Below are 144,179 nucleotides of genomic sequence, written 5' to 3'. Positions count from 1 at the left end.
CTGGCTGTAGGCACTTTAAATTGGTTCCAGGGGTACATGGGCAGCAGTGTATGGTCAGTGGAAGTCTAGTGGAAGGAGTGACGGCAGACAGTCTTCGAAGGCCTAACATAACAAAATTGGGCTGGCTGTAGGCACTTTAAATTGGTTCCAGGGGTACATGGGCAGCAGTGTATGGTCAGTGGAAGTCTAGTGGAAGGAGTGACCGCAGACAGGCTTCGAAGGCCTAACATAACAAAAATGTCAAAACAATGGTATTGTCAGTGCCAGGCATTGAAGGATGTCAGCGCCTAGACTACACATTGGTGAAGCTGTGAGAGATAATTTTGCTAGTGGTAGAGCACTGTTTGAGCTGGGGGGGGGGAACTGGCTTGTGGCCGGCGGTACAGGCACAGGGCCCCTCATATTACAACGGTGAGTCTGACGTTGGGTGCGCACCACCACCGCCAGAGACACTTTATTGTACTATGAGGGACCCAGTGGCAGTGCCGTCGACCAAAAGCGGCCACACCCACCTCTTCAGACAAACAGCACTCTCAAGGGTCCAAGCGCAAAGTGGCGATAGCACGACCCCGTGTGGGGAGTTTGGCCATTTCGTGAGGTGGAAACATGTCGTATGCTGGACAATCAGGTGAAGAAAATTACGAGATTGGAAAAGTCATTCAGAATAGTCCACAGGCAAGACCTTTTCATAGGAAAGCTAGGTGTCAGCCGGGCAGGGTGGGGCAAAAGATTTTGAAATCCAGTTGTGGTTCATTTTAATGAAGGTTAGATCATCTACATTTTGGGTAGCCAGACGAGTCCTTTTTTCTGTTAGTATTGAACCTGCAGCACTGAATACTCTTTCTGATAGGACACTAGCTGCCGGGCAAGCAAGCTCCTGCAATGCATATTCTGCCAATTCTGGCCAGGTGTCTAATTTGGATGCCCAGTAATCAAATGGGAATGACGGTTGAGGGAGAACGTCGATAAGGGATGAAAAATAGTTTGTAACCATACTGGACAAATGTTGTCTCCTGTCACTTTGAATTGATGCTGCAGTACCTGTCCTGTCTGCGGTCATAGAAAAATCACTCCACAACCTGGTCAGAAAACCCCTCTGGCCAACGCCACTTCTGATTTCTGCCCCTCTAACACCTCTGGTCTGCTGGCCCCTGGAGCTCGTGTGAGAACGATCACGGGCGCTGTGTGCAGGGAATGCCAGAAGCAAACGGTCAACAAGAGTTGATTGTTTTGTTGCTAATATTAGTTCCAAGTTCTCATGTGGCATAATATTTTGCAATTTGCCTTTATAGCGAGGATCAAGGAGGCAGGCCAACCAGTAATCGTCATCGTTCATCATTTTTGTAATGCGTGTGTCCCTTTTGAGGATACGCAAGGCATAATCCGCCATGTGGGCCAAAGTTCCCATTGTCAAATCTGCGGTTGTGCTTGGTTGAGGGGCAGTTGCAGGCAAATCTACGTCACTTGTGTCCCTCAAAAAACCAGAACCCGGCCTTGCCACGCCACCAATTTCCCGTGCCCCCGGGAAAGCTTCCTCATTAAAAATATACTCATCCCCATCATCCTCCTCATCCTCCACCTCCTCTTCGCCCGGTACCTCGTCATGTACACTGCCCTGACCAGACAATCGCTGACTGTCATCAAGGCTTTCCTCTTCCTCTGGTGCAGACGCCTGATCCTTTATGTGCGTCAAACTTTGCATCAGCAGACGCATTAGGGGGATGCTCATGCTTATTATGGCGTTGTCTGCACTAACCAGCCGTGTGCATTCCTCAAAACACTGAAGGACTTGACACATGTCTTGAATCTTCGACCACTGCACACCTGACAACTCCATGTCTGCCATCCTACTGCCTGCCCGTGTATGTGTATCCTCCCACAAAAACATAACAGCCCGCCTCTGTTCGCACAGTCTCTGAAGCATGTGCAGTGTTGAGTTCCACCTTGTTGCAACGTCTATGATTAGGCGATGCTGGGGAAGGTTCAAAGAACGCTGATAGGTCTGCATACGGCTGGAGTGTACAGGCGAACGGCGGATATGTGCGCAAAGTCCACGCACTTTGAGGAGCAGGTCGGATAACCCCGGATAACTTTTCAGGAAGCACTGCACCACCAGGTTTAAGGTGTGAGCCAGGCAAGGAATGTGTTTCAGTTGGGAAAGGGAGATGGCAGCCATGAAATTCCTTCCGTTATCACTCACTACCTTGCCTGCCTCAAGATCTACAGTGCCCAGCCACGACTGCGTTTCTTGCTGCAAGAACTCGGACAGAACTTCCGCGGTGTGTCTATTGTCGCCCAAACACTTCATAGCCAATACAGCCTGCTGACGTATGCCAGTAGCTGCCCCATAATGGGAGACCTGGTGTGCAACAGTGGCAGGTGCGGATGGAGTGTTTGTGCGACTGCGGTCTGTGGACGAGCTCTTGCTTCTGCAGGAGGACAAGGAGGAGGAGGAGGAGGAGGGGGTGCGAACGGCTACAGACAACTGTTTACTAGACCGTGGGCTAGGCAGAACTGTCCCAAACTTGCTGTCCCCTGTGGACCCTGAATCCACCACATTTACCCAGTGTGCCGTGATGGACACGTAACGTCCCTGGCCATGCCTACTGGTCCATGCATCTGTTGTCAGGTGCACCTTTGTGCTCACAGATTGCCTGAGTGCATGGACGATGCGCTCTTTAACATGCTGGTGGAGGGCTGGGATGGCTTTTCTGGAAAAAAAGTGTCGACTGGGTAGCTCGTAGCGTGGTACAGCGTAGTCCATCAGGTCTTTGAAAGCTTCGCTTTCAACTAACCGGTAGGGCATCATCTCTAACGAGATTAGTCTAGCTATGTGGGCGTTCAAACCCTGTGTACGCGGATGCGAGGCTAAGTACTTCCTTTTTCTAACCATAGTCTCATGTAGGGTGAGCTGGACTGGAGAGATGGAGATCGTGGAACTAGCGGGGGTGCCGGTGGACATGGCAGACTGAGAGACGGTGGGAGATGGTATTGTTGCCGCCGGTGCCCTAGATGCAGTGTTTCCTACTACGAAACTGGTGATTCCCTGACCCTGACTGCTTTGGCCTGGCAAAGATACCTGCACAGATACAGCAGGTGGTGCGCTAAATGGTGGTCCTACACTGCCGGAAGGGATGTTGCGTTGATGACTAGCTTCATTGGCCGAGGGTGCAACAACCTTAAGGGACGTTTGGTAGTTAGTCCAAGCTTTCAAATGCATGGTGGTTAAATGTCTATGCATGCAACTAGTATTGAGACTTTTCAGATTCTGACCTCTGCTTAAGGAAGTAGAACATTTTTGACAGATGACTTTGCGCTGATCAATTGGATGTTGTTTAACAAAAATGCCAGACTGCACTCTTTCTAGCATCGGATACCTTTTCAGGCATTGCAGACTGAGCTTTAACCGGATGGCCACGCTGTCCTCCACCAGGTTTTGGCTTTGCCACGCGTTTTGGGCAAGATACGGGCCTGGCAGATGGAACCTGTGGCGATGTTGATGCCTGCTGCGGCCCCTCCTCCTCCTCTGCTTCAGAACTGCTGCCGCCTGCACCCTGTTCCCCCAATGGCTGCCAATCGGGGTCAAGAACTGGGTCATCTAATAACTCTTCTTGTACCTCCTGCGCAACTTCGTCTGTGTCACCGTGTCGTTCGGTGGTATAGCGTTCGTGATGGGGCAACATAGTCTCATCAGGGTCTGATTCTTGATCAGCACCCTGCGAGGGCAATGTTGTGGTCTGAGTCAAAGGACCAGCATAGTAGTCTGGCTGTGGCTGTGCGTCAGTGCACTCCATGTCAGATTCAATTTGTAATGGGCATGGACTGTTAACTGCTTCACTTTCTAAGCCAGGGACGGTATGTGTAAAGAGCTCCATGGAGTAACCCGTTGTGTCGCCTGCTGCATTCTTCTCTGTTGTTGTTTTTGCTGAAGAGGACAAGGAAGTGACTTGTCCCTGACCGTGAACATCCACTAACGACGCGCTGCTTTTACTTTTACCAGTTTCACGAGAGGAGGCAAAAGAGCTAGAGGCTGAGTCAGCAAGATAAGCCAAAACTTGCTCTTGCTGCTCCGGCTTTAAAAGCGGTTTTCCTAATCCCAGAAAAGGGAGCGTTCGAGGCCTTGTGTAGCCGGACGACGAACCTGGCTCCACAGCTCCAGACTTAGGTGCAATATTTTTTTCCCCACGACCACCTGATGCTCCACCACTACCACTACCCTCATTACCAGCTGACAATGAACGCCCCCGGCCACGACCTCTTCCACTAGACTTCCTCATTGTTTTAAAAACGTAACCAAACTAACGTTATTTGTTGCAGTCACACAACTTACACGGTGAGCTATAACTTCAGTATGATTTAGCTACCCCTTTACAGGTTGGTGAGACCACCGCGAAAATCAGGCACAATGTTACACACTCTTTTTTTGGTGGCTGCAAATTAGAGAGATGCCCCACACGCAGGACTGTCACTGAAGCACAAATGTTAATATTAATGTCACACTATTATTTGTTTTTTATTTTTATTTTTTTCAGGAACACTTTAGAAACCCCCCCCCAAAAAAAAAATTGATTTTTGCAGGGAGAATTTAGAAAACAAATGTAACAAACTATATGCTTTCTATGGGCCACTGAGTGAGAGATGACGCACACAGGAATCAGGAGTGGCACACAAGCCCAGAGGCCAATATTTTTCTACCAATGATTGATGGAGTTATTTTCTCTGGTAGATTTTGGAACCCAAATCAAGGAAAAAAAATATAGGCTTTCTATGGACCACAATTGGAGAGAGAGAGAGAGAGAGAGAGAGAGAGAGAGATGGCACACCCAGGAGTCAAGACTGGCACACAAGCAGAAAGGCCAATATTAATCTCCCACTGTTTTTTTTTTTTTTTTTTTTTTTTCAGGGAGACTTTAGAAAAAAAAAAAATAAAAAAAATATGATTTTATCAGGAAGAATTTAGAAACCAAATAAAATAAAATTATTTTTTCAGGGAGAATTTAGAAAACAAATAAAACCAAAAATAGGCGTTCTATGGCCCACTGACTGAGAGATGACGCACACAGGAATCAGGAGTGGCACACAAGCCCAGAGGCCAATATTTTTCTACCAATGATTGATGGAGTTATTTTCTCTGGTAGATTTTGGAACCCAAATCAAGGAAAAAAAATATAGGCTTTCTATGGACCACAATTGGAGAGAGAGAGAGAGAGAGAGAGAGAGATGGCACACCCAGGAGTCAAGACTGGCACACAAGCAGAAAGGCCAATATTAATCTCCCACTGTTTTTTTTTTTTTTTTTTTTTTTTCAGGGAGACTTTAGAAAAAAAAATAATAAAAAAAATATGATTTTATCAGGAAGAATTTAGAAACCAAATAAAATAAAATGATTTTTTCAGGGAGAATTTAGAAAACAAATAAAACCAAAAATAGGCGTTCTATGGCCCACTGACTAAGAGAGAGAGAGAGAGATGGAACGCTTAGTACTGGCACACAAGCCCAAAGGGCAATATTAATCTCCCTTTTTTTTTCCAGGGAGAATTTCTAAACCCCCCCCCAAAAAAAAAATAGGCTTTCTATGGCCCACTATTTGTGAGAGAGATGGGACGCTCAGGACTGGCACAGATGGCACACTCAGGACTGGCACAGAAGCCCAGAGGCCAATATTAATCTCCCTTTTTTTCTGGGAGAATTTATAAAACCAAAAAAATATTTAAATAGGCTTTCTATGGCCCACTATTTGTGAGAGAGATGGCACGCTCAGGACTGGCACAGATGGCACGCTCACAACTGGCACACAAGCCCAGAGGCCAATATTAATCTCCCTTTTTTCAGGGAAAATTTATAAAACCAAAAAAAAAATTAAATAGGCTTTCTATGGCCCACTATTTGTGAGAGAGATGGCACGCTCAGGACTGGCACAGATGGCACGCTCACAACTGGCACACAAGCCCAGAGGCCAATATTAATCTCCCTTTTTTCAGGGAAAATTTATAAAACCAAAAAAAAAATTAAATAGGCTTTCTATGGCCCACTATTTGTGAGAGAGATGGGACGCTCAGGACTGGCACAGATGGCACGCTCAGGACTGGCACAGAAGCCCAGAGGCCAATATTAATCTCCCTTTTTTTCTGGGAGAATTTATAAAACCAAAAAAATATTTAAATAGGCTTTCTATGGCCCACTATTTGTGAGAGAGATGGCACGCTCAGGACTGGCACAGATGGCACGCTCACAACTGGCACACAAGCCCAGAGGCCAATATTAATCTCCCTTTTTTCAGGGAAAATTTATAAAACCAAAAAAAAAATTAAATAGGCTTTCTATGGCCCACTATTTGTGAGAGAGATGGCACGCTCAGGACTGGCACAGATGGCACGCTCACAACTGGCACACAAGCCCAGAGGCCAATATTAATCTCCCTTTTTTCAGGGAAAATTTATAAAACCAAAAAAAAAATTAAATAGGCTTTCTATGGCCCACTATTTGTGAGAGAGATGGGACGCTCAGGACTGGCACAGATGGCACGCTCAGGACTGGCACAGAAGCCCAGAGGCCAATATTAATCTCCCTTTTTTTCTGGGAGAATTTATAAAACCAAAAAAATATTTAAATAGGCTTTCTATGGCCCACTATTTGTGAGAGAGATGGCACGCTCAGGACTGGCACAGATGGCACGCTCACAACTGGCACACAAGCCCAGAGGCCAATATTAATCTCCCTTTTTTCAGGGAAAATTTATAAAACCAAAAAAAAAATTAAATAGGCTTTCTATGGCCCACTATTTGTGAGAGAGATGGCACGCTCAGGACTGGCACAGATGGCACGCTCACAACTGGCACACAAGCCCAGAGGCCAATATTAATCTCCCTTTTTTCAGGGAAAATTTATAAAACCAAAAAAAAAATTAAATAGGCTTTCTATGGCCCACTATTTGTGAGAGAGATGGGACGCTCAGGACTGGCACAGATGGCACGCTCAGGACTGGCACAGAAGCCCAGAGGCCAATATTAATCTCCCTTTTTTTCAGGGAGAATTTATAAAACCCAAAAAAAAATAAAATAGGCTTTCTATGGCCCACTATTTGTGAGAGAGATGGCACACTCAGGACTGGCACACAAGCCCAAAGGCCAATATTAATCTCCCACTGTATTTTTATCAGGGAGAATTTATACACCCCACAAAAAAAAATACAGAAAAATGAAAAGGCTTTCTATGGCCCACTATGTGAGAGAGATGGCACACACAGGGATGGCACTCTAGCAGAAATGCCAAATTGCCAATCTTAATCTCCCACCAAAAAAAAAAAAAAAAAAAAAACAGGGAATGTCCTACAATTACTATCTCCCTGCCTGCAGTAATCTCAGCCAGGTATGGCAGGCAGCTACTATCTCCCTGCCTGCAGTAATCTCAGCCAGGTATGGCAGGCAGCAATAAGGAGTGGACTGATGCACAAATGAAATAAAAAGTGTGGACAAACAAAAAAGATAGCTGTGCAGAAAGGAAGGAACAAGAGGATTTGTGCTTTGAAAAAAGCAGTTGGTTTGCACAGCGGCGTACACACAGCAATGCAGCTATCAGGGAGCCTTCTAGGGCAGCCCAATGAGCTACAGCGCTGAGGGGAAAAAAAAAAAAAAAAAACTTCCACTGTCCCTGCACACCGAGGGTGGTGTTGGACAGTGCAAATCGCTGCAGCACAAGCGGTTTTGTGGTTAATGGACCCTGCCTAACGCTATCCCTGCTTCTGACAAAGCGGCAGCAACCTCTCCCTAAGCTCAGATCAGCAGCAGTAAGATGGCGGTCGGCGGGAACGCCTCTTTATAGCCCCTGTGACGTTGCAGACAGCAAGCCAATCACTGCAATGCCCTTCTCTAAGATGGTGGGGACCAGGACCTATGTCATCACGCTGCCCACACTCTGCGTTTACCTTCATTGGCTGAGAAATGGCGCTTTTCGCGTCATTGAAACGCGACTTTGGCGCGAAAGTCGCGTACCGCATGGCCGACCCCGCACAGGGGTCGGATCGGGTTTCATGAAACCCCGACTTAGCCAAAAGTCGGCGACTTTTGAAAATGTTCGACCCGTTTCGCTCAACCCTAGTGCAGAGTATTTATTTAAAGTCACTCAGCGTGTGGGACTTCCCTGAATATTGTGGCAGCCAAGCCGGTGCCGGTGTATAGGGCATGGATAGCAGCATTATGGGAGCTGAAGCTGGAGCATGGTCTGGCCGGTTTACAAGAGTGGCGGCCACCGCGGGGCCTGGTGGTATCATGGGGCCTGCAGCTGCATCCACTGCGGGGCCTGGTGGCATCATGGGGCCTGTGGCTGCATCCACCGCAGGGCCTAGGGGCATCGTGGGGGTTGCGGCTGTGACAGCTGCCAAATCTCCTCCTGGGTCGGAGATATCCCCTTCCCCCTGTGCTAACCTCAATCAGGCCTGACGTCTCACCACCGGAGTCTGCAGTGGTTCCTCCTGCTCTCGGTACTGTGCTCCTCCTGGTTCTCCTTCTGGGGCTTCCGGCTTCTTCACTTGCGGATTTCTCTGCATGGCACTTCCTCTTCGCACTCTTTTTTGGCTCCGCCCATGAAGGTACGCTTCTTCTCCTCGCGCACCACGCGGCATGGCAATGGCGGCTCACATACAAACAAATTCAACGCTGTCTATGGCACACAGTACCCGGCGATGCCAGGGCACAAATACTGTTTGTGACGCCAAGTTGGAACGCCTGCCAGGAATGTGTGGTACTCGGTACTGGGTCCGGTACTTAAAGGGATGTGTCATGGCGGCGGTGATCTGGTCCGTGGCCCTGGGCACCCAAGTAAAAGGGACAGTCTTTAAAGGGGTCTGTGAAATAAAAGTTTGTGACGCCACCTGTGGTACTTGGTTAGGGGTGACCGATGCTGCTTAAAGGCGTCCTCTGGGGTGGTATTATGGCAGCAGGTATGGTATGGCTTCCCACAGGCGAAGCTAGGTCCCCAGGGCTCCCGATGTGTTTGGACACAGGGTTGCAGTCTCTTTACCTGGTTTACTGATGTAGACAGCCTCTGTCCAGGGTACCAGCAACAGGTATCGATGGAGTCCAGACAGCCTGAAAACAAGTGGGATTCCCTTTGCCAGGTCAGATTGGGAGCCTTCCACTATGCGCTAGATAATAGTCCATTGCTGCCTGTGGTTTCTGTAAAGGTCCTCTCTTACTCCCTGTCCTGGGACAGTTCCTGCATGGTAGGCAACGCGAGCTGTTTGATTGGGGTCTATATCCACGATGACTCCGGGCTTTGGATGTTGCTGTACCTCAGGGTGTAATGTGGGCAAGTCACTTTCAATTTCCTGCCCTCCAGTTCTGCCGTGGGACCTGTAGATCCACACAGCCTCGGGCTCCCGGTGCTCAGTTTCTGCGCTTCAGCTTACAAGGAGCTCACTCGCAGCTCTCCTCTAGCTCCTGACTTCTCCTGGGCTCCTTCACTGTTCCTTCTTTGCTCCAGACTAACTCTTCCTTCAGACCAGAATGTATATCTACCTAGGGAAGCTCCCCTGAAACCAGGTTTAGAGCTCCCCCTTCAGGCCTGGAGTCAGAACATGTTGAATGTACAGGTTACCTGTCAAAGGGATCCTCCTGTTTCCAGGCATGGCATCACCCTCCCCGTGAGGAAGGCAATACTGTTATGTAGGCAATCCAGTGACACAGTGTGCCAGCAATCAGAGCACACACAGTGACCTGACAATAACCCAAAAACAATAGAACGAGCTCTGAGACGTGGAATCTCTGTAGACCGCAATACCTGAACCTATCCTAAACACAACTAAAGGCAGCTGTGGATTGCGCCTGTCACTACCTATGCAACTCGGTACAGCCTGAGGAGCTGACGAGCCGAAGATAGAAAAACAAGCCTGACTTGCCTCAGAGAAATACCCCAAAGGAAAAGGCAGCCCCCCACATATAATGACTGTTAGCAAGATGAAAAGACAAACGTAGGGATGAAATAGATTCAGCAAAGTGAGGCCCGATATTCTAGATAGAGCGAGGATAGCAAAGAGAACTTTGCAGTCTACAAAAAACCCTAAAGCAAAAAACCACGCAAAGGGGGCAAAAAGACCCACCGTGCCGAACTAACGGCACAGCGGTACACCCTTTGCGTCTCAGAGCTTCCAGCAAAACGAATAGACAAGCTGGACAGAAAAAGTAGCAACAAAAGCAAAGAAGCACTTATCTAAGCAGAGCAGCAGGCCACAGGAAAGATCCAGAAGCTCAGATCCAACACTGGAACATTGACAAGGAGCAAGGAAGACAGAATCAGGCGGAGTTAAATAACAAAGCAGCCAACGAGCTCACCAGAACACCTGAGGGAGAAAGCTCAGAAGCTGCAGTACCACTTGTGACCACAGGAGTGAATTCAGCCACAGAATTCACAACAGCACCCCCCCCTTGAGGAGGGGTCACCGAACCCTCACCAGAGCCCCCAGGCCGACCAGGATGAGCCACATGAAAGGCACGAACAAGATCTGGAGCATGGACATCAAAGGCAAAAACCCAGGAATTATCTTCCTGAGCATAACCCTTCCATTTAACCAGATACTGGAGTTTCCGTCTAGAAACACGAGAATCCAAAATTTTCTCTACAATATACTCCAATTCCCCCTCCACCAAAACCGGGGCAGGAGGCTCAACAGATGGAACCATAGGTGCCACGTATCTCCGCAACAACGACCTATGGAATACATTATGTATGGAAAAGGAGTCTGGGAGGGTCAGACGAAAAGACACAGGATTGAGAATCTCAGAAATCCTATACGGACCAATAAAACGAGGTTTAACCCCTCTGTGACCTTAGACGTACTATCCCGTCGAGGTGCCCTGGGCATATCTGACCCTGGACGGGATAGTACGTCATAGCCGATCGGCCGCGCTCACGGGGGGAGCGCGGCCGATCGCGGCCGGGTGTCAGCTGCTTATCGCATCTGACATCCGGCACTATGTGCCAGGAGCGGTCACGGACCGCCCCCGGCACATTAACCCCTGGCACACCGCGATCAAAGATGATCGCGATGTGCCGGCGGTGCAGGGAAGCATCGCGCAGGGAGGGGGCTCCCTGCGGGCTTCCCTGAGACCCCCGGAGCAACGCGATGTGATCGCGTTGCTGCGAGGGTCTCACCTCCCTCCCTGCTCCCTCCAGCCCCGGATCCAAGATGGCCGCGGATCCGGGTCCTGCAGGGAGGGAGGTGGCTTCACAGAGCCTGCTTAGAGCAGGCACTGTGAAGGCTGCAGCGCTGCATGTCAGATCAGTGATCTGACAGAGTGCTGTGCACACTGTCAGATCACTGATCTGTGATGTCCCCCCCTGGGACAAAGTAAAAAAGTAAAAAAAATTTTTTCCAAATGTGTAAAAAAAATAAAAAAAAATATTCCAAAATAATGAAAAAAAAAAAAATATATTATTCCCATAAATACATTTCTTCATCTAAATAAAAAAAAAACAATAAAAGTACACATATTTAGTATCGCCGCGTCCGTAACGACCCGACGTATAAAACTGTCCCACTAGTTAACCCCTTCAGTAAACACCGTAAGAAAAAAAAAAAAAACGAGGCAAAAAACAACGCTTTATTATCATACCGCCGAACAAAAAGTGGAATAACACGCGATCAAAAGGACAGATATAAATAACCATGGTACCGCTGAAAGCGTCATATTGTCCCGCAAAAAACGAGCCGCCATACAGCATCATCAGCAAAAAAATAAAAAAGTTATAATCCTGAGAATAAAGCGATGCAAAAATAATTATTTTTTCTGTAAAATAGTTTTTATCGTATAAAAGCGCCAAAACATAAAAAAATGATATAAATGAGGTGTCGCTGTAATCATACTGACCCGAACAATAAAACTGCTTTATCAATTTTACCAAACGCGGAACGGTATAAACGCCTCCCCCAATAGAAATTCATGAATAGCTGGTTTTTGGTCATTCTTCCTCACAAAAATCGGAATAAAAAGCGATCAAAAAATGTCACGTGCCCGAAAATGTTTTCAATAAAAACGTCAACTCGTCCCGCAAAAAACAAGACCTCACATGACTCTGTGGACCAAAATATGGAAAAATTATAGCTCTCAAAATGTGGTATTGCAAAAAATATTTTTTGCAATAAAAAGGGTCTTTCAGTGTGTGACGGCTGCCAATCATAAAAATCCGCTAAAAAACCCGCTATAAAAGTAAATCAAACCCCCCTTCATCACCCCCTTAGTTAGGGAAAAATAAAAAAAAATGTATTTATTTCCATTTTCCCATTAGGGCTAGGGTTAGGACTAGGGTTAGGGCTAGGGTTAGGGTTAGGGTTAGGGTTAGGGTTAGGGCTAGGGTTAGGGCTAGGGCTAGGGTTAGGGCTAGGGCTAGGGTTAGGGCTAGGGTTAGGGCTAGGGTTAGGGCTAGAGTTAGGGCTAGGGTTAGGGCTAGGGTTAGGGCTAGGGTTAGGGCTAGGGTTAGGGTTGGGGCTACAGTTAGGGTTGGGGCTAAAGTTAGGGTTAGGGTTTAGATTACATTTACAGTTGGGAATAGGGTTGGGATTAGGGTTAGGGGTGTGTCAGGGTTAGAGGTGTGGTTAGAGTTACCGTTGGAATTAGGGTTAGGGGTGTGTTTAGATTAGGGTTTCAGTTATAATTGGGGGGTTTCCACTGTTTCGGCACATCAGGGGCTCTCCAAACACGACATGGCGTCCGATCTCAATTCCAGCCAATTCTGCGTTGAAAAAGTAAAACAGTGCTCCTTACCTTCCGAGCTCTCCTGTGTGCCCAAACAGGGGTTTACCCTCACATATGGGGTATCAGCGTACTCAGGACAAATTGGACAACAACTTTTGTGGACCAATTTCTCCTGTTACCCTTGGGAAAATACAAAACTGGGGGCTAAAAAATAATTTTTGTGGGAAAACAAATAGATTTTTTATTTTCACGGCTCTGCGTTATAAACTGTAGTGAAACACTTGGGGGTTCAAAGTTCTCACAACACATCTAGATAAGTTCATTGAGGGGTCTAGTTTCCAATATGGGGTCACTTGTGGGGGGTTTCTACTGTTTAGGTACATTAGGGGCTCTGCAAACGCAATGTGACGCCTGCAGACCAATCCATCTAAGTCTGCATTCCAAATGATGCTCCTTCCCTTCCGAGCCCTCCCATGCGCCCAAACGGTGGTTCCCCCCCACATATCGGGTATCAGCGTACTCAGGACAAATTGGACAACAACATTTAGCGTCCAATTTCTCCTGCTAACCTTGGAAAAATACAAAACTGGGGGCTAAAATATAATTTTTGTGGAAAAAAAAATATTTTTTTTTTGCACGGCTCTGTGTTATAAACTGTAGTGAAATACTTGGGGGTTCAAAGCTCTCACAACACATCAAGATGAGTTCCTTAGGGGGTCTACTTTCCAAAATGGTGTCACTTGTGGGGGTTTCTACTGTTTAGGTACATTAGGGGCTCTGCAAACGCAATGTGACGCCTGCAGACCATTCCATCTAAGTCTGCATTCCAAATGGCGCTCCTTCCCTTCCGAGCCCTCCCATGCGCCCAAACGGTGGTTCCCCCCCACATATGGGGTATCAGCGTACTCAGGACAAATTGGACAACAACTTTTGGGGTCCAATTTCTCCTGTTACCCTAGGGAAAATACAAAACTGGGGGCTAAAAAATAATTTTTGTGGGGAAAAAATTTTGTTTTATTTTTATGGCTCTGCATTATAAACTTCTGTGAAGCCCTTGGTGGGTCAAAGTGCTCACCACACATCCAGATAAGTTCCTTAGGGGGTCTACTTTCCAAAATGGTGTCACTTGTGGGGGGTTTCAATGTTTAGGCACATCAGTGGCTCTCCAAACGCAACATGGCGTCCCATCTCAATTCCTGTCAATTTTGCATTGAAAAGTCAAACGGCGCTCCTTCCCTTCCGAGCTCTCCCATGCGCCCAAACAGTGGTTTACTGCCACATATGGGGTATCAGCGTACTCAGGACAAATTGGACAACAACTTTTGGGGTCCATTTTCTCCTGTTACCCTTGGTAAAATAAAACAAATTGGAGCTGAAGTAAATTTTTTGTGTAAAAAAGTTAAATGTTCATTTTTATTTAAACATTCCAAAAATTCCTATTAAACACCTGAAGGGTTAATAAACTTCTTGAATGTGGTTTTGAGCACCTTGAGGGGTGCAGTTTTTAGAATGGTGTCACACTTGGGCATTTTCTATCATATAGACCCCTCAAAATGACTTCAAATGAGACGTGGTCCCTAAAAAAAAATGGTGTTGTAAAAATGAGAAATTGCTGGTCAACTTTTAACCCTTATAACTCCCTAACAAAAAAAAAAATTGGTTCCAAAATTGTGCTGATGTAAAGGAGACATGTGGGAAATGTTACTTATTAAGTATTTTGTGTGACATATCTCTGTGATTTAATTGCATAAAAATTCAAAGTTTGAAAATTGCGAAATTTTCAAAATTTTCGCCAAATTTCCGTTTTTTTCACAAATAAACGCAGGTACTATCAAAGAAATTTTACCACTATCATGAAGTACAATATGTCACGAGAAAACAATGTCAGAATCACCAGAATCCGTTGAAGCGTTTCGGAGTTATAACCTCATAAAGGGACAGTGGTCAGAATTGTAAAAATTGTCCTGGTCATTGACGTGCAAACCACCCTTGGGGGTAAAGGGGTTAAATTTAGGAGAGGAAACCTTCATAGGAATATGACGAGAAGATAACCAAACCAGATCCCCAACACGAAGTCGGGGACCCACACGGCGTCTGCGATTAGCGAAAAGTTGAGCCTTCTCCTGGGACAAGGTCAAATTGTCCACTACCTGAGTCCAGATCTGCTGCAACCTGTCCACCACAGAATCCACACCAGGACAGTCCGAAGACTCAACCTGTCCTGAAGAGAAACGAGGATGGAACCCAGAATTGCAGAAAAATGGAGAGACCAAGGTAGCCGAGCTGGCCCGATTATTAAGGGCGAACTCAGCCAACGGCAAAAAGGACACCCAATCATCCTGGTCTGCAGAAACAAAACATCTCAGATATGTTTCCAAGGTCTGATTGGTTCGTTCTGTCTGGCCATTAGTCTGAGGATGGAAAGCCGAGGAAAAAGATAGGTCAATGCCCATCCTACCACAAAAGGCTCGCCAAAATCTTGAAACAAACTGGGAACCTCTGTCAGAAACAATATTCTCAGGAATGCCATGCAAACGAACCACATGCTGGAAGAACAAAGGCACCAAATCAGAGGAGGAAGGCAATTTAACCAAGGGCACCAGATGGACCATTTTAGAAAAGCGATCACAGACCACCCAAATGACTGACATCTTTTGAGAAACGGGAAGGTCAGAAATGAAATCCATCGAAATATGTGTCCAAGGCCTCTTTGGGACCGGCAAGGGCAAAAGCAACCCACTGGCACGTGAACAGCAGGGCTTAGCCCTAGCACAAATCCCACAGGACTGCACAAAAGTACGTACATCCCGTGACAGAGATGGCCACCAGAAGGATCTAGCCACTAACTCTCTGGTACCAAAGATTCCAGGATGACCAGCCAACACCGAACAATGAAGTTCAGAGATAACTTTACTAGTCCACCTATCAGGGACGAACAGTTTCTCCGCCGGACAACGATCAGGTTTATTCGCCTGAAATTTTTGCAACACTCGCCGCAAATCAGGGGAGATGGCAGACACAATGACTCCTTCCTTGAGGATACTCGCCAGCTCAGATGAACCCGGAGAGTCGGGCACAAAACTCCTAGACAGAGCATCCGCCTTCACATTTTTAGAGCCCGGAAGGTACGAAATCACAAAATCGAAGCGGGCAAAAAATAACGACCAACGGGCCTGTCTAGGATTCAAGCGCTTGGCAGACTCGAGATAAGTAACATAGTAACATAGTAACATAGTTAGTAAGGCCGAAAAAAGACATTTGTCCATCCAGTTCAGCCTATATTCCATCATAATAAATACCCAGATCTACGTCCTTCTACAGAACCTAATAATTGTATGATACAATATTGTTCTGCTCCAGGAAGACATCCAGGCCTCTCTTGAACCCCTCGACTGAGTTCGCCATCACCACCTCCTCAGGCAAGCAATTCCAGATTCTCACTGCCCTAACAGTAAAGAATCCTCTTCTATGTTGGTGGAAAAACCTTCTCTCCTCCAGACGCAAAGAATGCCCCCTTGTGCCCGTCACCTTCCTTGGTATAAACAGATCCTCAGCGAGATATTTGTATTGTCCCCTTATATACTTATACATGGTTATTAGATCGCCCCTCAGTCGTCTTTTTTCTAGACTAAATAATCCTAATTTCGCTAATCTATCTGGGTATTGTAGTTCTCCCATCCCCTTTATTAATTTTGTTGCCCTCCTTTGTACTCTCTCTAGTTCCATTATATCCTTCCTGAGCACCGGTGCCCAAAACTGGACACAGTACTCCATGTGCGGTCTAACTAGGGATTTGTACAGAGGCAGTATAATGCTCTCATCATGTGTATCCAGACCTCTTTTAATGCACCCCATGATCCTGTTTGCCTTGGCAGCTGCTGCCTGGCACTGGCTGCTCCAGGTAAGTTTATCATTAACTAGGATCCCCAAGTCCTTCTCCCTGTCAGATTTACCCAGTGGTTTCCCGTTCAGTGTGTAATGGTGATATTGATTCCCTCTTCCCATGTGTATAACCTTACATTTATCATTGTTAAACCTCATCTGCCACCTTTCAGCCCAAGTTTCCAACTTATCCAGATCCACCTGTAGCAGAATACTATCTTCTCTTGTATTAACTGCTTTACATAGTTTTGTATCATCTGCAAATATCGATATTTTACTGTGTAAACCTTCTACCAGATCATTAATGAATATGTTGAAGAGAACAGGTCCCAATACTGACCCCTGCGGTACCCCACTGGTCACAGCGACCCAGTTAGAGACTATACCATTTATAACCACCCTCTGCTTTCTATCACTAAGCCAGTTACTAACCCATTTACACACATTTTCCCCCAGACCAAGCATTCTCATTTTGTGTACCAACCTCTTGTGCGGCTGGGTTCTAAGTAAGGTTCTTATGATCAGTCAATACCACCACGCGATGCTTAGCTCCTTCAAGCCAATGACGCCATTCCTCGAATGCCCACTTCATGGCCAGCAACTCTCGGTTGCCCACATCATAATTACGCTCAGCAGCCGAAAACTTCCTGGAAAAGAAAGCACATGGTTTCTACACTGAGCAACCAGAACCTCTCTGCGACAAAACCGCCCCTGCTCCAATCTCAGAAGCATCAACCTCGACCTGGAACGGAAGAGAAACATCTGGTTGACACAACACAGGGGCAGAACAAAAACGATGCTTCAACTCCTGAAAAGCTTCCACAGCAGCAGAAGACCAATTAACCAAATCAGCACCCTTCTTGGTCAAATCGGTCAATGGTTTGGCAATGCTAGAAAAATTACAGATGAAGCGACGATAAAAATTAGCAAAGCCCAGGAACTTTTGCAGACTTTTCAGAGATGTCGGCTGAGTCCAATCCTGGATGGCTTGGACCTTAACCGGATCCATCTCGATAGTAGAAGGGGAAAAAATGAACCCCAAAAATGACACTTTCTGCACACCGAAGAGACACTTTGATCCCTTCACAAACAAAGAATTAGCACGCAGGACCTGGAAAACCATTCTGACCTGCTTCACATGAGAGTCCCAATCATCTGAGAAGATCAAAATGTCATCCAAGTAAACAATCAGGAATTTATCCAGATACTCACGGAAGATGTCATGCATAAAAGACTGAAACACAGATGGAGCATTGGCAAGTCCGAACGGCATCACTAGATACTCAAAATGACCCTCGGGCGTATTAAATGCAGTTTTCCATTCATCTCCTTGCCTGATTCTCACCAGATTATACGCACCACGAAGATCTATCTTAGTGAACCAACTAGCCCCCTTAATCCGAGCAAACAAGTCAGATAACAATGGCAAGGGAAACTGAAATTTAACAGTGATCTTATTAAGAAGGCGGTAATCAATACACGGTCTCAGCGAACCATCCTTCTTGGCTACAAAAAAGAACCCTGCTCCCAGTGGTGATGACGATGGGCGAATATGTCCCTTCTCCAGGGACTCCTTCACATAACTGCGCATAGCGGCGTGCTCAGGCACGGATAAATTAAATAATCGACCTTTAGGGAATTTACTACCAGGAATCAAATTGATAGCACAATCACAATCCCTATGCGGAGGTAGAGCATCGGACTTGGGCTCTTCAAATACATCCTGATAATCAGACAAGAACTCTGGGACCTCAGAAGGGGTGGATGACGAAATCGACAAAAATGGAACATCACCATGTACCCCCTGACAACCCCAGCTGGATACCGACATAGAGTTCCAATCCAATACTGGATTATGGGTTTGCAGCCATGGCAACCCCAACACGACCACATCATGCAGATTATGTAGCACCAGAAAGCGAATAACTTCCTGATGTGCAGGAGCCATGCACATGGTCACCTGGGTCCAGTACTGAGGTTTATTCTTGGCCAAAGGTGTAGCATCAATTCCTCTCAACGGAATAGGACACCGCAAAGGCTCCAAGAAAAACCCACAACGTTTAGCATAATCCAAATCCATCAGATTCAGGGCAGCGCCTGAATCCACAAACGCCATGACAGAATACGATGACAAAGAGCATATCAAGGTAATGGACAGAAGGAATTTGGATTGTACAGTACCAATGACGGCAGACCTATCGAACCGCTTAGTGCGCTTAGGACAATCAGAAATAGCATGAGTGGAATCACCACAGTAGAAACACAGACCATTCAGACGTCTGTGTTCTTGCCGTTCAACTCTGGTCATAGTCCTATCGCACTGCATAGGCTCAGGTTTAATCTTAGACAATACCGCCAAATGGTGCACAGATTTACGCTCGCGCAAGCGTCGACCGATCTGAATAGCCAAAGACATAGACTCATTCAAACCAGCAGGCATAGGAAAACCCACCATGACATCCTTAAGAGCCTCAGAGAGACCCTTTCTGAACAAAGCTGCCAGCGCAGATTCATTCCACAGAGTGAGTACTGACCACTTCCTAAATTTCTGACAATATACTTCTATATCATCCTGACCCTGGCACAAAGCCAGCAAATTTTTCTCAGCCTGAACCACTGAATTAGGCTCATCGTAAAGTAATCCGAGCGCCAGGAAAAACGCATTGACATTACTCAATGCAGGGTCTCCTGGCGCAAGAGAAAATGCCCAGTCCTGAGGGTCGCCGCGCAAAAGAGAAATAATAATCAAAACCTGTTGAATAGGATTACCAGAAGAATGAGGTTTCAAGGCCAGAAATAGCTTACAATTATTTTTGAAATTAAGAAACTTAGTTCTATCACCAAAAAACAAATCAGGAATAGGAATTCTTGGTTCTAACATAGATTTCTGATCAATAGTATCTTGAATCCTTTGTACATTTGTAACGAGATTATCCATTGAAGAGCACAGACCCTGAATATCCATGTCCACACCTGTGTCCTGAAACACCCAAATGTCTAGGGGAAAAAAAAGACTGAACACAGAGCTGAGAAAAAAAAATGATGTCAGAACTTCTTTTTTCCCTCTATTGAGAATCATTAGGTTGGCTCCTTGTACTGTTATGTAGGCAATCCAGTGACACAGTGTGCCAGCAATCAGAGCACACACAGTGACCTGACAATAACCCAAAAACAATAGAACGAGCTCTGAGACGTGGAATCTCTGTAGACCGCAATACCTGAACCTATCCTAAACACAACTAAAGGCAGCTGTGGATTGCGCCTGTCACTACCTATGCAACTCGGCACAGCCTGAGGAGCTGACTAGCCTGAAGATAGAAAAACAAGCCTGACTTGCCTCAGAGAAATACCCCAAAGGAAAAGGCAGCCCCCCACATATAATGACTGTTAGCAAGATGAAAAGACAAACGTAGGGATGAAATAGATTCAGCAAAGTGAGGCCCGATATTCTAGATAGAGCGAGGATAGCAAAGAGAACTTTGCAGTCTACAAAAAACCCTAAAGCAAAAAACCACGCAAAGGGGGCAAAAAGACCCACCGTGCCGAACTAACGGCACGGCGGTACACCCTTTGCGTCTCAGAGCTTCCAGCAAAACGAATAGACAAGCTGGACAGAAAAAGTAGCAACAAAAGCAAAGAAGCACTTATCTATGCAGAGCAGCAGGCCACAGGAAAGATCCAGAAGCTCAGATCCAACACTGGAACATTGACAAGGAGCAAGGAAGACAGAATCAGGCGGAGTTAAATAACAAAGCAGCCAACGAGCTCACCAGAACACCTGAGGGAGAAAGCTCAGAAGCTGCAGTACCACTTGTGACCACAGGAGTGAATTCAGCCACAGAATTCACAACACAATACCACTGAATTGCCTGAACTCCTGGGGTGCCACAGATGCATCTGCTCATCGGGCCCCAGCGGCAGGCTTCTGCAGGTACGGTAACTGAACCTGTGTCCGAGACGCAGGTTTAGTTAAACTCTATTGCCCTGTAGGCCCACACAGCAATAGTTAAAAGCCGCCAGCCAATCAGAGGCTGGCAGTTGACGTCAGCTCACACATCACCGGCATATGACGCTATTGTCATTCGCCAGCGAGAATGCGCTTGAAATGCCTGGGGTGGATGTCCGGTGCTGGACCACAACCTGGTAAGGAAAAAGTTATTTTTTATTCTTATTGAAAGCAGCAAGCCCAGGGCAGAATGGAGACATGGGGGCAGGATAGGAAACACGGGGGCAGGATGGAGACACGGAGGCAGAATGGAAACATGGGGGCAGGATGGGAGACACAAGACAGGATGGGAGACACTGGGGCAGAATGGATACACAGGGGAAGAATGGAGACACGGGGGCAGAATGGAGACATGGGGCAGGATGGAGACACAGGGGGAAGAATGGAGACATGGGGGCAAAATGGAGAGATGGGGAAGAATGGAGACACGAGGCAGGAAGGAGACACGGGGTAGGATGGGGCTACGGGGCACGAGTTATGGGGCAGAATGGAGACATGGGACAGAATGGTAAACACGGGGCAGAATGGAGACACAGGGGGCAGGATGGAGACACGGGGCAGAATGGGGACACGGGACAGAATGGAGACACGGGACAGAATGGAGACACGGGGGTGAATGGGAGACACGGGGGTAGGATGTGAGACACGGGGGCAGGATGGAGACAGGGAAAGAATGAAGACATGGGGCAGGATGGAGACACAGTGGGCAGAATGGAGACACAGTGGGCAGGATGGAGACACAGTGGGCAGGATGGAGACACCGGGCAGGAAGGAGACACCGGGCAGGAAGGAGACACCGGGCAGGATGGAGACACCGGGCAGGATGGGAGACACAAGGGCAGGATGGGAGACACAGGGGCAGGATGGGAGACACTGGGGCAGAATGGATACACAAGGGAAGAATGGAGACACGGGGCAGAATGGAGACATGGGGCAGGATGGGAAACATGGGGCAAGATGGAGACACAGGGGGACGAATGGAGACACGGGGGCAAAATGAAGAGATGGGGCAAAATGGAGACACGGGGCAGGATGGGGACATGGCAAAATAGAGATACGGGGCAGAATGGAGACATGGGACAGGATGGGAAACATGGGGCAAAATGGAGACACAGGGGGCAGGATGGGAGACACGGGGCAGGATGGGAGACACGGTGGTAGGATGTGAGACACGGGGGCAGGATGGAGACAGGGAAAGAATGGAGACATGGGGCAGGATGGGAAACACGGGGCAGGATGGAGACACAGTGGGCAGGATGGAGACACAGTGGGCAGGATGGAGACACAGTGGGCAGGATGGAGACACCGGGCAGGATGGGGACACCGGGCAGGATGAAGACATGGAGCAGGGTGAAAAACATGTGGCAGAATGGAGACACGGGGCAGGATGGAGACACAGGGGGCAGGATAGAGACACAGGGCAGGATGGAGACACTCGGGGCAGGGTGGGAAACATGGGGCAGAATGGAGACACGGGGAGAATGGAGACATGGGGCAGGATGGATACACAGGGGGCAGGATGGCGACACGGGGCAGGATGGGGACACTGGACAGGATAGAGACACGGGGGAAGAAAGGAGACATTGGGCAGGATGGGAAACACGGGGTCAGGATGGAGACACGGGGCAGGATGGAGATACATGGTGCAGGATCATGGGGCAGGATGGATATGACGGAGACAGATGAGGCAGGATTATGGGGCAGGATCCTGGGACAGATGGGTCAGGATCATGGGACAGATGGGGCAGGATGGATACTCATGAGGGCAGGATGGGAGAACATAAGGCAGGAGCAAGGAATGAGACACATGGGGCCAGGATGGGGTATATTATTATCATAGGGGCTAATTAAGGGATGTTATTAATGCAGTGACGTATTTATTTTATTTTTTGAGGATACTGTTTTAAATGGGGCGGGGGCAATCCTTTTACTGTGCTGAGCGACACTATGTCGCCTTTTTTTCTTCATCTGGTGTAGTGTAGAAGTTGGGAAAAAATTAAGTAATGTGTTCTGCAAGCGGTGCTCTAGATAACTGTGTTATTTCCTGCAGAGACTAGCCCTGGCTGGAAGAAATGATGGTGGTCTGTGCTGGATGAAGATGAAAAGTGAAGATGAAGGACTTCCACTAGAGACATCAATGGTGAGTCAGTGTGTTACCTGTACACTGACACTATACACTGTATACTATATACAGAGGTCCTGTGTACAATGTCACCAGTGATCACTGTATTGCCTTTACACTGACACTATATGCAGAGCTCCATACTAAGTACAGATCTCCTGTGTATAATGGCACTTATGGTGATAATAGCATTGTTTTTTTAATTATCAATATTGTAGTATTCAGTCACTATGTGGTGGTAATATGTTGTCCGGCCATGGTGTGGCGGTATTTGTACCTTGTAGGTGCTGTTATTTGGTCACTATGTGGTGGTAATATGTTGTCCGGCCTTGGTGTGGGGGTATTCCTTGTATGTGCTGTTATTTGGTCACTATATGGTGGTAATATGTGGTCTGCTCATGGTGTGGTGGCATTTGTATCTTGTATGTGCTATTATTTGGTCACTTTGTGGTGGTAACATATGGTCTGGTCATGGTGCGGTGGTATTTGTCCCTTGTCTGTGATATTATCCTGTCACTGTGGTGGTAATATGTGATCTGGTCATGGTGCAATGGTATTTGTCCCTTATATGTGATATTATTAGTCATTTTAAAAATTGAAAAATAAATAAAAATATAACTAAATTGTATTGCGTATTTTAACAAATGTTTAATAGGTTAGAGTATAGTAGGACCCGGCCAAAAGAGTCTATCTTGTTGTGGTGGCGGCTTAAAACATCTTTTGGCCAAAACAAAAGCTGCTGGCTATGTATGTGATCTGGTTATGAGAACTGTTAACGTGTGATTGGTGAGGACGTGGTGCAGATGTGGAGTTTTTCTATGAGTGGACGGTGGAAGGTTCGAGGGGTAGAGGCAGGGCTGGGGTGGTGCCTGGGTGGAGTCTCAAGGGGGCCCCGAATATTTTGCTAGTATGGGCCCCTGAAATTCCTAGTGGCAGCCCTGACGTGACCAATGCTATGCCTGAAGCAAGCCCCCTTTCTTTCTACCTGAATAAGTGATGATGGGAAAAAAAGATATAGATGAAGCCCATCAGCCAGCCCCCTTCATACTCATTTTTCGCCATGCACTGACTCAGGGAGGAGGAAGGAAACGCTCATTTGTGTTAGGACTCAAAACAAGAAATGAGATTGTGGAAACGGTGGAGTCATTGTAGCACAAACGATCAGACGATTGTAGCTTCAAGTCTCCTAAGAGGACTATTGAAATAAGTAAAAAGTAGATTTTTTTTTAAATATTAAAAAAATCAAATTTCAAATTATCACCCTTTTTGCCTCATTGAAAATAAAACAATAAAAAATGCACATATTGTTAGAAGCACCTAATCTACTAAAATCTAAAAGAATAAATGCGATCGGTAAACGGCGTAATGAGAAAAAAAATCAAAACTCCAGAATTACGTTTTTTGGTCGCCGCAGCATTGCAATAAAATGTAATAACAGGAAATCAAAAGATTGTATTCACCCCAAAACATACCTCCCAACCGTCCCGGATCCAGCGGGACTGTCCTGATTTTGACAGTCAGCCCCGTGATCTCGGGCAGGACATTAGTTGTCCCGCACTGGTTGGGAGGTGTGTAATACACCCAGTCCGCTCCCTGAGTCCCTGCACCCGCAGAGCAGCACAACACATATCAGCTGCTCTGTGCTCACAGGACCTGTGATGAGGTCACAGGATGGGAGGAGTCCGGGGGTCACATGATCGGGAGGAGTCAGGGGGTTACATGATCGGGAGGACCTCGTGTACAGGACTCTGCTGGTTGCCATGGCGCCGGATGAGGGTAAGTGTATGTGCGAGGTCAGGAGATGTTTACAGTGTGGATGTAGCAGAGCCGTGTGTATGAGGTGTATGGATCGGAGCAGCGTGTGACAGGTGTATGGAGCGGAGTCGTGTGTGTAAGAGGTGTACGGAGCCGTGTGCATGAGGTGTACAGAGCGCAGCCGTGTGTGTACGAGGTGTACGGAGCGGAGCAGCGTGTGAAAGGTGTACGGAGCGGAGTCGTGTGTGTAAGACGTGTATGGAGCCGTGTGCATGAGGTGTACGGAGCACAGCCACGTGTGTACGAGGTGTATGGAGTGGAGCAGCATGTGAAAGGTGTATGGAGCAGAGTCGTATGTGTACGAAGCGGAGCCACGTGTGTACAAGGTGTACGGAGCGGAGCCACGTGTGTACGGAGCAGAGCCACGTGTGTATGAGGTGTGTGGAGCAGAGCCATGTGTGTACAAGGTATACGGAGCGGAGCAGCGTGTGCAATGTGTATGGAGCGGAGCCGTGTGTGTACGAGGTGTACGGAGTAGTGCCGTATGTGTACGAGATGTATGGAGAGGAGCAGTGTGTGTATGAGGTGTACAGAGTAGAGCCGAGTGTGTATGAGGTGTACGGAGCGGAGCCGCATTTTCAAGGTCTATGGAGCGCAGTCGTGTGTGTACGAGGTGTATGGAGCGGAGCCGTGTGTGTACGAGGTGTACGGAGAGGAGCCGTGTGTGTACGAGATGTACGGAGAGGAGCCATGTGTGTAGGAGGTGTACGGAGTGGAGCCGTGTGTGTACGAGGTGTACGGAGCGGAGCAGCGTGTGAAAGGTGTATGGAGCAGAGTCGTGTGTGTAAGACATGTATGGAGCGGAGCCATGTGTGTAAGAGGTATACGGATCGGAGCAGAGTGTGAAAGGTGTATAGAGCAGAGTCGTGTGTGTGTACGAGGTGTACGGAGCGGAGCCACGTGTGTACGAGGTGTACAGAGCAGTGTGTACGAGGTGTACAGAGCAGAGCCACGTGTGAACGAGGTGTGCGGAGCAGAGCCATTTGTGTACAAGGTATATGGAGCGGAGCAGCGTGTGCAATGTGTATGGAGCGGAGCCGTGTGTGTACGAGGTGTACGGAATGGTGCCTTGTGTGCACGAGATGTATGGAGAGGAGCCGTGTGTGTATGAGGTGTACGGAGCGGAGCCGTGTGTGTGCAAGGTGTGTGTGCAGCGTGTGCAATGTGTATGGAGCAGAGCCGAGTGTACGAGGTGTACGGAGTGGTGCCGTGTGTGTATGAGATGTATGGGGAGGAGCCGTGTCTGTATGAGGTGTACCAAGCGGAGCCGCATGTGTACGAGGTGTACGGATCGGAGCCGCATGTGCAAGGTGTATGGAGCGGAGTCGTGTGTGTACGAGGTGTATGGAGCGGAGTCGCATGTGTACGAGGTGTACGGAGCGGACGCTGGCTGTGTTGGATCGGAGCAGATATTGCTCCTCGCTCTGACACTGACTGGCACAGGAGACACGGAGAGGTCTTTATCAGTGGCGTATCACAGCTGCAGCGACGTGAGCAGTCAGCGGCGCAGCTGGATGACACCATTTAGCGCCGTGGGAGTGGAAGCTGCCGGCTGCTGCAAGGGTGCGCGGTGAAAGGTGTGTGTGTGTAGTGATGGAGAAGGCAATGATGGGGGTGGGGTAACCATGTGTGGCCATTATACTGCACCCAGCATTGTGTGGGGCCATTATACTGTACAAAGCATCATGTGGCACCATAATACTGTATGGACCATCATGTGGGGCAAGTATACTGTACGCAGCATCATGTGGGGCCATTATACAGTATGGAGCATAACGTGGCCATTATACAGTATGGAGCATTATGTGTGGCCATTATACAGTATGGGGCACTGTGTGGCCATTATACAGTATGGAGCATCATGTGGAGCCATTATACAGTAAGGAGCATCATGTGTGGCCATTATACAGTATGGAGCATCACGTGGGGCCAGTACACTGTATGCAGCATCATTTGGGGCCATTATACAGTATGGAGCGTCATGTGTGGCCATTATACAGTATGGAGCATCATGTGTGGCCATTATACAGTATGGAGCATCACGTGGGGCCAGTACACTGTATGCAGCATCATTTGGGGCCATTATACAGTATGGAGCGTCATGTGTGGCCATTATACAGTATGGAGCATCACGTGGGGCCAGTACACTGTATGCAGCATCATGTGGGGCCAGTACACTATACGCAGCATCATTTGGGGCCATTATACAGTATGGAGCGTCATGTGTGGCCATTATACAGTATGCAACATCATGTGGGCCCATTATACTGTATGGAGCTTCATGTGGGGCCAGTACACTGTACGCAGCATCATTTGGGGCCATTATACAGTATGGAGCATCATGTGTGGCCATTATACAGTATGGAGCGTCATGTGTGGCCATTATACAGTATGGAGCGTCATGTGTGGCCATTATACAGTAAGGAGCATCACGTGGGGCCAGTACACTGTATGCAGCATCATTTGGGGCCATTATACAGTATGGAGCATCATGTGCGATCATTATACAGTATGGAGCATCATGTGGGGCCATTATACAGTATGGAGCATCATGTGTGGCCATTATACAGTATGGAGCACTGTGTGGCCATTTTTTTTTTTATAATTCTTGTTTACGAAACATTGAGATCAGAAGTGCTAAATGGGTGTGGTTGTGGCGTGACTAGTTGTGAAATGAGTGTGGTCAGAGGTGTGGCTTAAAATTTGCTGCGGCGCGCTGCGCTGCTAACTTTGTCCCTCTTTCCCTTCCTCAAAAGTTGGGAGGTATGCCAAAACGGTATAAATAAAAACATCAGCTTGGCACGCAAACAGTAAGGCCAGACCCAGATCAGGAAACATTGATTACAGGTCTCAGAAAATGGTGACAAGTTTTTTTTTATACAAACTTTGTAATTTTTTTCACCACATAAAAAAGTGCCTATACATGTTTGGTAGGAGAATCATATTGTCAGGTCAGTTTTAGCATTTAGTGAACATGGTAAAAAAATAAAAATAAAAAACAATTTTGGAATTGCACTTTTTTTTTTGCAATTTCACTGCACTTTGAATTTTTTCCCCCTGTTTTCCAGGACACTGTGATATGATAAAATCAATAGTGCAGATCAAAAGTACAACTAGTCCTGCCAAAAAAACAAGCCCTCACGTGGCCATATTGATGGAAAAATAAAAAAGTTATGGCTCTGGGAAGAAGGGGAGGAAAAAACGGAAATGCAAAAACGGAAAATCCCAAGGTCATGAAGTGGTTAAACTCATCCAAAACCACCTTTTATGTTGCTGGACAACCCCGTTAACTGTTTTGATGTATGAATCGAAGCAGAGGATTTGGAGTCTTATAAAAAAACAAATGCAACTTGTAAATCAGAAAAAAAAAATTGCCACTAAAAGATGCATGATCAAGATCTGTGCTTGCTGTCACACAAGAGGAATCTTCATTGTTTAGTCCTGAGAGCAGAATTCCTTACCGTAATGTCCATCATATTATCTTCTGGAAATAATCCTTGAATGTTCACATTCTATGACAGCAATCAGAGATCTTGAGATTAATAAAAAAAAGTATAACGAAATGTTACGCAGAGAATAACAAGTATTTGCTGAAAGAGGAAATCAACCTTTAGGGACTTTTTTCACTTAAATAGATGTACTCATGTAAATCAGTGTTTATTGCTGGCTGCAGAATGAGTTATCTGAGAATCCTTCAGTGAACTCATTCTGGAGGGAGAGTTTTGTCATTCTTATCTAGCTTAGGCTGCTTTCACACATCAGTTTTTTGCCATCAGTCACAATCTGTTGAATGTAAAAAAAAAACGGATCCGTCGCAGATTGTGAAAAACTGATGCGACGGATCCATTTTTTTGACTGATCCAACTAGCTGATCCAGCTAATTGGATCCTAAAAAAGAATCGGAGCATGCTCAGTTAAAAAAAAAAAAAAACATTTGATGGATCCGGCACCATAGGGTTCCATTCTAGCAAACGACAGACGGCGACGGATCCGTCACTCTGTCCGTTTTTTAGACGGACACAAAAAAGTTACTATGTCCGTTTTCTCCGGCTGCCGGAAAAAACTATTTTTGACGGATCCGGCAAAAAAAAATTAAACATGAGGCCATCCGTTGTAATCCGTCGCTAATACAAGTCTATGAGGAAAAAAATGGATTCGGTGGCAATTTTTGCAGGATCCGTTTTTTACCAAATTCGCCGGATTGTGCCTGACAGCAAAAAACTGATGTGTGAAAGGAGCCTTATTCTAAGCTCTTCTCAGACTAATTGACAACATGAAAGTAGAATGTGGCAGGAAACAAAGAGCCTGTAAAAGCTAAAATGGCGCAAAGTTTTTAATAAAGCACAATTGCAAAAATGATTTTTAATCCCAAATATCTGACATTAAGAAGAAATAAAACATGTTCCCAAAAGATGGACCACCCCTTTAATTAGTAGTAGTGTGAAGTTCACTGTATCAAACTGCAGTTAAATCCTGATAATCCGCCAATCTCGCACCTCCGATGAGCCGCATTAAGGGGAAATTGCAGTCTTGCTACCTCGAGATTTCCTAGGATGGGACACGGCACCATGGAAAATCCCTGAACTTTCAGAACTTGCTGTTTGCCCTATTTAAAGGGACAGATCTGGGTAGCATCACCACCCCACATCTTCTCCGTCCATCATTGTTTCCTGTGCTCTGGGCACTATCTCCCCCATCCTGCAGCTCCCTCCTCATTCTCCTCCCTGATCCTCTTACAAGATGTCAGTGACGCACAGCGAGCAGCAGCCAATAAGGGTTATGTGAAAGAATGGGCTGTCCATTAAGCCACATAAAGGAGCAGCAACCTGCCGAGATGTGAGAGGAGAGCAAAGCTCAGTGACTTGTGCAATAGTGCCCAGAGTGCGTGTGCCAGGGACCTCCGAGCCTGCTGTGCCAACCACGTGTGCACCACAGTCTACCGAAGAGTGACACGAAGCCGCCCGTCTATTCTGCATCTCAAGACTTGGAAGTTTATTGGCTACTAGAGTCGGAGACCTGGAAGGCTGACGTTGGACTAGAAGCCCCAAAGCCCTTGCCTAAGTGAGCATATTCCGACTTCTGAGGTCTTCACGCTCCCATTGATTCGCTGCCCGTTCCCACTTCTGCCTGACAGCAATCAACATCCAAAGCTCAACTCCAGGTCCGTTCCTGAGATGTCAGATCAGGGTAAGGTTTTCTGACCAGTAGATTGCACGTGACGCGTCCCACATCTTATATTGTAGGGTTTTCTTGCCAGCCGCCTGATCGTTGAGGAATTTGATGACAGACCTGCTTTGGCACTGAGCAAGCGACTACCTCATCCCATTCCTTGCTGGTTCCCATCTGGCTATGAACTTTCTGAACTTTGCTAAAGTTGACACTTGCAGGAAGTCTTCCTAGAAGAACAGAGATTCTTCTTCCATCTTGGTTCACCCTGGACATGGATCCAGTCAAGTCAAGGTCTTTACCGGAGAAGAAACCCATCAACTGCAATGGATTTCTACAAGAAGATAAGAAAGAGTCTTCCATGGCAATGAGTCGGGTAGATCGGGACAGGTCGGAGGTGAGCACCCCACCCCTGGAGAGCTGGAGAGAAGAAAGAACCCGCAGCGAGGAGGACAATGAAATAAACCTTCCTTCCCTGGCAGCCGCTTACAGTACTATCCTGAGGTCACTTGGAGAAGACCCTGGAAGGCAAGGACTACTCAAAACCCCATGGAGGGCAGCGACCGCCATGCAGTTCTTCACCAAGGGCTACCAAGAGACAATATCTGGTAAGTGTTTCATTATGGAGAAGACTAGGGGGGAACTACAGATTTCAGCATGCCTTGCAGAGTGTGTCTGACAAAGTTACAACTTTACAATCAGTTTTCAGTAAATTGAGATAAATGGGCACCCAGCAGGCAGGAATTTTACCTCTATGGTTCTGTGCATCTGGAAAATGCGGGGTGACAACCGATGTGGTCTCCTTTTACACCTTTAGGGGTGGTCTTCTAAGGTTTCCCGATGTTAATATATATCAAGGGCCCGCTCATGATCCTGGAAACACTGGATGAGATTGATAGTAATGACCATATTGGTTGTTCACCAGTTTTCCCAAAAAGGAGGGTGAAATAGAATTGTAACAATTTTCCAAACCATGAAGTGTTAATTTCGGCAGCTTATAATAGTACAGTAGCAATAAAAAACTGAGCAACCAATATCTGATGTGTCTGGAAGACCACCCACCGATCACAGAGGGAAAGGTAGATGCCAATTATTTGCATTTTATTTGTTTACTGCCTCTAATATTTTCTGGTCTTAATAGGGTCTTGGATGCCCCCAAAAATGGCAAAGCTGGAGAAATGCAGCAAAAATCCCCATCCGCGATACATAGATGATGTAACTTCAGGTGGTCATAACTTATTGGTACCAAAAAGGGATGTGAGAGTGTCAGGCCTCTGTTTACCAACCAATCACATTGCAGGGGTGTAGTACACCCCCCCCAAAAAAATAATGTCATTTCAGATCTGCCGAAAATTGACTAAAATCTTGGGAAACATTTTCTGCTCATTCGTCTTCATTGATCATCCGTCTTTTACGCTTTTAAAGTTCTAAATATGAAGTTATAGCGACAATAGAAGAGTTAGAAAGAATTGCAGCAATAAATATATGAACAGAGGGGATCTCACTGTTGGGTCCCCACTGAGCACCAGAAATGGGGTCCTCACCCCTCTACTATTAAAGCATGTTAATGGAGCGATGGTCGTGCAACTGTCATGGGACACCATTCGATGTCTATGGGACTGACAAGTACGTCTGAACCAGTGGCGTAACTTGAAACTCATGGGCCCCGATGCGAAAGCTCCAATGGGGCCCCCAACTATTTTAAATCTTTAATAGCAATAGTCTTTTTCTATAGGCCAAAGGGACTTTTAGGGCCCCCTAGACTCCAGGGCCCGGGCGCGATTGCAACCCCTGCACCTGTTGTAGTTACGCCCATGGTCTGAACCATCGACAATGGATGAGTGTGCAGAGCGCGAATGAACCATCAAACCATTACTAACCCTATTCAGAGTGGGAGATGCACAGGGTGGATGTCAGGACCCCCTGCTGCTAGAGATCCAACTGCTGGGTGGGCTCCACTGCATAGAGCAGATGACTGGTGTGAGAGTGCAGACACTGTGAAAGAAGGGGGGCTGTAATGGGCGCAGCTGGATGAAAGCCCCCACATGACTGCGTTGCCAAGAAGGGAGTTTTAGAGTTTTGAATAAAAAAAGGGATCTTATAGGTGATTGGTGGAAATTTTTGAATAAGGGGTGGACCTAGTGGGGAAAGGAGGCAGGGGCTGGAGAAGTGCGGGAAGGATCACTTGTGAGGTGAATCATCAGGAGAGAAGAAGTGTGCAGCTACTCACCATGGCCTCCATAGACAGCCTCGTGGAGCAGCTGCGCAGGGAATCCAGGTCCAGGAGCGATGGATGGCTGGAAGAGCAGCTCACCAGGCTGCTGGGCGACTGCGGGAGCCGGGGCAGCAGGACCAGGAGAACCCGGCCCCCAGAAAGATTGTCCCCCGACATGTCACCGCGCGGCAGGCGCAGGCCGCGGAGCCCCTCCGGGGACCCTGCGGGGGCTGCGGGACGCGGCGCGACCATCCTGCCCGTCCCCCCCTCCGGCAGGAATCCACCCGGCGGCTCTGCCGGCGCGAGGCGGCGACGTGGAGCGGCGACCAGCCAGGCACGGCCCGATGCCAGGGCCGCAGCGGAAGCCAGGGCCGCAACGGAAGTGCGGCCTAGTCCGGGAGCGAGCGGCGGTGCGGCGCCCTCTAGCGGTGCCAGAAGCAGCCGGAGCACAGCGCGGGCAGCGGCGGCAGAGTCAGGAGGAGAAGGGAGCACAGCGACGTCAGCGGTGAGGGCCGCACAGGTAGTGCGGCCTAGTCCGGGATCGAGGGGAAGTGCGGCGCCCCCCAGCGGCGCCAGGAACAGCAGACTTACAGCACAGTCAGCGGCGGCGACAACAGGAGGAGCCAGGAGTCCAGCGACGGCAGCAGTGAGGGGGAGCCATGGAGCAGCGGTGACAGCGGCGGGCTCACCTCCCCTAGGTGGGCCTGGCAGCGGCACGAGACGACAGAGTAGGGCGACGGGCAGGCTGGCATCGGTGGTTCAGCTGGGCCCGGGACGCGTTGGTCGTGGGGCAGGTGCCGGTCGGGCAAGTAGGCCAGGAGGCCGAGGTGGATTGCAAACAGCCGTCAGGTCAAGATCCGCCAGGAGGTCCAGCGACAGGAGTGTATCGCCAGTCTCGGTCCCCCCTGGTGACGTGGAGGCCAGGGGCGCGGGCCTGGGGCAATTCAGCGGCAGCGACGACCCCGGATCTGAGAGCGAACATCCAGAAGATGGCGAACAGCGGGATTCCGGAGACACGGCTGGTGGGGACACAGCACCTGCGCAGCCTCGTGAGTACATGTCTATTCCTATTTCGGTGCCGGGTACGGTGGGGTTAGTGGAGGGGGTAGGGGACGCTGGTTCTGGGCTTCCTGGCGTTAGAGAGCTTTTGGCAGGTATGTCGCATATTTTGAGGCGATTGGACGCGGGGCCAGCAAGTAATATGGGAGGGTCACCTGCTGGGGCTTGGTTGGTGGATCCTGTTAGTACAGCCGGGGGAGGGGGCTCCGGTGAATTAGTGAGGTCTGGGGCGGCCGCGTCGGCCCAGGCAGCTGGGGTGTCAGTGTCGGTTCAAACGGAGACGGGTAAGAAGGATGAGATAAAGTTGGATGATCGGGCAAAAGGGGAGGTCTTTGTGTGCTTTGAGGGTCCCCTCGGTGCCCATTTAAAGAAGGAGGTGAAGGAGAAGATCTGGAAGGATGAATTTGTCGAGATTTTCTCCCTCCTCCCTTTGGAAAAATTTAATCTGGACAAAGGGAAAAAAGATGATAGCAAAAAGGAAGAGGAGGAAAAAAGGCGTTGGCGCCTGATTCCGCAAACGTTTGTTAATTGGCAACAGGCTTTTGCTATCTTGGCCAGTGTGATAGGAGAAAAATTCCCGGAAAATTGCTCGGGTCTTTTCTGTTACTTTGATTCTATTGGTGAGGCACATCGTACGTATGGGGGCCAGGCTTGGCAGCGTTACGATGAACAATTCAGGCAGCGGAAGGCGGTTAGGCCTGAGATAAAATGGGAGCATAAGGACATTGGATTGTGGCTGAAGGTGATGGCCCCTGTGAGGTACGGGCAGTCCTTTCAAGGGGGCGCGGGGAGTAGTAGTCAGCAATCAGGACAAGGGGGAGGAGGAGGACAGGGGTATCAAGGGGCGAAGGAAAAAACGGGAACGTGCTGGCAGTTCAATGACGGCCAGTGCAAGTATGGCAATACCTGCAGGTTTAAGCACGTGTGTTCCCATTGTAGCGGAGCTTCACACGGGGCTTCAAAATGTTTCAGAAAAGCAAGGGGCAAGCCAGCAGGGGGTAGCGGTCATGGGGGTGACGCCGGTGAGGCTTCAAAAGATGGCCCCTTATCTAAGTAGATATCCGGACCGGTTGAAGGCGGTGGTGATTAGGGACGGTTTTGCTGAAGGTTTTAGGATTCCTCACCCGAATCATACGGTCCCCTTTTCTACAAAAAATCTGAGGTCAGCAAGTTTACATGCGGATGTTGTTTCGAGTAAGTTAGCAAAAGAGGTGGAGTTAGGAAGAATGGCGGGCCCGTTTAGTTCGCTGCCTATGGAAGGGGTGATCGTTTCTCCATTGGGGGTGGTGCCCAAGAAGGAGCCAAATAAGTTTCGTTTAATCCAGCACCTATCGTACCCAAAAGGTTGTTCTGTTAACGATGGCATTGCGGAGGAATTATGCTCGGTTGTATACACGTCGTTCGATGCGGCAGTGCAATGGGTTCGTATGTACGGAGCGGGGGCCTTGATGGCGAAGACAGACATCGAGTCTGCCTTTCGGCTTCTGCCGGTACATCCGGAGAGCATTCCGTTACTAGGTTGTTTTTGGAATGGAGAATTTTATTTAGACAGGTGTTTGCCGATGGGCTGTTCCATTTCTTGCTCGTTGTTTGAAACTTTCAGTACTTTTTTGGAATGGGTTGTTAGAGACGTTTCTGATGTTGCTTCGGTCATTCATTATTTGGATGACTTCATGTTTGTGGGCCCCCCGGACTCTGCGGTTTGCGGTAATTTATTGGCCACCATGGAATGGGTGTCCGGGCATTTCGGGGTCCCTTTGGCGCAGGAGAAAACAGAGGGTCCCTGTACGGTCTTAAGTTTTCTCGGGATTCTTATCGATTCTAGAAAGATGGAATGCAGGTTGCCCGACGACAAATTGTTGTTGCTGAAGCAGGAGGTGTCCAGAATCGGAAAATTGAGGAAAGTGACGTTGAAGGAGTTACAGTCGTTGCTAGGGCGCTTAAATTTTGCGTGCCGGATCATGCCTATGGGCCGGATTTTTTGCCGAAGGTTGTCCAGAGCTACGGCGGGAGTCCGTGCAGCTCATCATTTCATACGTTTGAGCCGGGAGCACAAGGACGATCTGTTGGTTTGGCAGCGTTTCTTGGAAAATTATAATGGCAGATCATTGATTCAGCAGGAGGATTTGAACGCCTTTGATTGTGAAATTTATACGGACGCAGCAGGGGGAGCCGGTTATGGCGCCTACTGTGCAGGCAAATGGAGTGTCGGAGTGTGGCCGGAAGAATGGCGGCAAAACGGGCTAACCAAAAATTTGGCATTGTTGGAGTTGTTCCCAATTGTAGTGGCAGCGTTTATTTGGGGCGAGAATTTTAAGGATCGTCGGGTACGATTCCATTGTGATAACTTGAGTGTCGTGTCAGTTATCAACAGTTTATCTTCCTCTTCTCCCCCCGTGATTAGGTTGGTTAGGGAATTGGTGTTGAGGTGTTTGGAATTGAATTCGTGGATTTCGGCGGTGCATGTACCAGGTGTCCAAAACAATATAGCTGATGCTTTATCTCGTTTTCAGTGGGACCGATTCCGGGAACTGGCGCCAGATTCGGAACCTACAGGAGCGGGATGTCCTTCGCATCTGTGGCAGATTGTTGCGGAAGGGGAGGTCGCTTGATACAGGCCTCACTGTCGAGCAGGACATGGTCGGATTATGCAGCGGCGTGGGAGATGTGGGAAGGTTGGTTGGTCCAATGCGGCCCAGTGGAATCCGACGGCGATAAGATTATGGCTCTGCTGGCTTTGATGGGTAAGGCGGCCGAATGGGGATGGTCCGTTTCGAGGTTAAACAAAGTTGTTGCGGGTCTGGCCTTTGGTTTTCGGTTGCAAGGTTCAGCTGATCTGACAAAAGATTTTTTGATAAGGCAGGCTTTGAAGGGTTTTCGGAAGGGCAATGTGTCTTTTGATAAGCGTAGGCCGATTTCTTTTGGTATGCTGGAACGGCTTGGGGAGGCTTTGGGCGGTATTTGTAGTTCGCAGTTTGAGGTTGTATTGTTTAGGTTAGCCTTCTCTTTAGCGTTCTTTGGCGCTTTGCGCCTGGGGGAGCTGGTGTCCCCAAATAAAAATAAGGTGGGTGGTCTGTTAGCGGAAGATGTTGACTTTTGGGCAGGAGGTATTGTATTTTGGATCAGGCGTTCTAAGACTGATCAGCTTGGTAGGGGTAGGCGAGTGGTGCTGGGGAGAGTTGACGGTAGCGGGATGTGCCCGCAGCACTGTTTGGAATCTTATTGGCGTCTGTCGGCACTGAGGGCAGGCCCTTTGTTACGACATCAGAACGGGGAATTTTTGTCGCGCTACCAATTTACGGCGCTGTTGAAGAGGGGTTTGGGATCGTTGGGTGTTGACCCGAAGAATTTCGGGTCGCATTCATTTCAAATTGGTGCTGCGTCCGAGGCGGATGGTCTGGGCCTAGGCGTTGATGTTATCAAAAGAATAGGCAGATGGAGTTCGGATCGATATCTGTCTTATATTAGGAATTAGGTCTGTGGGGGAGAGAGCCTTGTTATGGTGTTAATCATTGTTGTGTTTTTTCAGGTCGAACCTCCCTCCTGGCATGGATTATCGGACATTCATTTGTTCATTGGGGTGCGCTTCGTGCGGATGTCAGGCGAAATGGTAGGCAATTAGGCTTTGTAAGGGATTCGGTGGTTATTAGATGGTTGGGATTCCGGGGTATGTTATGGCGGAGTTTGTTGCCGGCAGTTGCCAACGCCGCTAGATTGGATCGACCCCCGGACATTTTGGTGGTTCACCTTGGAGGAAATGATTTGGGAGTTAGGCCAGTGAGGGAGTTGATCAGAGACATTCGTTTTGATTTTTTACGGTTGTGGGTATCTTTCCCGGGTGTTGTGACGGTGTGGTCGGACATTGTACCAAGGCGGAAGTGGCGTGATGTACGGTCCCATAGAGGGATCAATAGAGCCCGGGTGAAGCTGAATAGGGCGGTGGCAGGATTTGTGTCTCGGAACGGGGGTATTGCCGTTAGACATTTGGAGCTGGAGGATGGGATTGGCAATTATTGGAGGGATGATGGAGTGCATCTTAATGATGTTGGTATGGATTTATGGGCACTCGGGCTACAGGAAGGAGTCGAGAGAGCTTTGGTGGCGGTGGGGCACTCACGAGCCTGAGGTGGTCAGGGCTGTTCGTGTGTGGCGGGGGGTGGGGTTCTTGGAGGTGGTGATGACGTTTTTACGGGGTTGATCTGGCTTTTGTTTACGGGCTCTGGACGGGGAATTTACCTCGGGAGCTTTGGGGTTTTGGTTTGCCCGAAATGGGTTACATGGTGCCCTTGAGCTGGTGGTCACGGCTGAGGGTAAAGAAGTGTTTGGTTTTAAAGTTGGTGGTGGCTTTATGCCTATTTTTGAGCCAGATTTCTTACCCCCAAGAACCCTCCCCTCCAGGTTTTTTACATATGGTATATATGTTGTTATTTATGTTATTGTTTGTTTAATAAAATGGCCGCTGTGGCCAAAATTATCCAAAGAAATTTACGTGTTGGTGTTTAATTTAAATTTACAGGAGAAGGGGAGAATGGCCCCCTGGGGATGGGGTGGGGGTCAGGAAGATTGAGTACGGGAAAGACCCTGTTTTGGCGATACGCGGTCAAGAAGGGGGGCTGTAATGGGCGCAGCTGGATGAAAGCCCCCACATGACTGCGTTGCCAAGAAGGGAGTTTTAGAGTTTTGAATAAAAAAAGGGATCTTATAGGTGATTGGTGGAAATTTTTGAATAAGGGGTGGACCTAGTGGGGAAAGGAGGCAGGGGCTGGAGAAGTGCGGGAAGGATCACTTGTGAGGTGAATCATCAGGAGAGAAGCCCACCCTCCCTCCCTTTATTGTGGATTAGTTTAAGTGAACAGTTTGATGGAGGGGTAGCCGGGGAGTTGGGTTTTTTCTCATCTCGGTTTTTTAATCAGTTATTGCCAGAGGGGAGTTTTCGTTATCATTGTCACAGTGGCAGTTTTGGCGGGGGGTGGGGTTCTTGGAGGTGGTGATGACGTTTTTACGGGGTTGATCTGGCTTTTGTTTACGGGCTCTGGACGGGGAATTTACCTCGGGAGCTTTGGGGTTTTGGTTTGCCCGAAATGGGTTACATGGTGCCCTTGAGCTGGTGGTCACGGCTGAGGGTAAAGAAGTGTTTGGTTTTAAAGTTGGTGGTGGCTTTATGCCTATTTTTGAGCCAGATTTCTTACCCCCAAGAACCCTCCCCTCCAGGTTTTTTACATATGGTATATATGTTGTTATTTATGTTATTGTTTGTTTAATAAAATGGCCGCTGTGGCCAAAATTATCCAAAGAAATTTACGTGTTGGTGTTTAATTTAAATTTACAGGAGAAGGGGAGAATGGCCCCCTGGGGATGGGGTGGGGGTCAGGAAGATTGAGTACGGGAAAGACCCTGTTTTGGCGATACGCGGTCATGAGAGGAGAACGACGCAGTGTTAGGCTGCCGTCACACTAGCAGTATTTTGGTGGAGTGGGTGATAAATACAGAAGTGGTGCATATGTTTCTATTATACTTTTCCTCCATTTGTTCCACTCCTGGTTTTGGCTACAAATACTGATGTAAAATACTGACCAAATACTGCTAGTGTGACGGCAGCCTAAGGAATCCGAGACGCCATTTCTGCCTAACACTAAGGCCGTGTGCACCGTCACTTACATTTTACAAATCAGAACAAAAAAAAATGAAACAAATTTGCCAAAAATGTCTTGGTGAAATATCTCCTACTGTTTTATGTACACAGCCCCCATACAGACCTATGTGGCTCCATGGTAACAGATGCCCCTGGATTCCGTGTGGCCGCAGTCTGGGGTCTGCACATTCCCTGTACAGAAGAGTGTTCCTGTTTCAGCAAATTCTCCTCATTCGTTGCATAATGTAAATTTTACCAATTTGCTATTTACTTTCTGCATTAGTTCCTTACTGATTTCACAATCTCGGCTTGCTGTCATTGTAATGGGAACCAGGACCGAGCGACTGCACTGCAGAAAGTGGAAGGACAACAGAGCGGTAATTACTCTGCGGATTTTCACTGCATATTTCCCTCTTTGCTGCAAATCTGGAGCTAAATCCACAGTAACACGTGTGATCTGGTGTGGATTCTGTGGTTGTGGGAAATCTGGAGAGTATCAATCCTGTGTGGACATAGACTGAATGTCCTGGACATGAATGTGTACACAGGTGTACGGCTCATCACAGTGTAAGTTTCAGAGCAGTGTCATGGACACACAGGTGTACGGCTCGTCACAGTGTAGTTATCAGCGCAGTGTCATGGACACACATGTACGGCTCGTCACAGTGTAGCTATCAGCGCAGTGTCATGGACACACAGGTGTACGGCTCGTCACAGTGTAGTTATCAGCTCAGTGTCATGGACACACATGTACGGCTCGTCACAGTGTAGCTATCAGCGCAGTGTCATGGACACACATGTACGGCTCGTCACAGTGTAGTTATCAGCGCAGTGTCATGGACACACGTGTACGGCTCGTCACAGTGTAGCTATCAGCTCAGTGTCATGGACACACATGTACGGCTCGTCACAGTGTAGCTATCAGCGCAGTGTCATGGACACACATGTGTACGGCTCGTCACAGTGTAGTTATCAGCGTAGTGTCATGGACACACATGTACGGCTCGTCACAGTGTAGCTATCAGCGCAGTGTCATGGACACACATGTACGGCTCGTCACAGTGTAGTTATCAGCGCAGTGTCATGGACACACATGTGTACGGCTCGTCACAGTGTAGTTATCAGCGTAGTGTCATGGACACACAGGTGTACTGCTCGTCACAGTGTAGTTATCAGCGTAGTGTCATGGACACACAGGTGTACGGCTCGTCACAGTGTAGTTATCAGCGTAGTGTCATGGACACACAGGTGTACTGCTCGTCACAGTGTAGTTATCAGCGTAGTGTCATGGACACACAGGTGTACGGCTCGTCACAGTGTAGTTATCAGTGCTGTGCCATGGACACACAGGTGTACGGCTCGTCAGTGTAGTTATCAGCGCTGTGTCATGGACACACAGGTGTACGGCTCATCACAGTGTAGCTATCAGCACTGTGTCTTATACCCTTGTGTATAGTTCGTCACAGAGTAGTTACCAGCGCAGTGTCATGGACACACAGGTGCATGGCTCGTCACAGTGTAGTTATCAGCCCTGTGTCTTGGACACACAGGTGCATGGCTCGTCACAGTGTAGTTATCAGCCCTGTGTCTTGGACACACAGGTGCATGGCTCGTCACAGTGTAGCTATCAGCCCTGTGTCTTGGTAACACAGGTGTACGGCTCGTAATAGTGTAGTTATCAGTGCTGTGTCTTGGACAAACAGGTGTACGACTCGTCACATTGTAGTTATCAGCGCTGTGTTTTAGGCTACTTTCACACTTCCGTCTTTATAAAGACGTGGCAATGTGTTGTTCTGTGCAAAAAACGCATCCTGCAAAGTTGCCCGCAGGATGCGTTTTTTGCACATAGACTTGTATTACCGATGCATCGCAACGTATGGACACACGTTCCATACGTCGTGCACTGGATGCGTCGGTAATTGGCGGACCGTCCTCACAAAAAAAGTTCAATGTAACGTTTTTTGTGCGACGCGTCCGAAACTCCACCCCTCTTCCCCGGAACTCATAATGGGCAGCGGATGTGTCTGAAAACTGCATCCGCTGCCCATATTGTGCACTATTTTGCACAACGTCCGTCGGTACGTCGGACCGACGGTTTGCGACGGCCCCGTACCGACGGAAGTGTGAAAGTAGCCTTATACACACAGGTACAGTACAGACCAAAAGTTTGGACACACCTTCTGATTTAAAGATTTTTCTGTATTTTCATGACTATGAAAATTGTACATTCACATAGAAGGCATCAGAACTATGAATTAACACATGTGGAATTATATACGTAACAAAAAAGTGTGCAACAACTGAAAATATGTCTTATATTCTAGATTCTTCAAAGTAGCCACCTTTTGCTTTGATGACTGCTTTGCACACTCTTAGCATTCTCTTCATGAGCTTCAAGAGGTAGTCACCGGGAATTGTTTTCACTTATAAGGCAAGAAATCCCACTTATTAAACCTGACGTTTAATACGTTTAATAAGTGGGATTTCTTGCCTTATAAATGGTGTTGGGACCATCAGTTGTGTTGTGCTGAAGTCTGGTGGATACACATCTGATAGTCCTACTGAATAGACTGTTAGAATTTGTATTAAGGCAAGAAAAAAGCAGCTAAGTAAAGAAAAACGAGTGGCCATCATTATTCTAAGAAATGAAGGTCAGTCAGTCCGAAAAATTGGGAAAACTTTGAAAGTGTCCCCAAGTGCAGTGGCAAAAACCATCAAGCACTACAAAGAAACTGGCTCACACGAGGACCGCCCCAGAAAAGGAAGACCAAGAGTCACCTCTGCTTCTGAGGATAAGTTTATCCGGGTGACCAGCCTCAGAAATCACAGGTTAACAGCAGCTCAGATTAGAGACCAGGTCAATGAAACACAGAGTTCTAGCAGCAGACACATCTCTTCAAAAACTTTTAAGAGGAGACTTTGTGCAGCAAGCCTTCATGGTAAAATAGCTGCTAGGAAACCACTACAAAGGACAGGCAATAAGCAGAGGAGACTTGTTTGGGCTAAATAACACAAGGAATGGACATTAGACCAGTGGAAATCTGTGCTTTGGTCTGATGAGTCCAAATTTGAGATCTTTGGTGTTATGGCTGGCAATCAGGCAACACAGCGTGCAGTAATCAGCGCACATACAGAGATCTGGCAATAACCAAAAACAATAGGACGAGCTCTGAGACGTGGAATCTCTGTAGACTGCAGTACCTGATCTATCCTCACACAACTATAAGCAGCAGTGGATTGCGCCTATAACTACCTATGCAACTCGACACTGCCTGAGGAGCTGACTAGCCTGCAGATAGAAATACAAGCCTGACTTACCTCAGAGAAATACCCCAAAGGAATAGGCAGCCCCCCACATATAATGACTGTTAGCAAGATGAAAAGACAAACGTAGGAATGAAATAGATTCAGCAAAGTGAGGCCCGATATTCTAGACAGAGCGAGGATAGCAAAGAGAACTATGCAGTCTACAAAAAACCCTAAAACGAAAACCACGCAAAGGGGCAAAAAGACCCACCGTGCCGAACTAACAGCACGGCGGTGCACCCCTTTGCTTCTCAGAGCTTCCAGCAAAAGTTAATAGCAAGCTGGACAGAAAAAACAGAAAACAAACTAGAAGCACTTATCTAGCAGAGCAGCAGGCCCAAGGAAAGATGCAGTAGCTCAGATCCAACACTGGAACATTGACAAGGAGCAAGGAAGACAGACTCAGGTGGAGCTAAATAGCAAGGCAGCCAACGAGCTCACCAAAACACCTGAGGGAGGAAGCCCAGAGACTGCAATACCACTTGTGACCACAGAAGTGAACTCAGCCACAGAATTCACAACAGTACCCCCCCCTTGAGGAGGGGTCACCGAACCCTCACCAGAACCCCCAGGCCGACCAGGATGAGCCACATGAAAGGCACGAACAAGATCTGGGGCATGGACATCAGAGGCAAAAACCCAGGAATTATCTTCCTGAGCATAACCCTTCCATTTGACCAGATACTGGAGTTTCCGTCTAGAGACACGAGAATCCAAAATCTTCTCCACAATATACTCCAATTCCCCCTCCACCAAAACAGGGGCAGGAGGCTCCACAGATGGAACCATAGGTGCCACGTATCTCCTCAACAACGACCTATGGAATACATTATGTATGGAAAAGGAGTCTGGGAGGGTCAGACGAAAAGACACCGGATTGAGAATCTCAGAAATCCTATACGGACCAATAAAACGAGGTTTAAATTTAGGAGAGGAAACCTTCATAGGAATATGACGAGAAGATAACCAAACCAGATCCCCAACACGAAGTCGGGGTCCCACACGGCGTCTGCGATTAGCGAAAAGCTGAGCCTTCTCCTGGGACAAGGTCAAATTGTCCACTACCTGAGTCCAGATCTGCTGCAACCTGTCCACCACAGAATCCACACCAGGACAGTCCGAAGACTCAACCTGTCCTGAAGAGAAACGAGGATGGAACCCAGAATTGCAGAAAAATGGAGAGACCAAGGTAGCCGAGCTGGCCCGATTATTAAGGGCGAACTCAGCCAACGGCAAAAATGACACCCAATCATCCTGGTCAGCGGAAACAAAACATCTCAGATATGTTTCCAAGGTCTGATTGGTTCGTTCAGTCTGGCCATTAGTCTGAGGATGGAAGGCCGAGGAAAAAGATAGGTCAATGCCCATCCTACCACAAAAGGCTCGCCAGAACCTAGAGACAAACTGGGAACCTCTGTCAGAAACAATATTCTCAGGAATGCCATGTAAACGAACCACATGCTGAAAGAACAAAGGCACCAAATCAGAGGAGGAAGGCAATTTAACCAAGGGCACCAGATGGACCATTTTAGAAAAGCGATCACAGACCACCCAAATGACCGACATTTTTTGAGAAACGGGAAGGTCAGAAATGAAATCCATCGAAATATGTGTCCAAGGCCTCTTCGGGACCGGCAAGGGCAAAAGCAACCCACTGGCACGTGAACAGCAGGGCTTAGCCCTAGCACAAATTCCACAGGACTGCACAAAAGCACGCACATCCCGTGACAGAGATGGCCACCAGAAGGATCTAGCAACCAACTCCCTGGTACCAAAGATTCCTGGATGACCGGCCAGCACCGAACAATGAAGTTCAGAGATAACTTTACTAGTCCACCTATCAGGGACGAACAGTTTCTCGGCCGGACAACGATCAGGTTTATTAGCCTGAAATTTCTGCAACACTCTCCGCAAATCAGGGGAGATGGCAGACACAATGACTCCTTCCTTGAGGATACTCGCCGGCTCAGATAACCCCGGAGAATCGGGCACAAAACTCCTAGACAGAGCATCCGCCTTCACATTTTTAGAGCCCGGAAGGTATGAAATCACAAAATCAAAACGAGCAAAAAATAACGACCAACGGGCCTGTCTAGGATTCAAGCGCTTGGCAGACTCAAGATAAGTAAGGTTCTTATGATCAGTCAAAACCACCACGCGATGCTTAGCACCCTCAAGCCAATGACGCCACTCCTCGAATGCCCACTTCATGGCCAGCAACTCTCGGTTGCCCACATCATAATTACGCTCAGCAGCAGAAAATTTCCTGGAAAAGAAAGCACATGGTTTGAACACTGAGCAACCAGAACCTCTCTGTGACAAAACCGCCCCTGCACCAATCTCAGAAGCATCAACCTCGACCTGGAACGGAAGAGAAACATCAGGTTGACACAACACAGGGGCACAGCAAAAACGACGCTTCAACTCCTGAAAAGCTTCCACGGCAGCAGAAGACCAATTAACCAAATCAGCACCCTTCTTGGTCAAATCGGTCAATGGTCTGGCAATGCTAGAAAAATTACAGATGAAGCGACGATAAAAATTAGCAAAGCCCAGGAATTTCTGCAGACTTTTCAGAGATGTCGGCTGAGTCCAATCCTGGATGGCCTGAACCTTAACCGGATCCATCTCGATAGTAGAAGGGGAAAAGATGAACCCCAAAAATGAAACTTTCTGCACACCGAAGAGACACTTTGATCCCTTCACGAACAAGGAATTAGCACGCAGTACCTGGAAAACCATTCTGACTTGCTTCACATGAGACTCCCAATCATCTGAGAAGATCAAAATGTCATCCAAGTAAACAATCAAGAATTTATCCAGATACTCACGGAAAATGTCATGCATAAAAGACTGAAAAACAGATGGAGCATTGGCAAGTCCGAACGGCATCACCAGATACTCAAAATGACCCTCGGGCGTATTAAATGCCGTTTTCCATTCATCTCCCTGCCTGATTCTCACCAGATTATACGCACCACGAAGATCAATCTTAGTAAACCAACTAGCCCCCTTAATCCGAGCAAACAAGTCAGATATCAATGGCAAGGGATACTGAAACTTAACAGTGATCTTATTAAGAAGGCGGTAATCAATACACGGTCTTAGCGAACCATCCTTCTTGGCTACAAAAAAGAACCCTGCTCCCAATGGTGACGACGATGGGCGAATATGTCCCTTCTCCAGGGACTCCTTCACATAACTGCGCATAGCGGTGTGTTCAGGTACGGACAAATTAAATAAACGACCCTTAGGGAATTTACTACCAGGAATCAAATCGATAGCACAATCACAATTCCTATGCGGAGGTAGGGCATCAGACTTGGACTCTTCAAATACATCCTGAAAGTCCGACAAGAACTCTGGGATGTCAGAAGGAATGGATGACGAAATAGACAAAAATGGAACATCACCATGTACTCCCTGACAACCCCAGCTGGTTACCGACATAGAGTTCCAATCCAATACTGGATTATGGGTTTGTAGCCATGGCAACCCCAACACGACCACATCATGCAAATTATGCAGTACCAGAAAGCGAATAACTTCCTGATGTGCAGGAGCCATGCACATGGTCAGCTGGGCCCAGTACTGAGGCTTATTCTTGGCCAAAGGTGTAGCATCAATTCCTCTCAACGGAATAGGACACCGCAAAGGCTCCAAGAAAAATCCACAACGTTTAGCATAATCCAAATCCATCAGATTCAGGGCAGCGCCTGAATCCACAAACGCCATGACAGAATATGATGACAAAGAGCACATTAAGGTAATGGACAAAAGGAATTTGGACTGTACAGTACCAATAACGGCAGAGCTATCGAACCGCCTAGTGCGTTTAGGACAATTAGAAATAGCATGAGTAGAATCACCACAATAGAAACACAGTCTGTTCAGACGTCTGTGTTCTTGCCGTTCTACTTTAGTCATAGTCCTGTCGCACTGCATAGGCTCAGGCTTACTCTCAGACAATACCGCCAGATGGTGCACAGATTTACGCTCGCGCAAGCGACGACCGATCTGAATGGCCAAGGACATAGACTCATTCAAACCAGCAGGCATAGGAAATCCCACCATTACATCCTTAAGAGCTTCAGAGAGACCCTTTCTGAACAAAGCCGCTAGTGCAGATTCATTCCACAGAGTGAGTACTGACCATTTCCTAAATTTCTGACAATATACTTCTACATCATCCTGACCCTGGCATAAAGCCAGCAGATTTTTCTCAGCTTGATCCACTGAATTAGGCTCATCGTAAAGCAATCCCAGCGCCTGGAAAAATGCATCAACATTACTCAATGCAGAATCTCCTGGTGCAAGAGAAAACGCCCAGTCCTGTGGGTCGCCGCGCAAAAAAGAAATAATAATCAAAACCTGTTGAATAGGATTACCAGAAGAATGAGGTTTCAAGGCCAAAAATAGCTTACAATTATTTCTGAAGCTCAGGAACTTAGTTCTGTCACCAAAAAACAAATCAGGAATCGGAATTCTTGGTTCTAGCATCGATTTCTGATCAATAGTATCTTGAATCTTTTGTACATTTACAACGAGATTATCCATTGAGGAGCACAGAGCCTGAATATCCATGTCCACAGCTGTGTCCTGAAGCACTCTAATGTCTAGGGGAAAAAAAAGACTGAAGACAGAGCTAAGAAAAAAAAATGATGTCAGGATTTTTTTTTTCCCTCTATTGGAAATCATTGGAGTGGCTCCTTGTACTGTTATGGCTGGCAATCAGGCAACACAGCGTGCAGTAATCAGCGCACATACAGAGATCTGGCAATAACCAAAAACAATAGGACGAGCTCTGAGACGTGGAATCTCTGTAGACTGCAGTACCTGATCTATCCTCACACAACTATAAGCAGCAGTGGATTGCGCCTATAACTACCTATGCAACTCGACACTGCCTGAGGAGCTGACTAGCCTGCAGATAGAAATACAAGCCTGACTTACCTCAGAGAAATACCCCAAAGGAATAGGCAGCCCCCCACATATAATGACTGTTAGCAAGATGAAAAGACAAACGTAGGAATGAAATAGATTCAGCAAAGTGAGGCCCGATATTCTAGACAGAGCGAGGATAGCAAAGAGAACTATGCAGTCTACAAAAAACCCTAAAACGAAAACCACGCAAAGGGGCAAAAAGACCCACCGTGCCGAACTAACAGCACGGCGGTGCACCCCTTTGCTTCTCAGAGCTTCCAGCAAAAGTTAATAGCAAGCTGGACAGAAAAAACAGAAAACAAACTAGAAGCACTTATCTAGCAGAGCAGCAGGCCCAAGGAAAGATGCAGTAGCTCAGATCCAACACTGGAACATTGACAAGGAGCAAGGAAGACAGACTCAGGTGGAGCTAAATAGCAAGGCAGCCAACGAGCTCACCAAAACACCTGAGGGAGGAAGCCCAGAGACTGCAATACCACTTGTGACCACAGAAGTGAACTCAGCCACAGAATTCACAACACTTTGGTTCCAACCACCTTGTCTTTGTGTGATGCAGAAAAGGTAAACGGATGGACTCTACATGCCTGGTCCCCACCGTGAAGCATGGAGGAGGAGGTGTGATGGTGTGGGGGTGCTTTGCTGGTGACACTGTTGGAGATTTATTCAAAATTGAAGGCATACTGAACCAGCATAGCTACCACAGCATCTTGCAACGGCATGGTACTCCATCTGGTTTGCGTGTAGTTGGACCATCATTTATTTTTCAACAGGACAATGACCCCAAACACACCTCAAGGCTGTGTAAGGGCTATTTGACCAAGAAGGAGAGTGATGGGGTGCTATGCCAGATGACCTGGCCTCCACAGTCACCAGACCTGAACCCAATCGAGATGGTTTGGGGTGAGCTGGACCGAAGAGTGAAGGCAAAAGGGCCAACAAGTGCTAAGCATCTCTGCGAACTCCTTCAAGATTGTTGGAAGACCATTCCTGGTGACTTCCTCTTGAAGCTCATCAAGAGAATGCCAAGTGTGCAAAGCAGCCATCAAAGCAAAAGGTGGCTACTTTGGAGAACCTAGAATATAAGACATCATTTCAGTTGATTCACACTTTTTTGTTAAGTATATAATTCCACATGTGTTAATTCATAGTTTTGATTCCTTCAGTGTGAATGTACAATTTTCATAGTCATAAAAATACAGAAAAATCTTTAAATGAGAAGGTGTGACCAAACTTTTGGTCTGTACTGTACGCCTCGGCACAGTTTAGCTATCAGGGCTGTGTCTTGGTAACACATCTGTACGGCTCGCCACAGTGTAGCTATCAGCGCTGTGTCATGGACACACAGGTATATGGCTGCTCACAGTGTAGCTATTAGCGCTGTGTCATGGACACACAGGTTTACTGCTCGTTACAAGACAACCACATATTCGTGTCCGTTACATAACCAGTTTATGTCCATTGAAAGAAAACATTGCAAGTTCCTAATAAATGACAGCAAGCAGAGATTTTAACATCTACAAAAATTGTAAAACTGTGCAGCGTTTCATCATGCAGTGAATGAGCTGTATTTTCGCCACCAGAATGACCGCTTTACTCACAGCTATGTCTGTATATGTTCTATACATCGTAGAGAGAAGGCGACAAATGAGGCGCAACTCGGGGGATGGGATGGCGAATATCCTGAGCAGAAGGTTTGCAGATCCGTCCCAGGAATTAGCTCCCAATAATTCTATATTGCATTTGCTGATTGGGTACCTGATTTTCCGTGTTGTGCCTTCAGCCAATGCCACCATCATTTTCTCACATTATTGCTGGAATATTTTGATCTAGATGACTGGATCCGTCGGCAGAGCGGCGTTTCTATAGATACATTTCATTTCCCGTCCACCCATCACTCAGTTCTCGGTGTCGGTCACATAAAAGGCTTTGTGTGTTTTCTCCTCCAGCACCTGGCGTTTGTTTGGCGAGACGGGATACGCCGTGTGCGCTCGCCGCGTCCGTGCAGCTGCCATATAAAAGCTTCCTGAAATTATCCCGATGAGTCTCGCTGATGTTCATTGAGGGATTTCTAATTAAAGGGGCAGCGCCTATAATTTATGTGCGATTTAGAAATAACATCCTATCTGCTTTATTTCTTTCCAGACGTGAATTATGCATATCGGTGTGTAGTCCGATGCGGATGTAAGCGGCGCCTTTCTATAAACGTGCCTCAGCTTTGTGCATCATTGGGAATGGATCTTATGGTGTAGAATATCTGGGTTACTTCATACTTACAGTCATGGCCAAAAGTATTGACGCCCCTGCAATTCTGTCAGGTAATACTCAGTTTCTTCCTGAAAATGATTGCAATCACAAATTCTTTGGTATTATTATCTTCATTTAATTTGTCTTAAATGAAAAAACACAAAAGAGAATGAAGCAAAAAGCAAAACATTCATCATTTCACACAAAACTCCAAAAATGGGCCAGACAAAAGTATTGGCACCCTCAGCCTAATACTTGGTTGCACAACCTTTAGCCAAAATAACTGCGACCCATCGCTTCCGGTAACCATCAATGAGTTTCTTACAATGCTCTGCTGGAATTTTAGACCATTCTTCTTTGGCAAACTGCTCCAGGTCCCTGATATTTGAAGGGTGCCTTCTCCAAACTGCCATTTTTAGATCTCTCCACAGGTGTTCTATGGGATTCAGGTCTGGACTCATTGCTGGCCACCTTAGAAGTCTCCAATGCTTTCTCTCAAACCATTTTCTAGTGCTTTTTGAAGTGTGTTTTGGGTCATTGTCCTGCTGGAAGACCCATGACCTCTGAGGGAGACCCAGCTTTCTCACACTGGGCCCCACATTATGCTGCAAAATTTGTTGGTAGTCTTCAGACTTCATAATGCCATGCACACGGTCAAGCAGTCCAGTGCCAGAGGCAGCAAAGCAACCCCAAAACATCAGGGAACTTCCTCCATGTTTGACTGTAGGGACCGTGTTCTTTTCTTTGAATGCCTCTTTTTTTCTCCCGTAAACTCTATCTTGATGACTTTGCCCAAAAAGCTCTACTTTTGTCTCATCTGACCAGAGAACATTCTTCCAAAACGTTTTAGGCTTTTTCAGGTAAGTTTTGGCAAACTCCAGCCTGGCTTTTTTATGTCTCGGGGTAAGAAGTGGGGTCTTCCTGGATCTCCTACCAGTCCCTTTTCATACAGACGCCGATGGATAGTACGGGTTGACACTGTTGTACCCTCGGACTGCAGGGCAGCTTGAACTTGTTTGGATGTTAGTCGAGGTTCTTTATCCAACATCCGCACAATCTTGCTTTGAAATCTCTTGTCAATTTTTCTATTCCGTCCACATCTAAGGAGGTTAGCCACAGTGCCGTGGGCTTTAAACTTCTTGATGACACTTCGCACGGTAGACACAGGAACATTCAGCTCTTTGGAGATGGACTTGTAGCCTTGAGATTGCTCATGCTTCCTCACAATTTGGTTTCTCAAGTCCTCAGACAGTTCTTTGGTCTTCGTTCTTTTCTCCATGGTCAATGTGGTACACACAAGGACACAGGACAGAGGTTGAGTCAACTTTAATCCATGTCAACTGACTGCAAGTGTGATTTAGTTATTGCCAACACATGTTAGGTGCCACAGGTAAGTTACAGGTGCTGATAATTACACAAATTAGAGAAGCATCACAAAAATATTTAGAATTGAGAGTCCTCAGTGGTTGATACCTTTTAATGGCTAACTGAAAAGATGGTAACAAATTGCAAGCTTTCGAGACTGTTTGTTACCATCTTTTCAGTTAGCCATTAAAAGGTATCAACCACTGAGGACTCTCAATTCTAAATATTTTTCTATCCACTGGCTAACACGGTACCAAGATATTTCTTTCCTGTATCAGAAGCATCACATGATTTTTCGAACAGTGCCAATACTTTTGTTCACCCCTTTTTTTATGTTTGGTGTGGAATTATATCCAATTTGACTTTAGGACAATTCTTTTTGTGTTTTTTCATTTAAGACAAATTAAATGAAGATAATAGGTCAATTAATTTGTGTTTGCAATCATTTTCAGGAAGAAAATGAGTATTATCTGACAGAATTGCAGGGGTGTCAATACTTTTGGCCATGACTGTATATCTAGGAAGGAGAAAACAAAATGTTATGGTGCCTGGAGGGATTGCCATTGGCTGTGTTTGGTAATCCCTTCAGTATAGCTAAGCTGCAACACCAGACACAACTCCATTAGCAAGGTTGGCGCTGTTTCTAACCTCATTTTAACCTAAGGATCATTCAGCTGTCATCCCATAGACAGGTCTCTTCTCTGCCCTTCTTCAATGGGGAATCTGACTTTGTCTATGCAGAAATAGCACCACTTTAATCCAAGGGCTACATCCGGTACTGCAGCTTTATCCCATTACAAAAAAAGTGCAAGTTGTAGCCAGACTATTCATTTTCTTGTTTGTCTGGAGCTACATCCACCAGTGCCATGTACGAGCTAAATGTGCACAACATAATCTATACTGGTACGAGTAGCGAGTCCAGCGGTCTCGTCTGTAGTCCGCCACATCGGATCTCTGTAAACTGCCTATTTGTCGGCATCCTCGGCTTTTCTTTTTCGTGTCACAATATGGTGTGCAGCTCACTGCAATGATGACGTTGTGTCTGACCAAATAGTCAGAAGAGGCACCAGGTTGACGGGAAATAGGAGTCAGTTTTCAGGGATCCCTAGTGGCGAACTACACACATGAACGCTGATCGGGGTCCTGCAAATCGATCTGCTCATCTATAGTTATAATCATAGGAACAAATTAACTAGAGAATAATACATGGATGGAACGACCAATAGGCGGATGGAACGACAGATGAATGGAACGACGAATGGTCGGATGGACAGACATAGACATAAGGAATGACAGACGAATGGAACGATGGATGAAACGACGGACAGACGGATGGATGGATGGATGGAGCGATGGATGGTTGGAGCGACGGACTGATGGATGGAATGACGGACAGACAGATGAATGAATGGAATGACAGATGGAAGGAACGACAAACGGAAGGAATGACGGACACAAGGAAAAACGTACGGAAGGAACGATGGACAGACGAATGAAACGAAAGAATGAAGAAACGACGGACGAATGGCATGACGGATGGAAGGAACGACGGAGGGACGGACGGATGGAATGACTGACGGATGGAATGACGGACAGACGAACGATACGACAGACGTAAGGAACAACAGAAAAATGTAACGACGGATGAATGAATGGAACGACGGACAGACAGATGGAGCGACAGACAAGAGAATGGAATGACGGATGAATGAAACGACAGGTGGAACGTCGGATGGACAGAAGGAACGCCGGACGAATGGAATGACCGATGGACGGATGGAACGATAGATGAATGGAACGACGGATGGAACAACGGAAGAACGAATGAAACGACAGATGAATGGAACTATAGACGGATGGAATGACAGACGCATGGAACTCTGGACAGACGCATTTAACAACAGATGTATGGAACTACAGAAAAAATGGAACGACGGATGGATGAATGGAATGACGGATGGACGAATGAAACGACAGACTAAAGGAACGAATGGCATGATGGACGGATGGAAGAATGGAACAACAGATGGATGAATGAAACGACAGACTAAAGGAACGAATGGCAGGACGGAAGGACTGAAGGAACGACGGAAGGACTGAAGGAACGACGGAAGGAACGAAGGACGGATGGAACGACGGACAGATGAACGATACGACAGACGTAAGGAACAACAGACCAATAGAATGACGGATGAATGAATGGAATGACGGACGGATGGAACGACAAACGACTGGAATGACAGACGGACGAATGAAATGACAGCTGGAACGACGGATGGACAGAAGGAACGACGGACGAATGGAACGGCCGATGGATGGAACGATAGACGAATGGAACGTCGGATGGAACAACGGAAGTACGAATGAAATGGCAGATGAATGGCAGATGAATGGAATGATGGACGGATGGAACGACGGATGGATGGAACTACGAACAGACAAATGAAACAACAGATGTAAGGAACAGAAAAAATCGAATGACGGATGGATAAATGGAACGACGGACAAATGGATGGAACGACGGACAAACGAATGACAGATGGAAAGATCGATGAATGGAAGAGACGACGGATGGAATGACGGATGGATGGAACTACGAACAGACAAATGAAACAACAGATGTAAGGAACAGAAAAAATCGAATGACGGATGGATAAATGGAACGACGGACAAATGGATGGAACGACGGACAAACGAATGACAGATGGAAAGATCGATGAATGGAAGAGACGACGGATGGAATGACGGATGGACGGAAGGAATGACATACAAATGGAATGACAGATGGAATGAAGAAAGGATGAATGAAACCACAAACTGAAGGAACGACGGACGAATGGCATGATGGATGGATGGAACAACGTATGGAACAACGTATGGATTGAAATGACAGATGGATGGATGAATGGTATGATGGGTGGATGAATGGAACAACAGACAGATATGAAAAATATATTAGATAGGTAGAAAATAGATAAATCGAATGATAGATGGAGATCACAGTTCTGATGTAACAACACTCTGACCCCAGCGCACCAATGCTCTTTGTATACTGATACCTGAGGAACATTATCTACTGAACATTGCACATTCCAGGAATCTGCCGACCTTTCAGCCTATGACCAGTGCGATAATATCGATTGCTCACGTGTTTCTCTTCAGCATTTGCACAACTTCCAGTTTCATTAAACGTTTTGCAAGAATGTTCACTGTAGAAATTATTATTAGTTCTAAAGATATGACATTTACACTAGGACAATAATTCTGCTCTCAGAAAATATTAAATGCTAATCACAGATATATTTGGGGAGTCCAGCTGGATTGGTGCAGTACTGGCTATAAACACCGGGGGGAGTATTTATACAGCATTTATAGTGATTTGTCTATGACGGCGGTCAGGATTGCACGTTCGCCCCGATGTAATTGCTTTTAATTGTTAGAAGTCACGTCAGCCTGAAGTCATCAATGTCTTTCATTTCAGCTAAAATAAGTAGCAAACGCAACCAAACAACATTTAAAGTGTCATTAACTTAATGAAAGGAGGAAAATGACGCACATTTGTGTTTCCACGGCTACCTGTATGAGCGCACAGGACACCGGAAATTAAACTGTTATCAGTGTCTGCTCTGTTCATAGATAGGAGAAAGTCAGCAAGGAAATAACAAGGGACCAGAAAATGGCAAAACTCAGTATATTACTTCATATTCTTAAAGGGAAACGCCAGACACATGAGACTTTCTAATAGTAAACTGTATATAACTACTATAATACTGCCCCTATGTACAAGAATATAACTAGTATAATACTGTCCCTATGCACAAGAAAAGAAGGACTATAATACTGCTCTTATGTACAAGAATATAACTACTATAATACTGCTCCTATGTACAAGAATATAACTACTATAATACTGCCCCTATGTGCAAGGATATAACTACTATAATACTGCCCCTATGTACAAGAATATAACTACTATAATACTGCCCCCATGTACAAGAATATAACTACTATAATACTGCCACTATGTACAAGAATATAACTACTATAATACTGCCCCCTATGTACAAGAATATAACTGCTATAGTACTGCCCCTATGTACAAGAATATAACTACTATAATACTGCCCCTATGTACAAGAAAATAACTACTATAATACTGCCCCCTAGGTACAAGAATATAACTACTATAATACTGCCCCTAGGTACAAGAATATAACTACTATAATACTGCCCCTTATGTACAAGAATATAACTGCTATAATACTGCCCCTATGTACAAGAAAAGAAGGACTATAATACTGCTCTTATGTACAAGAATATAACTACTATAATACTGCTCCTATGTACAAGAATATAACTACTATAATACTGCCCCTATGCACAAGAAAAGAAGGACTATAATACTGCTCTTATGTACAAGAATATAACTACTATAATACTGCTCCTATGTACAAGAATATAACTACTATAATACTGCCCCTATGTGCAAGGATATAACTACTATAATACTGCCCCCATGTACAAGAATATAACTACTATAATACTGCCACTATGTACAAGAATATAACTACTATAATACTGCCCCCTATGTACAAGAATATAACTGCTATAATACTGCCCCTATGTACAAGAATATAACTAGTATAATACTGCCCCTTATGTACAAGAATATAACTGCTATAATACTGCCCCTATGTACAAGAATATAACTGCTGTAATACTGCTCCCTATGTACAAGAATATAACTGCTATAATACTGCCCCTATTTACAAGAATATAACTGCTATAATACTGCCCCTTATGTACAAGAATATAACTAGTATAATACTGCCCCTATGCACAAGAAAAGAAGGACTATAATACTGCTCTTATGTACAAGAATATAACTACTATAATACTGCTCCTATGTACAAGAATATAACTACTATAATACTGCCCCCTATGTACAAGAATATAACTGCTATAATACTGCCCCTATTTACAAGAATATAACTGCTATAATACTGTCCCTATGTACAAGAATATAACTACTATAATACTGCCCCTATGTACAAGAGTATAACTACTATAATACTGCCACTATGTACAAGAATATAACTACTATAATACTTCCCCTATGTACAAGAATATAACTACTATAATACTGTCCCTATGTACAAGAATATAACTACTATAATACTACCTCTATGTACAAGAATATAACTACTATAATACTGCTCCTATATACAAGAATATAACTACTATAATACTGCCTCTATGTACAAGAATATAACTACTATGATACTGCTCCTGCTCCTATGTACAAGAATATAACTACTATAATACTGCCCCTATGTACAAGGATATAACTACTATAATACTGCCCCTATGTACAAGAATATAACTACTATAATACTGCCCCTATGTACAAGAATATAACTACTATAATACTGCCACTATGTACAAGAATAAAACTACTATAATACTGCCACTATGTACAAGAATATAACTACTATAATACTGCCACTATGTACAAGAATATAACTACTATAATACTGCCCCCTATGTACAAGAATATAACTACTATAATACTGCCCCTATGTACAAGAATATAACTACTATAATACTGCCCCCTATGTACAAGAATATAACTACTATAATACTGCCCCTATGTACAAGAAAATAACTACTATAATACTGCCCCCTAGGTACAAGAATATAACTGCTATAATACTGCCCCTATGTACAAGAATATAACTACTATAATACTGCCCCTTATGTACAAGAATATAACTGCTATAATACTGCCCCTATGTACAAGAATATAACTGCTGTAATACTGCTCCCTATGTACAAGAATATAACTGCTATAATACTGCCCCTATTTACAAGAATATAACTGCTATAATACTGCCCCCTATGTACAAGAATATAACTAGTATAATACTGCCCCTATGCACAAGAAAAGAAGGACTGCTCTTATGTACAAGAATATAACTACTATAATACTGCTCCTATGTACAAGAATATAACTACTATAATACTGCCCCCTATGTACAAGAATATAACTGCTATAATACTGCCCCTATTTACAAGAATATAACTGCTATAATACTGTCCCTATGTACAAGAATATAACTACTATAATACTGCCCCTATGTACAAGAATATAACTACTATAATACTGCCACTATGTACAAGAATATAACTACTATAATACTTCCCCTATGTACAAGAATATAACTACTATAATACTGTCCCTATGTACAAGAATATAACTACTATAATACTACCTCTATGTACAAGAATATAACTACTATAATACTGCTCCTATATACAAGAATATAACTACTATAATACTGCCCCTATGTACAAGAATATAACTACTATAATACTGCTCCTGCTCCTATGTACAAGAATATAACTACTATAATACTGCCCCTATGTACAAGGATATAACTACTATAATACTGCCCCTATGTACAAGAATATAACTACTATAATACTGCCCCTATGTACAAGAATATAACTACTATAATACTGCCCCTATGTACAAGAAAATAACTACTATAATACTGCCCCCTAGGTACAAGAATATAACTACTATAATACTGCCCCTATGTACAAGAATATAACTACTATAATACTGCCCCTTATGTACAAGAATATAACTGCTATAATACTGCCCCTATGTACAAGAATATAACTGCTGTAATACTGCTCCCTATGTACAAGAATATAACTGCTATAATACTGCCCCTATTTACAAGAATATAACTGCTATAATACTGCCCCCTATGTACAAGAATATAACTAGTATAATACTGCCCCTATGCACAAGAAAAGAAGGACTATAATACTGCTCTTATGTACAAGAATATAACTACTATAATACTGCTCCTATGTACAAGAATATAACTACTATAATACTGCCCCCTATGTACAAGAATATAACTGCTATAATACTGCCCCTGTTTACAAGAATATAACTGCTATAATACTGTCCCTATGTACAAGAATATAACTACTATAATACTGCCCCTATGTACAAGAATATAACTACTATAATACTGCCACTATGTACAAGAATATAACTACTATAATACTTCCCCTATGTACAAGAATATAACTACTATAATACTGTCCCTATGTACAAGAATATAACTACTATAATACTACCTCTATGTACAAGAATATAACTACTATAATACTGCTCCTATATACAAGAATATAACTACTATAATACTGCCCCTATGTACAAGAATATAACTACTATAATACTGCTCCTGCTCCTATGTACAAGAATATAACTACTATAATACTGCCCCTATGTACAAGGATATAACTACTATAATACTGCCCCTATGTACAAGAATATAACTACTATAATACTGCCCCTATGTACAAGAATATAACTACTATAATACTGCCACTATGTACAAGAATATAACTACTATAATACTGCCACTATGTACAAGAATATAACTACTATAATACTGCCACTATGTACAAGAATATAACTACTATAATACTGCCCCCTATGTACAAGAATATAACTACTATAATACTGCCCCTATGTACAAGAATATAACTACTATAATACTGCCCCCTATGTACAAGAATATAACTACTATAATACTGCCCCTATGTACAAGTATATAACTACTATAATACTGCCACTATGTACAAGAATATAACTACTATAATACTGCCCCTATGTACAAGAATATAACTACTATAATACTGCCCCCTATGTACAAGAATATAACTACTATAATACTGCCTCTATGTTCAAGAATATAACTACTATAATACTGCCACTATGTACAAGAATATAACTACTATAATACTGCCCCCTATGTACAAGAATATAACTGCTATAATACTGCCCCTATGTACAAGAATATAACTAGTATAATACTGCCCCTTATGTACAAGAATATAACTGCTATAATACTGCCCCTATGTACAAGAATATAACTGCTGTAATACTGCTCCCTATGTACAAGAATATAACTGCTATAATACTGCCCCTATTTACAAGAATATAACTGCTATAATACTGCCCCTATGTACAAGAATATAACTAGTATAATACTGCCCCTATGCACAAGAAAAGAAGGACTATAATACTGCTCTTATGTACAAGAATATAACTACTATAATACTGCTCCTATGTACAAGAATATAACTACTATAATACTGCCCCCTATGTACAAGAATATAACTGCTATAATACTGCCCCTATTTACAAGAATATAACTGCTATAATACTGTCCCTATGTACAAGAATATAACTACTATAATACTGCCCCTATGTACAAGAGTATAACTACTATAATACTGCCACTATGTACAAGAATATAACTACTATAATACTTCCCCTATATACAAGAATATAACTACTATAATACTGTCCCTATGTACAAGAATATAACTACTATAATACTACCTCTATGTACAAGAATATAACTACTATAATACTGCTCCTATATACAAGAATATAACTACTATAATACTGCCCCTATGTACAAGAATATAACTACTATGATACTGCTCCTGCTCCTATGTACAAGAATATAACTACTATAATACTGCCCCTATGTACAAGGATATAACTACTATAATACTGCCCCTATGTACAAGAATATAACTACTATAATACTGCCCCTATGTACAAGAATATAACTACTATAATACTGCCCCTATGTACAAGAAAATAACTACTATAATACTGCCCCCTAGGTACAAGAATATAACTACTATAATACTGCCCCTATGTACAAGAATATAACTACTATAATACTGCCCCTTATGTACAAGAATATAACTGCTATAATACTGCCCCTATGTACAAAAATATAACTGCTGTAATACTGCTCCCTATGTACAAGAATATAACTGCTATAATACTGCCCCTATTTACAAGAATATAACTGCTATAATACTGCCCCCTATGTACAAGAATATAACTAGTATAATACTGCCCCTATGCACAAGAAAAGAAGGACTATAATACTGCTCTTATGTACAAGAATATAACTACTATAATACTGCTCCTATGTACAAGAATATAACTACTATAATACTGCCCCCTATGTACAAGAATATAACTGCTATAATACTGCCCCTATTTACAAGAATATAACTGCTATAATACTGTCCCTATGTACAAGAATATAACTACTATAATACTGCCCCTATGTACAAGAATATAACTACTATAATACTGCCACTATGTACAAGAATATAACTACTATAATACTTCCCCTATGTACAAGAATATAACTACTATAATACTGTCCCTATGTACAAGAATATAACTACTATAATACAACCTCTATGTACAAGAATATAACTACTATAATACTGCTCCTATATACAAGAATATAACTACTATAATACTGCCCCTATGTTCAAGAATATAACTACTATAATACTGCTCCTGCTCCTATGTACAAGAATATAACTACTATAATACTGCCCCTATGTACAAGGATATAACTACTATAATACTGCCCCTATGTACAAGAATATAACTACTATAATACTGCCCCTATGTACAAGAATATAACTACTATAATACTGCCCCCTATGTACAAGAATATAACTGCTATAATACTGCCCCTATTTACAAGAATATAACTGCTATAATACTGTCCCTATGTACAAGAATATAACTACTATAATACTGCCCCTATGTACAAGAGTATAACTACTATAATACTGCCACTATGTACAAGAATATAACTACTATAATACTTCCCCTATATACAAGAATATAACTACTATAATACTGTCCCTATGTACAAGAATATAACTACTATAATACTACCTCTATGTACAAGAATATAACTACTATAATACTGCTCCTATATACAAGAATATAACTACTATAATACTGCCCCTATGTACAAGAATATAACTACTATGATACTGCTCCTGCTCCTATGTACAAGAATATAACTACTATAATACTGCCCCTATGTACAAGGATATAACTACTATAATACTGCCCCTATGTACAAGAATATAACTACTATAATACTGCCCCTATGTACAAGAATATAACTACTATAATACTGCCCCTATGTACAAGAAAATAACTACTATAATACTGCCCCCTAGGTACAAGAATATAACTACTATAATACTGCCCCTATGTACAAGAATATAACTACTATAATACTGCCCCTTATGTACAAGAATATAACTGCAATAATACTGCCCCTATGTACAAAAATATAACTGCTGTAATACTGCTCCCTATGTACAAGAATATAACTGCTATAATACTGCCCCTATTTACAAGAATATAACTGCTATAATACTGCCCCCTATGTACAAGAATATAACTAGTATAATACTGCCCCTATGCACAAGAAAAGAAGGACTATAATACTGCTCTTATGTACAAGAATATAACTACTATAATACTGCTCCTATGTACAAGAATATAACTACTATAATACTGCCCCCTATGTACAAGAATATAACTGCTATAATACTGCCCCTATTTACAAGAATATAACTGCTATAATACTGTCCCTATGTACAAGAATATAACTACTATAATACTGCCCCTATGTACAAGAATATAACTACTATAATACTGCCACTATGTACAAGAATATAACTACTATAATACTTCCCCTATGTACAAGAATATAACTACTATAATACTGTCCCTATGTACAAGAATATAACTACTATAATACTACCTCTATGTACAAGAATATAACTACTATAATACTGCTCCTATATACAAGAATATAACTACTATAATACTGCCCCTATGTTCAAGAATATAACTACTATAATACTGCTCCTGCTCCTATGTTCAAGAATATAACTACTATAATACTGCCCCTATGTACAAGGATATAACTACTATAATACTGCCCCTATGTACAAGAATATAACTACTATAATACTGCCCCTATGTACAAGAATATAACTACTATAATACTGCCACTATGTACAAGAATATAACTACTATAATACTGCCACTATGTACAAGAATATAACTACTATAATACTGCCACTATGTACAAGAATATAACTACTATAATACTGCCCCCTATGTACAAGAATATAACTACTATAATACTGCCCCTATGTACAAGAATATAACTACTATAATACTGCCCCCTATGTACAAGAAAATAACTACTATAATACTGCCCCCTAGGTACAAGAATATAACTACTATAATACTGCCCCCTATGTACAAGAATATAACTACTATAATACTGCCCCTATGTACAAGAAAATAACTACTATAATACTGCCCCCTAGGTACAAGAATATAACTGCTATAATACTGCCCCTATGTACAAGAATATAACTGCTATAATACTGCCCCTTATGTACAAGAATATAACTGCTATAATACTGCCCCTATGTACAAGAATATAACTGCTGTAATACTGCTCCCTATGTACAAGAATATAACTGCTATAATACTGCCCCTATTTACAAGAATATAACTGCTATAATACTGCCCCCTATGTACAAGAATATAACTAGTATAATACTGCCCCTATGCACAAGAAAAGAAGGACTGCTCTTATGTACAAGAATATAACTACTATAATACTGCTCCTATGTACAAGAATATAACTACTATAATACTGCCCCCTATGTACAAGAATATAACTGCTATAATACTGCCCCTATTTACAAGAATATAACTGCTATAATACTGTCCCTATGTACAAGAATATAACTACTATAATACTGCCCCTATGTACAAGAATATAACTACTATAATACTGCCACTATGTACAAGAATATAACTACTATAATACTTCCCCTATGTACAAGAATATAACTACTATAATACTGTCCCTATGTACAAGAATATAACTACTATAATACTACCTCTATGTACAAGAATATAACTACTATAATACTGCTCCTATATACAAGAATATAACTACTATAATACTGCCCCTATGTACAAGAATATAACTACTATAATACTGCTCCTGCTCCTATGTACAAGAATATAACTACTATAATACTGCCCCTATGTACAAGGATATAACTACTATAATACTGCCCCTATGTACAAGAATATAACTACTATAATACTGTCCCTATGTACAAGAATATAACTACTATAATACTGCCCCTATGTACAAGAAAATAACTACTATAATACTGCCCCCTAGGTACAAGAATATAACTACTATAATACTGCCCCTATGTACAAGAATATAACTACTATAATACTGCCCCTTATGTACAAGAATATAACTGCTATAATACTGCCCCTATGTACAAGAATATAACTGCTGTAATACTGCTCCCTATGTACAAGAATATAACTGCTATAATACTGCCCCTATTTACAAGAATATAACTGCTATAATACTGCCCCCTATGTACAAGAATATAACTAGTATAATACTGCCCCTATGCACAAGAAAAGAAGGACTATAATACTGCTCTTATGTACAAGAATATAACTACTATAATACTGCTCCTATGTACAAGAATATAACTACTATAATACTGCCCCCTATGTACAAGAATATAACTGCTATAATACTGCCCCTGTTTACAAGAATATAACTGCTATAATACTGTCCCTATGTACAAGAATATAACTACTATAATACTGCCCCTATGTACAAGAATATAACTACTATAATACTGCCACTATGTACAAGAATATAACTACTATAATACTTCCCCTATGTACAAGAATATAACTACTATAATACTGTCCCTATGTACAAGAATATAACTACTATAATACTACCTCTATGTACAAGAATATAACTACTATAATACTGCTCCTATATACAAGAATATAACTACTATAATACTGCCCCTATGTACAAGAATATAACTACTATAATACTGCTCCTGCTCCTATGTACAAGAATATAACTACTATAATACTGCCCCTATGTACAAGGATATAACTACTATAATACTGCCCCTATGTACAAGAATATAACTACTATAATACTGCCCCTATGTACAAGAATATAACTACTATAATACTGCCACTATGTACAAGAATATAACTACTATAATACTGCCACTATGTACAAGAATATAACTACTATAATACTGCCACTATGTACAAGAATATAACTACTATAATACTGCCCCCTATGTACAAGAATATAACTACTATAATACTGCCCCTATGTACAAGAATATAACTACTATAATACTGCCCCCTATGTACAAGAATATAACTACTATAATACTGCCCCTATGTACAAGTATATAACTACTATAATACTGCCACTATGTACAAGAATATAACTACTATAATACTGCCCCTATGTACAAGAATATAACTACTATAATACTGCCCCCTATGTACAAGAATATAACTACTATAATACTGCCTCTATGTTCAAGAATATAACTACTATAATACTGCCCCTATGTACAAGAATATAACTACTATAATACTGCCCCCTATGTACAAGAATATAACTGCTATAATACTGCCCCTATGTACAAGAATATAACTGCTATAATACTGCCCCTATGTACAAGAATATAACTGCTATAATACTGCTCCTATGTACAAGAATATAACTGCTATAATACTGCTCCTATGTACAAGAATATAACTAGTTAAATACTGCCCCCTATGTACAAGAATATAACTACTATAATACTGCTCCCTATGTGCAAGGATATAACTACTATAATACTGCTTCTATGTACAAGAATATACAGTGAGTATGGAAAGTATTCAGACCCCTTTACATTTTTCACTATTTGTTTCATTGCAGCCATTTGTTAAATTCAAAAAAGTTTTTTTTTCTCATTAATGTACACGCTGCACCAAACCTTGACTGAAAAAAAAACAGAAATGTAGAATTTTTTTGCATATTTATTAAAAAAGAAAAACTGAAATATCACATGGTCATAAGTAGTCAGACCCTTTCAGGGGTGGATTAAGGGTAGCCAGGGCCCGGGCTGTTCAGACACTGCGGGCCCCCCGGTTATGTGACAGGGTCATGCGACGGGGTCATCATATACCTGAACCAGATTATTCCAGAAAAATAGTTGCTGTGTGAAACTATAACCTGTCAAACATCCATTGATCTAGTCAATTTACCCTTCAGTTAGGAAGAAAAAACCCCCTACAATACTATCACTATAAGTGCCAGTATTCACAGGAGATCTGTACTTAGTATGCAGTGTCTGTGTAGAGGTAATACAGTGATCACCGGTGACATTATACACAGGAGCTCTGTATATAGTATACAGTGTATAGTGTCAGTGTATAGGTAACACTGACTCACCAGTGACGTCTCTAGGTGAAGTCCTTCATCTTTCATCCAGCACAGACCGCCATCACTTCATCCAGCCAGGACTCGTCTCTGCAGGAAATAACACTGTTATCTCGAGCTCCGCTTGCAGAAGACATTACTTAATTTTTCCCAACTTCTACATTACACCACATGAAGAAAAAGAGGCGACATAGTGTCACTCTACACAGTAACAGGACCGCCCCCCATTTAAAACCGTGTCCTCAAAAAATAAAATAAATACATCACTGCAGTAATAATATCCCTTAATTAGCCCCTATGGTAATAATAATATCCCCCATCCTGGCCCCGTGTATCTCATTCCTGGTTTCAGCCATATGTTCTCCCATCCTGCCCTCATGAGTACCCATCCTGCCCCATATAATCTCCCCATCCTGCCCCATCAGTCTCCATCGTATCCATCCTGCCCCATGATCCTGCACGATCGGTCTCCAATCCTGCCCCATGTCTTTCATTCTGCCCGTGTCTCCAATCATGCCCCGTATCTACATTCTGCCCATGTCTCCAATCCTGCCCCATCTGTCTCCAGTCCTGCCCCCAGTGTGTCCAGCATCTCTGCCCCCAGTGTCCAGCATCTCTGCCCCCAGTGTCCAGCATCCTGCCCCCAGTGTGTCCAGCATCCTGCCCCCAGTGTGTCCAGCATCCTGCCCCCAGTGTGTCCAGCATCTCTGCCCCCAGTGTCCAGCATCTCTGCCCCCAGTGTCCAACATTTCTGCGCCCAATGTCCAGCATCTCTGCCCCAATGTGTCCAGCATATTGCCCCCAGTGTGTCTAGCATATAGCCCCCAGTGTGTCCAGCATCCTGCCCCCAGTGTGTCCAGTATATTGCCCCCAGTGTGTCCAGCATATTGCCCCCAGTATCTCCAGCATATTGCCCCCAGTGTCTCCAGCATATTGCCCCCAGTGTCTCCAGCATACTGGCCCGGGCCCCCCTGGAATGCCGTTCGCAATAATAAAAAACAAAGTTCTCCTCACCTGTCTGTGCTCCAGCGGCGAAGCTCCCTCCTCGCAGCTGAAGCGCGCACTCGCCGGCGACTGACAATGACATCAGACGCCGGCGACGTGCACGCTGCGGCTGATGTCAGCTGACAGCCTCCGATTGGCTGGCGGCTGTTAACTATTGATGTGCGGGTGCTGGCCCGCACATCAATAGCGTTTAACTGCCGCAGCGCCGGTAGGGGCCCGGTGAGCAGATGAGACGGGGCCCGATGCGGGCCCCCTCTGCCCACCGGGCCCATATGCCAGTCAGGGCAGTAATGCCCTGATGGCGGCGGTCAATCTGAGCGGTAGCCCAGGGCCCCCCACACCACTGGGCCCTGGGCTACCACCCAGATTGACCCTATTATAATCCGCCCCTGGACCCTTTGCTCAGACACTCATATTTAAGTCACATGCTGTCCATTTCCTTGTGATCCTCCTTGAGATGGTTCTACTCCTTCATTGGTGTTCAGCTGTGTGTAATTAAACTGATAGGACTTGATTTGGGAAGGTGCACACATGTCTATACAAGACCTCTCAGCTCACAGTGCATGTCAGACCAAATGAGAATTATGAGGTCACAGGAACTGGCCAAGGAGCTCAGAGACAGAATTGTGACATGGCACAGATCTGGTCAAGGTTACACCAGAATTTCTACAGTACTCAAGGTTCCTAAGAGCACAGTGGCCTCCATAATCCTCAAATGGAAGAAGTTTGGGACCACCAGAAGTCTTCCTAGACCAGGCCATCCAGCCAAACTGAGCAATCGTGGGAGAAGAGCCTTGGCGAGAGAGGTAAAGAAAACCCACAAGATCACTGTGGCTGAGCTCAAGAGATGCAGTAGGGAGATGGGAGAAAGTTCCACAAAGTCAACTATCATTCAGGGGCGGGCTGGGTCAGGTGGCAGAGAAAGCAATGCCCCCCGGGCCGCTCCCACAGCAGCTGTACAGGGTCGGCCGCACAGCAAATTGTGCGTGGCAGTGTCCACTGTACAGTCTGTGATGCGGCCAGCAGCAGACACAGCCGCCCGCATCACAGTCCTAACACGCCAGGGTCGGGAGCTGTGCCTGCTCATCTAACATTGACGGCTGCGCAGCTCCAGCTTCCTCCATGTACAGAGAGTCCTTCAAAGTCAGGTGTCGGGCATGCGCGATGACGTCATCGCGCACGCACCGACATGTACCGGACTCTGGAATCAGAGAGGCGCTGCTGAGGAGCGACTGTGAGGTAAGTATGGAAAACTTTTTTGTTTTTTTTAATAAAATTAATTCAGTGGGTGAGTGTAATTGCAAGTTATGAAGTGGGGGTGTATGGGGGACTGCACGTGATGGAGTTTGGTTTGGGGGATAAAGGAGGCTGCACATGATGAAGTGCGGGGAGTGGGGCTGCGCATGATGAAATGGGGGGAGTGTGGAGCTGTATATGATGGAGTGGGGCTGCACATGATGGAGTGGGGGAGTTGGGCTGCACATGATGGAGTGGTGGGAGTGGCGCTGCATATGATGGAGTGGGACTGCACATGATGGAGTAGTGGGAGTGGGGCTGCACATCATGGAGTGGGGGGAGTGAGGCTGCACATGATGGAGTGGGGCTGCACATGATGGAGTGGGGGTGTGGGACTGCACATGATGGAGTGTGGCTGCACATGATGGAGAGGGGCTGCACATGGTGGAGTGGGGCTGCACATGATGGAGTGGGGCTGGCTGCACATGATGGAGTGGGGCTGGCTGCACATGATGGAGTGGGGCTGCATATGATGAAGTGGGGGGGTGGGGCTGCACATGATGGAGTGGGGGGAGTGGGGCTGCCTGCACATGATGGAGTGGGGGGAATGGGGCTGCACATGGTGGAGTGTGGCTGCACATGATGGAGTGGGGGAGTGGTGGGGCTGCACATGATGGAGTGGGGCTGGCTGCACATGATGAAGTGGGGCTGCATATGATGAAGTGGGGGGAGTGGGGCTGCACATGATGGAGTGGGGGGAGTGGGGCTTCCTGCACATGATGGAGTGGGGCTTCCTGCACATGATGGAGTGGGGGGAGTGGGGCTGCACATGGTGGAGTGGGGCTGCACATGATGGCGTGGGGGAGTGAAGCTGCACATGATGGAGTGGGGCTGAACATGATGGAGTGGGGCTGGAGGCACATGATGGACTGGGGCTCCACATGATGGAGTGGGGGGAGTGGGGCTGCCTGCACATGATGGAGTGGGGCTGCACATGATGGAGTGGGGCTGGCTGCACATGATGGAGTGGGGCTGCACATGATGAAGTGGGGGGAGTGGGGCTGCACATGATGGAGTGGGGGGAGTGGGACTGCACATAAAGTGTGGGGTAAAGGGGACTGCACTTGATGAAGGGGGAGTGGGGATGAACACGAAGTGGGGGGAGTAAGGGGGATTAAACATGATGAAGTGGGGGGGAGTGGGGCTGCACATGATGAAGTAGGGGAGTGGGGCTGCCTGCACATGATGGAGTGGGGCTGCACATGATGGAGTGGGGCTGCAAATGATGAAGTGGGGGAGAGGACGGGGACTGCAAATGATGAATTCAGTGTGAGTGTTGAGGCACAGCAATTTAATTAATGGTGGGGGGTGGGGAGAGAAAAAGATGAATTGAAGGTGAGGGCTGGGGGAGAGCAAATGTTGATCTAGGGGGAGAACAAATAATGAATTTTGAGGGTGGGGGAGTAAATGATGTATTGAATGTGGGTAGAGCAGTTGATAATGAATAGAGGGTGGGAGAGAAACACATGACAATGAATTGGGGTGGGAGGGGTATGTAAATATGAATCGGGGTAAGGAGTAGAGTGGGAGGTACATAGTGGGGGGTGTTGAGGATGAAGTGACTGGTAATAAATTGAGGGAAAGAGTACAGGTGCAAATTAATTTATGTATTAAATGGGGAAAGTGGCTATTTATAGTTAGTGGGTGCACAGTGGTGAATTATAATTTATATTTGGAATAGTGGGGTGCATAATAACCAATTATATATTGATTTGGGATCACCTCTTTATTCAGATGTGTAGTGTAGAAGAAAGGGAAAAAGTGGAGAATGTGCTCTGGAAGTGGTGCTCTAGGTAACTGTGTTATTTTATGCAGAGACGAGTCCTGGCTGGAAGAAGTGATGGCAGTCTGTGCTGGATGAAAAAGGAAAGCAAAGAAGAATGACTTCAGCTAGAGACATCACTGGTGAGTTAGTGTGCTACATGTACACCGACACTATACACAGTATACTATATACAGAGCTCCTGTGTATAATGTCACTGGCAGTGGTGATCACTGTATTACCTGTACACTGCCACTATATACAGAGCTCCTGTGTACATTATCATTGGTGATCACTGTATTACCTGTACACTATACACTATATACAGAGCTCCTGTGTATAATGTCACTGGTGATCACTGTATTACCTGTACACTGACACTATATACAGAGCTCCTGTGCATAATGTCACCAGTGATCACTGTATTACCTGTACACTGACCGTAAATACAGAATTCCTGTACACAATGGCACTTAGTATTGTGTTGATTTTTTAATTAATGATCAGTACTGTAGTAGTCAGTCACTATGTGGTGGTAATATATTGTCTGGTCATGGTGTGGTGCTATTTTTCCTTGTATGTGGTATTATTCAGTCACTATGTGGTGGTAATATGTGGTCTGGCCATAGTGCGGCGGTATTTTTTCCTTGTATGTGATATTATTCGGTCACTATGTGGTGATGATATGTGGTCTGATCATGATGTGGCGGTATTCCTTGTATGTGGCATTTTTCGGTCACTATGTGGTCTGGTCATGGTGTGACGATATTTGTCCCTTGCATGTGGTATTAATGGTTGTTAAAAAAAAAGTAAATGTATGTGATTCATTCCCTTAAAGAAAAATACATAAATATATATTTATTTTTAAAAGGTTACAGTAGAGTAGGGCCCGGCCAAAAGAGTCTACCGTGTCGTGGTATCAGCTTAACCCCTTAGTGACAGAGCCAATTTGTTACTTAATGACCGAGCCAATTTTTGCAATTCTGACCACTGTCACTTTATGAGGTTATAACTCTGGAACGCGTCAACGGATCCTGCTGATTCTGAGATTGTTTTTTCGTGACATATTGTACTTCATGTTAGTGGTAACATTTCTTCGATATTACTTGCGATTACTTATGAAAAAAACGGAAATATGGCGAAAATTTTTAAAATTTTGCAATTTTCAAACTTTGTATTTTTATGCCCTTAAATCAGAGAGATATGTCACGAAAAATAGTTAATAAATAACATTTTCCACATGTCTACTTTACATCAGCACAATTTTGGAAACAAAATTTTTTTTTGTTAGGGAGTTATAAGAGTTAAAAGTTAACCAGCAATTTCTCATTTTTACAACACCTTTTTTTTAGGGACCACATCACATTTGAAGTCATTTTGAGGGGTCTATATGATAGGAAATAACGAAGTGTGACACGATTCTAAAAACTACACCCCTCAAGGTGCTCAAAACCACATTCAAGAAGTTTATTAACCCTTTACGTGCTTCACAGGAACAATGCAAACATTTTAATTCAGAACCATTTTTTTATTTTCACAAGTGTAAAAACAGAAATGTGACCATAAATTTTGTTATGCAATTTCTCCTGAATACGCCAATACCCCATATGTGGGGGTAAACCACTGTTTGGGCGCACCGCAGAACTTGGAAGTGAAGGAGCGCCGTTTGACTTTTTCAATGCAGAATTGGCTGGAATTGAGATCGGACGCCATGTCACGTTTAGAGAGACCCTGATGTGCCTAAACAGTGGAAACCCCCCACAAGTGACACCATTTTGTAAACTAGACCCATTAAGGAACTTATCTAGATGTGTGGTGAGCACTTTGAACCCCCAAGAGCTTCACAGAAGTTTATAACATAGAGCCGTGAAAATAAAAAAATCGCATTTGTTTACACAAAAATGATTTTTTCGCCCACAAATTCTTATTTTCACAAGGGTAACAGGAGAAATTAACCCACAAAAGTTGTTGTGCGATTTCTCCTGAATACGCCAATACCCCATATGTGGGGGTAAACCACTGTTTGGGCGCACCGCAGAGCTTGGAAGTGAAGGAGCGCCGTTTTACTTTTTCAATGTAGAATTGGCAGGAATTGAGATTGGACGCCATGTCGCGTTTGGAGAGCCCCTGATGTGCCTAAACAGTGGAAACCCCCCACAAGTGACACCATTTTGGAAACTAGACCCCTTAAGGAACTTATCTAGATGTGTGGTGAGCACTTTGAACCCCCATGTGCTTCACAGAAGTTTATAACGTTGAGCCGTGAAAATAAAAAATCGCATTTTGTCTACAAAAATGATCTGTTTGCCCCCAAATTTTTATTTTCACAAGGGTAACAGGAGAAATTAGACCACAAAAGTTGTAGTGCAATTTCTCCTGAGTACGTTGATACCCAATATGTGGGGGTAAACCACTGTTTGGGCGCACCGCAGAGCTTGGAAGAGAAGGAGTGCCGTTTTACTTTTTCAATGTAGAATTGTCTGGAATTGAGATCGGATGCCATGTCGCGTTTGGAGAGCCCCTGATGTGCCTAAACAAAAACCCTCCACAAGTGACCACATTTTGGAAACTAGACCCCCCAAGGAACTTATCTAGATGTGTGGTGAGAACTTTGAATGCCCAAGTGCTTCACAGAAGTTTAGAGTGCAGAGTCGTGAAAATAAAAAATAAAAAATATTTCCACAAAAAAGATATTGTAGCCCCCAAGTTTTTATTTTCACAAGGGTAACAGGAGAAATTGGACTGCAATAGTTGTTGTCCAATTTATCCAGAGTACACTGATGTGCCATATGTGGGGGTAAACCACTGTTTGGACGCAAGGCAGAGCTCGGAAGGGAAGGAGCGCCGTTTTGGAATGCAGACTTTGATAGAATGGTCTGTGGGCGTTATGTTGCGATTGCAGAGCCCCTGATGTACCTAAACAGTAGTAACCCCCACAAGTGACCCCATTTTGGAAACTAGACCCCCCAAGGAACTTATATAGATGTGTGGTGAGAACTTTGAATGCCCAAGTGAGTGCTTCACAGAAGTTTAGAATGCAGAGTCATGCAAATAAAAACATATTTTTTTTTCCACAAAAAAGATTTTGTAGCCCCCAAGTTTTTATTTTCACAAGGGTAACAGGAGAAATTGGACCACTAAAGTTGTTGTCAAATTTATCCCGAGTACGCTGATGCCCCATATGTGGGGGTAAACCACTGTTTGGGCGCACGGCAGAGCTCGGAAGGGAAGGAGCGCCGTTTTGGAATGCAGACTTAGATAGGATGGTCTGTGGGCGGTATGTTGCGTTTGCAGAGCCCCTGATGTACCTAAACAGTAGTAACCTCCCACAAGTGACTCCGTTTTGGAAACTAGACCCCTCAAGGAACTTATCTAGATGTGTGGTGAGAACTTTGAATGCCCCCAAGTTTTTATTTTCACAAGGGTAACAGGAGATATTGGACCCCAAAAGTTGTTGTCCAATTTATCCCGAGTACGCTGATGCCCCATATGTGGGGGTAACCCACTGTTTGGGCGCACGGCAGAGGTCAGAAGGGAGGGAGCACCATTTGACTTTTTGAGCGCAAAATTGGCTGTCGTGTTTGGAGACCCCCTGATGTACCTAAACAGTGGAAACCCCCCAATTCTAGCTCCAACCCTAACCCCAACACACCCTTAACCCTAATCCCAACCCGATCCATAATCCTAATCACTAACCCTAACGATAATCACAACCCTTACCCCAAAACAACCCTAATGTCAACCCTAATCAAAACCTTAAATCCAACACACCCCTAATCCTAATCTCAACCCTAACCTCAAACCTAACCCTAATCCCAATGCACCCCTAATCACAACCTACCTTAACCCTAATCCCAAACCTAACCCTAATTCCATGCGTAACCCTAATGCCAACCCTAACCCTAATACCAACCCTATTCCAAACCCTAACCCTAATCCCAACTCTAACCCTAACTTTAGCCCCAACCCTAGCCCTAACTTTAGCCCCAACCCTACGGATCCTGCAAATGTGCCCGCAGGATGCGTTTTTTGCCCATAGACTTGTATTGCCGACGGATCGTGACGGATGGCCACACGTCGCGTCCGTCGTGCACTGGATCAGTTGTGTTTTGGCGGACCATCGGCACAAAAAAGTTCAATGTAACGTTTTTTTGTACGTTGCGTCCGCCATTTCTGACCGCGCATGCGTGGCCGTAACTCCGCCCCCTCCTCCCCAGGACATAGATTGGGCAGCGGATGCGTTGAAAAACTACATCCGCTGCCCACGTTGTGCACAATTTTCACAATGTGCGTCGGTATGTCGGGCTGACGCATTGCGACGGCCCCGTACCGACATAAGTGTGAAAGAAGCCTAACCCTACATTTAGCCCCAACCCTAACCCTAAATTTAGCCCCAACCCTAACCCTAAATTTAGCCCCAACCCTAACCCTGAATTTAGCCCCAACCCTAACCCTAAATTTAGCCCGAACCCTAACCCTAGCCCTAAAACTAGCCCTAACCCTAGCCCTAACCCTAGCCCTAACCCTAATTTTAGCCCCAACTGCTCTTCTCCTGCCGGCTGGCAGATGGCGATAGATGGCGGGCGCACTGCGCATGCGCCCGCCATTTTCTTTCCCCGGCAGCCAGGAGGAGCAGCAGGAGGACCCAGGGACACCGGTGAGTATGATAGGGTCCCCGAATCCCCCTATTTCTCTGTCCTCTGATGTGCGATCACATCAGAGGACAGAGAATTACATTTCGTTTTTTTTTTTCTTTGCGGTCGCCGGTAAACAGTTAATTACCGGCGATTGCAAAACAGGGGTCGGTAAAACCGACCCCGATCATGTTCTTTGGGGTCTCGGCTACCCCCGGCAGCCGAGACCCCAAAGATTCTCCCGGTGCCGGCCGGCGGGCGCACTGCGCATGCGCCCGCCATTTTGAAGATGGCGGCGCCCATCAGGAACCACAAGGAGCACCGGGGGAGATAGGTAAGTATTGGGGGGCTACCTGGGACCCCATTTCTCTGTCCTCTGATGTGCGATCACATCGGTGGACAGAGAAATTAAAAAGAAATCACGTTTGGTTTTTTTTTGCGATCGCCGGTAAACGGTTAATTACCGGCGATCGCAAATGCGGGGTCGGTAAAACCCCTCCCCCGAATCATGTTCTCTGGGGTCTCGGCTACCCCCGGCAGCCGAGACCCCGGAGAAAATCCGACTCTGGGGGGCGCTATTTACTTTTTCCACAGCGCCGTTAATTAAAAGGCGTATCGGCGGTCGTTTAGGGGTTAAAAATTATTTTGGCCAGGACAAAAGCTGCTGGTTATGAATGTGATCTGGTGTTTGTTGGTGCTGTTAATATCTGATCGGTGAAGATGTGGTGGTGAAGTTGAGTCTTCCAAGAGTGGTTGGTGGGACTGTGGAGGCAGAGCTGGTGTGGAACCTGGGCGCAGTCTCAAGGGAACCCGAAAATTTTGCCAGTTTGGGGCCCTGAAATTCCTAGTGGAAGCCCTGGTCTGTCTCATAAGCTGCAGACCGCAGCTTCCTGAGACTTCAGTGTGCTCACGCAGGCGGCGTGATTACATTATTGTCTCATGCCGCTCTGCAAACCGGAAGAGAAAATGGAGGCTGCAATGCTGGGAATCAGCATGAGGTGAGCATAAACTTCATTATTTTTAATATGGAGAACTGGGGCCATCCTACTACATATATGGGAGAACCGGGGCTATTACACTATATATGGGGATAGCTGGAGCCGTCATACTATATGTATATATATATAGAGAGAGAACTGGGGCCATCATAATAGATATGTGGGGAGAACTGTTTTTCTAACACATTAAGCTTAAGATTAATAGGGGTGCCCAAACTTTTTCATATACCTGTATATCCCATATCTCTATAGTAAGCTCGGTTCTGCTCCCATATTTCTGGTGGAAGCTCAGTTCTGCTCCCTTATCTCTGTAGTAAGCTCGGTTCTGCTCCCTTTTCTCTGTAGTAAGCTTGGTTCTGCTCCCTTTTCTCTGTAGTAAGCTCGGTTCTGCTCCCTTATCTTTGTACTAATCTGGTTCTGCTCCCTTATCTCTGCAGTAAGCTCTGTTCTGCTCCCGTATCTCTGGAGTATTCTCCGTTCTGATCCATCTCTCTGTAGTAAGCTCGGTTCTGCTCCCATATCTTTGAAGTTAGCTTGGTTCTGCTCCCATATCTCAGTAGTAAGCTTGATTCTGCTCCCGTATCTCTGTAGTAAGCTCGGTCCTGCTCACTTTTCTCTGTAGTAAGCTCGGTTTTGCTCCCATATCTCTGTAGTAAGCTCGGTTCTGCTCCCATATCTCTGGAGTAAATGTGTTCTGCTCCCAAATCTCTGGCGTAAGCTCCGTTCTGCTCTCAAATCTTTGGAATTAGCTCTGTTCTGTTCCAATTTCTCTGGAGTAAGCTCTGTTCTGCTCCCATATTTCTGTGGTAAGCTCTGTTCTGCTCCCATATTTCTGGAGTTAGCTCTGTTCTGCTCCCATATCTCTGGGATAAGCCCTGTTCTGCTCACAAATCTTTAGAGTAAGCTCTGTTCTGCTCCCATTTCTCTGGAGTGAGCTCTGTTCTACTCAGATATTTCTGTGGTAAGCACTATTCTGCTCCCATATTTCTGGAGTAAGCTCTGTTCTGCTCCCATATCTCTGGAGTGAGCTCTGTTCTGCTCCCAAGTCTCTGGAGTAAGCTCCGTTCTGATCCCAAATCTTTGGAGTAAGCTCTGTTCTGCTGCCATTTCTCTGTAGTAAGCTCGGTTTTGCTACCATATCTCTGTAGTAAGCTCGGTTCTGCTCCCATATCTCTGTAGTAAGCTCTGTTCTGCTCCCATATCTCTGGAGTGATCTCTGTTCTGCTCCCATATTTCTGTGGTAAGCTCGGTTATGCTCCCATATCTCTGTAGTAAGCTCGGTTCTGCTCCCATATCTCTGTAGTAAGCTCGGTTCTGCTCCCTTATCTCTGCAGTAAGCTCTGTTCTGCTCCCATATCTCTGGAGTAAGCTCCGTTCTGCTCCCATATCTCTGGAGTAAGCTCAGTTCTGCTCCCATTTCTCTGGAGTAAGCTCGGTTTTGCTTCCATATCTCTGTAGTAAGCTCGGTTCTGCTCCCATATCTCTGTAGTAAGCCCGGTTTTGCTCCCATATGTCTGGAGTTAGCTCGGTTCTGCTCCCATATCTCTGGAGTAAGCTCCGTTCTGCTCCCATATCTCTGGCATAAGCTCAGTTCTGCTCCCATATCTCTGGAGTAAGCTCCGTTCTGCTCACATATCTCTGGAGTAAGCTTGGTTCTGCTCCCATATCTATGCAGCATGCTCCTTACTGTTCCCATATCTACGTACCAGCCTGTTTTTAAAGCCTGTTATGTCTGCTGCTTTAATGCAATGGCCAGAGATAAGCAGGGAAAACGATAGTCACCGCAACTCGAGGGCCACTGCCTTGTGATTGCCCCCCAGGCTGAAAAGTGCCAGACAGCCCCTGCTATCACTACAGCCCTCCACCAGTCGGGCCTTTATGGCAGAGTGGCCCGACGGAAGCCTCTCCTCAGTACAAGACATATGAAAGCCCGCATAGAGTTTGCTAAAAAAACACATGAAGGATTCCCAGACTGCGAGAAATAAGATTCTCTGGTCTGATGAGACGAAGATAGACCATTTTGGTGATAATTCTAAGAGGTATGTTTGAACAAAACCAGGCACTGCTCATCACCTGCCCAATACAATCCCAACAGTGGAACATGGTGGTGGCAACATCATGCTATGGGGGTGTTTTCAGCTGTAGGGACTGGACGACTGGTTAACATTGAAGGAAACATGAATGCGGCCAAGTACAGAGATATCCTCGATGAAATCCTGTTCCAGATTCTCTGGACCTCAGACTTGGCTGAAGGTTCACCTTCCAACAAGACAATGACCCTAAGCACACAGCTAAAATAACAAAGGAGTGACTTCAGAACAGCTCTGTGACTATTCTTGACTGGCCCAGCCAGGACCCTGACCTAAACCCAATTGGGCATCTCTAGAGAGACCTAAAAATGGCTGTCCACCAACATTCACCATCCAACCTGACGGAACTGGAGAGGATCTGCAAGGAAGAATCCAGGTGTGAAAAACTTGTTGCATCATTCCGAAGAAGACTCATGGCTGTACTAGCTCAAAAGGGTGCTTCTACTCAATACGGAGCAAAGGGTCTGAATACTTATGACCATGTGATATTTCAGTTTTTCTTTTTTAATAAATTTGCAAAAATGTCTACATTTCTGTTTTTTTTCTGTCAAGGTGGCGTGCAAAGTGTACATTAATGAGAAAAAAATGTTTGAACTTTTTTGAATTTACCTAATGGCTGCAATGAAACAAAGAGTAAAAATTTAAAGGGGTAGGAATACTTTCCGTACCCACTGTAACTACTATAATACTGCCCCTATGTACGAGACTATAACTGCTATAATACTGCCCCTGTATACAAGAATATAATTACTATAATACTGCTCCTATGTACAAGAATATAATTACTATAATACAGCTCCTATGTACAAGAATATAACTATTATAATACTGCTCCTATGTACAAGAATATAACTACTATGATACTGCTCCTATGTATGAGAATATAACTACTATAATACTGCCTCTATATACAAGAATATAACTGCTATAATACTGCCCCTATGTACAAGAATAGAACTACTATAATACTGCGCCTATATACAAGAATATAACTACTATAATACTGCCCCTATGTACAAGTATATAACTACTATAATACTGCCCCTGTATACAAGAATATAACTACTATAATACTGCCCCTATGTACAAGAATATAACTACTACAAATACTGCCCCTATGTACAAGAATATAACTACTATAATACTGCTCCTATGTACAAGAATATAACTACTATAATACTGCCCCTATGTACAAGAATATAACTACTACAAATACTGCCCCTATGTACAAGAATATAACTACTACAAATACTGCTCCTATGTACACGAATATATCTACTATAATACTGCCCCTATGTACAAGATTGTAACTACCGTAACACTGCCTCTATGTAACAATGTGTTTTATTTGCTATCTGCAGAATTCTGTTAAATAAATAAGATCTATTCTCATTGCTTAATTTTCCACCCTGAGTATTTTAACATTACATTTTTATTGCACATTTATTTTCATTTTTCACTATCCAAATATATTTTATGTGGTTTTCCAGATGTATTGAATGACGCCATCTTTGATGAAGACCATGATGAGATGGTGATCGTAAAGGACATTGACATGTTTTCCATGTGTGAACATCATCTAGTTCCTTTCATTGGAAAGGTAAGACTGTGATGCTCGTATTGCTAATTAATTTCCCAATATATTAGAGCACTTGGAGCTCCATTTGTCTGATACAGAGCACCAAATCTCCATCACGGTGTTAAATTATTAATTTCTACTGCCAGTAGGGTGCGCTGACTGCATACAACTTTAATATTGAACTGATAAAATAGTATTTATCAGGCTCCCTTTAGTGGTGGCATGTTGCAAATCATCTCTGTTTATGCACTGAATTTGGAGCTCTGTATCGGGAGCACTGACAGCTATAAGCAGTCCCGACTCCAGGAGTTTGTGGGCCCCGGGCGAAAGTGTCTCAGTGGGCCCATTTAACACATACCACAATTCATGATCCACAGATACGGCAGAGAAATATACAGTGGATCATGGTAGGTATAGTACAGTGCCAAAGATTTCACTTACTTTTTACATTACATGAGTGATAGCTCAGAAACCAGACAGTAAAGTCCTCCATACAGTATTATGAAGCACCACATAGTGCTTCATACAGAATAATGAGCCCCATATAGTTCTCTATACAATATTATGGGCACCACATATAGTGCGTGCTCCATATAGAATAATGTGCCCTATGTGCCTCATATATTGCTCCATACAGAATAATGAGCCCCATACATTGCTCCATACAGAATAATAAGCCAAATATAATGCTTCATACCGAATAACGAGCCCCATTTATTGCTCCATATAGTAAAAGCCCCATATATTGCTCCATACAGAATAAGCCCCATATAATGCTCCATACAGAATAATGAGCCCCATATATTGCTCCATGCAGAACTATGAGCCAAATATAATGCTCCATACAGAATAATGAGCCAAATATTATGCTCCAAACAGAATAATGAGCCCTATATATAGCTCCATATAGTATAATGAACCTCATATATTGCTCCATACAGAATAATGAGTCTCATACATTGCTCCATACAGAATAATGAACCCTATGTAATGCTCCATACAGAATAATGAGTCCCATATAGTGCTCCATACAGAATAATGAGCCAAATATAATACTCCATACAGAATAATGAGCCCCATATATTGCTCCATATAGTATGAGTCCCATATAATGCTCCATACAGTATATGATGGGCCCCATATATTGCTCCATACAGAATAATGAGTCCCATATAGTGCTCCATACAGAATAATGAGCCAAATATAATACTCCATACAGAATAATGAGCCCCATATATTGCTGCATATAGTATGAGTCCCATATAATGCTCCATACAGTATATGATGGGCCCCATATATTGCTCCATACAGAATGAGCCCCATATAGTTCTCCATACAGTATAATGAGCTCTACATAATGCTCCATACAGAATAATGGGCCCCATATGATGCTTCATACAGTATAAGATGGGCACCATGAAATGCTCCATATATAATGGGCCCCATACAATAAGTATCACAAGTGCCAGGTCTCTGAGCAGGAGCCCCGGCGGGTGGGTTGCCGGCTGCTGATGCCTGACCTGCTAAAAGTTATAATGAAAAGAAAGCACAAAATGTGCCTAGTGCAGGACCTGCAGATGCAGTGTATAACACAGCAATTCTCAATCAGATCCCTGCAGGTCCTAAAATAGGTGCAACACAGTTTATGTTTTTTTCCTGCTGTTTTCCTTTAGCATGTCCACATTGCATTCCTGCCCCAGCCTCCGCATATATGTGTCTATGAATCCAATCTCCAGCTTGGTTTCCTCTTTTTTTCAGGTGCACATAGGGTACCTCCCAAACAAACAAGTGCTGGGGCTCAGTAAGCTGGCGAGGTGAGTTCACATCCAGTGTTCATTGATTTTTTTTTTTTTTTGCAGACATTTAAAGGGAACCTGTCACCCCGTTTTTTGAGATTGAGATATAAATACTGTTAAATAGGGCCTGTGCTGTGCGTTACTATGGTGTATGTAGTGTACCCTGATTCCCCATGTATGCCGAGAAATACATTACCAAAGTCGGCGTTTTCGCCTGTCAATCAGGCTGGTCTGGTCAGGTGGGCGTGTTCACAGCGTTCTTTTCTTCCCCAGGTTTCCGTTGGTGGCGTAGTGGTGTGCGCATGTCCAAGGTCCGGATTCCCTGTGCCCACGTGAAGACACAGCGCGCGATCTGCGCTGTCATTCCTTTCATCGGTGCGGGCGGCCATCTTCCTGGGGCCGCGCGTGCGCAGATGTAGTGCTCTGCTGCACGGGGCTTCAGGAAAATGGCCGCGGGATGCCGCGCGTGCGCAGAAGAGATCGCGGCGGCCATTTTCCCAAAGCCGAGATGCAAAAAAAAGACTCATGATAGCGCTCTCATCTGAGACAGCTGTGGTCATTCATCAGTATGATGGACAGTCCCTGACTAATGAAGAGTAGAGTCCATGTGACACACGATGAGATCTCGCAGGAGCGGACGTAATAATTACACCCTACTCCTCGTTACTATGCCCTCATATAAAGAGTAGTAGGAGTGCAGAGTAATAATGGCTGGATGAAGTATTCACAGTCCTGGTAACAATAAATTAATATATTCACAGTCATTACATTAGTAATAATCTGACAAGAGTCGGAAAATAGCAATGAATAATAGTAAAAATTATTGTATTGTTCATAATAGTAATCAGAAAAGGAGGTGGTAGTCATAAGAGAATTTGTAATAGCATTAAGTCATAGTAATAATATTATAAATAATAGTAATAAACACTGCGAATAATAGTCACAATAATACCAGCAGTATTAGTAATAATAGTAATAAGCACTGCAAATAAGTCACAATAATACCAGCAATATTAGTAATAATACTCAGGGCTCCCACTAGGAATTTCGGGGCCCCATACTGGCAAAATTTTCAGGGCCCCCTTGAAACGCAACTCAGGCTCCACCCTAGCCCCGCCTCCACCCCTTGAACCTTCCACATTTCCACCACTCTCTCTTGGAAAAACTCCACTTCTGCACCACATTCTCACCAATCACACATTTACAGTTCCCATCACCACATACATAGCCAGCCGCTTTTTGTTTTGGCCAAAAGATTTTTTAATCCGCCACCACAGCAAGGTAGCCTCTTTAGGCCGGGCCCTACTCTGCTGTAACTTACTAAACATTTGTTAAAATATCCAATAAAATGTAGGTATATTGTTATTTATTTTAAAAAATTTTAAATGACCACTAATATCACAAGGGTTGTACCATCGCACCATGACCAGACCACATATTACAACCATCTAGTAATCAAATAATACCACATACAAGTAACAAAAACCACCACACCATAACCAGACCACATATTACCACCATATAGTAATCAAATAATACCACATACAAGTAACAAAAACTGCGCCATCATGACCAGACCACGTTATCACCACATGGTGAACAATAATACCACATACAAGGAACAATACCATCACACCATGACCAGATCACATATTACCACCACATAGTAACCGAATAATACCACATACAAGGAACAAATACTGCCACACTATGACCAGACCACATATTAACACCACAGTAACCGAATAATAGCACATACAAGGAACAAATACCGTCACACAATGACCAGATCACATATTACCACCACATAGTGACCGAATACTGCAATACTGATCATTAATAAAAAAACACACAATACTAATGACATTATACACAGGAGCTCTGTATATAGTGTCAGTGCACAGGTAATATAGGGATCACCAGTGACATTATACATAGAAGCTCTGTATATAGTGTCAGTGTACAGGTAATACAGGGATCACCAGTGACATTATACACAGGAGCTCTGTATACAGTATATAGTGTAAGTGTACAGGAAACACACTGACTCACCGGTGACATCTCTAGTTGAAGTGCTTCATCTTCACTTTTCTTCTTCATCTAGTTCAGACCGCCATCACTTCTTCCAGCCAGGACTTGTCTCTGCAGAAAAGAACACAGTTATCTAGAGCACATTCCCCAATTTTTTCCCAACCTCTATACTACGCCAGATGAAGAAAAAAGCGACCATGTCGCCCTGCACAGTAGCAGGACCTCTCCTCTCCACACTGAAAACAGTATCCTCAAAAATAATATCCTTTAATTAGCCCCTACAGTAATAATATCCCACATTCTGGACCCCACATGTCCTCCCATTCTTGACCCCACTTGTCCACCCATTCTGCCTCATGTCTCTCCATATTGCCCCCATAGTCATCCTTAATGGTATAATGCAGCCCCATAGTGGTATAATGCAGCACCATAGTATAGGGCACCCCCATAGTATTATAATGCACCCCCGTAGCAGTATAATGCAGCCCACAGTATAGTGCACCCACATAGTATAGTGCACCCCCAAAGCAGTATAATGCAGCCCCATAGCAGTATAATGCACCCCATAGCAGTATAATACACCCCCATAGTATAATGCACCCCCATAGCCATATAATAGACCCCATAGCAGTATAATGCACCTTATAATATAATGCACCCCCATAGTATAATGCAGCCTTATAGTATTATAATGCAGCCCAATAGTATAATGCAGCCCCGTAGTATAATGCAGCCCCATAGTATAATGCACCCCATAATATAATGCACCACCATGCCAGTATAACGCACCTCCATGACCCATGCCAGTATAACTCACCCCCATGCCAGTATAACGCACCCCCATGCCAGTATAACGCACCCCCATGCCAGTATAACGCACCCCAATGCCGCGGCTTTATAAAGAAAAAAAGTTTCTCCTCACTTGGCCGAGCTCCAGCGGTGTCCTCCGGTTGATGCATCTGAGGGGTGCTGTTAACTGTTGCCCTGCGGGAGTACGCACGGGCAGTTACTGAGCTGGCAGAATTTCTGCCGCTGGGGCCCAATGAGCAGATCAGAGGGGGCCTGTTGCAGGCCCCCTCTGCTTATTGTGCCCAATACGCCAGTAAGGGCAGTAATGCCCTGATAGCAGCCCTGATAAATAGTAATAAGCACTGCAAATAATAGTCACAATAATACCAGCAGTATTAGTAATAAAAGTAATAAGCACTGCAAATAATAGTCACAATAATACCAGCAGTATTAGTAATAACAGTAATAAGCACTGCAAATAATAGTCACAATAATACCAGCAGTATTAGTAATAAAAGTAATAAGCACTGCAAATAATAGTCACAATAATACCAGCAGTATTAGTAATAACAGTAATAAGCACTGCAAATAATAGTCACAATAATACCAGCAGTATTAGGCCGGCGTCACACACAGCGTATGAAAATACGATCCGTATATTACGGCCGTAATACGCTGAAAAGTCCCGAAAATAGTGGTCCGTAGCTCCTCCGTAGGCAGGGTGTCTCAGCGTTTTTTGCGCATGGCATCCTCCGTATGTAATCCGTATGTCATCCGTACTGCGTGTTTTTATCGCAGGCTTGCAAAACCGACATACGGCTATACAAGGGATCCATGTGTAAAAAAAAACAAAAAACATATATACTGTCTATATATATATATATATGTCAGTAGACACATATATGTATATATATTAACTAGCTATTGAACCCGTTCTACGCCCGGGTGGCGAGCATTTACAGTTAGGGCCAGAAATATTTGGACAGTGACACAATTTTCGCGAGTTGGGCTCTGCATGCCACCACATTGGATTTGAAATGAAACCTCTACAACAGAATTCAAGTGCAGATTGTAACGTTTAATTTGAAGGGTTGAACAAAAATATCTGATAGAAAATGTAGGAATTGTACGCATTTCTTTACAAACACTCCACATTTTAGGAGGTCAAAAGTAATTGGACAAATAAACATAACCCAAACAAAATATTTTTATTTTCAATATTTTGTTGCAAATCCTTTGGAGGCAATCACTGCCTTAAGTCTGGAACCCATGGACATCGCCAAACGCTGGGTTTCCTCCTTCTTAATGCTTTGCCAGGCCTTTACAGCCGCAGCCTTCAGGTCTTGCTTGTTTGTGGGTCTTTCCGTCTTAAGTCTGGATTTGAGCAAGTGAAATGCATGCTCAATTGGGTTTAGGTCTGGAGATTGACTTGGCCATTGCAGAATGTTCCACTTTTTGGCACTCATGAACTCCTGGGTAGCTTTGGCTGTATGCTTGGGGTCATTGTCCATCTGTACTATGAAGCGCCGTCCAATCAACTTTGCAGCATTTGGCTGAATCTGGGCTGAAAGTATATCCCGGTACACTTCAGAATTCATCCGGCTACTCTTGTCTGCTCTTATGTCATCAATAAACACAAGTGACCCAGTGCCATTGAAAGCCATGCATGCCCATGCCATCACGTTGCCTCCACCATGTTTTACAGAGGATGTGGTGTGCCTTGGATCATGTGCCGTTCCCTTTCTTCTCCAAACTTTTTTCTTCCCATCATTCTGGTACAGGTTGATCTTTGTCTCATCTGTCCATAGAATACTTTTCCAGAACTAAGCTGGCTTCTTGAGGTGTTTTTCTGCAAATTTAACTCTGGCCTGTCTATTTTTGGTATTGATGAATGGTTTGCATCTAGATGTGAACCCTTTGTATTTACTGTCATGGAGTCTTCTCTTTACTGTTGACTTAGAGACAGATACACCTACTTCACTGAGAGTGTTCTGGACTTCAGTTGATGTTGTGAACGGGTTCTTCTTCACCAAATTAAGTATGCGGCGATCATCCACCACTGTTGTCATCCGTGGACGCCCAGGCCTTTTTGAGTTCCCAAGCTCACCAGTCAATTCCTTTTTTCTCAGAATGTACCCAACTGTTGATTTTGCTACTCCAAGCATGTCTGCTATCTCTCTGATGGATTTTTTATTTTTTTTCAGCCTCAGGATGTTCTGCTTCACCTCAATTGAGAGTTCCTTTGACCGCATGTTGTCTGCTCACAGCAACAGCTTCCAAATGCAAAACCACACACCTGGAATCCACCCCTGACCTTTTAACTACTTCATTGATTACAGGTTAACGAGGGAGACGCCTTCAGAGTTAATTGCAGCCCTTAGAGTCCATTGTCCAATTACTTTTGGTCCCTTGAAAAAGAGGACGCTATGCATTACAGAGCTATGATTCCTAAACCCTTTCTCCGATTTGGATGTGGAAACTATCATATTGCAGCTGGGAGTGTGCACTTTCAGCCCATATTATATATATAATTGTATTTCTGAACATGTTTTTGTAAACAGCTAAAATAACAAAACTTGTGTCACTGTCCAAATATTTCTGGGCCTAACTGTATATTGGTATATGGTCTCCATCCTGGTATGTGCTGCTCCATCCTGCGTCCCCATCCTGTCATGTGCTGCTCCATCCTGCGTCCCCATCCTGTCATGTGCTGCTCTATCCTGCACCCCCATTCTGTCATGTGCTGCTCCATCCTGCGTCCCCATCCTGTCATGTGCTGCTCCATCCTGCACCCCCATTCTGTCATGTGCTGCTCCATCCTGCATCCCCATCCTGTCATGTGCTGCTCCCATCCTGCGCCTCCATTCTGTCTCATTTGCTGCTCCCATCCTGTCATGTGCTGCACCCATCCTGCGCCCCCGTTCTGTCATGTGCTGCTCCCATCCTGCGCCCCCGTACTGTCATGTGCTGCTCCCATCCTGCGCCCCCGTTCTGTCATGTGCTGCTCCCATCCTGCTCCCCTGTTCTGTCATGTGCTGCTCCCATCCTGCGCCCGTTCTGTCATGTGCTGCTGCCATCCTGCGCCCGTTCTGTCATGTGCTGCTGACATCCTGCGCCCGTTCTGTCATGTGCTGCTGCCATCCTGCGCCCGTTCTGTCATGTGCTGCTCTCATCCTGCTCCCCTGTTCTGTCATGTGCTGCTCCCATCCTGCGCCCGTTCTGTCATGTGCTGCTGCCATCCTGCGCCCGTTCTGTCATGTGCTGCTGGCATCCTGCGCCCGTTCTGTCATGTGCTGCTGCCATCCTGCTCCCCTGTTCTGTCATGTGCTGCTGACATCCTGCGCCCGTTCTGTCATGTGCTGCTGCCATCCTGCGCCCGTTCTGTCATGTGCTGCTCTCATCCTGCTCCCCTGTTCTGTCATGTGCTGCTGCCATCCTGCTCCCCTGTTCTGTCATGTGCTGCTGACATCCTGCGCCCGTTCTGTCATGTGCTGCTGCCATCCTGCGCCCGTTCTGTCATGTGCTGCTGCCATCCTGCTCCCCTGTTCTGTCATGTGCTGCTGACATCCTGCGCCCGTTCTGTCATGTGCTGCTGCCATCCTGCGCCCGTTCTGTCATGTGCTGCTCTCATCCTGCTCCCCTGTTCTGTCATGTGCTGCTCCCATCCTGCGCCCGTTCTGTCATGTGCTGCTGCCATCCTGCGCCCGTTCTGTCATGTGCTGCTGGCATCCTGCGCCCGTTCTGTCATGTGCTGCTGCCATCCTGCGCCCGTTCTGTCATGTGCTGCTGCCGTCCTGCACCCTTTCTGTCATGTGCTGCTGCCATCCTGCTCCCGTTCTGTTATGTGCTGCTGCCATCCTGCCCCCGTTCTGTCATGTGCTGTTCCCATCCTGCGCCACCATTGTATTATATGCCCCCCATAAGACGCTCCAGTGTGTATGCCCCCGTATGCTGCTGCCGTATAAAAAAAAAAAAAAATACCATACTCACCTATCGTCCGGCTCCACTGCAGGTGTGTCTTCAAGAAAATGGCGCCGGAAAGCGCGGACTGCGCAGGCGCCGATTCTGGCAGCAGGAATCGGCGCCTGCGCAGTCCGCGCTTTCCGGCGCCATTTTCTTGAAGACACACTCCGACTCCTCTGCCTGTGACTGGTAAGTCAGAGGGCGGCGCCGGCGCGCATTAAGCGCGTCATCGCGCCCTCTGAACTGTCACAGCAGAGGAGCCGGGAGACGGAGCCGCACGCAGCGCTGGAACGGGGAAAAGTGAATAAACTTACCCTCCTGGCGGTCCCTGACTCTCCGGTGGAGATCGCGGTATGCGTTCAGTGCTTACGCATACCGCGATCTCCTGGGAGCGTCACTCTGTGGGGGCCAGACTGCGCCGGCGCAAGTGCCGGCGCAGTCTATAAAGGCTTCGGACAGAGTGACGCTCCCAGTGTTATATTATAGATATTTCATCCAGCGCAATATAGCAGAAAGCCGGTAATTCAATTACCGGCTTTTGCTATCTCCTTCCTAAACCCGACATGATATGAGACCTGGTTTACATACAGTAAACCATCTCATATCACCATTTTTTTTTGCATATTCCACACTACTAATGTTAGTAGTGTGTCTATGCAAAATTTGGCTGCTCTAGCTAGTAAATTAAAGGGTTAAATGGCAGAAAAAATTGGCGTGGGCTCCCGCACAATTTTCTCCGCCAGAGTAGTAAAGCCAGTGACTGAGGTCAGATATTAATAGCCTGGAGAGGGTCCATGGTTATTGGCCCCCCCTGGCTAAAAACACCTGCCCCCAGCCACCCCAGAAAAGGCACATCTGGAAGATGCGCCTATTCTGGCACTTGGCCACTCTCTTCCCATTCCCGTGTAGCGGTGGGATATGGGGTAATGAAGGGTTAATGCCACCTTGCTATTGTAAGGTGACATTAAGCCAAATTAAAAACGGAGAGGCGTCAATTATGACACCTATCCATTATTAATCCAATACTAGTAAAGGGTTAAAAAATACACACACACATTATTAAAAATTAATTTAATGAAAAAATCACAAAGGTTGTTGTATTAATTTATTCTACTCTCAATCCAATCACTGAAGACCCTCGATCTGTAAATAAAAAAAAATAAACCAACAATATACATACTTTCCGAGGATCTGTCACGTCCAACGATGTAAATCCATCTGAAGGGGTTAAAATATTTTGCAGCCACGAGCTTTGCTAATGCAACGTTGTTCGTGGCTGCAAAACCCCGGGGAATGAAGGTAAAGTAGGTCAATGACCTATATTTACCTGCATTTGCGGTGAGGCGCCCTCTGCTGGTTGTTCCTAGATCGTGGGAACTTTCCTAGAAAGCTCCCAGGCTCGAGTTCATAAGAGGGCGCCCTCTGCTGGTTGTCCTCATATGAACTCGAGCCAGGGAGCTTTCTAGGAAAGTTCCCACGATCTAGGAACAGCCAGCAGAGGGCGCCTCACCACAAATGCAGGTAAATATAGGTCACTGACCTACTTTACCTACATTCTCCGGGGTTTTGCAGACATGAGCAGCTGCATTAGCGGAGCTCGTGGCTGCAAAATATTTTAACCCCTTCAGATGGATTTACATCGTTGGACGTGACAGATCCTCGGAAGGTATGTATATTGTTGGTTTATTATTTTTTTACTATTTACAGATCGAGGGTCTTCAGTGAGTGGATTGAGAGTAGAATAAATTAATACAACAACCTTTGTGATTTTTTTCATTAAATTAATTTTTAATAATGTGTGTGTGTATTTTTTTAACCCTTTACTAGTATTGGATTAATAATGGATAGGTGTCATAATTGACGCCTCTCCATTATTAATTTGGCTTAATGTCACCTTACAATAGCAAGGTGGCATTAACCCTTCATTACCCCATATCCCACCGCTACACGGGAATGGGAAGAGAGTGGCCAAGTGCCAGAATAGGCGCATCTTTCAGATGTGCCTTTTCTGGGGTGGCTGGGGGCAGATGTTTTTAGCCAGGGGGGCCAATAATCATGGACCCTCTCCAGGCTATTAATATCTGCCCTCAGTCACTGGCTTTACTACTCTGGTGGAGAAAATTGCGCGGGAGCCCACGCCAATTTTTTCCGCCATTTAACCCTTTAATTTACTAGCTAGAACAGCCAAATTTTGCATAGACACACTACTAACATTAGTAGTGTGGCATATGCAAAAAAATTGGTGATATGAGATGGTTTACTGTATGTAACCAGGTCTCATATCATGTCGGGTTTAGGAAGGAGAGAGCAAAAGCCGGTAATTGAATTACCGGCTTTCTGCTATATCGCGCTGGATGAAATAATAATATATATACATATATGTGTCTCAATGACATATATATATATATATATATATATATATACCTATTCTATGTGTTCACATTTATTCTACCTATTCTATTGTAAGCTGTCAGTGTGATTTTACTGTACACCGCAATGAATTACCGGCTTTTCTCGCTAACACCGCTGCGTATTTCTCGCAAGTCACACTGCTGGTCCGTGTGTAATCCGTATTTTTGGGGCTTCCATAGACTTTCATTGACGTTTTATTTGCGCAATACGGTGGCAAACGCAGCATGCTGCGATTTTCTACGGCCGTAGAAAGCCGTATAATACTGATCAGTTTAATACGGCAGATAGGAGCAGGGGCATAGAGAATAATTGTGCCGTATGTTTTGCGAGTTTTACGGACGTAGTTTCTGCGCTCTTACGTCCGTAAAACTCGCAAGTGTGACGCCGGCCTTAGTAATAACAGTAATAAGCACTGCAAATAATAGTAAGAATAATACCAGCAGTATAAGTAATAATAGTAATAAGCACTGCAAATAATAGTCACAATAATACCAGCAGTATTAGTATATAATAATAATAATAATTCTACAATTATTTCTACAATTATCATTCCGATGGTTAGTAGTTGTAGTAGAAATGAAAGTAGTAATAAGAATACTAGGTGCGATAATAAAGATGGCAATGATCTGGCAGTAATACTAGTGGTATTTGTAGGATTCTGTTTCATGCCTGTGATGTGCGGAGCCCCCTCGTCACCAGGTATAACATCAGGGACTGCCCAGGAAACATTGCTGGTTTATTCCAACATCTGTCCACAACCTATCAGTGCTCTGTGACGCTGTTTTTGGAAGAAAGCAATATTGCTTTTTTTTTTTAATCCTGGATAACCCCTTCAAAAGATACCATTCCTCTTCGTCCCCTTGATAGGGTATGAACAGAAAAATCCGGAGAAAATCAAGCCCCCGGACACTGACCCATCATAGACTAGAGGACGTAATTCCCGCCATAAATGACATTAATGTCTATTGTGCTAAATGGGGGCATATTTGTGGATTGGGGTCCTTGGAGACATGTCCCATAGATCACAATTAATCCCGGAGTGATCTACGATTTGTCCTCTGAGCGTTTAATCCTTGGAGTCGGGGGCTTTATCCTTATATAAGTTCTCGATTTAATGTTTCCCTAATCTTTTATATTGGATTGTAACCGATTATTTGCTTAATATTTGTTCCTTATCTCCTTCTCACCTTTAACTCACTGTGTAAACTTTTTCCAATGAAATGTGACATTTAATCCCGCGGAGGCTTGTAGCTATAAGGCTAGCAGATACATTTAATAAGAAGAAACAGGGCAGACAAATCCCTTTTTACATAGATTGTCTCAAAGGGTGTTTTATTGCTTTAGGACATCTAAAAAAATGGAGGGACTTAGCAAATAGATTTGTAAAAAAAAATCCCTTTACTGTTGTATGCATACAGCTTTCAGGCAATGCTAAGTGTTTCCATAGTAACAGACTACAAACAAAGGCTGTGTAGTCAGATCCTGCAGGTATGCATCACTCCCTTCCTTTTGATATCCATTGCTTGCTACTTACATTGTCTTAGTTAGTAAGTTGCCCAATGAATTTGCATGTAAGTCAATCTTTGGATGGGTTGTTCCCTTCCAGAAGGCTCAGAGTTTCTTCTGTTTCCTTTCAAGATCTCTGCTTGCTGTCAGTCTTTTTTTGCAGTGATAGGTTGAGAATCCCCATACAACTAACACTACTTACAGCTGACTGCTACAATTGTATTTCTGGGGATCTGTGACATAAGACATATCTGTGCACACATCTTTCTCCTAAACTGATACTTTGGTACAATGTATCAGTGCAAGTAAAAATTATGAAATTAATATGGCAACTGTCTGTAGTGGGTCTCCGACTCTGGGTGCAAACATGAATGTTCATATTCACTATCAGCAAGTAGAGATACTAAGAATCGTGAGAAATTAAACCACAAAGTATAACAGGAAGTTGCAGAACTTTTCAGTATACACTGATAAAGCTTTAAATAGATGGATGAATGATATAGACAATATGTAATTACTGTACTGGGACCCGAGGTTTGGTTGTATTGGATTTCTCTAGCAATACTGTTTACTTTCATACATGAAAATATACTTCTTTACATACAGCAGAGCCAGAAACCACAGCATGCATCCTCATGGGTTTGACTAACATCTGTTTATTTACATACTCTATATACTTAGACAACACGCAGCAGAGCCAAACACTACAGCATGGATCCTCATGGGTGGGGCTAAGTAATCTGTGTATTTATATACTCAAATATAACTAGACTATATGCAGCAGAGCCAAACACCACAGCATGGATCATCATGGGTGGGGCTAAGTAATCTGTGTATTTATATACTCAAATATAACTAGACTATATGCAGCAGAGCCAAACACTACAGCATGGATCCTCATGGGTGGGGCTAAGTAATCTGTGTATTTATATACTCAAATATAACTAGACTACATGCAGCAGAGCCAGACACCACAGCATGGATCCTCATGGGTGGGGCTAAGTAATCTGTATTTATAAACTCAAATATAACTAGACTATATGCAGCAGAGCCAAACACTACAGCATGGATCCTCATGAGCGGGGCTAAGTAATCTGTATTTATATACTCAAATATAACTAGACTATATGCAGCAGAGCCAAACACTACAGCATGGATCCTCATGGGCGGGGCTAAGTAATCTGTATTTATATACTCAAATATAACTAGACTATATGCAGCAGAGCCAAACACTACAGCATGGATCCTCATGGGCGGGGCTAAGTAATCTGTGTATTTATATACTCAAATATAACTAGACTACATGCAGCAGAGCCAGACACCACAGCATGGATCCTCATGGGTGGGGCTAAGTAATCTGTATTTATAAACTCAAATATAACTAGACTACATGCAGCAGAGCCAAACACCACAGCATGGATCCTCATGGGCGGGGCTAAGTAATCTGTATTTATATACTCAAATATAACTAGACTATATGCAGCAGAGCCAAACACTACAGCATGGATCCTCATGGGCGGGGCTAAGTAATCTGTGTATTTATATACTCAAATATAACTAGACTACATGCAGCAGAGCCAGACACCACAGCATGGATCCTCATGGGTGGGGCTAAGTAATCTGTATTTATAAACTCAAATATAACTAGACTACATGCAGCAGAGCCAGACACCACAGCATGGATCCTCATGGGTGGGGCTAAGTAATCTGTGTATTTATATACTCAAATATAACTAGACTACATGCAGCAGAGCCAGACACCACAGCATCGATCCTCATGGGTGGGGCTAAGTAATCTGTGTATTTATATACTCAAATATAACTAGACTACATGCAGCAGAGCCAAACACTACAGCATGGCTCCTCATGGGTGGGGCTAAGTAATCTGTTTATTTACATACTCTAAATTATAGTTATATTACATTCAGCAGACACCACAGCATAGATCCTCATGGGTGGGGCTAAGCCATGTTATTTCTCCAGATGTACTTTAATATTAGCAAACAGGACGGGATTGAACGTCAGGATTTGAGAGAAGTGTAAGTGCTGGAAAAGGTTGTGCAGCACTATTGGGTGCTATTGTGAGAAAACTGGCCTGTGGTTCAACTGAAGGTAGAAAAATTAGATTCAAATAGTCACCAAGTATTGTGACAAATTATATTCTGTCACTTCTATTCACAGATTGTGTGGTATTGCAACTCTATTGGAGTGATTAGTACTGAGCTGCAGTACCACACACAACCTGTGGACAGGGGTGGTGCTGTTCTTTGAAGAAAGCAGCCATGTTTTTCTAATCCTGTATAAGCTCTTTGTGTTTGTGCACAGCAATATACATGAATTGTCTTTGTTTTTCTTAAGGATCGTGGAGATTTACAGCAGACGACTACAAGGTAGGGAACCCGAGACTGGATCCTGACATCTGTGATACTGGTTATAAACAGAGGTCAGCGGAGAGCACATAGTCAGCGAGTCACACGGCAGCTTCTTAGAAAGGGCACGATTGTTTCTAGCAGTGACGTGAGCGCCCTTTATAGAGATAATAATTGTTCTGACAACTGACAAGTCGGAGATGACTTATAGCATTAGATTCCAGATTACAAAACAGCCGCCAGGTAAATGTTGAAAGGCTTTGTGCTATTACTGACCCCTTGTTTCTCCAAGTACTGAAAACATCCAGTAAAAGTGGAAAATTTAAAGAAAATATCCACCACATTTTCCTTATATTTCTGGTAATTTTTTTTAATTTTTTACGCAAATCTCCAAATCCTATTCATAGACAGAGGTAAATAACAAAATTCTGTGAACCTGCAGACACCACTAGAGGTAGCAAACGTGTATGAACTATGTATCTAGTGGCATATGACTTGTTAATTGTTATATCTTTGTCTATGCAGAGGATTTGAAACACTGCAACAGAATAAACGGGCATCGAGATTTAAGAAAGAAAACTTGTATTCAGTTCCCATAGGTGTCGATAAACTCATGTCATGTTCCCAGGCTCTCAATGGAAATCCTTTAGCTTTCTATCTAAGGTCAACATGGGATCGGTGGTGGCCTGCTGAGCTTGGAGAAGTTTGTTCTTTTTTTTATTATTTAAATAATCTAAAAGCAAAACAGTCATAGCAAGCCCACACAAGAAAAAGTAAATGTTGCTTTCTCTCTTATCATGCAAAGTGACTGACAGCTATCTGTATACAAAATTATAAAGGGAATGAAGCAGCGGTTACAGGCACTCTCTCTGCATGGGCGATGTGAAGCAGCGGTTGCAGGCACTCTCTGTTTGGGTGGGGTGAAGCAGCAGTTCCAGGCTCTCTCTGCATGGGTGGGGTGAAGCAGAAACTGCAGGCCCTCTCTCTTTGTTGGCAGGGTAAAGAGGACTGTCAGGCTCTTTCTGTGTGGTGAGGGAGAAGCAAAATCTACAGGATCTCTCTCTGTGTTGGCATGAAGCAAGGCCCATAGGTTTTCTGCATGGGCGGGGTGAAGCAGGAGTTGCAGGTTCTCTCTGTGTGGGCGAGGTGAAGCTGCGGTTGCAGGCACTCTCTGTGGGAAGCATGAAGCAGCAGTTGCAGTCTGTCTGCATGGGCGGGCTGAAGCAGAAATTGCAGGCAACTCCTGCAGGACTCGCAAGCTCTGTCAGAGTGGGCGGGATGAAGAAGGACTCACAGGCTCTCTGTGTTGACAGGGGAAGCAGGACTCGCAAGCTCTGTCAGCGTGGGCAGGGTAAAGAAGGGCTCTCAGGTTCTGTCAGTGTGGGTGGGGTGAAGTGTTATGATAAGGTAATTCAGTACCACAATGGACATAGAGGTCAGAGCACATACAGTGCCCTGACAATAACCCAAAAACATAGAACGAGCTCTGAGACGTGGGAACTCTGCTGATTGCAATTCCTAATCCTCTCCAACCACACTAGAGGCAGCCGTGGATTGCGCCTAACGCTCCCTATGCAACTCGGCACAGCCTGAGAAACTAGCTAGCCTGAAGATAGAAAATAAGCCTATCTTGCCTCAGAGGAATACCCCAAAGGAAAAGGCAGCCCCCACATATAATGACTGTGAGTTAAGATGAAAAGACAAACGTAGAGATGAAATAGATTTAGCAAAGTGAGGCCCGACTTTCTGAACAGAGCGAGGATAGGAAAGGTAACTTTGCGGTCAACACAAAACCCTACAAAAACCACGCAAAGGGGGCAAAAAGACCCTCCGTACCGAACTAACGGCACGGAGGTGCACCCTCTGCGTCCCAGAGCTTCCAGCAAGCAGGAAAAAACAAATAGACAAGCTGGACAGAAAAAAACAGCAAACAAAATAGCAAAGCAGAACTTAGCTATGCAGAGCAGCAGGCCACAGGAACGATCCAGGAGGAAACAGGTCCAATACTAGAACATTGACTGGAGGCCAGGATCAAAGCACTAGGTGGAGTTAAATAGAGCAGCACCTAACGACTTCACCACATCACCTGAGGAAGGAAACTCAGAAGCCGCAGTACCACTTTCCTCCACCAACGGAAGCTCACAGAGAGAATCAGCCGAAGTACCACTTGTGACCACAGGAGGGAGCTCTGCCACAGAATTCACAACAGTACCCCCCCCTTGAGGAGGGGTCACCGAACCCTCACCAGAGCCCCCAGGACGACCAGGATGAGCCATATGAAAGGCACGAACAAGATCGGGAGCATGGACATCAGAGGCAAAGACCCAGGAATTATCTTCCTGAGCATAACCCTTCCACTTAACCAGATACTGGAGTTTCCGTCTTGAAACACGAGAATCCAAAATCTTCTCCACAATATACTCCAACTCCCCCTCCACCAAAACCGGGGCAGGAGGATCAACAGATGGAACCATAGGTGCCAAGTATCTCCGCTACAAAGACCTATGGAATACGTTATGTATGGAAAAAGAATCTGGAAGGGTCAGACGAAAAGACACAGGATTAAGAACCTCAGAAATCCTATACGGACCAATGAAACGAGGTTTAAACTTAGGAGAGGAAACCTTCATAGGAATATGACGAGAAGATAACCAAACCAAATCCCCAACACGAAGTCGGGGACCCACACAGCGTCTGCGATTAGCGAAACGTTGAGCCTTCTCCTGGGACAAGGTCAAATTGTCCACTACATGAGTCCAAATCTGCTGCAACCTGTCCACCACAGTATCCACACCAGGACAGTCCAAAGACTCAACCTGCCCTGAAGAGAAACGAGGATGGAACCCAGAGTTGCAGAAAAACGGCGAAACCAAGGTAGCCGAGCTGGCCCGATTATTAAGGGCGAACTCAGCCAAAGGCAAAAAGGACACCCAGTCATCCTGATCAGCAGAAACAAAGCATCTCAGATATGTTTCCAAGGCCTCTTCGGGACCGGCAAGGGCAAAAGAAACCCACTGGCACGAGAACAGCAGGGCTTAGCCCGAGCACAAATCCCACAGGACTGCACAAAAGAACGCACATCCCGCGACAGAGATGGCCACCAAAAGGATCTAGCCACTAACTCTCTGGTACCAAAGATTCCAGGATGACCGGCCAACACCGAACAATGAACCTCAGAGATGACTTTATTCGTCCACCTATCAGGGACAAACAGTTTCTCCGCTGGGCAACGATCAGGATTATTAGCCTGAAATGTTTGCAGCACCCGCCGCAAATCAGGGGTGATGGCAGACACAATTACTCCCTCTTTTAGGATACCCGCCGGCTCAGATAAACCGGGAGAGTCGGGCACAAAACTCCTAGACAGAGCATCCGCCTTCACATTTTTAGAGCCCGGAAGGTACGAAATCACAAAGTCAAAACGGGCAAAAAACAGCGCCCAACGAGCCTGTCTAGGATTCAACCGCTTGGCAGACTCGAGATAAGTCAAGTTCTTATGATCAGTCAAGACCACCACGCGATGCTTAGCTCCTTCAAGCCAATGACGCCATTCCTCGAATGCCCACTTCATGGCCAGCAACTCTCGATTGCCCACATCATAGTTTCGCTCAGCAGGCGAAAACTTCCTGGAAAAGAAGGCGCATGGTTTCATCACCGAGCAATCAGAACCTCTCTGCGACAAAACAGCCCCTGCTCCAATCTCAGAAGCATCAACCTCGACCTGGAACGGAAGCGAAACATCTGGTTGACACAACACAGGGGCAGAAGAAAAACGACGCTTCAACTCTTGAAAAGCTTCCACAGCAGCAGAAGACCAATTGACCACATCAGCACCCTTCTTGGTCAAATCGGTCAATGGTTTAGCAATACTAGAAAAATTGCAGATGAAGCGACGATAAAAATTAGCAAAGCCCAGGAACTTTTGCAGACTTTTCAGAGATGTCGGCTGAGTCCAATCATGGATGGCTTGGACCTTAACAGGGTCCGTCTCGATAGTAGAAGGGGAAAAGATGAACCCCAAAAATGAAACCTTCTGAACACCAAAGAGACACTTTGATCCCTTCACAAGCAAAGAATTAGCACGCAGGACCTGAAACACCGTTCTGACCTGCTTCACATGAGACTCCCAATCATCCGAGAAGATCAAAATGTCATCCAAGTACACAATCAGGAATTTATCCAGGTACTCTCGGAAGATGTCATGCATAAAGGACTGAAACACTGATGGAGCATTGGCAAGTCCGAATGGCATTACCAGATACTCAAAATGGCCCTCGGGCGTATTAAATGCAATTTTCCATTCATCGCCTCGCTTAATACACACAAGATTATACGCACCACGAAGATCTATCTTGGTGAACCAACTAACCCCCTTAATCCGAGCAAACAAATCAGATAACAACGGCAAGGGGTACTGAAATTTAACCGTGATCTTATTTAGAAGGCGGTAATCTATACAAGGTCTCAGTGAACCATCCTTCTTGGCTACAAAAAAGAACCCTGCTCCCAATGGCGACGATGACGGGCGAATATGCCCCTTCTCCAAGGACTCCTTCACATAACTCCGCATAGCGGCGTGCTCAGGCACAGATAAATTAAACAGTCGACCTTTTGGGAATTTACTACCAGGAATCAAATCGATAGCACAATCACAATCCCTATGCGGAGGTAGGGTATCGGACTTGGGCTCATCAAATACATCCCGGTAATCAGACAAGAACTCTGGAACCTCAGAAGGGGTGGATGACGAAATAGTCAGAAATGGGACATCACCATGTACCCCCTGACAACCCCAGCTGGACACAGACATGGATTTCCAATCTAATACTGGATTATGGACTTGTAGCCATGGCAACCCCAACACGACCACATCATGCAGATTATGCAACACCAGAAAGCGAATAACCTCCTGATGTGCAGGAGCCATGCACATGGTCAGCTGGGTCCAGTACTGAGGCTTATTCTTGGCCAAAGGCGTAGCATCAATTCCTCTCAATGGAATAGGACACTGCAAGGGCTCCAAGAAAAACCCACAACGCCTAGCATACTCCAAGTCCATCAAATTCAGGGCAGCGCCTGAATCCACAAATGCCATGACAGAATACGATGACAAAGAGCAGATCAAGGTAACGGACAGAAGAAATTTTGACTGTACCGTACCAATGGTGGCAGACCTAGCGAACCGCTTAGTGCGCTTAGGACAATCAGAGATAGCATGAGTGGAATCACCACAGTAGAAACACAGCCCATTCAGACGTCTGTGTTCTTGCCGTTCAACTCTGGTCAAAGTCCTATCGCACTGCACAGGCTCAGGTTTAAGCTCAGGTAATACCGCCAAGTGGTGCACATATTTACGCTCACGCAAGCGTCGACCGATCTGAATGGCCAAAGACATAGACTCATTCAGACCAGCAGGCATAGGAAATCCCACCATGACATCCTTAAGGGCTTCAGAGAGACCTTTTCTGAAAATAGCTGCGAGTGCACCTTCATTCCATTGAGTGAGTACGGACCACTTTCTAAATTTCTGACAATATACCTCTATCTCATCCTGACCCTGACACAGAGCCAGCAAGTTTTTCTCTGCCTGATCCACTGAATTAGGTTCATCGTACAGCAATCCGAGCGCCAGGAAAAACGCATCGATATTACTTAATGCAGGATCTCCTGACGCAAGAGAAAATGCCCAGTCCTGAGGGTCGCCACGCAAAAAAGAAATAATGATCCTAACTTGTTGAACTGGGTCACCAGAGGAGCGAGGTTTCAAAGCCAGAAATAGTTTACAATTATTTTTGAAACTCAGAAATTTAGTTCTATCTCCAAAAAACAAATCAGGAATAGGAATTCTCGGTTCTAACATAGAATTCTGAACCACAAAGTCTTGAATATTTTGTACTCTTGCCGTGAGCTGATCCACACATGAAGACAGACCTTTAATGTCCATCGCTACACCTGTGTCCTGAACCACCCAAATGTCTAGGGGAAAAAAAAGGCAAAACACAGTGCAGAGAAAAAAAAATGGTCTCAGAACTTCTTTTTTCCCTCTATTGAGAATCATTAGTACTTTGGGCCTCCAGTACTGTTATGATAAGGTAATTCAGTACCACAATGGACATAGAGGTCAGAGCACATACAGTGCCCTGACAATAACCCAAAAACATAGAACGAGCTCTGAGACGTGGGAACTCTGCTGACCGCAATCCCTAATCCTCTCCAACCACACTAGAGGCAGCCGTGGATTGCGCCTAACGCTCCCTATGCAACTCGGCACAGCCTGAGAAACTAGCTAGCCTGAAGATAGAAAATAAGCCAACCTTGCCTCAGAGAAATACCCCAAAGGAAAAGGCAGCCCCCACATATAATGACTGTGAGTTAAGATGAAAAGACAAACGTAGAGATGAAATAGATTTAGCAAAGTGAGGCCCGACTTTCTGAACAGAGCGAGGATAGGAAAGGTAACTTTGCGGTCAACACAAAACCCTACAAAAACCACGCAAAGGGGGCAAAAAGACCCTCCGTACCGAACTAACAGCACGGAGGTGCACCCTCTGCGTTCCAGAGCTTCCAGCAAGCAGGAAAAAACAAATAGACAAGCTGGACAGAAAAAAACAGCAAACAAAATAGCAAAGCGGAACTTAGCTATGCAGAGCAGCAGGCCACAGGAACGATCCAGGAGGAAACAGGTCCAATACTAGAACATTGACTGGAGGCCAGGATCAAAGCACTAGGTGGAGTTAAATAGAGCAGCACCTAACGACTTCACCACATCACCTGAGGAAGGAAACTCAGAAGCCGCAGTACCACTTTCCTCCACCAACGGAAGCTCACAGAGAGAATCAGCCGAAGTACCACTTGTGACCACAGGAAGGAGCTCTGCCACAGAATTCACAACAGTGAAGCAGGACTCGCAAGCTCTGTCATTGATGGTGGGAGGAAGCAGGACGCGCAGGCTCTCTGTGTGGGCGGGGTGAAGTTGGACTCTCGGGCTCTGTCAGCATGGGTGGGGTGAAGCAGGACTCTCAGGCTCTGTCAGCGTGGGTGGGGTGAAGCAGGACTCTCAGGCTGTCAGCGTGGGTGGGGTGAAGCAGGACTCTCAGGCTCTGTCAGCGTGGGTGGGGTGAAGCAGGACTCTCAGGCTCTGTCAGCGTGGGTGGGGTGAAGCAGGACTCTCAGGCTGTCAGCGTGGGTGGGGTGAAGCAGGACTCCCAGGCTGTCAGCGTGGGTGGGGTGAAGCAGGACTCTCAGGCTCTGTCAGCGTGGGTGGGGTGCAGCAGTACTTAGTCTCTTTTTCTGTGGGTTATTAGGGAAGGCAGGACCCGCAGACTTTATTAGAAAGCTATACATCCCCAGAGTCAGGAGATATAAGTGTCTCTGGTAGACAGTTTCTTCTTTGAACATCATAACGTTACAGAGTTTTTTGTTCTTTCCACAGTTCAAGAACGCCTTACAAAACAGATCGCCATTGCAATTACAGAAGCCTTGCAGCCTGCCGGGGTGGGAGTGGTGGTTGAAGCTACGTATGTCTACTTATAATGACATAAAAACCTGAATATATACTGAGTGGGGGAGGACGGACAAGAGGGTGTTGTCATAGGAGCTAATGTATCTCTCTTTGCTCTTCACAGGCACATGTGTATGGTCATGAGAGGGGTTCAGAAGATGAACAGCAAAACAGTGACGAGCACCATGCTTGGCGTATTCCGAGAGGACCCCAAAACTAGAGAAGAGTTCTTGACCCTCATCAAGAGCTGATCCTAGTGCCAAAACGTCTACAGAGAATTTGCTGCTGCCTGGATCTGTCCCTCGACGTGTATGTGTCTCTCTGGTTCAGATGTCTTTGTCTCTTGTGTAGGAATTTGCATTCTCTGGCGACTGCTTGTGTCATATTTTGTGGTCTCAGTGTATGAAGGGTGGACAGGAAATGGGGCAGCAAAAGGCACAACCTCATCCATTAATACGTTCTTCATTAACCATGTATTATCAAACTTAGCAGCACTTTTGGAACGGTACCGAATGGGGCTTTGTTGTCAAAAACCTATCATGGAATGATCACCTGCAGCCACAGCTATCGGTCAATACAGGAGACACCCAGATGATTGACAGTAGTTTCTAATCGCTGGCTTTTGAACTGCTGCAAAACTGCAATGCCCAGCATGTCAGGAGTTGCAGTTTTGCAACATCTGAAGACCAATGGTGTGGCAACTACTGACTGTCCTCCACCAAGAGCCTGCTTGTCAGCAGAATAATGAGAGTGGGTTGCCCATTTATCACCCTCATCTATTAAATGGGCGTAAAGCAGCTGCTAAGAGCATCTGACACTCTGCAGGATTAGACCTGTGCATGCATTGAATAAATAGCCTATTCATGGAAAGTGTGCAGCGCTCCGTTATCCCTGAGGAGGCGCTGTTGGGAAACGTAACCCTTACTGGCAGGTTTACTCACAAATTACAGTTAAATGCTGGGTGTCTAAGCAGCAACCCTCCAGGGATCAGCTTATTATTGGAAGACCCTGCTACTAAAAAAGTACCGTAATTATTTATAGTGTACAACCCCTTTAAGACAGTGTTTCCTTAAAGTGTTTGTATTTGTCTGATTAGGATTTTCATATATTTTACCATACTTTTTATATCCAGCTGCAATACATTCTGATTATATCATTATTTGCTTTTCCCTTTTCTACATTTATATATATATTTTGGAGAGATCAGGTTGTAGGACCCATCTACTTTGAGGCTTCCCCCCAACTCTGATGTGTAATTGTATACTGCCCCTAATGTGACGGTTGCTTGCTGCTTTCCTTACACAGATAGGTGGAGCCATTACATTACAAACCCCTCCTACTGGACTTTCTATTGGAATGGGAGGAGTATGACTCCCTGCTGTCTATGTCGAGATGTAATAGTGCCATCTACTGGTATCTAGTAAAATTACTAGCATCCCCGAAGTACAAGTATCCCTAAAGTACAAGTAAACATCAGATATTTCCAATGATTCCGTCACAAGGGAACTTTCAGTGTTGAGAGGATTTGCCGTGCTTATCAGTAATTAAATGGTCTACACGATATATATATATACAGGGTGGTCCAAAAGTAGGTGGACAGAAAAAAATAACATTTATTTTGATTTATATCTAAAATTATATTCACTAGCACAAGCATAACATTGACAATTACATTTTATTCTGAACAGTAATACAAAAGCCCTTAAATTTTATCAACGCAGGTGATCAAACTGTTTTCCATTACAATTTGCACAGCTTTGAAGTCTTCCTCTTAGGCTTTGACAAACATTTTTGCACAAGTCTCTTTGGGTATTAATTTCTTGAAATGCATCTCTTATGTAATTTTTCAAATCACTGACACTTTTTGGTTTTCTACTATAAACTTTGTCCTTGAGTACTCCCCAAAAGAAAAAATCCATTGGGGTCTGGTGAACGTGCCGGCCAATCAAGTGGACCTCTGCGGCCAATCCATTCATTATAACCTTATTAATCATACTGTCCACCTACTTTTGGACCGCCCTGTATATATATATATATATACAGTGAGGCAAAAAAGTATTTAGTCAGTCAGCAATAGTGCAAGTTCCACCACTTAAAAAGATGAGAGGCGTCTGTAATTTACATCATAGGTAGACCTCAACTATGGGAGACAAACTGAGAAAAAAAAATCCAGAAAATCACATTGTCTGTTTTTTTATCATTTTTTTTGCATATTATGGTGGAAAATAAGTATTTGGTCAGAAACAAACAATCAAGATTTCTGGCTCTCACAGACCTGTAACTTTTTCTTTAAGAGTCTCCTCTTTCCTCCACTCATTACCTGTAGTAATGGCACCTGTTTAAACTTGTTATCAGTATAACAAGACACCTGTGCACACCCTCAAACAGTCTGACTCCAAACTCCACTATGGTGAAGACCAAAGAGCTGTCAAAGGACACCAGAAACAAAATTGTAGCCCTGCACCAGGCTGGGAAGACTGAATCTGCAATAGCCAACCAGCTTGGAGTGAAGAAATCAACAGTGGGAGCAATAGTTAGAAAATGGAAGACATACAAGACCACTGATAATCTCCCTCGATCTGGGGCTCCACGCAAAATCCCACCCCGTGGGGTCAGAATGATCACAAGAACGGTGAGCAAAAATCCCTGAACCACGCGGGGGACCTAGTGAATGAACTGCAGAGAGCTGGGACCAATGTAACAAGGCCTACCATAAGTAACACACTACGCCACCATGGACTCAGATCCTGCAGTGCCAGACATGTCCCACTGCTTAAGCCAGTACATGTCCGGGCCCGTCTGAAGTTTGCTAGAGAGCATTTGGATGATCCAGAGGAGTTTTGGGAGAATGTCCTATGGTCTGATGAAACCAAACTGGAACTGTTTGGTAGAAACACAACTTGTCGTATTTGGAGGAAAAAGAATACTGAGTTGCATCCATCAAACACCATACCTACTGTAAAGCATGGTGGTGGAAACATCATGCTTTGGGGCTGTTTCTCTGCAAAGGGGCCAGGACGACTGATCCGGGTACATGAAAGAATGAATGGGGCCATGTATCGTGAGATTTTGAGTGCAAACCTCCTTCCATCAGCAAGGGCATTGAAGATGAAACGTGGCTTGGTCTTTCAACATGACAATGATCCAAAGCACACCGCCAGGGCAACGAAGGAGTGGCTTTGTAAGAAGCATTTCAAGGTCCTGGAGTGGCCTAGCCAGTCTCCAGATCTCAACCCTATAGAAAACCTTTGGAGGGAGTTGAAAGTCCGTGTTGCCGAGCGAAAAGCCAAAAACATCACTGCTCTAGAGGAGATCTGCATGGAGGAATGGGCCAACATACCAACAACAGTGTGTGGCAACCTTGTGAAGACTTACAGAAAACGTTTGACCTCTGTCATTGCCAACAAAGGATATATTACAAAGTATTGAGATGAAATTTTGTTTCTGACCAAATACTTATTTTCCACCATAATATGCAAATAAAATGTTAAAAAAACAGACAATGTGATTTTCTGGATTTTTTTTTTCTCAGTTTGTCTCCCATAGTTGAGGTCTACCTATGATGTAAATTACAGACGCCTCTCATCTTTTTAAGTGGTGGAACTTGCACTATTGCTGACTGACTAAATACTTTTTTGCCCCACTGTATATATCTCCAGCCTTCATTCTCTCCACTGCTTCTCCACCAAATCGGCACATGCTGCTTGTTACCTACGGAAAGTGAGTGGGGAGAGGCCGAGGAGGAGAGCTTGGTGTCTGTACTGTTACAATGTGTGATACGTGCCTGTGGTTAACATTCTGCAGATGTCAGTCAGTATATGTCTTGTTTGGGATCAAAATCATTTCCCCCAACAGAAACCCTGCATATAGCAAGTGTACCCGGCAGGACAGCACTTTCTGTATTAGGATGTGCATGCCTCTTTAAGGGATTTAAGAAGCAAGCTCCATTTTTTAAGGTGGCATAAATTGTATAATATCAGTGATCTTGTACAATAAATAGCTATGAGAACGGTATATTGCTGTGGTATATGTGATCAGGTATATGGGATCCAGTACTGTATATAGCTACAATATAAGTGATCCATTACAATATAGCTACATGTGATCCTGTACTATATATAGCTACATGTGATCCGGTACTGTATCTAGCTACATGGGATCCAGCACTGTATCTACAGTAGCTACATGTGATCCGGCACTGTATATAGCTACATGTACATATATAGCTACATGTACATATATAGCACATATATAGCTACATGTACATATACGGCACTGTATATAACTACATGTGATCCGGCACTGTATCTAGCTACATGTGATCCGGCACTGTATCTAGCTACATGTGATCCGGCACTGTATCTAGCTACATGTGATCCGGCACTGAATATAGCTACATGGGATCCGGCACTGAATATAGCTACATGGGATCCGGCACTGTATATAGCTACATGTGATCCGGCACTTTAGCTACATGTGATCCGGCACTGTATCTAGCTACATGTGATCCTGTACTGTATATAGCTACATGTACATATATAGCTACATGTACATATATAGCTACATGTACATATACGTCACTGTATATAGCTACATGTGATCCGGCACTGTATCTAGCTACATGTGATCCGGCACTGTATATAGCTACATGGGATCCGGCACTGTATATAGCTACATGTGATCCGGCACTTTAGCTACATGTGATCCGGCACTGTATCTAGCTACATGTGATCCTGTACTGTATATAGCTACATGTGATCCGGCACTGTATATAGCTACATGGGATCCTGTACTGTATATAGCTACATGTGATCCGGCACTTTATCTAGCTACATGGGATCCGGTACTGTATCTAACTACATGGGATCCCGCACTGTATCTAGCTACATGGGACCCGGCACTGTATCAAGCTACATGGGATCCGGCACTGTATCTAGCTACATGGGATACTGTACTGCATCTAGCTACATGGGATCCGGCACTGTATCTACAGTAGCTACATGGGATCCGGCACTGTATCTAGCTACATATGATTCGGCACTGTATATAGCTACATGTGATCCTGTACTGTATCTAGCTACATGGGATCCGGCACTGTATCTAGCTACATGGGACCCGGCACTGTATCTAGCTACATGGGACCCGGCACTGTATCTAGCTACATGGGACCCGGCACTGTATCTAGCTACATGTGATCCAGCACTGTATCTAGCTACATGGGATCCGGCACTGTATCTAGCTACATATGATTCGGCACTGTATATAGCTACATGTGATCCTGTACTGTATCTAGCTACATGTGATCCTGTACTGTATCTAGCTACATGGGATCCGGCACTGTATCTAGCTACATGGGACCCGGCACTGTATCTAGCTACATGGGACCCGGCACTGTATCTAGCTACATGGGACCCGGCACTGTATCTAGCTACATGGGATCCGGCACTGTATCTAGCTACATATGATTCGGCACTGTATATAGCTACATGTGATCCTGTACTGTATCTAGCTACATGTGATCCTGTACTGTATCTAGCTACATGGGATCCGGCACTGTATCTAGCTACATGGGACCCGGCACTGTATCTAGCTACATGTGATCCAGCACTGTATCTAGCTACATGTGATCCGCCACTGTATTTAGCTACATGTGATCCGGCACTGTATATAGCTACATGTACATATACGGCACTGTATATAACTACATGTGATCCGGCACTGTATCTAGCTACATGTGATCCGCCACTGTATCTAGCTACATGTGATCCGGCACTGTATATAGCTACATGTACATATACGGCACTGTATATAACTACATGTGATCCGGCACTGTATCTAGCTACATGTGATCCGCCACTGTATCTAGCTACATGTGATCCGGTACTGTATATAGCTACATGTACATATACGGCACTGTATATAACTACATGTGATCCGGCACTGTATCTAGCTACATGTGATCCGCCACTGTATCTAGCTACATGGGATCCGGTACTGTATCTAGATACATGTGATCAGGTACTTTATCTAGCTACATGGGATCCGGTACTGTATCTAGCTACATGGGATCCGGTATTGTATCTAGCTACATGTGATCTGGCACTGTATATAGATACATGTGATCCTGTACTGTATCTAGCACTGCATACGACAAGAGAAGTGTGATGACGGGTGGAAAAGAAGGAATACAGCTGGGAAGTCACAGACAGACGTAACTAAAAGTGTTGCATACACCAGAAAATAAGTATTGCTAAAAAAAAACCAAGCCGCCTGTGTGATTTCAGCCTTACAGATCTGATATATTCACATTATGACATCCAATAGAGATGGGCATATAATTTCACAGTCGTGTTGGTGGCTGCCGGAGTCACCGTTATCTCCCTGTCGGATCTGCAGCGCCTCTTCTGATTAGTAAGTGTGGCACAAAGTCACCAGTGCGATGACAGGGGGAAGCCCCAATATATTCTGATCTCACAGTGACATAGACATACACAGTAACATTTATTAGGTTATATAGCGCCATTAATTCCGCAGCGCTTTACAGACATCATCATCACTGTCCCCATTGGGGCTCACAGTCTACATTCCCAAGTGTGGGATGAAACCGAAGAACCCAGAGGAAACCCACACAGACACGGGAGAACATACGTACTCCTTGCAGATGTCGTCCTTGGTGGGATTTGAACCCAGGACCCCAGTGCTACCCACTGAGCCACTGTGCTGGGCCGTAGCCACCTCCATCTATGAAAACAGCAATTATTTTTCATTCATTCACAATATACTTTCACTTCTGTAACGCTTTAACTAGATTTTTCTTCATTGGTCCATTAGAAACTTTCATTACAAGTGATTTCCTTCCTTGCATCAACTATAGAGTAAATGCATAACGCCATTTACAAAGTCCAGCATCCTGCTGAAGGGGGATGTGATCTCTCTGCTGCTGCCCCTGTACACCCCCAGCAGGAAGCCATGCACTAATGGAGGTGAGCGACCGTGCTGGGATAAGGTGCTATCATGCTCAGGTGCTGAGTGTGGCGTGCTCGAATACTATGTGCGAGTCCCTGCGGCTGTTTGACAGGCACCTGAGCATGATAACACCTTATCTGAGCACGCTCACTCATCACTATTTCAAATACTTATCAAGGCTCAGATAAGATGCATTTCATATTTTAGCAATTTTTTTATATAAAATCTACCACTTCACTCCTCCAATAACCTCCAGTAGTGCTGGATCTCATTGCACCATTGCCTGTAGAAGCTCCCAGTTATAAGGGCAAGAATGCCAGTTCTCGCCTCCTCCTATGGCTCCATGTGCAGCTTGCTGTCCTGTGCTGGCAACATGATGTTCTGCAGATGCCCCCAAGTAATGACAGCCAGCTGGGTGCAGACACTGACAACCCTGCCCTGACTCCGCCATCTACTGGCTACTAGAATAACAGCAGCCACAACCACCAAGATGTTTCCACTGGATAGAACTTCAGCTTTTATGTGACCAGCAAAAAAAATGCAACTGCTCTCAATATTACATACAGAATATAGTACCTGCGTTCTACACAGGAATAATAATAATCATATGTCAGAAACCAAATGTGCACAAATATCTCACTAAAGAGCTAATATACACAGTAATCTCAGAGTGATGGTAAATCTACACAGTGATGTCACAGTACAGGGATAATGCACACAGTGATGTCACAGTACAAGGATAATGCACACAGTGATGTCACAGTACAGAGATAATGCACACAGTGATGTCACAGTACAGGGATAAAGCACACAGTGATGTCACAGTACAGGGATAATGCACACAGTGATGTCACAGTACAAGGATAATGCACACAGTGATGTCACAGTACAGAGATAATGCACACAGTGATGTCACAGTACAGGGATAAAGCACACAGTGATGTCACAGTACAGGGATAATGCACACAGTGATGTCACATTACAGGGATAATACACACATTGATGCCATCGTAGAGGGATAACGCACACAGTGATGTTACAGTACAGAGATAATGCACACAGTGATGTCACATTGCAGGGATAATACACACAGTGATATCATCATACAGGGATAACGTGCACAGTGATGTTACAGTACCAGGATAATACACACACTGATGTCACAGTACAGGGATGTCACAGTGTAGAGATAATACACACAGTTGTTTCATACACAGTACAGGGATAATGCACACAGTGATGTCACAGTACAGGAATAATACACACAGTGATGTCACAGTACAGGAATAATACACACAGTGATGTCACAAGAATAAAAAGAAATTCTGGATAAATAAAACTCTTCAAAGTGTAATAAGACTAAAACAAAGGGCATTCAAAATCTTGAAGGCCAACAATACAGAAATAGTATTTCAGGAGTATAAAGATCTAAGCAAGGCCGGGCTCACATTAGCATTACTGTGCGCAGCGTATGATCCGCATGCGTCATGCGTACATATCTTTAACATGGTATACGCAGGGACATGCGTTTGTATGTGTTCGCATGAGGATGCGTACGCATGCATCGTTTTGCGGTGTGCGGCGGTGTCCGGCGAACGCACCATGTTGCATTTTTTGAGGCGTCAAATATTGCGCAATCATGTGCATGTGGAGTGTCTATGGGAATGCATTGGTACGCAATGACATGCTTACGCATGCATTCGATACGCAAAAAAATTGCGTTTCCATGCGGTCGCCGCACACCTCAAATCGCCGCATGCGGACACATCCGCATGCAACACATGTCCCTGCGTACCCAATGTTAAAGATTAGGTACGCAGGGAAACGCAGGACGCAGCCAGCAGTAGGCGGAGCTTCACAGAGGAAGCAAGCAGGAAGTACGCTTCCATCCGCTGCCCACAGGAACGCAAGTCTGAAACCTAACATGTTGGTTTACATGAGGAGGTAAGTGCAAATCTGGATGCTGGTCATGCGGCTGATGTGATTTACTATCACATTTGGCCAATGTACTATGGGGCTGTGCTATGCATAATAAGTGAATACACAATATACTAAGGGATTGTGATATATATTGAAAGTGAGTACACTATATACTAATGGACTGTGCTATATACAATAAGTGAATACACTATATAGGACTGTACTATACATAATAAATGAGTACACTATATACTAGGGGACTTGCTATACAGTGTGAGGGAGTACACTATATAAGGCACTGTGCTGTACATAGTAAGTGAGTACACTATATACTAAGGGACTGTGTTATACATAATAAGTGAGTACACTATATACTAAGGGACTGTGCTATACATAATAAGTGAGTACACTATATACTATGGGACTGTGCTATACATAGTGAGTACACAATATATACTAAGGGACTGTGTTATACATAAGTTAGTACAGTATACACTAAGGGATTCTGTTATACATAAGTGAGTTTACTATGTACTATGGGGCTGTGCTATACATTGTGAGTACACAATATATACCAAGGGACTGCGCTATACATAATAAGTGAGCACACTATATACTAAGGGTCTGTGCTATACATAACACGGTTACATTCCTGTATCCGTGTGCAGTGTCGGTGGGCTGCACGCTTTTACAGTGCATGGAGCATGTCCTATTCTGATCCTCAAAATTGGATCAGAACAGGACATTCTCTGGCCCATACGGATCTCATTCTCAGATCTGTGATTTTCACGTATGTGTGAATTGATCTATAAAACTCTGCGAGTCTGAGTGCTGTCGAATAAAAAATAATCTGGCATCACACAGACATATCACCCGAGTGTGAGAATGCAGCCTAAGGGATTGAACAGATAACTGTTATGATTAGGCAACTCAGTACCACAGTGAACATAGAGGTCAGAGCACATACAGTGATCTGACAATAATCCAAAAACATAGAACGAGCTCTGAGACGTGGGAACTCTGTTGACCGCAATCCCTAATCCTATCCAACAACACTAGAGGCAGCCGTGGATTGCGCCTAACGCTACCTGTGCAACTCGGCACAGCCTGAGAAACTAGCTAGCCTGAAGATAGAAAATAAGCCTACCTTGCCTCAGAGAAATACCCCAAAGGAAAAGGCAGCCCCCCACATATAATGACTGTGAGTAAGATGAAAAGACAAACGTAGAGATGAAATAGATTTAGCAAAGTGAGGCCCGACTTACTGAACAGAGCGAGGACAGGAAAGGTAACTTTGCGGTCAACACAAAACCCTAAAAACCACGCAAAGGGGGCAAAAAAGACCCTCCGTACCGAACTAACGGTATGGAGGTACACCCTCTGCGTCCCAGAGCTTCCAGCAAACAAATAGATAAGCTGGACAGAAGAAAAGCAAACAAAATAGCAAAGGAAAACTTAGCTATGCAGAGCAGCAGGCCACAGGAACGATCCAGGAGGAAAACAAGTCCAACACTGGAACATTGACAGGAAGCCAGGATCAAAGCACTAGGTGGAGTTAAGTAGAGCAGCACCTAACGACCTCACCACATCACCTGAGGGAGGAAACTCAGAAGCCGCAGTACCACTTCCCTCCACCAACGGAAGCTTACAGAGAGAATCAGCCGAAGTACCACCCGTGACCACAGGAGGGAGCTCTGCCACAGAATTCACAACAGTACCCCCCCCCCTTGAGGAGGGGTCACCGAACCCTCACCAGAGCCCCCAGGCCGACCAGGATGAGCCACATGAAAGGCACGAACAAAATCGGGAGCATGGACATCAGAGGCAAAGACCCAGGAATTATCTTCCTGAGCATAACCCTTCCACTTAACCAGATACTGGAGTTTCCGTCTTGAAACACGAGAATCCAAAATCTTCTCCACAATATACTCCAACTCCCCCTCCACCAAAACCGGGGCAGGAGGGTCAACAGAAGGAACCATAGGTGCCACGTATCTCCGCAACAATGACCTATGGAATACGTTATGTATGGAAAAAGAATCTGGAAGGGTCAGACGAAAAGACACAGGATTAAGAACCTCAGAAATCCTATACGGACCAATGAAACGAGGTTTAAACTTAGGAGAGGAAACCTTCATAGGAACATGACGAGAAGATAACCAAACCAGATCCCCAACACGAAGTCGGGGACCCACACAGCGTCTGCGATTAGCAAAACGTTGAGCCTTCTCCTGGGACAAGGTCAAATTGTCCACTACCTGAGTCCAAATCTGCTGCAACCTGTCCACCACAGTATCCACACCAGGACAGTCCGAAGACTCAACCTGTCCTGACGAGAAACGAGGATGGAACCCAGAGTTGCAGAAAAATGGCGAAACCAAGGTAGCCGAGCTAGCCCGATTATTAAGGGCGAACTCAGCCAACGGCAAAAAGGACACCCAGTCATCCTGATCAGCAGAAACAAAACATCTCAGATATGTTTCCAAGGTCTGATTGGTTCGTTCGGTCTGGCCATTAGTCTGAGGATGGAAAGCCGAGGAAAAAGACAAGTCAATGCCCATCCTACCACAAAAGGTTCACCAAAATCTCGAAACAAACTGGGAACCTCTGTCAGAAACGATATTCTCTGGAATGCCATGTAAACGAACCACATGCTGGAAGAACAATGGCACCAAATCAGAGGAGGAAGGCAATTTAGACAAGGGTACCAAATGGACCATCTTAGAAAAGCGATCACAGACCACCCAAATGACTGACATCTTTTGAGAAACGGGAAGATCTGAAATAAAATCCATAGAGATATGTGTCCATGGCCTCTTCGGGACTGGCAAGGGCAAAAGCAACCCACTGGCACGAAAACAGCAGGGCTTAGCCCGAGCACAAATCCCACAGGACTGCACAAAAGTACGCACATCCCGTGACAGAGATGGCCACCAAAAGGATCTAGCCACTAACTCTCTGGTACCAAAGATTCCAGGATGACCAGCCAAGACCGAACAATGAACCTCAGAGATAACTTTATTCGTCCACCTATCAGGGACAAACAGTTTCTCCGCTGGACAACGATCAGGTTTATTAGCCTGAAATTTTTGCAGCACTCGCCGCAAATCAGGGGAGATGGCAGACACAATTACTCCCTCTTTGAGGATACCCGCCGGCTCAGATACACCCGGAGAGTCGGGCACAAAACTCCTAGACAGAGCATCCACCTTCACATTTTTAGAGCCCGGAAGGTATGAAATCACAAAGTCAAAACGGGCAAAAAACAACGACTAACGAGCTTGTCTAGGATTCAACCGCTTGGCGGACTCGAGATAAGTCAAGTTCTTATGATCAGTTAAGACCACCACGCGATGCTTAGCTCCTTCAAGCCAATGACGCCACTCCTTCGAATGCCCACTTCATGGCCAGCAACTCTTGGTTGCCCACATCATAATTTCGCTCAGCAGGCGAAAACTTCCTGGAAAAGAAGGCGCACGGTTTCATCACTGAGCAATCAGAACCTCTCTGCGACAAAACAGCCCCTGCTCCAATCTCAGAAGCATCAACCTCGACCTGGAACGGAAGCGAAACATCTGGTTGACACAACACAGGGGCAGAAGAAAAATGACGCTTCAACTCTTGAAAAGCTTCCACAGCAGCAGAAGACCAATTGACCACATCAGCACCCTTCTTGGTCAAATCGGTCAATGGTTTAGCAATACTAGAAAAATTGCAGCTGAAGCGACGATAAAAATTAGCAAAGCCCAGGAACTTTTGCAGACTTTTCAGAGATGTTGGCTGAGTCCAATCATGGATGGCTTGGACCTTAACAGGATCCATCTCGATAGTAGAAGGGGAAAAGATGAACCCCAAAAATGAAACCTTCTGCACACCAAACAGACACTTTGATCCCTTCACAAACAAAGAATTAGCACGCAGGACCTGAAAAACCGTTCTGACCTGCTTCACATGAGACTCCCAATCATCCGAGAAGATCAAAATGTCATCCAAGAACACAATCAGGAATTTATCCAGGTACTCTCGGAAGATGTCATGCATAAAGGACTGAAACACTGATGGAGCATTGGCAAGTCCGAATGGCATTACTAGATACTCAAAATGACCCTCGGGCGTATTAAATGCAGTTTTCCATTCATCACCTCACTTAATTCGCACAAGATTATACGCACCACGAAGATCTATCTTGGTGAACCAACTAGCCCCCTTAATCCGAGCAAACAAATCAGATAACAACGGCAAGGGGTACTGAAATTTAACCGTGATCTTATTTAGAAGGCGGTAATCTATACAAGGTCTCAGCGAACCATCCTTCTTGGCTACAAAAAAGAACCCTGCTCCTAATGGCGACGATGACGGGCGAATATGCCCCTTCTCCAGGGACTCCTTCACATAACTGCGCATAGCGGCGTGCTCAGGCACAGATAAATTAAACAATCGGCCTTTTGGGAACTTACTACCAGGAATCAAATTGATAGCACAATCACAATCCCTATGCGGAGGTAGGGCATCGGACTTGGGCTCATCAAATACATCCCGGTAATCAGACAAGAACTCTGGAACCTCAGAAGGGGTGGATGACGAAATTGACAGAAATGGAACATCACCATGTACCCCCTGACAACCCCAGCTGGACACCGACATGGATTTCCAATCTAATACTGGATTATGGACTTGTAGCCATGGCAACCCCAACACGACCACATCATGCAGATTATGCAACACCAGAAAGCGAATAATCTCCTGATGTGCAGGAGCCATGCACATGATCAGCTGGGTCCAGTACTGAGGCTTATTCTTGGCCAAAGGCGTAGCATCAATTCCTCTCAATGGAATAGGACACTGCAAGGGCTCCAAGAAAAACCCACAATGCTTAGCATACTCCAAGTCCATCAAATTCAGGGCAGCGCCTGAATCCACAAATGCCATGACAGAATACGATGACAAAGAGCAGATCAAGGTAACGGACAGAAGAAATTTTGACTGTACTGTACCAATGGTGGCAGACCTAGCGATCCGCTTAGTGCGCTTAGGACAATCAGAGATAGCATGAGTGGAATCACCACAGTAGAAACACAGCCCATTCAGACGTCTGTGTTCTTGCCGTTCAACTCTGGTCAAAGTCCTATCGCACTGTATAGGCTCAGGTTTAAGCTCAGGTAATACCGCCAAATGGTGCACAGATTTACGCTCACGCAAGCGTCGACCAATCTGAATTGCCAAAGACATAGACTCATTCAAACCAGCAGGCATAGGAAATCCCACCATGACATCCTTAAGGGCTTCAGAGAGACCCTTTCTGAACATAGCTGCCAGCGCAGATTCATTCCATTGAGTGAGCACGGACCACTTTCTAAATTTCTGACAATATAACTCTATCTAATCCTGACCCTGACAAAGAGCCAGCAAATTTTTTTCTGCCTGATCCACAGAATTAGGCTCATCGTACAGCAATCCGAGCGCCAGGAAAAACGCATCGATATTACTTAATGCAGGATCTCCTGGCGCAAGAGAAAATGCCCAGTCCTGAGGGTCGCCACGCAAAAAAGAAATAATGATCAAAACCTGTTGAACTGGATCACCAGAGGAGCGAGGTTTCAAGGCCAGAAATAGTTTACAATTATTTTTGAAACTCAGAAACTTCGTTCTATCACCAAAAAACAAATCAGGAATAGGAATTCTTGGTTCTAACATAGATTTCTGATCAATAGTGTCTTGAATCTTTTGTACTCTTGCCGAGAGCTGATCCACACATGAAGACAGACTTCTAATGTCCATTGCTACACCTGTGTCCTGAACCACCCAAATGTCTAGGGGGAAAAAAAGGCAAAACACAGTGCAGAGAAAAAAAAATGGTCTCAGAACTTCTTTTTTCCCTCTATTGAGAATCATTAGTACTTTGGCTTCCTGTACTGTTATGATTAGGCAACTCAGTACCACAGTGAACATAGAGGTCAGAGCACATACAGTCATCTGACAATAATCCAAAAACATAGAACGAGCTCTGAGACGTGGGAACTCTGTTGACCGCAATCCCTAATCCTATCCAACAACACTAGAGGCTGCCGTGGATTGCGCCTAACGCTACCTATGCAACTCGGCACAGCCTGAGAAACTAGCTAGCCTGAAGATAGAAAATAAGCCTACCTTGCCTCAGAGAAATACCCCAAAGGAAAAGGCAGCCCCCCACATATAATGACTGTGAGTAAGATTAAAAGACAAACGTAGAGATGAAATAGATTTAGCAAAGTGAGGCCCGACTTACTGAACAGAGCGAGGACAGGAAAGGTAACTTTGCGGTCAACACAAAACCCTAAAAACCACGCAAAGGGGGCAAAAAAGACCCTCCGTACCGAACTAACGGCACGGAGGTACACCCTCTGCGTCCCAGAGCTTCCAGCAAACAAATAGATAAGCTGGACAGAAGAAAAGCAAACAAAATAGCAAAGGAAAACTTAGCTATGCAGAGCAGCAGGCCACAGGAACGATCCAGGAGGAAAACAAGTCCAACACTGGAACATTGACAGGAAGCCAGGATCAAAGCACTAGGTGGAGTTAAGTAGAGCAGCACCTAACGACCTCACCACATCACCTGAGGGAGGAAACTCAGAAGCCGCAGTACCACTTCCCTCCACCAACGGAAGCTTACAGAGAGAATCAGCCGAAGTACCACCCGTGACCACAGGAGGGAGCTCTGCCACAGAATTCACAACAGATAACATGATCACTCCACGTCACACAGTGCAGATACAAAATAATATTTATATCCAGCACTTACCGCTGACGTCTCGTCTGATTAGAGTCAATTTCTGCTATTTTTTCTTCATCTGGTTAGACCTTCATGTCGCCATCTCTCTGTCATGACTCGTCACGATGATAGTGACAGCTCTAAATATAACAAGGTCAAACACATTGTGTACATACATCTGTCTCCCCGGTGAATACAGATATGTACTCAACCATGAATATACTATAGCCACTGTGGTAGATCGGCTCACTCATCTATACATAGAAGTAGACACGGGAACACTGTTGCTTTAAGAACTGCCTTTGGTTTATTGTAGGCAGCGTAAACCAAGGTGTAGTAAAACAAACACGGCCCTCTGGGATAAACAGGAAAACAAAACAAAATGGTAGCACAATGCACAGTGCTTCTGAGAGCAGGGTTCCTCACACTCACTGTTAGCAGAACACACAACGTTCACCACCACTTCTCTGGAGTGTTCCTTTCCAGTAGTGATGGGTTATTCGTGAACAATCCAGGACAAAGAGCCAGCTCCCTGCTGTGAACGATGAGAGCCAGCACCTCAGTGACAGCCTCTAACTGGCTCTACTGGGAGTAAAGTTCCAGGTTTCGGAGGATGTAACTCCGCCCACCTGACCCAAACCCAACCCATTCATCAATTTAATTGGCTGACTGCAAGTAGGTGGGGTTTTGGCCAAGGGTGGGTGGAGTTTTGACCACATTCACGTCATTTTAAATATATGCTCATATATAGAGAGCATAAACCAAGGTGTAGTAAAACAAATACAGCCCTCTGTGCAAAACAGGAAAACAAAATAAAGCACCAAACACTGTGCTTCCGAGAGCAGGGATCCTCCTGCTCACCGCTAGCAGAACACACATGGTTCAGGTTGGTTCTAGTACAACAACTTTTCTGGAGTATTCCTCTCCAGACACTAAACCACTACTGCCTCTGGAGGCCAGCTACTTAAGCCCCAGACCACTCCCCGGGGTGGAGATAAGGTGGACATCCTCCCACCCGCTCTAGGGATGTCCACATAAAACTCAGCCCATAATGCAAATTAGCTGTAACCTCTCATTGCACTTAGTGTTCTGAAGGAAAATCTCTGGGTTTTATATCGCTGGTGCCATGAAGCGCAGTGAAACAAATCTCCCCTCCAGCACCTTACCACTGACTTTGTCACACGACTCACCAATCAAAATATAAAGTGATAAGCAGCACTGTGTCCCCATTAACTATAATCTCCATGACCCAATAATATAAATTATTCAGTCTCTGTGACTTTCCCCAATTACATGTAAGGATATGTGCACACGGAAAATGTGCAAGGTTTTACAACAAAAGCAAAGTGAATGAGATCCCTGAAGTCTCATGCACACATTGCTTGTTTTTTTTATTTGCAGATTTGCAGAAGATTAAAATCTGCATGTCAATTCTTGCAGGGTGTTTCACCCATACTAATGTGTGGGGAAAATCCACAACAAAAGCGTGTCAAAAACATTGCAAAAAAAAATGTATTTTACGCAGCGTTCTTCCTGCCAACACATTAGGACATGAAGCAGAATTTTCTCCTGCAAATCTCCTGAACGTGTGTACAAAGCCTTAGTCCCTGTCCTGTGTCCCCCTGCCATTCATTTTAAGTCTTTCATAGCATCATAATGAATTTGGGGGTAGGAGAAGACGCTATCAGGTACTGAACATCCTCCGCCATCTTTCAATTCATTACAAGTCCCTGACAGGTCTTCTCCCACTTTTCAATTCATTATAAAGTGTCCTATGCTTCTTATCACCTCCTCTCCCAATCCCCAATACATTTTAAGTCCTCGATAGCATCACAATGAATTGTGAGATGGGGGAGGACGCTATCAGCGGCTTAGCACCATCCTCCACCATACAATTCATTTACATCCATATCTATTGTCTTCCCCCTCTTCATAAGTCCATTATAAATTCCCCTTCCTCCCCTCTCAATCTCCCATCTCCATCATTGTCCTCCCCCCACCCCATAATTTTCATCTCCCCCACCCTTTCATTGTCCTCGCCCCTCCTTCATCATTGCACTCCCCCCACCTCCATCGTTGTCCTCTCCCCTCACCTTCATCATTGCACTCTGCCCCATCTCCATCATTGTCCTCTCCCCCACCTCCATCATTGTCCTCTCATCCATCTCCATCATTGTCCTCTCACCCATCTCCATCATTGCCCTCTCCCCCACCTTGATCATTTCCCTCTCCCCCATCTCCATCATTGCCCTCTCCACAACTCCATCATTGCCTTCTCCTCCACATCCATCATTGTCCTCTCCCCCATCTCCATCATTGCCTTCTCCAGCACCCTCATCATTGCCTTCTCTCCCATCTCCATCATTGTCCTCTCCCCATTTCCATCATTATCCTCTGTCACCACGATTATAGTTCTCTCCACCATCCACATCAATGTTGTCTTCTCCCCATCCCGCTGATTATCCTGAACCTCTCCCCTGTGTATCGTTTAAAAAAAACAACCACCACTCACCTCTCCGTCCGTTCCCCTGCAGCATCGTCATCAACATCAATGGTCTCTGACACAGGCACACTTCTCCTTGCTGACGTCATCCAGGCATGCGTCTGTGTCAGGCAGATAGCGCCAGGCAGGAAGCAGAGGACGGATCCCTGCCCACCGTACATGAGAGAACTCTGGCCATGGGCCCCCCGGACCATCAGGTTCCGAGAAACAGGCCAGATTGCCTTCATTATTAGCTGCCCTGCAAGGGCCCCCTGCACCTACGGGTCCCAGAGCAGCTGCACTGACTGCACCGTGGGTATGTTAGCACCTGCTCGTCTGAATCCATTGTTTTTTTTTCTTCCCGCTGTGAGATGTACTGTGCCCCCTCCACAGCCACTTTTCTACCCCGCTTACCCCATGTATGGTGAGGCGTACCTCCCACCAGTGTCTATAAGACCCTCAGCCAGAAACTATCCCACCCCGGTCCCTGCACCTGCCGCCACCAGCATCCACCCACCCACAGACAAGTTACCAGAACCAACAACTTGATACATAAGACCCCCCAATAAAGGACTCCACAGTCGCAATAAGAGAAATATTGCTTCTTAAATATTGACTAGATCCAAACACCCTCCATCACCGAACTGACAGCACAGATTTCATGGAGGTGGAACAGCGGGATGCCCTATGTAATAAAGAAACACAAGCAGGCAGATTTCTTCTGAAGTGGAAACAGTTTATTGTGAATTGTTGATCATTAATGGAAAAAAGAATATAGTTGAACCCTTCACTTCTGCAGCTTGGTATATACTGGAAAAAATAACCTGGGACTTCTACTGCTTTGTATATAGTAGAAAAAATAACCTGAGACTTCTACAACTTGGTATATACCGGTACTAGAAAAAATAACCTGGGATTTCTACAGCTTGGTATATACTAGAAAAAATAACCTGGGACTTCTACAGCTTGGTATATACTAGAAAAAATAACCTGGAACTTCTACAGCTTGGTATATACTAGAAAAAATAACCTGAGACTTCTACAGCTTGGTATATACCGGTACTAGAAAAAATAACCTGGGACTTCTACAGCTTGGTATATACTAGAAAAAATAACCAGAGACTTCTACAGCTTGGTATATACTAGAAAAAATAACCTGAGACTTCTACAGCTTGGTATATGCCGGTACTAGAAAAAATAACCTGGGACTTCTACAGCTTGGTATATGCTAGAAAAAATAACCTGGGACTTCTACAGCTTGGTATATACTAGAAAAAATAACCTGGGACTTCTACAGCTTGGTATATACTAGAAAAAATAACCTGAGACTTCTACAGCTTGGTATATACCGGTACTAGAAAAAATAACCTGGGACTTCTACAGCTTGGTATATACTAGAAAAAATAACCTGGGACTTCTACAGCTTGGTATATACCGGTACTAGAAAAAATAACCTGGGATTTCTACAGCTTGGTATATACTAGAAAAAATAACCTGGGACTTCTACAGCTTGGTATATACTAGAAAAAATAACCTGGAACTTCTACAGCTTGGTATATACTAGGAAAAATAACCTGAGACTTCTACAGCTTGGTATATACCGGTACTAGAAAAAATAACCTGGGACTTCTACAGCTTGGTATATACCAGAAAAAATAACCTGGGACTTCTACAGCTTGGTATATACTAGAAAAAAATAACCTGGGACTTCTACAGCTTGGTATATACTAGAAAAAATAACCTGGGACTTCTACAGCATGGTATATGCTGGTACTAGAAAAAATAACCTGGGACTTCTACAGCTTGGTATATGCTAGAAAAAATAACCTGGGACTTCTACAGCTTGGTATATACTAGAAAAAATAACCTGGGACTTCTACAGCTTGGTATATACTAGAAAAAATAACCTGAGACTTCTACAGCTTGGTATATACCGGTACTAGAAAAAATAACCTGGGACTTCTACAGCTTGGTATATACTAGAAAAATAACCTGGGACTTCTACAGCTTGGTATATACTAGAAAAAATAACCTGGGACTTCTACAGCTTGGTATATGCTGGTACTAGAAAAAATAACCTGGGACTTCTACAGCTTGGTATATGCTAGAAAAAATAACCTGGGACTTCTACAGCTTGGTATATACTAGAAAAAATAACCTGGGACTTCTACAGCTTGGTATATACTAGAAAAAATAACCTGAGACTTCTACAGCTTGGTATATACCGGTACTAGAAAAAATAACCTGGGACTTCTACAGCTTGGTATATACTAGAAAAATAACCTGGGACTTCTACAGCTTGGTATATACTAGAAAAAATAACCTGAGACTTCTACAGCTTGGTATATGCCGATACTAGAAAAAATAACCTGGGACTTCTACAGCTTGGTATATGCTAGAAAAAATAACCTGGGACTTCTACAGCTTGGTATATACTAGAAAAAATAACCTGGGACTTCTACAGCTTGGTATATACTAGAAAAAATAACCTGGGACTTCTACAGCTTGGTATATACTAGAAAAAATAACCTGAGACTTCTACAGCTTGGTATATACCGGTACTAGAAAAAATAACCTGGGACTTCTACAGCTTGGTATATACTAGAAAAATAACCTGGGACTTCTACAGCTTGGTATATACTAGAAAAAATAACCTGAGACTTCTACAGCTTGGTATATGCCGATACTAGAAAAAATAACCTGGGACTTCTACAGCTTGGTATATGCTAGAAAAAATAACCTGGGACTTCTACAGTTTGGTATATACTAGAAAAAATAACCTGGGACTTCTACAGCTTGGTATATACTAGAAAAAATAACCTGGGACTTCCACAGCTTGGTATATACTAGAAAAAATAACCTGGGACTTCTACAGCTTGGTATATACTAGAAAAAATAACCTGGGACTTCTACAGCTTGGTATATACTAGAAAAAATAACCTGTGACTTCTACAGCTTGGTATATACTAGAAAAAATAACCTGGGACAACTATGCTTGATTAAAGAAGAAACAGAAGGGAGTGGAAACACTAGGTTAGGGTTTCTATTTTGACTATAGAATTATTGTCTTTTCATGATGGCTATAATAAAACACAGTGTCAGCTAGAACTTTTGTCCGGTTAGTTGATGATTGTTTAAATTAAAGGTTTTAATTTTTGTTCTTTATGTAATGCCAGTTAAAGCCGTGAAAAATGTTATTATTTGCCCAGTCTGCATACGGATACTTGATTATCTTCTACAGTCTTGTTCTACTTTGTTTATATGTTTTATGACAAAATTCCAATAAAAATGATGTAATAAAAAAATAAATAAGAAAATTTACAAACTCTTTGCAGATGTTGCTAGCCCACTATACCAACATTGGAAAGCTACAGCACTAACCACTAGTGTTGAGCATTCCGATACCGCAAGTATCGGGTATCGGCCGATACTTGCGGTATCGGAATTCCGATACCGAATTCCGATACTTCCCGCGTATCGGATACCGGAATCGAAAGTTCCCAGAATTCAAACTGCACGCAGCAGCCAATGAGGAATGAATGGAAGTGTGGGCACATCCTGTTTAGCATGGTGGGCATGTAAGTACTGGCAAGGCTGTGATTGGCTGCTGAAATGATGTCACTCTGCATTATAAAAACGCTGCCGCCATTTTGCGCTCACTCTGCTGTGATTTTAGTTAGGGACAGGATGCTGTGTTCTAACTGAGGGCCAGTTGAGATAGCTAATTGCTTTATTTTGCTTTTCCAAGGCTAATTTAGCAAACGCTGTGTTCACTGTTCAGTTCACCTTGCTCTTGCCTTGCAGCGCTGTTTTAACAGCGTTCTGCAAGGTCTCTGTGTGTGTGTGTGTGTGTGTGTGTGCAGCTCACTCTGTAGTCTGTGTGCAGCCATATACCAGGTTGTATTCAGCTCAGGGGGGGTTCACACTGCCTCACACAGTTCTATCCATTGTCCTTTTTTGCTCATAGTGCAGCCTGCTGCACATTTTTTCTAAAATTTCCTATTAGTGTCTTTCCACCCGTCTCCAGCCAAATAGTGGGAAAACACTAGATAGGATAACCTAGAGGGGTTTTTTTGGGCCTTGCAGCGCCGTTTACGGCTGTCTGCACGGTCTCCGTGTGAGCGCAGCTCGCCCTGTAGTCTGTGTGCAGCCACAGCCGGTTGTATTCAGCTCAGGGTTTGTCACTGCCTCATACTGTAAAATAACTTGTCCTTTTTTCAAATAGTGCAGCCTGTTGAAATTTTTTTTAAAAATTTCCTATTAGTGTCTTTCCACCCGTCTCCAGCCAAATAGTGGAAAAACACTAGATAGGATAACCTAGAGGAGGGTTTTTGGGCCTTGCAGCGCCGTTTACGGCTGTCTGCACGGTCTCCGTGTGAGCGCAGCTCACCCTGTAGTCTGTGTGCAGCCACAGCCCGTTGTATTCAGCTCAGGGTTTGTCACTGCCTCATACCGTTAAATAACTTGTCCTTTTTTTCAACTAGTGCAGCCTGTTTAAAAATTATTTTAAAAATTCCTATTAGTGTCTTTCCACCCGTCTCCAGCTAAATAGTGGAAAAACACTAGATAGGATAACCTAGAGGAGGGTTTTTGGGCCTTGCAGCGCCGTTTACGGCTGTCTGCACGGTCTCCGTGTGAGCGCAGCTCGCCCTGTAGTCTGTGTGCAGCCACAGCCCGTTGTATTCAGCTCAGGGTTTGTCACTGCCTCATACCATTAAATAACTTGTCCTTTTTTTTCAACTAGTGCAGCCTGTTGAAAATTTTGTAAACAATTTCCTATTAGTGTCTTTCCACCCGTCTCCAGCAAAATAGTGGAAAAACACTAGATAGGATAACCTAGAGGAGGGTTTTTGGGCCTTGCAGTGCCGTTTACGGCTGTCTGCACGGTCTCCGTGTGAGTTAAACTCGCTCTGTAGCCCGATCTGCACAAAAAAAAAAAAGTAAAGTTCACCAAACACCACTTAACACTTGTGTAGGCCACATTTTATCAATAATAAAGTCTAGTCCACACTTTACAACATTAGTGTTTCTTACACCTGTTAGGAGGAGCATTTCAGGAATAAGCACACTAAGGCCTTAGTACTTTTCTGCTTATCTTTATCTGTCAACCAAGATGAAGAGGGCAGGGAGTAAGGGTCGTGGGCGTGGGCGTGGAGCAGGGAGAGGAGCAGGGAGAGGACGTGGTGATTCTGTGCCTGCTGCGGGCACCGGTGACTCATCATCACCCAGTTTCAGCAGGGAACAGTCCTTCATGCGCAGCTTTGTCGGAGAGCGCCGTGCACCGCTGCTGCGTGAAGATCAAATTGAAGCCGTTGTCGGATGGATGGCAGCAAACGCATCGACTTCAATTAGTGCCACATCCTCTCAGGCACAGACCACTGGAGAGCAGCCATCTGTCTCTTCACCACCTGCCAAATTGGCCAGGCAGTCAGAGAGCCCAGGACAGGAGCCGTCTCTACTTCTGTTCTCTGAATCTCTTGGCTTGGAAACAGGGGGCCAGCGAAGCAGTATTGGAGAAATGGAAGAAGAGGCAGTGTGCAGTGATGCCCAACAGCTTTGTCTCTCTGACTCTGAAGAGGCGGGTGGGCCAGTGCCTGCGGCGACCACAGCGCAGTACGCATCTGATGATGAAACTCAGGTGCCGCTTTCTGGTGCGTACTGTGCTGCCGAGACTACCCAGGAGGAGCAGTTGGTGGCAGAGGGTAGTGGAGATGATGAGGTCCTTGACCCATCGTGGCGTGAGGAACAGGAAGGTGGTGGGAGCAGCTCAGAGGAAGAGATTCCCCTAACGGGCCAAAGAGGGAGAGGGAGGGGGAAGACTGCGGAGCCTGTAGCCTCCACTTTGGCACCAGTTAGGAGCCTGTCTCTTTCAAAAGCCAAAAAGGGCGCTCCCAAGACTTGCAGTGCCTGGTTCTTTTTTGACACAGTTGCAGATGACATTTGTTTTGTCAAATGCAAGCTGTGTCATCAGAAAGTAAAAAGAGGTAAAAGTGTCAGCAACCTCAATACCACAAATATGTGGAAACATGTGCGGACCAGGCACGCGGTGGAGTTACAAAAACACACTGAAGACCTAGGCCAACCAACAGCGGCAGCTACCACCTCTTCAGCTCGTGTTGCTTCTTCCTCCAGCTCACGCACAGCTGGTTCGGCTTCCTCCTTGGATCGCCATGGAAGAACCTCTGGCACTGTTGTCCAGAGACCTAGTGTAATTCCACCCACAGTACCACGTTCCCAGTCATCCTCACACTCCCAGCCTAGTCTACAGCCATCGGTAGTACAGGCATGGGAGAAAAGGCGGGCATTCTCGGCAAACCACCCCCGAGCACAGGCTCTGAATGCAGGCATTGCCAAACTTCTGTCGCTGGAAATGCTCTCATTCAGGCTGGTGGAGACTGACAGCTTCCGTGACTTGATGGCATTGGCAGTCCCACAGTACAAGGTGCCCAGCCGCTTTTACTTCAGCAGGCAAGCTGTCCCTGCCCTGCACAAGCATGTAGAGGGACAAATAAAACACGCGCTACTGAACGCCGTCAGTAGCAAGGTCCACCTCACCACCGATGCGTGGACCAGTCAACATGGACAGGGGCGATACCTTTCCGTCACTGCCCATTGGGTTAATGTTGTTGAGCCGGGTACAGACCGTGCGAGAGGCGCAGGACGTGTCCTGCCCACTCCAAGGATTGCAGGAATCCAGTCTGTACGCATTGACTCCTCCTCTTACACCAGTTCCTCAGATTCATCGCTGCAGGATCCGTCACAGTCCACCTCCACATGGACCCGTGAACGTTTACCTGTTACGACTGACATGAGCACAGCCGTGGCCAAACGTCAGCAGGCCGTCTTGAAATTAGTTTCTTTGGGGAATCGAAGCCACACAGCGCAGGAGCTCTGGAATGCCCTAAAGCAGGAGAGCGATGTGTGGTTTGTGCCAGCGAATCTCCAGCCAGGCATGGTAGTGTGTGACAATGGCCGAAATCTGGTGGCAGCTTTAGGCCTTGGCAACCTCACTCACATCCCATGTCTGGCACATGTGCTCAATTTGGTTGTGCAGAGTTTTCTGAGGGACTATCCGGATCTTGATGCACTTCTGCACAAGGCCCGCCTAGAGTGTGCTCACTTGCGGCGTTCCAGCTTGGCAAGATCCCGCATTGCTGCTCTGCAGCGTCGGTTTCGCCTTCCTGAACATCGCATCATATGTGACCTACCTACCAGGTGGAATTCCACGTTACATATGTTGGAGCGGTTGTGTGAGCAGCAGCAAGCAGTAATGGAGTACCAGCTGCATCAGGCGCAAAAAAGGCGCAGTCAGCACCGCTCAGACTTCACAACCACAGAGTGGGCCACTATGAAGGACGTCTGCCAGGTTTTGCGTCCTTTCGATTATTCCACGCGGATGGCAAGTACAGATGATGCACTAGTCAGCATGACTGTCCCCCTTATCTGCTTGCTTCAAGAAACCCTGCAAGGGATAAGGGATGATGTGGAAGAGGTGGAGGATGAGGAGTCACCTTTTCCATCAGCTTCTGGACAGTCAGCGCCACGTGGTTCCTCACAAAGGGGTCGGCAGGGGACCCTTTGTGAGGAGGATGAGGAGGAGTCAATGGACGAGGAAGAGCTACGTCCAGAGGAGGGAGTTACACCATTGTCCGGTGGTCAGTGTGTACAGCGAGGGTGGGGTGATGAAGAGTGGGCAGAGATCATGTCTCAAGCAGGGGACAGCGTTTCTGGGCCAGTTGGCAGTCTGCAGCACATGGTTGATTTCATGTTGCAGTGCCTGAGAGACGACCGCCGCATCGACCACATTCTCAACGTGCCTGATTATTGGGTGTACGCCCTCCTCGATCCTCGCTACCGTGACAATGTCCAAAACCTCATCCCGGCGTTGACACGGGAGCGTAAAATGCAGGAGTACCACGACACACTGGTGAATTCCATCATCTTCTCCAGTCCAACTGAGAGGAGTGCTGCTAGTGCTTTACAAAGCAGCTCAGTGCGTCGAGGCAGTGGAGGAGGAGGCTCTGCACAAAGAGGGAGCAGAAGCAGTGCCTCTGCCCAAGGCAAGCCCAGTATGGCACAACTGTGGAAAACTTTTGTGTGCCCGCCCCAAATGTCTACACCATCACCGGCGGCTCCAGTCAGCAGGAGGCAACGGTTCCGTCAGATGGTGACAGACTACATGGCTTGCCCTCTTAGTGTACTCCCAGACGGCTCTTCCCCATTCAAGTTTTGGGTCTCTAAGCTGGATACATGGCCAGAGCTAAGCCGTATGCATTGGAGGTGCTGGCTTGCCCTGCGGCTAGTGTCTTATCGGAACGTGTCTTTAGTGCCGCAGGTGGTGTACTAACAGACCGTCGCATGCGACTATCCTCCGATAACGTTGACCGGCTTACTTTCCTGAAAATGAACCAGGCCTGGATCTCGCAGGAATTTGCCACTCCTCTGCCTGATTAAGTAATTGGGTGTCATCCAGGTCTCCTGATGTGTTCATCTTTCTACCACCTGAACTGCTATTCCTGGGCTCCAACACCGCCAGTTGCGGCTCAGAAGTGCAGGCTGCACAGTCAAAACATACGACCCAGTGTTATTGGGTTTCAGTAACGTCAGCTGATCCCCAGCTGTGTAGCCGGCAATGTGTCCTGCGACCGCCACGCTGGCACAACAACCTAAATGTAAGGGAACCTGTCCCCCCCCCCCCCCTCAGCGTTTGTTACTGAAAGAGCCATCTTGTGCAGCAGTAATGTTGCACAAGGAAAAGGTAGCTCTTTTATTTTAGCTCCTTGCACACGCAGAACTTAACACTTATAAAATGTGTTCACTGATACCGTTATACCGTCCCGGAGCTGGGACTTTCCTTCATAATGTGACGCAGCACAGGCGTCATTCCTACCCCCTTGGTGCCATGCGCTGCCTCCTCAGCGTTGTTTTAAGCTGTCACGGAGCCTGCGCTGTTCTGTTATCCCTTGGCCATGGCCAGTTTGCGCTGCCTGTCTTCTGACATAATTTGGTGTCAGGATGGCTGCGCCTGTGCGCCCGCGCTGCCCGAGAACCCGCCTCGCAGTGTCTTCTGATTGAATCACACTGCGAGCCTGGGATCCATGGGCATGCGCAGTGCATATCTTCACCTCGGGCTCTCGCTCATCTCCCTCCGCCTTCTTTAGACTGTGCGCCGTCAGCTGATCCCTAATAGCATGCCACGGCCGTGACGCCGCACAGTCTGAAGAAGAGGGAAGGAGGGGAGTGAGAGTCGAGGATATGCACTGTGCATGCCCATGGATCCAAGGCCCGCAGTGGGATTACATTAGACGACACTGCGAGGTGAGATCTGGAGCAGCGTGGACGCACAGGCACTGACAGCCTGACACCAAAGTATGTCAGAAGACAGGCAGCGCTAATTGGGCATGGCCAAGGGATAACAGAACAGCGCAGGCTCCGTGACAGCTTAAAACAGCGCTGAGGAGGCAGCGCACGGCACCAAGGGGATAGGAATGACAGCTGTGCTGCGTCCCATTACGAAGGAAATTCCCACCTCCGGGACGGTTTTACGGTATAAGGTGACACATTTTTAGTGTTTACTTCTGTGTTTGCAAGGAGCATAATTAAAAGAGCAAATGCATCCTTAGTGCTGCACAAGATGGCTCTTTCAGCTACAAACGTCTTGGGGGGGGGGGAGGGGTTAAAGGTTCCCTTTCAACTTGCTCCAATCAGGCTTCGGCCTACACTCTGTTCCTCTGCTCCTCCTGCTGTCCCTGGGCTCTAACACTGCCAGTTGGTGCCTGGAAGTGCTGTCTGCACAGTCAACAGTCGCTCCTCTGTTATTGGGGTTCAGTAACGTCAGCTGATCCCCAGCTGTGTGTGCGGCAATACCTCCAATCTGCTCCTCCTGCTGTACCTAGGCTCTAACACCGCCAGTTGGTGCCTGGAAGTGCTGTCTGCACAGTCAACAGTCGCTCCTCTGTTATTGGGGTTCAGTAACGTCAGCTGATCCCCAGCTGTGTGTACGGCAATACCTCCAATCTGCTCCTCCTGCTGTCCCTGGGCTCTAACACCGCCAGTTGGTGCCTGGAAGTGCTGTCTGCACAGTCAACAGTCGCTCCTCTGTTATTGGGGTTCAGTAACGTCAGCTGATCCCCAGCTGTGTATCCGGCAACGTGTCATGCGACCGCCACGCTGGCACAACTAAAATGTAAGGGGACCTGTCCCCCCCCCCCCAGGCGTTTGTTACAGAAAGAGCCACCTTGTGCAGCACTAATACTGCACAAGGAAAAGGTCGCTCTTGAAATTATGCTCCTTGCAAACGCTGAACTACACACTCATGTAATGTGTCCCCTCACACCGTCCAACCGTCCCGGAGGTGGGACTTTCCTTTGTAATGTGACGCAGCACAGCCGTCATTGCTACCCCCTTGGCACCGTGCGCGGCTTCCTTAGCGTTGTTTGATTCCGTCATGGACCCTGCGCTGTTATGTTATCCCTTGGCCATGCACAGTTTGCGCTGCCCGTCCTCTGACATCATTTGTTGTCGTCCTGGCTGCACCTGTGCGTCCACGCTGCCCGAAATGCCACCTCGCAGTGTCGTCTAATGTGATCCCACAGTGGGCCCGGTATCTATGGCCATGCGCAGTGCATATACTAGCCTCTCACTCCCCTTCTTCACGCTTCTTCAGACTAGGCGGCGTCAGCTGATCCCTAATAGCATGCCACGGCCGTGATGCCGCACAGTCTGAAGAAGCAGGAAGGAGGTAAGTGAGAGGCGATGATATGCACTGCGCATGCCCATGGATCCCTGGCCCGCAGTGGGATTACATTAGATGACACTGCGAGGTTGTACAGTTAGGGCCAGAAATATTTGGACAGTGACACAATTTTCGCGAGTTGGGCTCTGCATGCCACCACATTGGATTTGAAATGAAACCTCTACAACAGAATTCAAGTGCAGATTGTAACGTTTAATTTGAAGGGTTGAACAAAAATATCTGATAGAAAATGTAGGAATTGTACACATTTCTTTACAAACACTCCACATTTTAGGAGGTCAAAAGTAATTGGACAAATAAACATAACCCAAACAAAATATTTTTATTTTCAATATTTTGTTGCAAATCCTTTGGAGGCAATCACTGCCTTAAGTCTGGAACCCATGGACATCACCAAACGCTGGGTTTCCTCCTTCTTAATGCTTTGCCAGGCCTTTACAGCCGCAGCCTTCAGGTCTTGCTTGTTTGTGGGTCTTTCCGTCTTAAGTCTGGATTTGAGCAAGTGAAATGCATGCTCAATTGGGTTTAGATCTGAAGATTGACTTGGCCATTGCAGAATGTTCCACTTTTTGGCACTCATGAACTCCTGGGTAGCTTTGGCTGTATGCTTGGGGTCATTGTCCATCTGTACTATGAAGCCGTCCAATCAACTTTGCAGCATTTGGCTGAATCTGGGCTGAAAGTATATCCCGGTACACTTCAGAATTCATCCGGCTACTCTTGTCTGCTCTTATGTCATCAATAAACACAAGTGACCCAGTGCCATTGAAAGCCATGCATGCCCATGCCATCACGTTGCCTCCACCATGTTTTACAGAGGATGTGGTGTGCCTTGGATCATGTGCCGTTCCCTTTCTTCTCCAAACTTTTTTCTTCCCATCATTCTGGTACAGGTTGATCTTTGTCTCATCTGTCCATAGAATACTTTTCCAGAACTGAGCTGGCTTCTTGAGGTCTTTTTCTGCAAATTTAACTCTGGCCTGTCTATTTTTGTTATTGATGAATGGTTTGCATCTAGATGTGAACCCTTTGTATTTACTGTCATGGAGTTTTCTCTTTACTGTTGACTTAGAGACAGATACACCTACTTCACTGAGAGTGTTCTGGACTTCAGTTGATGTTGTGAACGGGTTCTTCTTCACCAAATTAAGTATGCGGCGATCATCCACCACTGCTGTCATCCGTGGACGCCCAGGCCTTTTTGAGTTCCCAAGCTCACCAGTCAATTCCTTTTTTCTCAGAATGTACCCAACTGTTGATTTTGCTACTCCAAGCATGTCTGCTATCTCTCTGATGGATTTTTTCTTTTTTTTCAGCCTCAGGATGTTCTGCTTCACCTCAATTGAGAGTTCCTTTGACCGCATGTTGTCTGCTCACAGCAACAGCTTCCAAATGCAAAACCACACACCTGGAATCCACCCCTGACCTTTTAACTACTTCATTGATTACAGGTTAATGAGGGAGACGCCTTCAGAGTTAATTGCAGCCCTTAGAGTCCATTGTCCAATTACTTTTGGTCCCTTGAAAAAGAGGACGCTATGCATTACAGAGCTATGATTCCTAAACCCTTTCTCCGATTTGGATGTGGAAACTATCATATTGCAGCTGGGAGTGTGCACTTTCAGCCCATATTATATATATAATTGTATTTCTGAACATGTTTTTGTAAACAGCTAAAATAACAAAACTTGTGTCACTGTCCAAATATTTCTGGCCCTAACTGTATCTCGGGCAGCTTTGACGCACAGGCACTGCCAGCCTGACACCTAAATGATGTCAGAAGACGGGCACCGCTAACTGTGATGGCCAAGGGATAACATTACAGCGCGGGCTCAGTGACAGAACCAAACAATGTTGAGGAGGTGGCGCACGGCACCAAGGGGGTTGGAATGACGGCTGTGCTGTGTCACATTACAAAGGAAAGTCACACTTCCGTGACGGTTTGACGGTGTGAGGGGACACATTATATGAGTGTGTACTTCAGCGTTTGCAAGGAGCATAATTTTAGGAGCCACCATTTTCCATGTGCAGTATTACTGCTGTACAAGATGGCTCTTTCAGCAACAAATGCCTGGGGGGGGTTAAAGGTTCCCTTTCAATTTGCTCCACTGCAGGCTTCGGCCTACACTCTGCTCCTCTTTGATTCCCTGGGTTTCAACACTGTCAATTGCCACCTGGAAGTGTTGTCTACACAGAAAAAACACTAGCTGATGTGTCAGTGGGGTTCAGCACCGCCAGCTGTTCCCCTGCTGTGTAGTCGGCAACGTGTCCAGCACAAGCCACGCTGGCACAACAGAACAAAAGCTGCCACCAGTGCAGGCTTCGGCCTACACTCTGCTCCTCTCCTCCTCCTGCTGACCCTGGGCTCTAACACCGCCAGTTTTTGCCCGGAACTGCTAGCTGCACAGAGAAAAACACCAGCCAATGTGTTAGTGGGGTTCAGCACCGCCAGCTGTTCACCTGCTGTGTAGCCGGCAACGTGACCTGCAAACGTCACGCAGGCACATGAACTGAAATTAAAGGGACCCTGCCACCCACCCCAAGGTGTTTCTAGGTATAACAGCCACCTTGTACAGCAGTAATGCTGCATTTGGACAAGGTGGCTGACTTTTTCTCTTTGCCAACGTGGAACTCAACACGTACAAAATGTGTCTCATTGAGACCATTCCACTGTCCCTGAGGTGTGACTTTCCTTTCTAATGGTACGCAGCACCACCCTTGGTAGCGCTGCCCGTCTTCTGACATCATTGGTTGGCTGCCTGTGCCTGTGCGTCCGCCCTGACCGACACAACCCCCCTCGTTGTCTCATATATTTTCGCTGCGAGGGTGTGATTGATGGGCATGTGCAGTGCATATGTTCGTCTGTCTTCACTCATCTCCTTCCGCCTTCTTCAGACTGTGCGGCCTCATGGCCGTGGTAGGCGATAAGGGATCAGCTGAGGCCGCCCAGTCTGAAGCAGGTGTAAGGACATGTGTGAGCGGCAAACATATTTACTGCACAAGGCCACGAATCCCAGCCACGCAGTGTGAATTTTTGAAAACACACTGCGGGTCTGGGATTCATGGCCATTGATAACCGCACCGGCCAACATGAAATGAGGTGAGAAGACAGGCAGCGCTCACAGCGCATGGCCAAGGGATCACAATAGCGCAGACTCCTGTACAGCAAATAACAACGCTCAGGAGGCTGCGCCCAGCACCAAGGCGTTATGTATGTGCACCTGTGCTGCGTCTCCTTAAAAAGACAAGTCACGCCTCCAATACAGTTCTACTGTTCAATGGGCTAAATTGTGTACGTCTTTCATTCTGCGTGTGCAATGAGCAAAACTTAAAGAGCAACCATTAACTTGTGGAGCTTTACTGCTGCACAAGGTGTGGCTCTTCAACATTGTAACACCTGAGGGTGGGTTAAAGGTTACCTTTGAAAATGGTTCAATTAGGCTTCGGCCTAAACTCTGCTCCTCCTGCAGACCCTGGGCTCTAACTACGCCAGTTGGGGCCCGGAAGTGCTGGCTGCACAGAGAAGAACACCCACCATTGTGTCAGTGGGGTTCAGCACCACCAGCTGTTCCCCTGCTGTGTAGCTGGCATCGTGTCCAGCACAAGCCACGCTGGCACAACAGACCAAAAGCTGCCACCAGTGCAGGCTTCTGCCTACACTCTGCTCCTCTCCTCCTCCTGCTGACCCTGGGCTCTAACACCGCCAGTTCTTGCCCGGACGTGCTAGCTGCACAGAGAAAAACACCAGCCAATGTGTTAGTGGGGTTCAGCACCGCCAGCTGTTCCCCTGCTGTGTAGCCGGCATCGTGTCCAGCACAAGCCACGCTGGCACAACAGACCAAAAGCTGCCACCAGTGCAGGCTTCGGCCTACACTCTGCTCCTCTCCTCCTCCTGCTGACCCTGAGCTCTAACACCGCCAGTTTTTGCCCGGACGTGCTAGCTGCACAGAGAAAAACACCAGTCAATGTGTCAGTGGGGTTCAGCACCGCCAGCTGTTCCCCTGCTGTGTAGCTGGCAACGTGTCCTGCAAATGCCATGCAGGCACATGAACTGAAATTAAAGGGAACCTGCCCCCACCACCCCAGGTGTTTCTATGTATAACAGCCACCTTGTACAGCAGTACTGCTGCATTTGTACAAGGTGGCTGATTTTTTCTCCTTGCCCACGTTGAATTAGACACGTACAAAATGGGTCTCATTACAGACCATTACAATGTCCCTGAGGTGTGACTTTCCTCTTTAATGACACGCAGCACCCCCCTTGGTAGCGCTGCCCGTCTTCTGACATCATTGGTTGGCTGCCTGTGCCTGTGCGTCCGCCCTGCCCGACACAACCCCCCTCGTTGTCTCATATATTTTGGCTGCGAGGGTGTGATTGATGGGCATGTGCAGTGCATATGTTCGCCTGTCTTCACTCATCTCCTTCCGCCTTCTTCAGACTGTGCGGCCTCATGGCCGTGGTAGGCGATAAGGGATCAGCTGAGGCCACCCAGTCTGAAGCAGGTGTAAGGACATGTGTGAGCGGCAAACATATTTACTGCACAAGGCCATGAATCCCAGCCACGCAGTGTGAATTTTTGAAAACACACTGTGGGTCTGGGATTCATGTCCATCGCTAACCGCAACGGCCGACATGAAATGAGGTCAGAAGACAGGCAGCGCAAACAGCGCATGGCCAAGGGATAACAAGAGCGCAGACTCCTGTACAGCAAATAACAACGCTCAGGAAGCTGCGCCCATGCACCAAGGTGTGGCTCTTGTACTTTGTAACACCTAAAAGGGTTAAAGGTTACCTTTGAAATTGGTTCAACTAGGCTTCGGCCTACACTCTGCTCCTCTCCTCCTCCTGCTGCCCCTGGGCTCTAACACCGCTAGTTTTTGCCCGGAAGTGCTGGCTGCACAGAGAAAAACACACGCCATTGTGTCAGTGGGGTTCAGCACCGCCAGCTGTTCCCCTGCTGTGTAGCCGGCAACGTGACCTGCAAACGCCACGCTGGCACAACTGAACAAAAGCTGCCACCAGTGCAGGCTTCGGCCTACACTCTGCTCCTCTCCTCCTCCTGCTGACCCTGGGCTCCAACACCGCCAGTTTTTGCCCGGAACTGTTAGCTGCACAGAGATAAAAACACCAGCCAATGTGTCAGTTGGGTTCAGCACCGCCAGCTGTTCCCCTGCTGTGTAGCCGGCAACGTGACCTGCAAACGCCACGCAGGCACATGAACTGAAATTAAAGGGACCCTGCCACCCACCCCAAGGTGTTTCTATGTATAACAGCCACCTTGTACAGCAGTAATGCTGCATTTGTACAAAGTGGCTGACTTTTTCTCATTGCCCACGTGGAACTCAACACGTACAAAATGTGTCTCATTGAGACCATTCCACTGTCCCTGAGGTGTGACTTTCCTTTCTAATGATACGCAGCACCACCCTTTGTAGCGCTGCCCGTCTTTTGACATCATTGGTTAGCTGGCTGCGCCTGTGCGTCTGCCCTGCTCGAAACAACGCCCCTTGGTGTTTATTTTATGTTGACAGCGAGGGTGTGGTTTATGGGCACGAGCAGTGCATATGTTCGCCTGTCGTCACTCATCTCCTTCCGCCTTCTTCAGACTGTGCGGCCTCATGGCCGCGGCAAGCGAGAAGGGATCAGCAGAGGCCGCCCAGTCTGAAGCAGGTGTAAGGACGTGTGTGAGCGGCAAAAATATTTACTGCTCAAGGCCACTAATCCCAGCACCGCAGTGTGACTTTATGAAAAGGCACTGTGGGTCTGGGATTTATGGCCATCGTTAACCGCACCGGCCAACATGAAATGAGGTCATAAGACGGGCAGCGCTAGCAGGGCATTGCCAAGGGATAACACAAGAGCGCAGACTCATGTACAGCAAATAACAACGCTCAGGAAGCTGCGCCAAGCACCAAGGCGTTATTTGGGACACCTGTGCTGCGTCTCCTTAAAAAGACAAGTCACGCCTCCACTACAGTTTGACTGTAGAATGGGCTAAATTGTGTACGTCTTTCATTCAGCGTGTGCAAGTAGACAAATTAATAGAGCAACCTTTCATTTGTGCAGCATTAATGCTGCACAAGGTGTGGCTCTTGTACTTTGTAACACCTGAGGGGGGGTTAAAGGTTTCCTTTGAAATTGGTTCAACTAGGCTTCGGCCTACACTCTGCTCCTCTCCTTCTCCTGCTGCCCCTGGGCTCTAACACCGCTAGTTTTTGCCCGGAAGTGCTAGCTGCACAGAGAAAAACACCCGCCATTGTGTCAGTGGGGTTCAGCAACGCCAGCTGTTCCCCCACTGTGTAGCCGGCAAAGTGTCCTGCAAACGCAACGCAGACACAAAGCTGCCTCCAGTGCAGGCTTCGGCCTACACTCTGCTCCCCCTGCTTACCCTTTGCTCCAACACCGCTAGTTGGGGCTGTAGGAAGACAATCTTTAATAGGCAACGCATCCTTGTTCCAGCACCGCCAGCTGGTTCTCGGCAGTGTTTTTGTCACGGGTACTCCCTCGTGCCCAGCCTGGTTCCAGCACCGTCAGCTGTTTCCGGGTAGTGTCAAGCTCACTGAGACGCCTATGCTTGCCCCGTCGTGTTGTGGTCGGGTTAGCCAACTCCAGGGTGCCTCCAGTTTAGGAGCTTCCTATGTGGGCTGCGTGAATTGGTAGTCAAGGCTGGTTCTGTAGTGCCAGTAGGCCAAGCTCCCCCTGTAGGACTGTTGGGGTTCGGTAACTGCGGCTGCCTCGCGGCCTAGCTGTTCTCTCCTCTCCTGTGGACCTTGTCGTCCACCACCTGGTTCCAGCACCGTCAGCTGGTTCCGGGCCAAGCCTTTGGCTTAGGTGCCTCCTCCTAGGTATCCGAGTTACGCCAACGTAACATAGTAACATAGTGACATAGTTAGTAAGGCCGAAAAAAGACATTTGTCCATCCAGTTCAGCCTATATTCCATCATAATAAATCCCCAGATCTACGTCCTTCTACAGAACCTAATAATTGTATGATACAATATTGTTCTGCTCCAGGAAGACATCCAGGCCTCTCTTGAACCCCTCGACTGAGTTCGCCATCACCACCTCCTCAGGCAAGCAATTCCAGATTCTCACTGCCCTAACAGTAAAGAATCCTCTTCTATGTTGGTGGAAAAACCTTCTCTCCTCCAGACGCAAAGAATGCCCCCTTGTGCCCGTCACCTTCCTTGGAATAAACAGATCCTCAGCGAGATATTTGTATTGTCCCCTTATATACTTATACATGGTTATTAGATCGCCCCTCAGTCGTCTTTTTTCTAGACTAAATAATCCTAATTTCGCTAATCTATCTGGGTATTGTAGTTCTCCCATCCCCTTTATTAATTTTGTTGCCCTCCTTTGTACTCTCTCTAGTTCCATTATATCCTTCCTGAGCACCGGTGCCCAAAACTGGACACAGTACTCCATGTGCGGTCTAACTAGGGATTTGTACAGAGGCAGTATAATGCTCTCATCATGTGTAGCCAGACCTCTTTTAATGCACCCCATGATCCTGTTTGCCTTGGCAGCTGCTGCCTGGCACTGGCTGCTCCAGGTAAGTTTATCATTAACTAGGATCCCCAAGTCCTTCTCCCTGTCAGATTTACCCAGTGGTTTCCCATTCAGTGTGTAATGGTGATATTGATTCCTTCTTCCCATGTGTATAACCTTACATTTATCATTGTTAAACCTCATCTGCCACCTTTCAGCCCAAGTTTCCAACTTATCCAGATCCATCTGTAGCAGAATTCTATCTTCTCTTGTATTAACTGCTTTACATAGTTTTGTATCATCTGCAAATATCGATATTTTACTGTGTAAACCTTCTACCAGATCATTAATGAATATGTTGAAGAGAACAGGTCCCAATACTGACCCCTGCGGTACCCCATTGGTCACAGCGACCCAGTTAGAGACTATACCATTTATAACCACCCTCTGCTTTCTATCACTAAGCCAGTTACTAACCCATTTACACACATTTTCCCCCAGACCAAGCATTCTCATTTTGTGTACCAACCTCTTGTGCGGCACGGTATCAAACGCTTTGGAAAAATCGAGATATACCACGTCCAATGACTCACCGTGGTCCAGCCTATAGCTTACCTCTTAATAAAAACTGATTAGATTGGTTTGACAGGAGCGATTTCTCATAAACCCATGCTGATATGGAGTTAAACAGTTATTCTCATTGAGATAATCCAGAATAACATCCCTCAGAAACCCTTCAAATATTTTACCAACAATAGAGGTTAGACTTACTGGCCTATAATTTCCAGGTTCACTTTTAGAGCCCTTTTTGAATATTGGCACCACATTTGCTATGCGCCAGTCCTGCGGAACAGACCCTGTCGCTATAGAGTCCCTAAAAATAAGAAATAATGGTTTATCTATTACATTACTTAGTTCTCTTAGTACTCGTGGGTGTATGCCATCCGGACACGGAGATTTATCTATTTTAATCTTATTTAGCCGGTTTCGCACCTCTTCTTGGGTTAGATTGGTGACCCTTAATATAGGGTTTTCATTGTTTCTTGGGATTTCACCTAGCATTTCATTTTCCACCGTGAATACCGTGGAGAAGAAGGTGTTTAATATGTTAGCTTTTTCCTCGTCATCTACAACCATTCTTTCCTCACTATTTTTTAAGGGGCCTACATTTTCAGTTTTTATTATTTTACTATTGATATAGTTGAAGAACAGTTTGGGATTAGTTTTACTCTCCTTAGCAATGTGCTTCTCTGTTTCCTTTTTGGCAGCTTTAATTAGTTTTTTAGATAAAGTATTTTTCTCCCTATAGTTTTTTAGAGCTTCAATGGTGCCATCCTGCTTTAGTAGTGCAAATGCTTTCTTTTTACTGTTAATTGCCTGTCTTACTTCTTTGTTTAGCCACATTGGGTTTTTCCTATTTCTAGTCCTTTTATTCCCACAAGGTATAAACCGCGTACACTGCCTATTTAGGATGTTCTTAAACATTTCCCATTTATTATCTGTATTCTTATTTCTGAGGATATTGTCCCAGTCTACCAGATTAAGGGCATCTCTAAGCTGGTCAAACTTTGCCTTCCTAAAGTTCAGTGTTTTTGTGACTCCCTGACAAGTCCCCCTAGTGAAAGACAGGTGAAACTGTACAATATTGTGGTCGCTATTTCCTAGATGCCCAACCACCTGCAGATTTGTTATTCTGTCAGGTCTATTAGATAGTATTAGGTCTAAAAGTGCTGCTCCTCTGGTTGGATTCTGCACCAATTGTGAAAGATAATTTTTCTTGGTAATTAGCAGAAACCTGTTGCCTTTATGGGTTTCACAGGTTTCACTTTCCCAGTTAATATCCGGGTAGTTAAAGTCCCCCATAACCAGGACCTCATTATGGGTTGCAGCTTCATCTATCTGCTTTAGAAGTAGACTTTCCATGGTTTCTGTTATATTTGGGGGTTTGTAACAGACCCCAATGAGAATTTTGTTACCATTTTTCCCTCCATGAATTTCGACCCATATGGACTCGACATCCTCATTTCCTTCGCTAATATCCTCCCTTAAAGTGGACTTTAGACAAGACTTTACATAGAGACAAACCCCTCCTCCTCTCCGATTTTTACGATCCTTTCTAAACAGACTGTAACCCTGTAAGTTAACTGCCCAGTCATAGCTTTCATCTAACCATGTCTCGGTTATTCCCACTATGTCAAAGTTACCTGTAGATACTTCTGCTTCTAGTTCTTCCATCTTGTTTGTCAGGCTTCTGGCGTTTGCGAGCATGCAGTTTAGAGGATTTTGTTTTGTTCCAATCTCCTCGCTGTGGATTGTTTTAGAAATGTTCTTACCTCCCTTCTGAGTATGTTTTCCTGGGTCTTCTTTGTTCAAGTCTAATGTTTTTCTTCCCGTCCCCTCTTCTTCTAGTTTAACGCCCTCCTGAGCACTACCAAGAACGTCAGGCGGTCCTTGGTAGTGCTTTTAAGCGCGGGCACCTACAGCTTAGTAACCGGGTTCCAGCACCGTCAGCTGGTCCTCGGTCGTGCCATTGGCTCTTGCACACTGGGGCGACGCATCCGGGTTCCAGCACCGCCAGCTGGTTCTCGGCAGTGTTTTTGTCACGGGTACTCCCTCGTGCCCAGCCTGGTTCCAGCACCGTCAGCTGTTTCCGGGTAGTGTCAAGCTCACTGAGACGCCTATGCTTGCCCCGTCGTATTGTGGTCGGGTTAGCCAACTCCAGGGTGCCTCCAGTTTAGGAGCTTCCTATGTGGGCTGCATGAATTGGTAGTCAAGGCTGGTTCTGTAGTGCCAGTAGGCCAAGCTCCCCCTGTAGGACTGTTGGGGTTCGGTAACTGCGGCTGCCTCGCGGCCTAGCTGTTCTCTCCTCTCCTGTGGACCTTGTGGTCCACCACCTGGTTCCAGCACCTTCAGCTGGTTCCGGGCTGAACCTTTGGCTTAGGTGCCTCCTCCTGTGTATCCGAGTTCCGCCAACGTCAGGCGGTCCTTGGTAGTGCTTTTAAGCGCGGGCACCTACAGCTTAGTAACCGGGTTCCAGCACCGTCAGCTGGTCCTCGGTCGTGCCATTGGCTCTTGCACACTGGGGCGACGCATCCGGGTTCCAGCACCGCCAGCTGGTTCTCGGCAGTGTTTTTGTCACGGGTACTCCCTCGTGCCCAGCCTGCTTCCAGCACCGTCAGCTGTTTCCGGGTAGTGTCAAGCTCACTGAGACGCCTATGCTTGCCCCGTCGTGTTGCGGTCGGGTTAGCCAACTCCAGGGTGCCTCCAGTTTAGGAGCTTCCTATGTGGGCTGCATGAATTGGTAGTCAAGGCTGGTTCTGTAGTGCCAGTAGGCCAAGCTCCCCCTGTAGGACTGTTGGGGTTCGGTAACTGCGGCTGCCTCGCGGCCTAGCTGTTCTCTCCTCTCCTGTGGACCTTGTGGTCCACCACCTGGTTCCAGCACCGTCAGCTGGTTCCGGGCCGAGCCTTTGGCTTAGGTGCCTCCTCCTGGGCATCCGAGTTCCACCAACGTCAGGCGGTCCTTGGTAGTGCTTTTAAGCGCGGGCACCTACAGCTTAGTAACCGGGTTCCAGCACCGTCAGCTGGTACTCGGTCGTGCCATTGGCTCTTGCACACTGGGGCGACGCATCCGGGTTCCAGCACCGCCAGCTGGTTCTCGGCAGTGTTTTTGTCACGGGTACTCCCTCGTGCCCAGCCTGGTTCCAGCACCGTCAGCTGTTTCCGGGTAGTGTCAAGCTCACTGAGACGCCTATGCTTGCCCCGTCGTGTTGTGGTCGGGTTAGCCAACTCCAGGGTGCCTCCAGTTTAGGAGCTTCCTATGTGGGCTGCGTGAATTGGTAGTCAAGGCTGGTTCTGTAGTGCCAGTAGGCCAAGCTCCCCCTGTAGGACTGTTGGGGTTCGGTAACTGCGGCTGCCTCGCGGCCTAGCTGTTCTCTCCTCTCCTGTGGACCATGTGGTCCACCACCTGGTTCCAGCACCGTCAGCTGGTTCCGGGCCAAGCCTTTGGCTTAGGTGCCTCCTCCTGGGTATCCGAGTTCCGCCAACGTCAGGCGGTCCTTGGTAGTGCTTTTAAGCGCGGGCACCTACAGCTTAGTAACCGGGTTCCAGCACCGTCAGCTGGTCCTCGGTCGTGCCATTGGCTCTTGCACACTGGGGCGACGCATCCAGGTTCCAGCACCGCCAGCTGGTTCTCGGCAGTGTTTTTGTCACGGGTACTCCCTCGTGCCCAGCCTGGTTCCAGCACCGTCAGCTGTTTCCGGGTAGTGTCAAGCTCACTGAGACGCCTATGCTTGCCCCGTCGTGTTGTGGTCGGGTTAGCCAACTCCAGGGTGCCTCCAGTTTAGGAGCTTCCTATGTGGGCTGCGTGAATTGGTAGTCAAGGCTGGTTCTGTAGTGCCAGTAGGCCAAGCTCCCCCTGTAGGACTGTTGGGGTTCGGTAACTGCGGCTGCCTCGCGGCCTAGCTGTTCTCTCCTCTCCTGTGGACCATGTGGTCCACCACCTGGTTCCAGCACCGTCAGCTGGTTCCGGGCCAAGCCTTTGGTTTAGGTGCCTCCTCCTGGGTATCCGAGTTCCGCCAACGTCAGGCGGTCCTTGGTAGTGCTTTTAAGCGCGGGCACCTACAGCTTAGTAACCGGGTTCCAGCACCGTCAGCTGGTCCTCGGTCGTGCCATTGGCTCTTGCACACTGGGGCGACGCATCCAGGTTCCAGCACCGCCAGCTGGTTCTCGGCAGTGTTTTTGTCACGGGTACTCCCTCGTGCCCAGCCTGGTTCCAGCACCGTCAGCTGTTTCCGGGTAGTGTCAAGCTCACTGAGACGCCTATGCTTGCCCCGTCGTGTTGTGGTCGGGTTAGCCAACTCCAGGGTGCCTCCAGTTTAGGAGCTTCCTATGTGGGCTGCGTGAATTGGTAGTCAAGGCTGGTTCTGTAGTGCCAGTAAGCCAAGCTCCCCCTGTAGGACTGTTGGGGTTCGGTAACTGTGGCTGCCTCACGGCCTAGCTGTTCTCTCCTCTCCTGTGGACCTTGTGGTCCACCACCTGGTTCCAGCACCGTCAGCTGGTTCCGGGCTGAGCCTTCGGCAAAGGGGCCTACTCCTGGGTATCTGAGTTCCGCCAACGTCAGGCGGTCCTTGGTAGTGCTTTTAAGCGCGGGCACCTACAGCTTAGTAACCGGGTTCCAGCACCGTCAGCTGGTCCTCGGTCGTGCCATTGGCTCTTGCACACTGGGGCGACGCATCCGGGTTCCAGCACCGCCAGCTGGTTCTCGGCAGTGTTTTTGTCACGGGTACTCCCTCGTGCCCAGCCTGGTTCCAGCACCGTCAGCTGTTTCCGGGTAGTGTCAAGCTCACTGAGACGCCTATGCCTGCCCCGTCGTATTGCGGTCGGGTTAGCCAACTCCAGGGTGCCTCCAGTTTAGGAGCTTCCTATGTGGGCTGCGTGAATTGGTAGTCAAGGCTGGTTCTGTAGTGCCAGTAGGCCAAGCTCCCCCTGTAAGACTGTTGGGGTTCGGTAACTGCGGCTGCCTCGCGGCCTAGCTGTTCTCTCCTCTCCTGTGGACCTTCTGGTCCACATCCTGGTTCCAGCACCGTCAGCTGGTTCTCGGCAGTGTCTTTTGCTCTTGTACCTTCTGCTCCCCATCCTGGTTCCAGTACCGTCAGCTGGTTCTGGGCAGAGCCTTTGGCTTAGGTGCCTCCTTCTGGGTATCCAAGTTCCACCAACGTCAGGTGGTCCTTGGTAGTGCTTTCAGGCACGGGTACCTCCTGCTTAGTAACCGGGTTCCAGTAACGTCAGCTGTTCCTCAGTAGTTCCATTGGCTCTTGGACCTTCGGCTACCCATCCGGGTTCCACTACCGTCAGCTGGTTCTCGGCAGTGTCTTTTGCTCTTGTACCTTCTGCTCCCCATCCTGGTTCCAGTAACGTCAGCTGGTTCCGGGCAGAGCCTTTGGCTTAGGTGCCTCCTTCTGGGTATCCGAGTTCCGCCAACGTCAGGCGGTCCTTGGTAGTGCTTTTTAGCACGGGTACCTCCTGCTTAGTAACCGGGTTTCAGTAACGTCAGCTGGTCCTCGGTAGTTCCATAGGCTCTTGAACCTTCGGGTAGCCATCCGAGTTCCAGTTCCATCAGCTGGTTCTTGGCATTTTCTCAGCCTTCTTGTACCTTCTGCTACATTTCCAAGTTGAAGACCCTAAAGTCGACGACCCGGAAGACCACCCCGATGACGACGACAACGACGACGGAGACGACGACGGCGTAGACGACGACCCTGGAGACGACGACCCTGGAGACGACGACATGGAAGACCGAGAAGCAGAAGAACAAGAGGCTGCAGAACAAAGAGCAGAAGAACATTAAGCATAACACTTAATATCAGAGCAAAAGATATTATCTAAATTATATGCAGAAGAAGACTAAGCAGTGTATGGGGGTGAGTCCGTTCCTCCTCGTGGTGCCCCTGGATAAAGCCTGATGCTGCAGGCCAAACTGAACGCGGACAAATGTAACTTTTGTGACTGGCAGAACGGAAGGTGTAATCTTCAAACTTTTATAGATAACAACTACGGGAATGCCTGTCACAAATGAGAATATGATGAAGAAGTAGAATAGGAAGAATAATAATAGTTGAAGAAAATGAATATGAATAATGTAATAAAAAAAATGTAGAAGATGAAGAAGAAGATGAATAAGGTGAAGAAGAAGTTGATGTCAAAGATGCTGATGATGATGAAGATGAAAGTGTGGGAAAAGTAAAAAAAAAAAGAAGGGGAAGGGCGTGGAATAGTGAAACATCAATATCTGACAAAATAAAAAAAAAATTACATAGTCAATATCTTTGTCACTCCGAACGTCTTTAAAAAAAATAAAAAATAAGGCTATTCTATTTGATTGGGCTAAACCTCTATGACTTTAATGTCTCAGCCACCTCCCCAAATACATCCTGCATTATTCTTTGTTGTTTTCCTTCATGTAGAATGAACCTACAAGGAAAGAAAGGGTTTATTTTAATTCCGATATTTTGGTCCCATTGACTTGCATTGGGATCGGGTATCGGTATCGGCGATATCCGATATTTTTTGAATATCGGCCGATCCAATCCGATACCGATACTTTCTGATATCGGAAGGTATCGCTCAACACTACTAACCACTGATCCACCATGCTGACACAAGAAGATTTTTTTTATACAATGTCAAAAACAAAAAACAAAGATGCACTGAATTTTTGTCCTTTCAAAACCAGGAACTCACTGTTGTGAAGCATCAGTATTGATCACTGAGTCACTCTGCTGCTTTGGGATGAGTATGTAATTTCTTTCATATAGAACAAATAATGAAACAACTGACGGCTCAAAAATTTTAGTTGCTTTCCAGAAATAACCTTTTAGCTTTTGGATTG

The 144,179-nt window shown here is 45.6% G+C and overlaps 1 protein-coding gene across 1 annotated transcript; it reads left to right on the top strand.

The window, feature by feature from the left end:
- Positions 1-29,350: 29,350 nt before the first annotated feature.
- On the top strand, positions 29,351-104,442 carry GCH1 (GTP cyclohydrolase 1). Its single transcript, XM_069738696.1, has 7 exons — positions 29,351-29,675; positions 29,758-30,288; positions 77,973-78,082; positions 79,820-79,875; positions 92,917-92,948; positions 100,360-100,444; positions 100,553-104,442. Exons 2-7 carry the CDS (start codon positions 29,955-29,957, stop codon positions 100,677-100,679), a joined length of 744 nt encoding a protein of 247 aa, XP_069594797.1. The 5' UTR covers positions 29,351-29,675; positions 29,758-29,954; the 3' UTR covers positions 100,680-104,442.
- The last annotated feature ends 39,737 nt before the right edge of the window (positions 104,443-144,179 follow it).

This window comes from Ranitomeya imitator, chromosome 1 (assembly GCF_032444005.1).
Source record: "Ranitomeya imitator isolate aRanImi1 chromosome 1, aRanImi1.pri, whole genome shotgun sequence".
Taxonomy (NCBI): Eukaryota; Metazoa; Chordata; class Amphibia; order Anura; family Dendrobatidae; genus Ranitomeya; species Ranitomeya imitator.
The sequence above is the reverse complement of the archived record's forward strand: the minus strand, read 5'-3'. Positions and strand labels throughout refer to the sequence as shown.

Bases quoted from the DNA above. Each gene is read 5' to 3' on its own strand.
- GCH1 (XM_069738696.1), top strand. From the start codon at position 29,955: ATGGATCCAGTCAAGTCAAGGTCTTTACCGGAGAAGAAACCCATCAAC. The intron at 79,876-92,916 runs GTGAGTTCACAT...GTTTTTCTTAAG, and splicing joins GGGCTCAGTAAGCTGGCGAG to GATCGTGGAGATTTACAGCA. The intron at 100,445-100,552 runs GTATGTCTACTT...TGCTCTTCACAG, and splicing joins GGAGTGGTGGTTGAAGCTAC to GCACATGTGTATGGTCATGA.